This window comes from Aethalodelphis obliquidens, unplaced genomic scaffold, assembly GCF_003676395.1.
Source record: "Aethalodelphis obliquidens isolate GAN/ISIS:26980383/991018 unplaced genomic scaffold, ASM367639v1 scaffold9, whole genome shotgun sequence".
In the NCBI taxonomy this organism is placed as follows: domain Eukaryota; kingdom Metazoa; phylum Chordata; class Mammalia; order Artiodactyla; family Delphinidae; genus Aethalodelphis; species Aethalodelphis obliquidens.
In genome coordinates, this window is record NW_020837953.1 from 7,712,520 (window position 1) to 7,856,559 (window position 144,040).

The following is a 144,040-nucleotide window of genomic DNA, read 5'->3' on the forward strand; positions in this document are numbered from 1 at the left end:
CTTCCTTCCTTCCTTCCTTCCTTCCTTCCTTCCTTCCTTCCTTCCTTTCTTTCTTTCTTTCTTTCTTTCTTTCTTTCTATTTATTTTTGGCTGTGTTGGGTCTTTGTGGCTGCGCACGGGCTTTCTCTAGTTGCAGCGAGCGGGGGCTACTCTTCGTTGCGGTGCGCAGGCTTCTCATTGCAGTGGCTTCTCTTGTTGCAGAGCACGGGCTCTAGACATGCGGGCTTCAGTAGTTGTGGTTCGCAGGCTCTAGAGTGCAGGCTCAGTAGTTGGGGTACATGGGCTTAGTTGCTCTGCAGAACGTGGGGTCTTCTTGGACCAGGGCTCGAACCTGTGTCCCCTGCATTGGCAGGAGGATTCTTAACCACTGTGCCACCAGGGAAGTCCTTCTTCCTCTTTCCTTACCCATGTGCAAGAGGAGTTTGGGGGCCCAGGGATGGTTAAGGAAACGGTAGAGCTGCAGCAAGCTAGTGGCAGCAAAGTGACCTGGGCAGACGCTCCCTCTGTGGGCCTCAGTTATCTCCATCCATAAACCTGGAGGCGAGCTGTCCCTCTGTTAGAGCGACCCCTTTCCCAGAGTGCACTCAGAGAGCCAGGTGCCATGGGGCTCTGCCCCATCTAGCTGGCAAGTCGCTTTCTCTCTGCGGGTCTCAGTAAAATGAAAATATCAGCTGAAGGAGCTGAGAAGTCCCTTTTGCTCTGATGATCTTATTTCTGGTCCTGGGTCCTCTCCCAGCTGTGTGTGATCTTGGACAAGCTCCTTCTCCTTTTGGTGCCTCCAGAGACACCTCCCCGATGGCTGTGGGAGCCCAGGGTCAGACCCTGCACTAGTGCTAGGCCAGGCTCCAGATGTGGCCCAGGCTGCAGGCGGCCTCCCAGCTGGAGGACAGCCTCGGCATCAATCAGGGGTGACACACAGTTCAGCATCACCAAGATCATCGTGGGAGACGGCGGGCCCATAAATCCCCGACTGCCCAGACACCAGAGGCTGATATATGTCTGAGGCATTTCCCGGAGAGGGGTTGAGACTTCCAGGCCTCTGCCTACCAGCTCTTTCCTTTTCCTCCTGCCAGCCACCCAGCTTCCTTCCCCCTACCCTCACAAGCACTGCCTCCGTACACACACGCGTGCACGCACACACAGGCTCGCACGAGCCCAGACACTTAGAGTCACACAGGCCTGGCCGGGAGGGGCTGCAGGGAGCCACCACATAAGGTGGAGAGACCAGGAACTGTGGGATCTTACAGACGCAATGATTAAAATCCTGGCTTAGCCACTGCCGACAATTTCACCTCTCAGAGCTCCGGCTTCCAAAACTTTCAAATGCGTTTAGTCATGTCCACCTCAAGGCGTCATCGTGAGGAGGGACAGCGGGGCTTCCTTCACCACCCTTTTCAAACTGCAGCCACTGCAACCCTTACCCACACACGTTCTGCTCTCCCCGCTCCCCGTCTTTCTCTTTTGCTTGTTTTTCCTTCAGACTACTCTGACGCTTAGGTGTATATTACATATTTACTGCCTCCTCACTCAACTAGAATGTGAGCTCCAAGAGGGTAGGCATTTGTGGCTGGTTTTTCTCTTTTCATTTCTGCATCTGGTGTTTAGAATAGCGCCTGCACATAGTGGGCCATAAATACTTCTTAAATGATTGAATGAATTGCCTGGTATATGGCAAACATGATCAGCCAATAATAGCTTTCATTATGATTAAGAATATTCAGTCAGTCAGTAGTTTATTCAGCATTCACTGCACCTGCCAAGCTCTGTGCTGGGCTCAGAGGGCGCTGAGAAGTAGGCAGGGGGCCTGCCCTGGAACTCATAGTTTGATGGAGTTAAATGGAGTAACGTGTGTGAAACGTCCTCGTAGGACTGCTTAAGAGCCATCCCCTCTCTGGGCCTCGGTTTTCCATCCACCACCCTTTGGATAGGGGCTTGGAGAGGGTGGGGGTCAGACCGCCTGCCCCCATGGCCTCCAGCTCCCCACTCCCGTCCATCCTCAGTGGTCCCCATGAACGTGAGCTGCTCCCGCACGGACTTCCAGATCCTGATCTCCGCGCAGGCAGTGGCCCCGCTAGAACGGACCAAAGTCTACCTGGGCAGCCGGAGCTGCGCTGCTCAGGACGTCGGCAGCAACTTCCGGATCCAGGCCCGCTTTGACACCTGCGGCACTGAGTCTCAGGTAGGGGCTGGGGGAGGAGGGCGGGCACGAGGGAGGGGCTCTGATCCCTGGGGAGAGGCACCTGCCAGGCCTGAGAATTCAGCTTCTCTTCCGGGCTCTGGTCACCCCACAGGCCTGGATGCAGAGCTCAGCCCCTCTTGATTTTACCTAACACGCTTGCTCAGTGTAGACACAGCAAAGAACTCAGGGGAGACAGAGAAGGGGTGTCCTGCTGCACGAGCTGGCGACAACCAAAAGCCCCTACTGGGGGCCCCTCCCTCAAGGTCCTGGGAACTGCCTGTTCCTGGGGGCCTTCCTGCTGCCCCCCTCCCCCCTGGAGCTCCCCAGGGCCACCCGGCCCCCACCCCTCTAATGCACAGAGCTGTTTGAGGGCTGCTGCCTCCTGCCCACCCCCTCCCCAACCTTGCGATCCAAATCCCTTGCTGGGCTCCGCCAAACAAAGGGGCCCTTCGAGAGACAGGATCCGCCTCCCTCCAAAGGCAGCGAGGCGTACAAATGAAGTTCTACTAGCCTTGTATTTTGGAGGCCTAGAACCCAGGCTTGGGGCTCTCAGAGTCACCTGGTAGTGGCCCAGGAACCCTGGATGTTTGGATTCTCAGGGACAGGTTGGGAAGGGGAAAGGCGGAGAAGGCACAGTGGTCTCCATCGGGGACAACACCCCAGCCTTGGTGACGAATCTGGGGATTCGTTAGACTGTCTTGGCAGAAATCACGTGCTTTCCAGCAACCGTATTTCCCCACCACCCAACATTAACCGAATGTATGCCTCTGGCCCCTCCAGTCCACCCTCTGCTTCCCCAGCCTCCTGGCGGCCATCATCCTTTTAACCTGAGCAGAGGAGAAGTGGGAGGCAGTCTTAGCTGCCAGGATAATCTGCCCTCACCTCTACACCATGCCCTAAATCCCCTTGGGGTTTTCTCTGGGGGCCGAACCACGTTCCATAGCGTCATAAAATGATGGAGACAGAGAACCCCAGAAGCAAGGAATCATGAAATCTAGAACAAAGAACTCACAGACACTCAAGGTCTCAAAGTCACAGAACCACCACTAGAACCTGGAGCCACATAATCATAGAATCTTTTTTTTTTTTTTTAACATCTTTATTGGGGTATAATTGCTTTACAATGGTGTGTTAGTTTCTGCTTTATAACAAAGTGAATCAGTCATACATAAACATATGTTCCCATATGTCTTCCCTCTTGCGTCTCCCTCCCTCCCACCCTCCCTATCCCACCCCTCCAGGCTGTCACAAAAATCATAGAATCTTGGCATCAATATCATGGAAACATAAAAACTGAGAGCCTCAGACTCATGGATTCCTAGGGTAACACTTATAAGTCCTAGACCCATGAGGACCAGTCTCTGCATTGAGTTGCTTTCAAAGATGCACAGTTCAAATGGCCAAAAGCCATGACAGCCTATCTGTGCATCTCTTAAAAACCACAGAGACTTGATTTCATGACCGTAACACCACATTCGTGTGGACTTTCTTTCCTCCTCAAGTCTCACTCATCAAAACCCCATGAAACTTCCCCGCACACCTGTTTTGTGTGATTTTTCCCCTCCCTTCTTTATTATGTGGATTCACTTCGGCCCTTTCACTAGGTCCCCTTCCACTCTCAGGTTCTGTCTTTCTTTTTCCGATTCTGTGTCACAAAAGTCCAGGACTGGGCTTCCCTGGTGGCGCAGTGGTTGAGAGTCCACCTGCCGATGCAGGGGACACGGGTTCGCTCCCCGGTTCGGGAAAATCCCACATGCCGCGGAGCTGCTGGGCCCGTGAGCCATGGCCGCTGAGCCTGCGCGTCTGGAGCCTGTGCTCCGCAACGGGAGAGGCCACAACAGTGAGAGGCCCGCATACCGCAAAAAAAAAAAAAAAAGTCCAGGACACCGGTTCTCCTCAGAGGGTGTGGTGGTAGACAGGCTGAGGGCACAATGCAGGAGGCTCCTCTGGGGACGTGGACTCAGAGCTTTTGGGAAGCCCAGAGTTGGGAGAGACCCACAAGGTCATCTGGTCCATGAAATTCCAGATCCGTGATTCCCCTTCACTGCCTTCCCCAAAAGGACCACCCAGCGTCCAACGATGGCAGCTTCCTGCAGGTCACGCCCGTTTGCTCTGTTCTGGGCAGCTTTGGATTTTAGAGAAGCCTCAGCTCAGAAGAGCCATGACTGGACGGGGCAGTTGGGCGGCCTGAGGAGTGTAACGGCTGCTCTAGATTAGGGGTGGGTGGGGAGAGTAGCCCAGCATCACTGCAGCACCCGATCCAGACCACACCAGACTGCCCGTCAAAATGCTGTCCCTCAGTCCCCAGCCCAAACACTCCACTGTGTCAGGGCGTCCTAAGTCCTGCCTCCTTCATCCATGGGGGTGGGGAGGGCAGAAGTGTGACGGGCTCCCCACATCACACTCCTCAATGGCTCTTCCCAACCCCAGGGTGGTGCTACTGGGCTGAACAGCACTCAGCCACAGGGACACATAATTGCTGCAGACATAATTGGGCAAAACGATTCCATAAGGAAAGTCAAGTAACACCAGGGACAGAGCATCTAACTGGGAGGCAGGAGACTCGGCTTCTGGATCTAGCTCTGGGCAAATTATTGCCTTTGCAGTAGCCACATCTGTAAATTGCCAAGGAAGGGAGATTGAACTAGATGTCCTGAAATTCCCCTTTGGTTCTACAGTCTTTGGTTTGAGTGAGGTGTGATGGCTAAGAGCACAGTTAAGAATCAGGCAGATCTGGAAGAGAATACGTTCCCTGTCAACTGTGTGCTGTGTGACCTCAGACAAGGGATTTAACCTCTGGGCCTCATTTTCCTTATCTGGCAAATGGGGATATTAATGGTACAAATAAGAGAAGGTTGTTGTGAGAATTAAATGAGATAATGCCCTTAAAATGCAGAGCCTGGAACATGGTGAATGTCCCTGTTGTTACTGTTACTGTCTTTCATAGACACCACGTCCTTCAAGCCAGAGCAAACACTGACCCATCGAGTATATATTGTCTTTTCAGACACCGTCGTAGTTCCTCTTTTACAGGTGGGGACACAGGCTCTGAGTGGGAAGGGAGTCAGTAGCCAAGCTGGGACTGGAAACCAGGCTCTGGAGTTGTGCCCCCTTGGCACCCAGTGCCTACACATCCAGGGGAACAGGGTCAGCCCTGGCCCCTTCAGGTGTGAGCAAGTGCCCCTTGATCCCCACAGAGAAGAAATAACACTTCAGTGATCGTCAGCGTGCTGTACATCGACTTCTCAGCCGGTGGGCAGGAGGATATCCACGAATACGAGGTCCGCTGTGAGCCGAGGCGAAAGGAGGCCTCTGTCCACCTGCTGTCCGGCTCCCACTGGCTTGGGCCCTATGCTGCCACGGCAGAGCACCTTCAGGAGGCACCACCCAGGGACGAGGCAGAGGCACTGGAGGGCCCCGTGGCCATGGTGGCCCAGGACACCAGTGACATCATCTTCCTGGGCCTTTGCATCCTGGCTGGAGTCCTCATGGTCATTGCCATAGTGGTCCTGATGCTGCTGTAAGCAGGGAGGGTAGGGAAGTGGCATCTGGCATCCCTGGGAGGCAGCTTGGGCACCCCACAACAGGGGCAGGACCAGGCCTTGCTGACTTTATGATGACCATGGGCAAGTCACTATCCCCCTCTGAGCCTCAGTTTCCTGGGGACCTTTACTCTGCCCTGCTTATCTCACAGGGCTGGCGTGAGGCTCAGAGAAGAGGATGGATAAGAGCTGCGTAAACTATAGCATGCCATGCATGTGTGTGCAGTTGTTGTTGTTGTTGTTATTAATTTTGAAGATTTTCTGCTATAGAAAAGAACTCTGCTGTGTGTATTTGTCAGCATAGATAGTTGTGGTCACTGGCGACAGAGTTGATAAAACTGATTTGTTCTATAACTTGTATGACTGCTTCACCAGCTCAGGATACCAATAAGACCCCTCCTAATGTTCTGACTAATTGCTCATCTTAAGCATTCATTAGCAGGAAGTTCGGTATCCATCCAGGGCCCTCCACTCTCCTGAACTGATCCAGGAACCCTGAGGACTTGATCTAAAGCAGATTAGTCCTGCCTCCAAACTCCAGGAACAGAGAGAAAGGAAGCTGAAACCCCACCTAGTGCTGTTGCTTTAGCCCCTGCCACATGGTGGCGCTGTTGAAGACTGGTCTTGGACATCCTGGTGGATGCCTGTCCACCGGATGGACAGACCCCTAGAGTATAAACCACAGGCAGGCCCATACTATGCTCAGTAGTGAGGCTGGAGGCTGAGGACTGGTGTCTCTTTCATGTTGGTATTTTTCCTTAAATAAACCATGATCCTTGACTGAAAAACTGATTGAAGTCCCATGTGTCTCTGTCCTCACCCTGATGTTGAGCTCAGATTACTAGCCCATCCTTCTCCTCCAGCTGAGCTCTCTTTTGAGCCCTCTGGACTTTCTCCTGCCATTGGACTTCACTCAGAGCTACTCCAGTCCACCCACATTTTTCTAAGTTCACACCACAGTGACCAGGGGTTGGATTTCCAATGCTTCCCTGTGAGAAGACCTCTGGCATCCTTATGCGAATTGGTCCAGCACTCCCCAGAGCCCTATATATCAAGAAGTGGAGGGCTTCCCTGGTGGCGCAGTGGTTGAGAGTCTGCCTGGCAACGCAGGGGATGCGGGTTCGTGCCCAGGTCCAGGAAGATCCCACGTGCCGCGGAGCGGCTGGGCCCATGAGCCATGGTCGCTGAGGCTGTGCGTCCGGAGCCTGTGCTCTGCAAGGGGAGAGGCCAAAGAAGTGGAGCAGTCTTGTTAATGAAAAATAAACAAAAAATACATTTATAATACATGAATTTCCCCTGTTCACCTTTATATTTGCATAATGAATCACTTTCATAATAACAAAAATCTCCAAATTGACCGTGCCGACCACTGACATCAATTTAAAAAATTGTAGTCCAATTACAATCCCTTCAACAATCCAACAAACATCCACTGGTTTCTAGCCTTGTGCCTATTGCTGCGACAGGCTCCAGGCATACAGAGGGGAGCAAGTCAAAAGAGATTGCTGACTTCAAGAGGCTTACAGTCAAGTGTAGCCAAATCAGGGACAGGGAGGGCAGAGAAGTTGGTAATTTGCAGAGAAAAGACCTAGAGAGAAAAGAGCTGATATAGCAAGAAATGAATCAAGCAAGGGAAAAAGAGTAGCCTGCACATTGGGAGAACTGGGTTCAAGTCCACACTCTTCTTTTTAATTGAGTGAGCCTGAGCGAGCCACTTTGATGCTATGAGCCTTGATATACCCACCTGCAGAATGGGACCAAAGTTCCAGGTCTGTTGTGAGGGCATAGCAACATGATGAATTAGAGGTCTGTCAGGGTCTTGTGCCAGCAGGAGACTCTGGGGTGTTTGGAACAGAGGCCCCAGCCTCTTCCTCTCCCATCCACTTCTTGCTCTCAGACTCCTCCAGCCGCTGAGCCAGGCTTCCTTCACCAGCCTGAGTTGTGAACACCTCATAAACTTCCCAGGTCTCAATTTCCCTGTCTGGGCAGGACTGGACACACAGCATATACTCTCTGAGGATGACCTTGGATGGGGTTCTGCCTCCCGGGCCCATGAGCTGGGTTTTGGGGTGGCAGCGGGAACTAAGCTTGCCTTGTCCTCATCAGGTCATCAGATGGGGGAGACGATAGGCCAGCCTGTGGCAGGACCAAGGGCGTCTGCGCACAAAGCTGGGAGCCTCGATCTCCACCCTCAGCAGCTGATCTTCAAGGGCCCCAGCACGGAGGCTGGAGCTGTGCCTCTGCGGACAGACCACCCGGGTTGAACTCAGGCTCCGCTACTTGCTAGCTGTATGACCTTGGGCAGGTCACCTCATCTCTCTGAGCTGCAGCCTTCTACCGGCAAAGTAGGAATAATAATAACACTGACTTCATCAGTCCATTGTGGGGATTAAATGAGATAATGCATGACAGTGCCCGCCCATGGAAGGAGTCAACAAAACTCACTTATTACCATTGACCTATGAGTCAATGGTAATGAGCAAAGGCTCTGGCCTCGAAACCCAAGTTCTAGGCCAAGCTTTGCCACTGACTTGCTGTGTGACCTTGGGGGAGCCCATTTCCTTCTCTGGCCTCAGTTTCCCTATTTCCAAAATGTGGCAGGCATCGCTATCACCCCCAGCACCATCACTTCCATAGCTAGTATTCTTAAGCACCCCTACATGGCAAGGGTTTAAGATATATCCTCCCGCTTAAGCCACCTTGTGAGGCAGACATAGTTGCCCCCATTTTACAGATGAGGAAATTGAGGTTTGGGGAGGGAAAGTGCTGTGCCCAAGGTCACATGGCTATGACATGTTGAAACTAGGCTAAGAGGGACAGTTCTTCCCTGTGCTGGGGGGACTATGCAGCGATCTGGGGCCTCTTGGGACCCCAGGCCAATGCTCTGCTTGGGAAAGGACTGGAATGGCAGAGAAAGAGAGGATGGTTTTATCTTCCCAATCGTGCCCAGATACTGCTGTTCCCAGCCCTCCGGGCAGCCAGTGCATTGATCATCTTGCAGGAAATGACAGTCTTTATGACAGCATAGTGTCTCCAGAAACGAAAGGGCTGAACTGATACCCATTAGCCAGTGCGCCCTGGCCCTGGAGGTGTCGGGCACGGGGGGTGGAGGGGGCGGGCATGGCGCCGCTTTCCAGCTCACCTACCATTTCCCCTTTTCAGAGGGTAGGGGGCTGTGGGAAAAGCCAGGCTTAGACCCCAGGGCCCTCCCTATTGGCGTATGGCCTTGGGGTGTGCCTCCCCCCAGCCTGGAGCTTTGGTTTCTCCTGCCAGCCTGTCCCTGTAGGGCCGATATTATTGATGAGGAAGCCCTTGGCAAATGGCTGTGCTGGTCCTGGGAAAACCTCTCCTGGCCTGCAGGTCAGGCAGACCTGGGTTCCTTTCCAGTTCTTTCTCTGACTCTATGTGACCTTGGGCAAGTTGCTTAACCTCTCTGAACCTCAGTTTCTTCATGTGTGGAATGGGGGTAGAAAAACCCTCCTCATGAGGTCATTGTAAGGACTGAGAGAAAAAGAGGGTGTGCCCCACATGGGGCCTCCTCCTGGACCTTTCAGGAAGTGGTTGCTGGCCGGCCCTGGGCTCTTCTCACATCCCAGAGCTGGAAGGGCCTTACAAGAAAGCAAGTTCCCACCGACTCCTAGGAGTCTCCCCTGCACCCAACCTGCCCTGGCCTCCCGGCTTCCCTGCTGTTCATCAATAGACCGAGGTCGTTCCCACCCACGGCCTTGCTCGCTCCTGGTCCCGCTGTGTGGAAAGTCCTTGCACTGAGCGTCCCCTGACCTGGCTCCTGCACATCCTTCTCTGCCCAGTGGGCCCCCAACCACGTATCTAAAACTGCACCTCCACCCCGTCACTTGGTACCCCTTTGCTTTGCTTTGTCTCCTTCACAGAATGAACTGTCACCCGAAATGGTGTGAGGAGTGTGCTTACTTTTGCCTGTTTACGCCCGCTTCCCCTCAGTGCAACGCCAGCTCCGTGAAGTCTGTCTTCATCAGAGCCTGGTACACGTGGCCTTCAGTGAGCTCTTGTGGTTGAATGAGCGAACAAACAAGTGAATGAATGGACGATTTCACACAACTCCCTTCGTTCGACCCCACGTGTGTGGCAGTACTGGTACTTTGGTGCTTTCTGAGTCAAGGACACTTCCCATGTCTTCTGTGTACTGCATCTGGGCACAGAGATGAAGACTGGTTCAGACACGACCCCTCCCTTCAGGAACTCACATCTGGGGGGACGAGCCAGCTGTTAGGCACACAGTGCTCAAAGGGACGGTACCAGCTATGTCAGTCAGGGTTGGCAGGAACCAGCAGATAGCCCACTGAATTCAGGAATCTGAAGCGTGTTTAATAAAGGGGCTGTTTACAGATGTGCGGGCGGGTGCAGAGAAACCACAGGGGAGTGTGCAGAACCTGGGGCTAGGTAACCGTGGGGTCCTTACTGTCCTCTGGCTTGAAAGGTGAGGAGAGGAGACTTGTGCTTGGAGGGACACAGCCAACCAGGGGACCCCTGGCTCCTCCTGCCCTCTAGTCTTCCAGGGGGGTGGGGGGCTCCTCACTGGCTGAACCCAGAGGGATGGGCACAGAGCAGGGTGGAGAAGAGTGACAGTGGATCTGGAGACTAGCACAGAAATAAGCCAAGTACTTTCCTCTCAAAGCCTTTTGGGAACAAGACAGGGTTAAAATTACTGACTCAACTTGTGCTAGAGGAGCCCAGAGAGACTCATGGCGCCAGGAGGCTCAACAGACGGAGGAGGAGGAATGGCATCCAGGCACAGGGAACTGCATGTGCTAACACAGAGGCATGAAGGAGCACATCATGACTGGGAGACAGGAAGGGTGCGGCGGGCAGGGGCTGGGAGGGATGCCGGGGGGCGAAGCTGGAAAGGCAAGCTGGGAAGTTATTATTTAGGGCACCTGTATGACACCAGCTGCTTCTCTCGGAACAATGATGGAAGCAGCCCCTGTGTCCTTGGCTTCAGAATGAAACCCACTGGTTTCATCAATGATGCTCTTAGCTGTCATTGATGTCTTCTGGGACACAGCCCACCACGTAGAAGGGCTCTTAATCTGTTGGCACCACGCAGGTTGTTGGGGGGTAAACCAGCTTAGCACCGTGAGCTGAACCTTAGCTTCATGGCTGTCTCTGCCGCTTCCTGGCCAAGTAACCTTGCTTTGTCCATCCACCAGTTCTCTGGGCCCCCTTCAAGAGGCACTTCCCCAGCACCCACCACAAGCCAGGACCTGGGCCAAGGCTCTGGTGTCCAGAGAGGAATGAGGCACAGGTGGTGTCAGGAGCTGGACTTGGGAGTAGGATTCCCATCTTAGCTCTGCCACTAGCTTCCACAACCTCTCCAAATCCCAATTTCCTCATCTGTGAATTGGGAATCATAGTAGAAGCATTTTTTGGAGTTTACTCTATTCCAGGCATTTTTCTAGATTTTTTTTTTTGCATTTACTTTCTCCTTTAATTCTCTAAACAGTAATTATTATTATTATTTCCTCAAAGAAACAGTGGAGGGAGGATTGAAACCCAGGCACTAGGTCTGTCTGCAGAGCCCAGACCTTACAGTAGAGAAGGTGAGGAGAGTCAATGAGAAAAACAGATAACAACTGGAACTCACGCTTGTAGCTGTAACAAAACACATTTTAGATATTAATACTGAGCGTTTTGTGCCTGGCGTTCTTCTAAGAATCTAAGCACTTTCCATAAATTAGTGCCTTTGATCCTTGTAATAATGCTATGAGGCATGAGTACTGTTATGAGGCCCATTCCCCAGATGAGGAAACTGAGGCACTGAGGAGTTGAGTAACTTGCTTGAGGTCACAGCGTGTAGCTCTCATTAGGTGAAGGCTAATACTGACAGCAGGAATTGTTCTAGACACGTCACATGGATCAACTTGTTTAGGCCTCACAGGAGAGGAGCTTGGACAGAGAGGGTGGGTGTCTTACCCACAGTCGTATCACTAGTTAGTGGTGCTGCCAGGCCTCAGATCAGGAGTTCTGATTTCAGAGTCCAGCAAGACTAACACTATGGGGCACAGTGCCTAGTGCAGAGCACGTACTCGGTAAGTATTGACCAGTCCCAGCCTGAAGCTACAAAACGACTTGGGGCTCCTGAGGTCCCAGAGAGGTCCTGACGAAATGCTGCCCCATCATGGCTGCCTCGTCAAAGGCTGCTCCCGGTGGAGCCTTCCAGGAGCCCTTGGCTACCCTGGCCTGCTGTTCCGTCCCTGCAGGCCCCGGAACACACAGCGCCCGAAGCCAGGCCCAGCTGTCCTGGACACTGAGCCTCAGGGCCTCCCAGGACCACTCTACATTCCCCTCCAAAGTCAACGACGCCCCAGCTGGCCTCCCTCCTGGAAAACCAGTGGGCTCACTGCCCTCTGCTGGCTTCCTCCAGGCCCACCCAGGCTCTGAGAAGGCCGCTCCGGCGATCTCAGCACCCTGGCTCCACCTGGGCCTGGACCCCACGGCTACACTGAACATCCCTGGCTACAGCTCTGGGAGCTGCACTGCAAAGAGCCTGGACGCCATCTCTTTCAGAGTTGCTGCAGAAATGGAGATATAGTAGCAATTGCTCCTGCTTACTGAGCCCCCCAGGGACATGGGTGCTTCAACCACCCTATTCTTCATGACTATCCCACTTTACAGATGAGAAAGCTGAGGCTAGCCAGGCTGAGGAGCTTACCAGAGACCACCTGCCTGGTAAGTGGTGGAGGGGGAACTTGAGCCCAGCTCCTGCTGGGGGATCTTTCCATGAAACCAGACCATATGGATTCTCCCAGATGGTCCTCCTGCTGTTTGTACCGAGCGGACAATTCAGGGGTATTTATTCATGCCTTTGGGTGCCTGGCCCTGAACTTACGGCTGCTGGGGAGACAGGGCGATGTGAGTGGTGTGGGTAACCTGCTCCTAAACCAACAGTGACACAAAGCAGGTGAGCGCTGGGGCCAGAAGAGGAGCCCCAACACTGCCTGGAAGCAGGGAGGGTCCTCTGAAGGCAGTGATGCCTGGGCAGGGTCCTGGGGGATGAGGAGGCGTTAAAACAGCTGAAAGGGGAGAAAGGGCATTTCAGGCAGGCAGGGCACGGCTGTAGATCAGAGATTTGGGAGCCTCGAGGGAACCCCAAGTTCACCAGGTGGGACAGCACAGAGTGGGAGTGGAGAATGGAGGTGACAAGCCCAGAAAGGCAGGTGGGGACAAAGCCTGGCTGTTGAAATTCTTCCCACACAGCGAGGCCAAGGCCTGGGGGATCTTGGGGGGCCACGTCAGCTCTTGGTCCCCATTTGGGGATCCCCAAATCATAAAGCCTGTGCACTGGCTTTATAGTCGAAGCCCAGAGAGAAAGCAATTGGCCTAAGGTTACCCTGAGGAGCCAGAATCACACCCAGGTCGCCTGACTCCAAGGGACACTCTATCCCCGCAGCGCAGTCTCATGGCCCTTCTCCATCCTGGGGGGTGAGTTTCCACCTGATCACCGTGGGGGCGATCAGGGCCCCCAACCCCTGGGATTCCCCTGGCAACTCTGTTGACCAGGCCCCACCCATATCACCTGGGTGAGGGAGTTTCCCTGTCTTTGAAATCAAACACAAACAAACCCCAAACAGAATCTGCCCCACACCTGAGCTGCAGGTAGTCACAGCCCAAGCCTGTGGGGTGTATACACCTTCTGGCTCACACCCAGGAGAGGGAAGGAAGCTGTTTGAATAAAAACTCCCCTGGATGGGTGCCCAGCATTTAACAGTTTGCAAAGTGCTTTCTCCAAATATTCTGTCTTTTTGATCCTCACACCTGTCCTGAGAATGAGGTGTTGCCCATTTTTTAAAAAATTTCATTTATTTATTTATGTATTTATTTTTGGCTGCGTTGGGTCTTCGTTGCTGCGCACGGGCTATCTCTAGTTGCAGCAAGCAGGGGCTACTCTTCGTTGTGGTGCGTGGGCTTCTCATTGCGGTGGCTTCTCTAGTTGCGGAGCACGGGCTCCAGGCGTGCGGGCTTCAGTAGTTGTGGCTCGTGGGCTCTAGAGCGCAGGCTCAGTAGTTGTGGCGCACGGGCTTAGTTGCTCTGCAGCATGTGGGATCTTCCCGGACCAGGGCTCGAACCCGTGTCCCCTGCATTGGCAGGCGGATTCTTAACCTCTGGGCCACCAGGGAAGTCCCAAGGTGTTGCCCATTTTGCAGAGGGGGAACCTGAGGCCTGAGAGGTGAAGTGATGTGCTCAAGGTCACACTGAGAGTTGATGACACATCTAAGGTTAGAAACAAGCAGCCGCAGGAGGCTGCATCTGCTGCCCACACATCGACCAGACGGCTTGTCCCTGATGAGGGTGGTGGGCAAAGCCAGGAGGCATTTGGTCTGAGTGGGACAGAGGAGGTGCCACTGAGGCCGAGTCCTTCAAAGATGCACAGCAGTCAGCAGGCAGAACGGGGGGAAGGGATTTCTGAGCAGAGGGAACAGAGTGAGCAAAGGCCTGGAGGTAGGAAAGCAGGTGGACAGTTCCAGAACAGGGAGTATTCCAAGGGGGCTGGTGCACAGGGGGTGTGGGGATGTGGGAGGTCCTCTCCCTCCATCCCAGGGGCCCCCTTCTCCCTTTGTCTCCAGTTGCCTCCCTCAACATCTGCTTTGCTGTCACTGTCAGTGTTCAGATCTGTCTCCCCCATCATTCTGGAAGGTCCTGAAGGTCAAGGACCCTGTCCAGTTCATCTCTGTGTCCTCAGCCTCCAGCACAGGGCTGGCCTGGCAGAGAGATGGAGTCAGCGAATGAATAAAAATGAATAAATGAATGAGTCCACAGTGCTGGGGCTGCGTATGAAATAGCAGCTAACAGCTTTTTGAACACCAACTGTGTGCCACCAGGTGCTTGGCTAAAAACTGCTTTTTACATGTATCCTCTCTTTAATCCCTTGAGGCCTGTGCCAGCATTTAAATTGTATTATCCTAATAATCTCCATTTTACAAATGAGGAACCAGAGGCACAGAGAGGTGAAGTAACTTGGACAAAGGCACAAAGCCCAGAAGTATCACTGGAATTCAAACCCAAGCCACAGGCTCATCGGAGAAATTTTGCACACGCTCTCAGGCATGTGGAGAGATGTCCTCCTGCACACGTGTGTGCACACACACACACATACACAGATATGGATGCATACAACATGGACGCCCGGGCCACAGCCCCATGCTCAGGTGGGCGCTGAGTCTCTCACCCACTTCTCCTCGGGTTGCAGCTCCCTGTCCTTAGGCAACTCTAGTTCTGTCAGGGTTGTGGAAATGCTCTCTTTACAGTCGTCCCTGTCCTCACAAACCCCAACACAAAATGCTGGTTCCCTATCATGAAGGAAGCAAAGATTTCCCATCTGCCTCTGGCGTGCCAGGCCGTGTGCCAGACTCCTTGCTAACAGTGTCACCCCTGGAGAGCACGCCCAAGGTCGCCCAGAGTCAGAGGTGGAAAGGGAGCTCCGATTTAAGTGGATGGGACCCTCCAGAGCAATGTGTCCCCCACTGCCCAAGTTTCTCACCAGGACCCCCAAGCCCCGTTAAGGTCTGCAGAGGGCAATCCAGTCTCAGGGAACAGAGGAGGGACCAGAGAGGGGAAGGCCTTGCCTGAGGTCACACAGGCAGTGGAGGGAGCTAGAACAAGGGCTGGCGGTGGGGGACAGGTCTCAAGAGCACGTGTCCATGCAGAGCTGAAATTGAGGCTGGCTGGGGGCTTGTCTGGAGGTTTGGGGAAACACTGCCTGGACACTGGCTCTCTTTGCCAACTCAAAGCTGAAAGGGACCCTGGAAGGGAGGGGCCCGCTGGGTGTCGGGTGTCCAGACCAGGCCTGCAGTGCTGAGCAGCAGGCGACTTTGTGTGCCTGAGTCCCTGTGCTGCCCTTCACACGTGCGGCTGGACGGGATTCCCCTCGCGTGTGGCTGGGTCACAGGTGCGAGAGGCTGCATGTTGCTGCGTGTGCAGGTGTGTTTGGAAATATATGTGTGTCTAACATTACCCCCACTGCACTCTCATCTGCTTCGCTCGATGAAACCCCATCTCCTTCAGCGTTTCATTTGATCCCCACCAAAGGGTTGTGAGGGGGTCGTGGAGAAAGGGAGGTTGAGAGGGAAGCGAGGGGAGGGGCACTTGACTGCAGGAGACAGCTACATGTGTTCACGTACAGGGGTGTTCCCGTGTGTGTGTGCGTGCATCACTAGACGGGACCGGAAGTGGTGATCCCTCAGATGCCTCCTGGCTCTGCCGAGCATGTTCCCGCAGGGCTGTCGGGTTTGGGGTATTTGGGGAGCCTGTGTGGGCAGAAGAGTGTGGTGTACATGTCTGGTGAGAGAGAAGAGAGAACCTGCGTGCACTGTGGGTGCATTGGGGTGTCTTCCTCCACCAGACGTTTCCTAAGGGCCCGAGGCCTGGAGAGAATGGGGGAGCCAGTCCAGAGGGTGGGCGGGAGGCCCCTCTGCCCACCCGGCAGAGTCCTGGGCTGGCGTTGGGCACAGCGCCACCTTGTGGAGCCGCAAGGAGGGATCCGTGGCATCACCAGGAAACTGATGGCCTCCCTGGGGAGGACGAATGGTGATGGGGAAGCGTGGCCTGGGGGACCAGGAAGGCCAAACCACCCCTGGAGCCAGACCCAGCCACTACATCCGGGTTGTGCCAGTTTCCCCGCAGGAAAAAGGTTTGAAATGCCTCCTAGAGGGTTTTCTCCAACATCCCAAACACAGCCCTGAATCCTCCTGGCATCCTTCTCCTTTCCCTGACTCTTAAATCCTATTACACTGACCAAATCCTTAAAGCTGGGCTATGTGAAAGCTGACCAATTGTCCTGGCTTGCCTTGGTTTGCCAGGACTGAGGGGCTCCCCAGGATGTGGAACTTTCAGTTCTAGAATGAGGGAAGTCCTGGGCAAACTGGACTTGCTAGTCTCCTAGATGAGTGTGTCAAAGGGGAAACAGCCAGTGTAGTGGAGACAACTTCCCAGGAGCTTATCTAAGTCTGAAGGGTGAGAGGAGGCCTCTGCCCTCACCCAGTGAGGTCTTGGACAATCTTGTTTTTCCTGGGGGTTTTGGTACCATCTTTGTGGTATCTGGTGACTCCCAGCCTGTGTCTCCATCCAGACCTCTCTCCTGGGTTCAGTCCCCTCATGAGCTGCTTTAGATGACAGTTCCAGGCTGCCCCACAGGCAAAGCCACCCCGTAAGCCTCAAATGGAATCATTACGTTCCCCGAGCCTCTTCTTCCTCCTGTGCTCCTATCTCAGTGAGTCACCCGACAGATACCTGGGCTCATCTTTGATCCCTCCCCTTCCCTCACTTCCCACATCCGGCTTGTCAATTCCATGTCCCCATGTCTCCAGTTTGCTCCTGTCTCTCTCATCCCCAATGCCACTACACTGCCATCATTAGCCTCCCCTGCCTCCAGCTATTGCCTGGGGTTCATCTAGACCATGGGCAGCCCATGGAGTCTGGACACAGCATGAGGATGAGTAAAAATGTTAGCTTGGACTTGGTTCCAAGTTCTGGGTCCTGAGAATTCTTGCCATGCCAGCCTGAGGACACTCCTTACCTACCCTGCACTGGAAGGGCTGTGAGGGTCCCATTTCTGTCCTTTAGGGCCTCTGTCTGGGCAGGCTGACCCTGGCTGCAGTCCCCTCTACTCCATCCCCACACTGCAGTGGAGATCTTCCTGCTGAGGCCCCACCATGGCTCCCCACTGTCCTCAGGATGAAGGTGGAGCTCCTCAACCTTGCCCACAAGGCCCTGATGACCAGCTCGCATCACTCTCAGAGTGATGCTTACATCCATTGCTCTACCTGTACCTGCTATGCTGCTGATTTTCTTTTCTTTTTAAAATTTAATTTAATTTATTTTTTTATACAGCAGGTTCTTATTAGTCATCAATTTAATACACATCAGTGTATACATGTAAATCCCAATCGCCCAATTCAGCACACCACCCCCTGCCACTTTCCCCCCTTGGTGTCCGTACATTTGTTCTCTACATCTGTGCTTCAATTTCTGCCCTGCAAACTGGTTCATCTGTACTATTTCTCTAGGTTCTACATACATGCATTAATATACGGTATTTGTTTTTCTCTTTCTGACTTACTTCACTCTGTATGACAGTCTCTAGATCCATCCACGTCTCTACAAATGACCCAATTTCGTTCCTTTTTATGGCTGAGTAATATTCCATTGTATATATATACCACAACTTCTTTATCCATTCATGTGTCGATGGGCATTTAGATAGCTTCCATGTCCTGGCTATTGTAAATAGAGCTGCAATGAACATTGGGGTGCATGTGTCTTTTTGAATTATGGTTTTCTCTGGGTATATGCTCAGTAGTGAGATTGCTGGGTCATATGGTAGTTCTATTTTTAGTTTTTTAAGGAAACTCCATACTGTTCTCCATAGTGGCTGTATCAATTTACATTTCCACCAACAGTGCAAGAGGGTTCCCTTTCCTCCACACCCTCTCCAGCATTTGTTGTTTGTAAATTTTCTGATGATGCCCATTCTAACTGGTGTAAGGTGATACCTCATTGTAGTTTTGATTTGCATTTCTCTAATAATTAGTGATGTTGAGCAGCTTTTCACGTGCCTCTTGGCCATCTGTATGTCTTCTTTGCAGAGATGTCTACTTAGGTCTTCTGCCCATTTTTTGATTGGCTTGTTTGTGTTTTTAATATTGAACTGCATGAGCTGTTTATATATTTTAGAGATTAATCCTTTGTCCTTTGATTCATTTGCAAATATTTTCTCCCATTCTGAGGGTTGTCTTTTCATCTTGTTTGTAGTTTCCTTTGCTGTGCAAAAGCTTTTAAGTTTCATTAGGTCCCATTTGTTTATTTTTGTTTTTATTTCCATTACTCTAGGAGGTGGATCAAAAAAGATCTTGCTGTAATTTATGTCAAAGAGTGTTCTTCCTATGTTTTCCTCTAAGAGTTTTATAGTGTCCGGTCTTACATTTAGGTCTTTAATCCATTTTGAGTTTATTTTTGTGTATGGTGTTAGGGAGTGTTCTAATTTCATTCTTTTACATGTAGCTGTCCAGTTTTCCCAGCACCACTCATTGAAGAGATTGTCTTTTCTCCATTGTATATCCTTGCCTCCTTTGTCACAGATTAGTTGACCATAGGTGTGTGGGTTTGCTGCTGATTTTCTAACTGCGTTCTGTAGAGAAAGAGGATATGTGTGTAATGGTGTGTGTGTGTGTGAGAATGGTGTGTGTGTTGGTGGTATTTATGTATGTGATAGTTGTGATGATGGTGTGGTGGTTGGGACGATGGTGTGTGTAGTGGCTGGGACGATGGTGTGTGTGGTGGGGGTAAAGAATAGGGCTTTCAGACCCCTCAAGTCTACCTCAACCAGAGCAGATCCACTTGCATCTGTTTTAATGTATCGGTTTCTCACATGAGTTCATTTGTAAGGAGACTTTTGCAGCTCTGAAAGCCTTATGAAGAATCGCTGCCCTAAGATGACTTGCTGTTCTCTGCTCCTCCATGCCAAGCGGGTTCCCATCTCTGTGCTTTACCCACGCTCTTTGAAGACCTCCATCTCTGTCTGTAGAAATGCTGCCCTCTCAAACGCCCCTACCTCCAAGAAGCTTTCGGGGCTCAATGGCAGGGCCGGGATTGCTCCCTCCTCTGTACACCCTGCTTGGCTCCACCTCCTGTATTCTTGTCTTACTCACATGCCTAGCCTGAGAGCTTACCGCCTCAGTAATCTCCACGCTAATATTCCTTCTTCTCTGCTGACTCCTGCACAGAGATGAACAAAACTTCATCAGGGTTTTCCTTCAGCACAAAGCCGGGGGGCAGGGGGAGATAGACACATAAATGGATGGTACTGTGACATGAGTATCGTATAATGAAGGGGAGCCCAGAGGCCCTGGACCAGGGACCGGTGGAGCAAAAAAAGTCTTCCTAGAGAAAATAATCCCCAAGCATAATTTAAAGGATGGCATGTGAGCCTGAAGAAATGGGGAAAAGTGTCCCAGGCAGAAGGAATAGCATGTGCAGGGCACCCAGAGCATTAGAGAAAATGGTTGGCTTGTGTGACAAACTATAACTAGAATGTGGACTAAAGAATGTGTGTGGCAAGAAGCAGAACATGAGGCCTGAGAAGTGGGTAGGGAGCCGGGTCATAGAGGGCTTTGGCTGCCAAGCTGTGGAGCTGGAACTTAATCTTCAGAACAAAGGGGCCTTTGCAGGGAACTGAAAAGATACTGACAAGGTCAGATTTACTTAAAGAATTTTTTAAAAAAAGAATTTTTTTATTGTGGTAAAATACATATAACATAAAATTTACCATCTTAGCCTTTTTTTTTTTTTTTTTTTTTTTGCGGTACGCGGGCCTCTCACTGTTGTGGCCTCTCCCGTGACGGAGCACAGGCTCCGGACTCGCAGGCTTAGCGGCCATGGCTCACGGGCCCAGCCGCTCCGCAGCGTGTGGGATCTTCCCGGACTGGGGCACGAACCCGTGTCCCCTGCATCGGCAGGCGGACTCTCAACCACTGTGCCACCAGGGAAGCCCCATCTTAGCCATTTTTAAGTGTGCGGTTCACGGCATGAAATACGTTCACATTGTTGTGCAGCCATCACCACCATCCATCCCCAGAACTCTTTTCATCTTGGAAATCTGAAACTCTGTACCCATTAAACAAGATCTCTCCATTCTCCCCGCCACCCACCCCCCAGCCCCTGGCAACCACCCTTCTGCTTTCTGTCTCTATGGGTTTGACCACTCTAAGCACCTCATACAGGTGGAATCACAGTATTTGTCTTTTTGTGACTGGCTTATTTCGCTTAGTATAATGTCCTCAAGTTTAATCCATGTTGTAGCATATTGCAGAATTTCCTTCTTTTTGTAAGGCTGAATACTGTACGTATGTACCACATGTTGTTTATCTGTTCATCCTTCTATGGACATGTGGGTCGCGTCTACCTTTTGGCTATTGTGAATCATGTTGCTATGAATATGGGTGTACAAATATCTCCTGGAGACCCTGCTTTCAGTCCTTTTGGATATATGCCCAGAAGTAAAATTCCTGGGTCATACGGTAATTCTATTTTTAATTTTTTGAGGAATCACCATATTGTTTTCCACAGCAGCTGTACCGTTTTACATTCCCACCAACAATGCACAATGTTCCAATTTATCTACATCCTTGCCAACACTTGTTATTTTGCTTTTTTGATATTAGCCATCCTAATGTGTGTGAGGAGGTATTTTAAAAAAATAATTTACTGAGGTGAAATTCACATAACATAAAAGTAACCATTTTAAAGTGAACAATTCAGTGACATTTAGTACATTCACACTATTGTGCAACCAACATCCAATTCCAAAACATTTTCATGACTCCAAAGTAAAATCCCTTACGCACTAAGCAGTTTCTTCCCATTCTTCCTCCCCTCAGCCTCTGGCAACAATCAACCTGCACTCTGTCTTTATGGACTCTTATCTATTCTGGACATTTCATTTATAGAACCATACGATATGAAACCTTTTGTGTCTGCTTTTTTTCCCTTTGCTTAATGGTTTCGAGGTCCATCAGTGCTATAGCATCTATCAATACTTCATTCCTTTTTATGGATGAATAAATTCCATTGTAGGTGCAGTCATCCTTTGGTATCTGTGGGGATTGGTTCCAGGACCCCTGTGGATATCAAAATGCACAGACTCTCAAGTTCCTTATATAAAATGGCCTAGTATTTGCATATAAACTAGGCACATCTTCCCGTATACTTTAAATCATTTCTAGGTTACTTATATTATCTAATCCAATGGACTTAGTTGTAAATACAATGTAAGTACTATGTAAATAGTTGCCAGCCCTCAACAAATTCAAGTTTTACTTTTTGGAAACTTCTGGGATTTTTTTTCCGCCAAATATTTTCGATCCACAGGTGGCTGAATTCACAGATGAAGAACATGTGGATACAGAGGGCCAACTGTATAAACCACAGCTGGTTTATCCATTTATCCACTGATGGGCCTCTGGGCTGTCTGGGTTTACTTTTGATCCCTCTAGCTATGTCCATGCAATGGTTTGGAGGGGACAAGACTGGATGAGGAAGATGGGCTGGAGGCTGTGTCTGTGATGCAGACCTAGGTCACTGACTGTGGGAAGACAGAAGGGCTGCATCGGTATAGAGGGAAGATGGTTGTAAGATGCTGGAGGGAGGAGTTCAAAATGACTCCCCAGTTCATTGCTCGTGAGACAAGCTATAGGGGAGGAGAACTTTGAGGAGAAGGTCATGAATTTGGTTTGGACCTTGCAGGTTTGAGTTGCTTATGGACCAGATGGAAATGTCCTCCAAGCAGTGAGAGGTGTGGGCCTGGAGCTCAAGAAGAAGGTCTGGGCAGAAGATTGGAGTCTGACAGTCATCAACCTGTAGCTGAGATTAACAGGAGGGAGTGGGGAGGTAGCAGATGTGGGGAGGCTCAGAACAGGACCCTGAGGGTCCCGTTATACTGTGTGCTCTTGAGGGCAGGTCCTGACCATCTTGCTCACCACTGACTCACCAGGCTGAAGCACAATGACTAACACATAAAAATAACCACATACATCCTAGCTGAATGAATGAAGGAATCCACAGAAGCCCAAGAGACCCAGGAGGAGAAACCAGAAAAATATGATGTTGGAAAAATCGAGAGGAATGTGTTTCAAGGATGAAGTGGTCAGCGGTGCTGATGTTGCAGCCAGCCGTCATTCTGTTAAGATCCAACAGCTTTGACTTATATTTAGGAAGGAGGAGAGCACTGGTGACACAGGCAAGTGACATGGTGAAGGCGAAGGTCAATGCCCAGTGAGCGTGGAGTCAGATTTGCAGTGGTGCAAAGTTGGGGCAATCCCGAGAGCCCTTGCAGGAGAGGTGCTCGGAGTGGAGAGGGTGAGCTGCAAGGTCCCACCTGGTCAGCCTAGGCCCTGGTCAGGAAGCCAGGATCTGACTGAGTGACTTGGCTGAGTCCCCTCCCCTCTCAGGCATTTGAACAGCTGCTCCTGGAGAATCTGCAGTGACTCTACTGCATCCTCACTAGCTGCACATCCCCCACCCCCCGACTCTCCCCAGGACCCCCTTACTTGTGAATGTGACCCAGGCCCCTTGGCTCTGCATAGGGAAGAGCTCCCTACCTCAGGGAACACTGATGGGTCCCCTGTCTTTAAGTGGCCCTGGGAAGCAGGTAAGTGGAGAAGGCAGAACTAGAAGCTTCTGCCTGTTCTGCCAGAGTTTCTAGGGATCCATAATAGTTTTCCTTCTCTTCTCTGAAGCTGAGATCTTTCATGAGCCCCAGGCACATCAGATGGGAAGAGGAAAGGCATCTGGGAGAGGCCGAGAGACCCCAGGAGCACCTAAAGTTAGAGGGAGGGCTGGCCTTAAGTCCAGATGGCTCACAGGACCCCCACTCCCACCTGCTGCTAGCCCAGAGGTGATGTCCACATCGGTGGTAGGAGCTGAGGGAAGAATGTGGACACCGGGGCTCTGGGTCTGGCTTCTCACTTCCTCACTGAGTGGCTGCGGGCTAGGACTCCTCTGTTCCAGAGCTGTTTCTCGTCTCTACCATGGATTCACTTGACTGTCTAATGCCCTGACATTCTAGGGCTTCAAACTGCCATACAGAGACCAACACAGACACAGCACAGCAGATCGCAGCCAATGAGTGGTGGATACACATCCCAGCTCCCTTGCTCCTTGACTGGGACAACATTGAGGCACGTTCTACACTATCATCCAGAATCCCTTGGTGGAATCCTTGGTTATCAGAAACTTATTTGATAACATCCTCCACTTCTTTCCCTTCCTTGTCTCACCTTCCAACATGTCGGCAGGTGCTTCCTCTCGTCTCAAATCCTTGTTTCAGGGACAGTTCCTGGGGAAACCCAGCCTCAGACAGTATAATAATGATAATGGTAACTGCCTTTTATTGAACACCTACTATGTGCCAGGCTTCATGTGATCCTCCTGACAAACCTTCCAGGTGGACATTATCACCTCTATGCCACTGTTGAGATGGCTCAGGTTCAGAGGGGAGGTGGCCTGACCAAGGACTCTTAGCTGGCAAGCTTTCAATCCACAAGGGGGTGGGGGTCCACTCCCTGCACTTGGTAGGACTGGGTGCCAAGGGACCTGACCAAGGGGCCCAGCCCCAATGGTTGGTTGCACCCAGAACAAAGGCAGTGTGGGGCACTTTTAAGGCCTGACACAGTCCTCACGGCAGGCACCATGAAGAGTGGCAGCAGTGGGTTCCTTCCAAGGGTGTCACTAGTTGAGGATATTGATGAAGATGTAGCTCTGCGCTGCAGAGGAAGAACAGGCAAGTATCTTATGATGACTGCCATCAACAGGCTGTCTTTTGGCTACTCTTGGGGATTCCCAGGAATAGCCGGGGACCCTCTGAGAAGGGTGCGTTCCCGCTTATGTAGAAGGAGGCTCAAGACCATTGTCCTTTGGACAAAAATGGGACTCCATTCTGTAATCACGGGTCGGTGAAGCCAGGCAATGTTTAGTTTGTGTCTAATACATTCTTTTTTTTTAAGTTATTTTTATTTATTTTATTCAAACAGAAAGTCACAAAAATTATAGTCATCCTCATCAGTTCACTCAGTCCCGTGTAATTAATTTTTTTTTATCTTGATCTTTTGTTAGCACTTTTATGAATTCATCAGTTTTCCATTAGAGTTCTGAAAATGCTTATTCATTCAGCTCAGCAGTATAGTCAGTTACCAGAAACCTGTACTTGTCAGAGTCTTTTCTGTGAATTCCTTAAAATGAAAACCTTTAATAGGAACATTTTTGCAAAAGCATCAGAGTACACCCAGAACTGTCTATAAATGACAAAAGACTTAAAAATGACCACGGTTAAAGATTTGATGAAAGTTTATAATAATGCAATTGATAAGGAAATTTAGTTTTTTCTGAGATATACATTTTAAAGTAATAACTAAAATTATGACTTATAACATTATACCAGAACATATAAGATTTTTTGAAATTTCATGTAATGTCTGAAACATTTATATTAACATATTCCCATACAAATAACCCAAAGAAAGTTTAGTATTAGTTGTTTTTTGGTTTGTTTTTTTTATACTGCAGGTTCTTATTAGTCATCAATTTTATACACATCAGTGTATACATGTCAATCCCAATTGCCCAATTCAGTGTCTAATACATTCTTAATGTGTTTGTGTGGACAGAATATGGTCTTTGTTTATGGCAGTCAATGTCTTGATTTAGGTTTAAGTTTTAAAGCATGGTTCCATATAAAATATTTTGTTATATAAAAAGAAAGCTATTGAGACTTCCCTGGTAAAGCAGTGGTTAAGAATCCGCCTGCCAATGCAGGGGACACGGGCTCCATCCCTGGTCCGGGAGGATCCCACATGCCGTGGAGCAACTAAGCCCGTGTGCCGCAACTACTGAGCCTGCGCTTTAGAGCCCACGTGCTGCAACTACTGGAGCCCACGTGCCACAGCTTCTGAAGCCCACGTGCCTAGAGCCCATGCTCCGCAACAAGAGAAACCACCGCAATGAGAAGCCCGCACACCACAGCGGAGAGTGGCCCCCACTCACCGCAACTAGCGAAAGCCCATGCGCAGCAGCGAAGACCCAATGCAGCCAAAAATAAATAAATTTTAAAAAAAAGAAAGATATTTGGTTAATAATGAAGTCATACGCTCACATACAGTAAAATAAGCTCCCTTGACAGTACTCAGGGGCCCACATTAGACTTCACACTGGGCCCATTTTCCCAAGAGGAGCTTGGAAGGCTCCCCCCCCCATTTCTGGCCTCAGTTTCCTGATGTGTAACAAGTAAGGCAGCCAAATGAGCCCCAAGTTCTCTGAGGTCCCAGGTTTGATAGGTCCCGTGGCTTTCCCGTGGGGCTGTTTGGCAAATCTAGGCAGGTTCCTGCCCCCCGTCTAGCCTAGAAGCAGATCTGTAATTGAGCCTGCAGGGTCACTGTGACAGGCACAGCCTTCAGATCTCAGCTGGGGAAGCGGCCCAAGGAGATAAATTGTACTGTGGGTGGCTCTTTCCTGGCTCTGGGGGCAGCCTGGCTCTGGGGTTAACACAGAGAGGAGAGCTGACAAAGCCATTCCCCATGGATGAGACACCCAACAGAGTGGGCGGCACGAGGACCCAGGCCACTGCCGGCGGGGAAGGAGTGGTTTCAGAATGCTTTTCTACTCAGAGCCCGTGAACAGGGACACAGGATGGTTTAAGCAAAACAGCGATTTGGTCAGAACGAATGCTTTGTCATGGAGTGTTTCCACGCCTCTTTCCTCCCCTGGGCTCTGAAGCCAGACACGGTGTGTGAGTCAGCTTGTTGTGCTCAGCACAGGGACAGGGAGAGTGTAGGCATAGCTGAATACCAATAATAGACAATAACAATGATAACTAACACTGAGTGTTTATTCTGTGCCAGACCCTGTGCTTATTGTTCTACATATATTATTTACTCCTCACAACAGTGCCAGAGGTTACCCTCATGAGAAGAGTTGAGAACATATAGCACAGAGATGTTAAGTAAATTGCCAGCATCACTTAGCTAGCTGGTGGCTGAGCCAGAATTTAAACCCAGGTAGGTTGGCTCCAAGCCTGGGCGCTGGATCGCTCTGCAAAATGGTCCATCCAGTAGTGATGATAACAACAGTGATAACTTACTGTGTGGGGCACCCATCACAGGGACTACAGGAGGAATTGATGAAGGATGGCCAGAGTCCCCTAGGCAGCCTGGCAGAGGGAACACTGGATGCAACGACAAGGGACTGAGAAAGGTCATTGCATGTTTGAGGAACAATGGTACACTTGGAAGATAACGGGGTGTGCTGAGAGATGCATGTACTGGGGGAGGGCAGGGTCCAGATCCAGATGAGCTTTGGTGCCAGGCTAAGGAGCACAGGCTCTCTCCTGTGGGCAAGGGTGGGGCAGAGACATGGCCGGGTGTGAGGACCTCCTCTCACCAGCTTTGTGACCTCAGGCAAGGCACTACCCTTCTTGGAACCTCGGTTTCCTCATCTGTAAACTGGGGGTTATCATTCCTGTAGCATTCTGCCTCTCGGGGCTTGGGCAAGGACTAATAAGACAATAGACCAAAAGGATTTTATAAGCTGTAGCAGATTTGACAGATGCAGGTTGGTGGGAGGGATGAAAAGAAGTGAACAGACAGCAGTTGTGAAAGTAGCCAGCTGTTTTTATCTAGACTACCAGATTGCCTCCAGCTTTTATTGTTATTAAAAGTAACAGCATTTGCATGAGGCTTTGCTACTTGCCATTCGACCTTTATCACCTCACTTGAGGATCCTCAGACCTTTTAAGTTAGGTGTAATCATTCCCATCTTACAAGTGAAGACACTGAGGCACAGAGAGGTGACGTCACCCGCCCCAGCCAGTGCAGGTCAGGGGCAGAGCTGAGGCACAAGCTGGGGTTGAAGCTGCACAGTTGCGTTTTTCACTGTCTCACGTGGCCTTGCTTATACTGAGCAGCTTGTCAGGGCCGACACTTCCAAAGGGCAAACCAAGGGCCTGAAGGTACAAGGAGGCAGGAAACAGCAACGACTGATGACTAGAGCTATTCAGGGTTGGAATAATAGGTCAGTAACCTCGAAGGTCTGTGACAGGTCATAATTTGTCATTTTACTGAGGCCCAAATTCGAATTCTTTGCTGCAAGACCAGTAAGTGGGGCAAAAGCCTGTCAGTGGGCCCGTCCAGCTGACTGCCCAGTGGACACTTCTCAGCTCAACTTTCCGGTTTTCTCCTTCTTGTGGGAGGCAGGGTGGCCTGGGGTTGAACGCACACAGGGTTAGAGACAGTCCCAGCTCTGCCACTTGAAGCTGTGTGACTTTGAGTAAGTAGCTTCCTGTCTCTGAACTTGTTTCCTGATATGTAATACAAGGATAATAATACCTACCTCCAAGGGCTGTTGAGAGGACTAAATGAGATAGTAGTAATTGACGGGACTCTCAGGATAATCAAGGAACTGGGTGGTGCAGTGTGGCCTCTGGGAGGAGAAGTGGGAGACGGGTGCAGAGGAGGGAGGGAGGCTTTCTTCTCCCCATATACTCTTTTGTAATCTCTTGTTTTGTTTTGTTTTAATCATGTGTAGGGGGTTCCTTTTCAAATAAATTAATAGAATTTCAAAAAGTGAGATAATACATATAAAGTACTTAGCACAGTCTTGACATTTAATACTCCATAAATGTTAGCTTTTATAGTTATTATACATGTTAGTATAAAGCAGTTTTTATGAACTCTGTTTCTTTGTGGAAAATGACTCCCTCCCCACCAAAGGTGAAAACCTTGATGGAGCTGAAGAGGAAGAGGCTAAAACCAGGGATGCTTCTTAGCCAGAAAACAGGAGTTTCACGGGGCAAATGCCTACCTTTGATTGGGCTTCTTGCTGAAGCAGGCGAGGCTGACACCTGGGCACCTGGAGGATCACGGCAGCTTCGCTGGAGGGGGAGGCTGGCCTTGAATGTGTGTCAAGCCATCCGTCCACAGGCCTGGGCTTGGCGCCTGTCTCTGCGGCTGGTGGGCGGAGTGACCTTGGGCAGATCAAGGAACCTCTCTGAGCTATCAGATTTTCATTTGACAAATGAGGGCAATGAGACTGGTCTGCCTTGCAGGGCCATTGGGAGGGTTTTGAGAGAGTTATGTGGTACCTACCATCATCACCTCTTCATCTTTATCATTGTGAGGCATTTGGCCTTCCCCCCGGGCACAGTGGGGGCCAGTAAAAGGCTTTCCCCCTGGTGCGGTAAGGTTGGATTTTAAGCATTCTTAGAGAGGTTGCTCTGGAGGTCAGTGTGGAGAGGGGACTGGAGGGGGAGAGCGAGGAGGGGACTGAAAAGGATTCTGCTTGTGACCCTCACACCCACCCCATTTGACCTCTCTGAGCAGCACCCCCAGCCATGAACTGGACTCGCCCCGCAGAAGGAGAGTTCTGGAGCATAACTAAGAGAGCTTTTCCTTATCCGCTTGCCCGGGACGGTATTTATGCTAATCCTATTCCCAGCAAAAGCATCTCACTAATAAAAGCGGCGCCTTGGCTCTGGGCTCCACTCCATCTGTCAGTCTCGCTCAAGAGGAGCTCTTCCTGGGTAGCAAGGGCCCTACCGCTGGGCTGCGCGAGCCCTCGTGGGCCAGCCTGGAGGTGCCGTTCATTGAGCACATATGTACGGAGCCCTGATGGAGGCCAAGCCCTGGGCCAGGCGCAGGAGACCCGGTGGAGAGAAAACAGACAAGGTCGCTGCTCCCATGAAGCGTGCGCTCTGATGGGAGAGGCGAAAACACAAATGAATAAATAAGTGACTAAGGTAAGTTCAGATGGGGTTAAATCCCATGAAGAAAAAAATGTGTCAGAGAGTGACCTAACAAGAGGGTGGCCAGGGGAGACCTCACTGAGGAGGTGAGTCACCCGGGCCTGTCAGAGTGCGCCAGGCAGAGGGAACAGCGGATGCAAACGCCCCAAGCAAGGGCCACGGTCAGCGAGTTTGAGGGACAGAGACCAGAGCACTGGAGCCAGGGTCGGAGACAAGATGGAGACCCCTGGTGTCACGTGGGACCCTTGTAGGCTGCAGTAGGGACTTTGTGTGACGGGAGCCACTGGAGGGCTTTGAGTGGCATGACCTACAGTTTGTTTTAGACGTTCATGCTGGCTGCTGGGTGGAGAATCCATTACAGGAGGGACAAGAGTGCCCCCAGGAGACCAGGTAAGAGGCTCTGGCACTGGAGATGGGGGAAGAGTAGGATCGGGGTTACCTTTTGGAGGTAACAATGTGAAAAAGATACAGAGTGTGGCGTACATAGCACAGTGTCTAGCATGCAGCAGGAGCTCACTCCATGACGACTGGGGTTTTGATTATTTTGATTTTCCTCTGCCACACAGCCTCTCCAAAATAATACGCTTTAAAAATCCTGATGTTTGATTAGCTCAAGTACTGGCCCCAAGGCCCCCATGACAATGCTCTGGGCATTTTCCCTGGTGGGCTGGTCTCAAATCATGTCCCTGAAAGCCACATGGGCTGCTTTCCTCTGAAGTGAACCTCCCAGGGGCCATACGATCATTTTCTGGCTCTGAAGCAATCCAACCTTTAGTGCTCCCTCAGGGAGACTTGCTTTCTGCATCAGGCAGGAGGGGATGCGACTCTGGAACGTAGAGAGATTTACTGACCCAGCACAAACGTCAGAAGCAAGAGAAATCCACAGCTAAGGGAGGGTTTGGCCCCAGGCCTGCAAGGGGAGATCCCAAGCAGGACCCAGGCCAGGATCTCCCCTGGTCTTCCAATCACACTCATCCAGTGCATGTGGACTGAGTTCCTGCTCTGTAGCAGACTATGCTGAGGGCCCAGAAAGGAACCAGACACAGTCCCTGCCCTGGAGCTCGCATTAAGGTGGAGGGGGAAACAAATAGTGCCTGATGGTGGTCAATATTAGTAGGTGCTCAGTATTTGTTAATTAACAGTTACCCATGCAGTAAGCCCCTGATACTGTACCTATAATTTTTTTAAAATTTTATTTATTTATTTTTGCCTGCGTTGGGTCTTCGTTGCTGTGTGCGGGCTTTCTCTAGTTGCAGCGAGCAGGGGCTACTCTTCATTGAGGTGCATGGGCTTCTCATTGTGGTGGCTTCTCTTGTTGTGGAGCATGGGCTCTAGGCACACGGGCTTCAGTAGTTGCGGCACATGGGCTCAGTAGTTGTGGCTCGCGGGCTCTAGAGCGCAGGCTCAGTAGTTGTGGCACACGGGCTTAGTTGCTCCACGGCATGTGGGATCTTCCCCGATCAGGGCTCAAACCCATGTCCCCTGCATTGGCAGGCGGATTCTTAACCACTGTACCACCAGGGAAGTCCTCTGTACCTATAATTTTACTTCGGTATTTCCTCATCTCAAAATCTTTAAAGTTCTCCAAGTAGAAACTCCCAGCCCAGAATCCAGGCCCTTCATAGATTGGCCCCCACCTCATTCTCCAGTCTCACTCCATGCCATTCTTCCTCTTCATGCACTTTGCCTCCTGCCACACGACACTTATTATTGTTCCCTGTTCTCTGATCTTTCTCTGGCTTAAGCTACCTTTCCTCGTACCTGGAATACCACTTCTCCCATTCACTACCTGGTAAACTCCTATACACCCATCAAAGCCCAGCTCCAAAATTAGCATCTTGGCAAAGCCTTTTTGATTGGCTCCAGACCAGGCCCCTCCACAGGCACAGTTAGCTCCCTCCCCACAATGCTCCCACAGTCCTCCACTCATCGCTCTAGTACATCAGATTGCTACAGGTCAATGACTCAGTCCCCGCATTGGACTGTGAGCTGTGATAAAGAGCCCTTCACCTCTGTGGCCTGGGGCCCATCACAGGGCCTGGCGTAGAGGAGGGAGATAGTCGGTAAGCATTTTTGTTGGGTGATAAGCCCATCAGTGTGGCCATGGTTATAGGTGGATGAGAGGAACAAGCATGAGGCCAAAGAGGCCAGCAGACACCTGCTAGGGCAGGGCCTTGAATGCCAGGCCTTGGGGTGGATTTCAGCCACCGGAGAAAAAGCTGAGGAAAAACAGGAAAACCAAATCCCACTTAGAGAGATGAAAGAGCAAGGAAGGAGAACTACTTGGGATTATGATAGGGGATGTAAATATTAATTATGTTTACACAATGTTGTCAAAGGCTATTAGCTCTGGGTCCATTTTCCAACATAAATAAGAGACGATAACCCTTGCCATTAAGAACTTAAGGTCTATTAATAGACAACAAAACACCTGTACACCTATAAACATAAAAAATCATCCCTTTCTTGGCCTCTGACTCCATCTCATGAAACATTCCCTCTTTCAGAAATCAAGTCATGGAGAGTTGAAATAGCTTTGCCTAAAGTTGTTAGTTGAACAGCAACAAGCCAATGACTATTTTACTCAAAGGCAGTCATGAAGTGCTTTGGAGGAAAAAAGTCTCACCAGTCATAGAATTTATTTTTCACACAGCATCATTGTTTATATGTTTTCTGCATTAAAAAGAAATACAATACAGGAGTTGATATTCACTATGAAAAAAGTCAGATTGGATTACAAGCCAAAGTATAAAGTCCATACTCATATCAAATAAATAATAAATAGGGGAGAATTCCAAATAATATAAGTAGATACTCCACCGTCCCCCAGGAGGTGGAGTTTAATTCCCACCACCTTTGAGTAGAGTCTGGACTCAGTGACTTGCCTCTAAAGAATAGAGTGGAAAGGGAAAAATAGAAAACTTCACAGGGGAGAGACCTGGCAAACTCCACCTCAACCAAGCAGTCAAGGGTAACATCACCAGTGATAAAGTCTGAGGATATCATGTACCCCCGGAAGTGACGTGACGAGAAGGGCACCTCACCTCTGTGGTATTCTTCCCCCAAACGCATAACCCCAGTTTAGTCATGAGGAAATCATCAGACAAAACCAAATTTAGGAACATTCTGCAAAATACCTGGCCGGCCCTGCTCAAAACTGTCAAGGTCATGGGAAACAAGGAGAGACTGAGACACTGTCATGGAGCAGGGGAGACTGGAGCAGCATCATGACTAAACGCAACTCAAGCTTGGACTGACTCCTGGAACAGAGACAGGACATGAGGGGAAAAACTGGCGATATCCGAATGAAGTCTGGAGTTTAGTTAACAGTAATGTATCAATAGTGGATTTTTAATGTTGACAAATGCACTACATTAATGTATGAAGTTAACAATAGGGGAAACTGGGTGAGAGCAGATAGGAACTCCCTGTGCTATCTTTGCAAACTTTTGTAAGTCTAAAATTATCCCCGAATAAAATTTTTTTTAAAAAAATCTGTAAGGAGAGAGCAAGTCCCCCCCGCCCCGCACCCAGACCAGCCCCACTCCATTCAAAGCCTCTCCCTAATTAGGGTATATAGCTGTATACATCTTTTTCTTTTTTCTCTTTTTTTTCAATATATTCCTATAGAAATAGTTTTTTTCCCTTTACATAGACGCATCATACTGTACATATTATTCTATAACTTCCCTTTGGCACGTAACAATATGTCTCAGTGGTGTCTCCATGTCGGTACTTACAGACTTGTGCTGTCATAATACAGTAGCCACTGGCCACAAGTGGATACTGAGTGCTTGAACATGTACAGATCTTCCTTGACTAACAATGGGGTTGCTTCCTGATAAAAATACACCTAACCTACCGAACATCAGAGCTTAGCCTGGCCTACCTTAAACGTGCTTAGAACACTGACATGAGCCTACAGCTGGGCAAAAACACCTCACACAGAGCCTATTTTATAATGAAGTATTGAAGAGCTCATGTAATTTATTGAATACTATACTGAAAGTGAAAAACAGAACGGTTGTCTGGGTACTGAATGATTGTAAGTGTATTGGTTGTTCACCCTCGTGGTCGTGTGGCTCACTGGGAGCTGCGGCTGCCACCCAGCATCGCAAGAGAGGACCCACCGCACATAACCAGCCTGGGAAAAGATCAAAATTCAAGCTTCGGAGTATGTATCACTTTCATACCATCTTAAAGTCGTAAAATCTTAAGTCAGCCAGTTGTAAGTAGGAGACCATCTGCAGGTAGCCCAAACTGAGATGTGCTCTAAGTGTAAAATGCACATCAGATCTCAAAGACTTGGTACCAAAAAAAGAATGTAACCTATCTCATTAATAATTTTTATTTTGATTACATGTTGAAGTGATGATATTTTGGGTGTATAGGGCTCAAAATCTATTATTGACTTCATCTGTTCCTTTTTACATTTTTAAAGTGGCTCCTGGAAAATTTTAAATTACCTATGTGGCTCACATTATATTTCTATTGTACGATGTTGTTACATAGATCTAAACTCATTCTTTTTATGTGCTGTATAGTATTCCAAAATCTGCATGTACCACAATTTATTTAACCATTCTTCTTTTTTTTGTTGAATTTTTGAATTTTATTTTATTTATTTTTTTATACAGCAGGTTCTTATTAGTCACCTATTTTATACACATCAGTGTATACATGTCAATCCCAATCTCCCAGTTCATCACACCACCACCACCACCCCCGCCGCTTTCCCCCCTTGGTGTCCATACATTTTTTCTCTCCTTCTGTGTCTCAATTTCTGCTCTGCAAACCAGTTCATCTGTACCATTTTCTAGGTTCCACATATATGCGTTAATATATGATATTTGTTTTTCTCTTTCTGACTTACTTCACTCTGTATGACAGTCTCTAGATCCATCCACGTCTCTACAAATGACCCAATTTCATTCCTTTTTATGGCTGAGTAATATTCCATTGTATATATGTACCGCATCTTCTTTATCCATTTGTCTGTCGATGGGCATTTAGGTTGCTTCCATGACCTGGCTATTGTAAATAGTGCTGCAATGAACATTGGGGTGCATGTGTCTTTTTGAATTATGGTTTTCTCTGGGTATATGTCCAGTAGTGGGATTGCTGGGTCATTTGGTAATTCTATTTTTAGGTTTTTTTTAAATTTATTTATTTAGTTTTGGCTGTGTTGGGTCTTCGTTTCTGTGCAAGGGCTTTCTCTAGTTGTGGCGAGCGGGGGCCACCCTTCGTCACAGTGGGCAGGCCTCTCACTGTCATGGCCTCTCATTGCAGAGCACAGGCTCCAGACGCGCAGGCTCAGTAGCTATGGCTCACGGGCCTAGTTGCTCCGCGGCATGTGGAATCCTCCCAGACCAGAGCTCGAACCCATGTCCCCTGCATTGGCAGGCAGATTCTCAACCACTGCGCCACCAGGGAAGCCCCTATTTTTAGTTTTTTAAGGAAACTCCATACTGTTCTCCATAGTGGCTGTATCAATTTACATTCCCACCAACAGTGCAAGAGGGTTCCCTTTCCTCCACACCCTCTCCAGCATTTGTTGTTTGTAGATTTTCTGATGATGCCCATTCTAACTGGTGTGAGGTGATACCTCATTGTAGTTTTGATTTGCATTCCTCTAATAATTAGTGGTGTTGAGCAGCTTTTCACGTGCCTCTTAGCCATCTGTATGTCTTCTTTGGAGAAATGTCTATTTAGGTCTTGTGCCCAGTTTTTGATTGGGTTGTTTGTGTTTTTAATATTGAGGTGCATGAGCTGTTTATATATTTTGGAGATTAATCCTTTGTCCTTTGATTCATTTGCAAATATTTTCTCCCATTCTGAGGGTTGTCTTTTTGTCTTGTTCATGGTTTCCTTTGCTGTGCAAAAGCTTTTAAGTTTCATTAGGTCCCATTTGTGTTTTTTTGTTTTTATTTCCATTACTCTAGGAGGTGGATCAAAAAAGATCTTGCTGTGATTTATATCAAAGAGTGTTCCTCCTTAGTTTTCCTTTAAGAGTTTTATAGTGTCTGATCTTACATTTAGGTCTCTAATCCATTTTGAGGTTATTTTTGTGTATGGTGTTAGGGAGTGTTCTAATTTCATTCTTTTACATGTAGCTGTCCAGTTTTCCCAGCACCACTTATTGAAGAGATTGTATTTTCCCCATTGTATATCCTTGCCTCCTTTGTCATAGATTAGTTGACCAAAGGTGTGTAGGTTTATCTCTGGGCTTTCTATCTTGCTCCCTTGATCTATATTTCTGTTTTTGTGCCAGTACCATATTGTCTTGATTACTGTAGCTTTGTAGTATAGTCTGAAGTCAGGGAGTCTGATTCTTCCAGCTCCATTTTTTCCCTCAAGACTGCTTTGGCTACTCGGGGTCTTTTGTGTCTCCACACAAATTTTAAGATTTTTTGTGCTAGTTCTGTAAAACATGCCATTGGTAATTTGATAGGGATTGCATTGAATGTGTAGATTGCTTTGGGTAGTATAGCCATTTTCACAATATTGATTCTTCCAATCCAAGAACATGGTATATCTCTCCATCTGTTGGTATCATCTTTAATTTCTTTAATCAGTTTTCTGCATACAAGTCTTTTGTCTCTCTCGGTAGGTTTATTCCTAGGTATTTTAGTCTTTTTGTTCCAATGGTAAATGGGAGTGTTTCCTTAATTTCGCTTTCAGATTTTTCATCATTAGTATATAAGAATGCAGGAGATTTCTGTGCATTAATTTTGTATCGTGCAACTTTACCAAATTCATTGATTAGCTCTAGTAGTTTTCTGGTGGCATCTTTAGGATTCTCTATGTATAGTATCATGTCATCTGCAAACAGTGACAGTTTTACTTCTTGTTTTCCAGTTTGATTCCTTTTATTTCTTTTTCTTCTCTGATTGCCATGGCTAGGACTTCCAAAACTATGTTGAATAATAGTGGAGAGACTGGACATCCTTGTCTTTTTCCTGATCTTAGAGGAAATGCTTCCAGTTTTTCACCAATGAGAATGATGTTTGCTGTGGGTTTGTCATATATGGCCTTTATTATATTGCGGTAGGTTCCCTCTATGCCTACTTTCTGGAGAGTTTTTATCATAAATGGGTGTTGAATTTTGTCAAAAGTTTTTCTGTATCTATTGAGATGATCATATGGTTTTTATTCTTCAGTTTGTTAATATGGTGTATCACATTGATTGATTTGCATATATTGAAGAATCCTTGCATCCCTGGGATAAATCCCACTTGATCATGGTGTATGATCCTTTTAATGTGTTGTTGGATTCTGTTTGCTAGTATTTTGTTGAGGATTTTTGCATCTATATTCATCAGTGATATTGGTCTGTAATTTTCTTTTTTTGTAGTATCTTTGTCTGGTTTTGGTATCAGGTTGATGGTGCCCTCATAGAATGAGTTTGGGAATGTTCCTTCCTCTGCAATATTTTGGAAGAGTTTGAGAAGGATGGGTGTTAGCTCTTCTCTAAATGTTTGATAGAATTCACCTGTGAAGCCATCTGGTCCTGGACTTTTGTTTGTCGGAAGATTTTTAATCACAGATTCAATTTCAGTGCTTGTGATTGGTCTGTTTATATTTTCTATTTCTTCCTGGTTCAGTCTCAGAAGTTTGTGCATTGCTAAGAATTTGTCCATTTCTTCCAGGTTGTCCATTTTATTGGCATAGAGTCGCTTGTAGTAGTCTCTTAGGATGCTTTGTATTTCTGCGGTGTCCATTGTAACTTCTTTTTCGTTTCTAATTTTATTGATTTGAGTCCTCTCCCTCTTTTTCTTGATGAGTCTGGCTAATGGTTTGTCAATTTTGTTTATCTTCTCAAAGAACCAGCTTTCAGTTTTATTGATCCTTGCTATTGTTTTCTTTGTTTCTATTTCATTTATTTCTGCTCTGATCTTTATGATTTCTTTCCTTCTGCTAACTTTGGGTTTTCTTTGTTCTTCTTTCTCTAGTTCCTTTAGGTGTAAGGTTAGATTGTTTATTTGAGAATTTTCTTGTTTCTTGAGGTAGGCTTGTATAGCTATAAACTTCCCTCTTAGAACTGCTTTTGCCACATCCCATAGGTTTGGATCGCCATGTTTTCATTGTCATTTTTCTCTAGGTATTTTTTGATTTCCTCTTTGATTTCTTCAGTGATCTCTTGGTTATTTAGTAACATGTTGTTTAGCCTCCACGTGTTTGTGTTTTTTAAGTTTTTTTCCCTGTAATTGATTTCTAATCTCATACCATTGTGGTCAGAAATGATGCTTGATATGGTTTCAATTTTCTTAAATTTACCAAGGCTTGATTTGTGACCCAAGATGTGATCTATCCTGGAGAATGTTCTGCGCACACTTGAGAAAAAAGTGTAATCTGCTGTTTTTGGATGGCATGTCCTATAGATATCTATTAAATCTATCTGGTCTATTGTGTCATTTAAAGCTTCTGCTTCCTTATTAATTTTCTGTTTGGATGATCTGTCCATTGGTGTAATTGAGGTGTTAAAGTCCCCCACTATTATTGTGCTGCTGTCGATTTCCTCTTTTAGAGCTGTTAGCAGTTGTCTTATGTATTGAGGTGCTCCTATGTTGGGTGCATATATATTTATAATTGTTATATCTTCTTCTTGGATTGATCCCTTGATCATTATGTAGTGTCCTTCCTTGTCTCTTGTAACATTCTTTATTTTAAAGTCTATTTTGTCTGATATGAGTATTGCTACTCCAGCTTTCTTTTGATTTCCATTTGCATGGAATATCTTTTTCCATCCCCTCACTTTCAATCTGTATGTGTCCTTAGGTCTGAAGTGGGTCTCTTGTGGACAGCATATATATAAGTCTTGTTTTTGTATCCATTCAGCAAGCCTATGTCTTTTGGTTGGAGCATTTAATCCATTCACATTTAAGGTAATTATCGATATGTATGTCCCTATTACCATTTTCTTAATTGTTTTGGGTTTGTTTTTGTAGGACCTTTTCTTGTCTTGTGTTTCCCACTTAGAGAAGTTCCTTTAGCATTTGTTGTAGAGCTGGTTTCGTGGTGCTGGATTCTCTTAGCTTTTGCTTGTCTGTAAAACTTTTGATTTCTCCATCGAATCTGAATGAGATCCTTGCTGGGTAGAGTAATCTTGGTTGTAGGTTCTTCCCTTTCATCACATTAAGTATATCATGACACTCCCTTCTGGCTTGTAGAGTTTCTGCTGAGAAATCAGCTCTTAACCTTATGGGAGTTCCCTTGTATGTTATTTGTCGTTTTTCCCTTGTTGCTTTCAATAATTTTTCTTTGTCTTTAATTTTTGTCAATTTGATTACTATGTGTCTCGGCATGTTTCTCCTTGGGTTTATCCTGTATGGGACTCTCTGAGCTTCCTGGACTTGGGTGGCTATTTCCTTTTCCATGTTAGTGATGTTTTTGACTATAATCTCTTCAAATATTTTCTTGGGTCCTTTCTCTCTCTCTTCTCCTTCTGGGATCCCTATAATGTGAATGTTGTTGCATTTAATGTTGTCCCAGAGGTCTCTTAGGGTGTCTTCATTTCTTTTCATTCTTTTTTCTTCATTCTGTTCTGCAGCAGTGAATTCCACCATTCTGTCTTCCAGGTCACTTATCCATTCTTCTGCCTCAGTTATTCTGTTATTGATTCCTTCTAGTGTGTTTTTCATTTCAGTTATTGTATTGTTCGTCTCTGTTTGTTTGTTCTTTAATTCTTCTAGGCGTTTGTTTTTTAATTCTTCTAGATCTTTGTTAAACATTTTTTGCATCTTCTCGATCTTTGCCTCCATTCTTTTTCCGAGGTCCTGGATCGTCTTCACTAACATTATTCTGAATTCTTTTTCTGGAAGGTTGCCTATCTCCACTTCATTTAGTTGTTTTTCTGGGGTTTTGTCTTGTTCCTTCATCTGGTACATAGCCCTCTGCCTTTTCATCTTGTCTGTCTTTCTGTGAATGTGGTTTTTGTTCCACAGGCTGCAGGATTGTAGTTCTTCTTGCTTCTGCTGTCTGCCCTCTGGTGGATGAGGCGATCTAAGAGGCTTGTGCAAGTTTCCTGATGGGAGGGACTGGTGGTGGGTAGAGCTGGCTGTTGCTCTGGTGGGCAGAGCTCAGTAAAACTTTAATCCGCTTGTCTGCTGATGGGGCGGGCTCGGTCTCCTCCCTGTTTGTTGTTTCGCCTGAGGTGACCCAACACTGGAGCCTACCCAGGCTCTTTGGTGGGGCTAATGACGGACTCTGGGAGGGCTCACGCCAAGAAGTACTTCCCAGAACTTCTGCTGTCAGTGTCCTTGTCGTCACTGTGAGACAGAGCCACCCCCCAACTCTGCAGGAGACCTTCCAACACTAGCAGGTAGGTCTGGTTCAGTCTCTATGGGGTCACTGCTCCTTCCCCTGGGTCCCGATGCACACCTACTTTGTGTGTGCCCTCCAAGAGTGGAATCTCTGTTTCCCCCAGTCCTGTCGAAGTCCTGCAATCAAATCCTGCTAGGCTTCAAAGTCTGATTCTCTCGGAATTCCTCTTCCCGTTGCCGGACCCCCAGGTTGGGAAGCCTGATGTGGGGCTCAGAACATTCACTCCAGTGGGTGGACTTCTGTGGTATCAGTGTTCTCCAGTTTGTGTCACCCACCCAGCAGTTATGGGATTTGATTTTATTGTGATTGCACCCCTCCTACCATCTCATTGTGGCTTCTCCTTTGTCTTTGGATGTCGGGTATCTTTTCTGGTAAGTTCCAGTGTCTTCCTGTTGATGATTGTTCAACAGTTAGTTTTAACCTTTCTTTTTCTAATGTATATTTAGCTTGCTCCAAAAATTTTGTTATCACAAACCATGTTGCAATTAAAATCTTTGTACTTGCCTACTCTGTGCACATGTAAAACTATTTCTCTAGAGCAGGGGCTGGCAAGCTAAGGCCCATGGACCAAATGCAGTCCACTGCCTGCTTTTGCAAATAAAGTTTTATTGGAATACAGCCATTCCCATTCATTTACATACTGTCTATGGCTGCTTTAGCACAACAAGGGCAGAGTTGAGTAGTTGTGACAAGGACCATATGGCCCACAGAGTCTAAAATCTTTATTATCTGTCCTTTTTTAAAAAATTCTGCTGACGCCTGCTCTAAGAGTTGTTACCAACAACTAGAATAGACATGTTGCAGGCCCAGTTCCCTAGGGAGGAGTCTCTGAGATGGAGATTAGCATACAGGGAGTTATTAGGGGCTGCTCTTGGGTGGTGGAAGGGAAAGGAGCAAGATTAGGCAGAGACCAATAGTAAGACCAGTAGTAGTAAGACCTGGTGCAGTAGTTTTGCCACCGCAGTAGTAAGACCTCAGCTGGTGCCACAGAGCTGTGAAGCCCTGGTCCTTCAGAGCTGTGCTGAGTTGGGGCAGCGGAAATAGGCCTTTATAACCCTTAATCAACCTGCCCTGGGGGAGGGGTCTGACCTGGGGTGAGGTAACTCTCTTCAGCTGAGGGAATCCCCCGCTAGCTGCTAGCTGAAGGGGAATGGGTGCATCGGTCATAGGGTTGGGGGTCTGGGCAGCATAGAACAGCATCTTCTAGAGCCCACACCTGTGTATCCAGCCCCACTTCTTCATTTAAGTTCTGGGAGCATCTCTTCCAGGATTCTGGTGGGCCTTTTTTCCTGGGGGAAACTTACAGAGGAAAGTTAGTGGAACAAACTGCAACCCTCACCACTGTGACTGGTCTTGAGACCACAACTGACATCATCTTCCACTTCTGTTATCCATTCTAGATTCCCCTTACCCTTGGTTAGCACCTCTTCTGGTCTCAGTGACCTACATGGTGGCATGATATAGACCCTCCACCCTGAGACGTCTGAGCCTGTGGTCACCTTATCCGTCTCAGGCCATGGACCCTGCACTTGTCTATTTCCTGTAAGTATTGGGCAAGGGAGTACCAAAAAGATTCCAAATGGATCGACTGAGTACCAAAGATATACCTCCCTGCTCTCCAGTGCTTAACAATAGCCTTACCTCCTCTGGATTTTCAGGGTTAATTATGCCTGAAAGAATGGTGACTCTACTTTTTGCCTGCTGGTCCCTTGACACCAGGAGCTCAAAATGCCCAGGTGTCAGACACGGCGAAAAGTTCAAGAGTCATCTTGATGTTTCCCCTGGCTGAAGAGTTGCCTCTTTGGGAACCAGGGCCTCTAAACCTGCAGAACCCAGAGCTGTGGGGACAGGAAGCATAGATGTTTCCTGGGAGTGATGGTAAGCAAGAGACCACTCCTGCTTTCATCCCTTAGTTTCTGGACCCATGTATTCTATAATACCTATTGGAGACAAAGCACTGTGTAATGGTCTTTGATTTAGAATATATGCTGCTTCTAGGAGGACGACATCCTGTCCTCACAGGGTATTGTTTCTGAGCTGGTACCTCAGCTGTGCCTTCTACAGATAGTTCCAAGCTGGCAGCTTAAGGATAGTGCAGAATGTGAAGGGATGAGCTGCCTCCATGGCCGTGTGCCCACTGCTGCAGAGTCATGCGGGATCCTATGCCAGTAGATTAAACACTCTGTAACCCTTGGAGAGTTACACAGGATGAAGCCCTACAAGCAAAGCAATACCGAGGATATATGTCTATTTCAGTGAAGATGAATCACAGCTCTTTCCAGGGTAGAAGGGGTTTAATATAATCAACTTGTCAAGTGGCTTCTTGTTTTCCTCAAGGGAAGGAAACATATCTGAGATTCAGAGTTGGGTTTTGTAACTGGCAGGTTGAACACTTAGCATCGGCAATAGCTACATGAGTCTTGGTGAGAGGGAACCCATGCTAATGGGCCCATACTTGCCCTTTCTCCATGCCATCATGGTTACTCTGTTTATAGGCGCCTCTTTTGCCAGCACTGGGGTGGTCTTAGAGGCTGGCTGATATCGACTGCACATACGTGGTTGTTTAATGCTTCTTCCATGGTGTACACTGTCTGGTGGGTGTTAACATGGAATAGAATGACCTTCACGCTTGGTGCCCGTTTCCATAGGTCCATCCACATGCTCTACCCCAGGTCTCCTTGTCCCCGGTTTTCCAGTCTTATCCTTCCAGATCCCTAACCAAACAGCCAAACCATTCACTGCTGCCCATGAGATCCAGTAATAGTCTAACCTTGGGTCCCTTTTCTTTCTCCAAAAAGTGGACGACTACACGTTCTATTCAAAGCTCTGCCCACTGAAACTATTTTCTCCTCCCCTGTCTTTCAAGGACACCCCTGTGTGGGGCCTGCAGTGCAGCAACGGTCTATTTTTGGCTTGCTCACATGTACTGAGCCGACTCACTCATGAACAAATTTTGGCTTTTTTTCTCCTGCAGCTGGATATAAGGAGCTCCCCAGACAATCACAGGTGAGCTGAGGAAGACACACTGGTGCAAATGTGGTGGGTGACATAGGTGTCTGGGCCACATTTTCATGCAGCTACCTTCTGCCCTGTGGCCCTGCTGTGCCCAATCCCACTTGTGCCAGGTCTATCTCATGACGAATTGCTGCCGGCCTTGTCTGACCTTATGACTTGGTGGATCTGAAGGAATCCAGCTCACGATGAGCAGCTTCGGCTGCGTGGTCAACTTGATGATGCGTGGTCAGACGATCTGTCTCTATCAAAACCCTGCAGCGAACCAGGCCCCGCGGCATGTGGGACCTTAGTTCCCCAACCAGGGATTGAACCTGCGTCCTCTGCATTGGAAGGCGGACTCTTAACCACTGGACCACCAGGGAAGTCCCTGGGAGCTGTGTTTTGAAAAGTGTGTCATTCCTGGCTACAGATGACATGGCCCTGCTCCAGAACCCCAGGGGTCTAGACTGTGACCCTCCTACTAGGCCTTGTCATAAACTCCATAGGCATCTTTTCCCACTACAGATACCTCAGATACCATGGGTTCTGCCAGATCATATGGTCCACACAGCAGGGCTACTTGTCTTATAGCCTAGACCTGCTGCTGAGAGCTTTCCCACTCTGGGTCCCCATCAAAATGGGCAACCTCTGTGTTATCCAGTATATGGGATGAAGCAGTATTCCCAGGTATAGAAGGAATATGCTGCCTCCAAAACCCAAAGAGGCCTACCAGGCATTGTGCTTCCTTCATAATGGGGGAGTAGATGCAATACTGTCTTTTACTTTGGAAGGAATGTGCCTGGCCTATCCCAGATGACAGGTCCCTAAAGATTTCACTGATATGTCAGGCCCCTGAAACTTCATAGGGTTTTTTCCCACTGTCTGAAATGCATGTGTCTCACTAAGGCTTCTGATATACTCGCTGTTTTTTTCTCGTCTGGTCCAATTAGCTGATGTCTTTACACAGTAGACATGTGTGATGTTCTGCAAGATACCTAGGCAGTGCAGGTCTTTCCAGACTAGGTTGTGAGACAGCGGGAGAGTTAACAGTCTTGGAGCAAGACTAAATGTATACTTTTGTCTGTTCCAAGTGAATACGAACTCTGATCTTCCTTTCTGATAGGGAAGGAAAAGAAAAACATTCACTACGTCATTGGCTACATACTATGTACCTGAGAACATGTTAATGTACTCTAGGAAAGATACCACAACCGCAATTAGAACTACCACTTGGTTGATCTTGCTGTGGTCCACTGTTGTCTTTCAGGATCCATCTGATTTTTGTAGGGGCCAGACCAGTGAATTAAATAGAGAGTTAAAGGGAACACTATCCCTGCATCCTTTAGGTCTTTAAAGATGGCATTAATCTTTGCCATTCCTTGATTACCAGTGAGGTTGAGCATCTTCTAATATGTTAATTGGCCTATTTCCACTTTTTGAATTCATAATTCATAATTGTCTGCCTTTTAAAAAATGGTTTATCTGTCTCCTTCACTAGACTGTGAGCTTCCCGGGGCCAGAGACTGTTTTATTTATCCCTTTGACCCTTGGGCTTGGCACATGAGAACTCAGTAAATATGCCCTGAATCCAAGAATTTTTCTTATTTTTTTTTTGGCCATGCTGTGTGGCTTGTGGAATCTTAGTTTCCCGACCAGGGATTGAACCCATGCCCTCGGCAATGAAAGCACCGAGTCCTAACCACTGGACCACCAGGGAATTCCCTAAATCAAAGATTTTAACAAGATGAAAAAGTAGCATTTGATTGGACATCCTGGTCTTCTTGGATCTTGAGACCAACCTCCTTAGCTTATGGGTAAGCCTATTCCTGGCAGCAATTGTATCATTTTGGTTGATTTAAAAGAAAATACAAAGTCATCCAATCAAATCATCTCTCTTCTGAAACCAAGGCAGTGTCACTAAACTAATCGAAGCTCCAAAGTCTTGTTTTCTGGATGGACTCCCTTCGATAGCAATAATGGGCAGTAACAAGCTAAGCCCTTGGCCCATCTGGCTGTGATAAACGCATCCAAAACACATTACAAATCTCAGAGTGAGGCTCTGAGGCCTAAGGCTGTAGCAAAAGAAAACCAAGGTTGACAAGCACAAGTTTAAAAACCTGATATTCTATAAATGAACGAAGGCCAGCTGCCTGTTCCTTCACCACTGAACACAGTAAATGCATTATCTCAGCTTTTTCATTTTTCTGCCATTTTTCAAACTTGGAACTCTCTAATGATATCTGTTTGGTCAACTCTAAACTTCATTTGTCAAAAAAAAAAATCTCTCATTTACTGAATCTCAAGTGTTTCTTTCCTTTGCCTTAAATAGTTGTGTTTTTTTTCATTAAATATTTTCCTTAAATATCTGTTTATACAGGAACATTTTTATCATTTTAAAACACACATCTTATTAGGTCCCTCACCTCCTCAGAAACTTCTCATGGCTTCCCATGATCTGAAGGCCAAAGTCCAAACTCTTTCACAAGCCCTCCAGGCTTTTTTTCATCCCATTTCTCTCCATTCCTAAGACCCTTATGCTTCGACCATCCATTTTATTTGCCTTTACTGAAACAAGCCATGCACTTCACACCTCTGTGCTTTTGCACACATACTGACCCCTGTGCTAAGATCTCATAACTGCCCTTCGAGATGTGGTTCAAACGTTAACTGTGTGAAGACTTTCCTTCCCTTAGAATGGTTATGATGCTTTCTCCACTTCCTCAACATTTTAAATATCTACAGTAAACACTTAATATGCTATACTGTAATTATTTTCCTACCTGTCTGTCTCCCCACCAAACTAAGAGTTCCTGAAGGGTAGAAATTGTATCTCATTTACTGCAGTTTCCCCAGGGCCAGTCTAGTCCCTGGAACACAGGAGCTGGGCAACATTTTTTTGTTGAGTGACTGAAAATAGACAAGCTCCCTACTCCAAAGACCAGGACCTCCAATTTAACAACCACAAGAAAAGGATCAATAAGCTGCTGGAGCAGATTCTAATGGTATTTAGTCTCCCAAATTTCCCCTAGCAACTGAACACATTTAGAAACCGTATTCATGCCTAGGCTTACAGGCAACTCAGAGGTCCCAGGAACTTCTCTCACCTCATTTCACGAGCTGACCCTTTCATTTTTAAGAGGCTGGAACTCAGAGGTGCTTCTTAGTGGGTGGGCAAGCTTGCATGGATGTCTGCAAGCCTCCTTCCCTTCAGCAAGCACTCAGAATAGCTCCATTAGTGTTCATGGAAATTCTGCACATGCATCAAGGAGAAAACAGCCACAAATAACATAGTCTGCTTTCCAAATCTCCAAAGCACATCTCTGTAATTATTGTAGTTTCCAACTATCACCACTGAAGGCTTTCAGCCAGAGAGCAATTTGTCTTCAACTTACTCCGGGTTCCTAAGTTAACAGAATCTTTTGGTTGTTTAAAAATGAAGCTTCCCACTTCCGGTCTCTCTCCCTGCTCCAGCTTCTCTTCTACACAGCCCCTTAACCAGAAAACTAACTGCATAGTTCCTGCATGGAATCAGTCCAAACGCCTTCGCCTAGTGCTCAAAAGGCCCTTCAAATTTGATCCTGGTCATCCAGGGTCTGAAACTTGGGGGACAGGGGTGGGCTGAAGATACAAACTGGAGTTGTCATCAGCATGTAAAAGATGCCTGAAACCATGAGAGTGGATGAAATCAACCTGGGAGGCTATATACAGGCAAATAGACCTGTTTTTTGTTTTTCTAACATCTTTATTGGAGTATAATTGCTTTACAATGTTGTGTTAGTTTCTGCTGTATAACAAATTGTTTGTATAACAAACAATTAATTAATTTTTGGCTGCTATATGTATATGTAAATCCCCATATCCCCTCCCTCTTGCATCTCCCTCCCACCCTCCCTATCCCACCCCTCTAGGTGGTCACAAAGCACTGAGCTGCTCTCCCTGTGCCATGCAGCTGCTTCCCACTAGCTATCTGTTTTACATTTGGTAGTGTATATATGTCCATGCCACTTTCTCACTTCGTCCCAGCTTACTCTTCCCCCTCCCCATGTCCTCTTTATTCCTGTCCTGCCCCTAGGTTCTTCAGAACCTTTTTTTTTTAGATTCCATATATATGTGTTAGCATACGGTATTTGTTTTTCTCTTTCTGACTTACTTCACTCCGTATGACAGACTCTAGGTCCATCCACCTCACTACAAATAACTCAATTTCATTTCTTTTTATGGCTGAGTAATATTCCATTGTATATATGAGCCACATCTTCTTTATCCATTCATCTGTCGATGGACACTTAGGTTGCTTCCATGTCCTGGCTATTGTAAATAGAGCTGCAATGAACATTGTGGTACATGACTCTTTTTGAATTATGGTTTTCTCAGGGTATATGCCCAGTAGTGGGATTGCTGGGTCATATGGTAGTTCTATCTTTAATTTTTTAAGGAACCTCCATACTGTTTTCCACAGTGGTTGTATCAATGTACATTCCCACCAACAGTGTAGGAGGGTTCCCTTTTCACCACACCCTTTCCAGCATTTACTGTTTCTAGCTTTTTTGATAATGGTTATTCTGACTGGCGTGAGGTGATACCTCAATGCAGTTTTTTTTTTTAACATCTTTATTGGAGTATAACTGCTTTACAATGGTGTGTTAGTTTCTGCTTTATAACAAAGTGAATCAGCTATATATATACATATATCTCCATATCTCCTCCCTCTCGCGTCTTCCTCCCTCCCACCCTCCCTATCCCACCCCTCTAGCTGGTCACAAAGCACAGAGCTGATCTCCCTGTGCTATATGGCTGCTTCCCACTAGCTTTTCTATTTTACGTTTGGTAGTGTATATATGTCCATGCCACTCTCACTTTGTCCCAGCTTACCCTTCCCCCTCCCCGTATCCTCAAGTCCATTCTCTAGTAGGTCTGCATCTTTATTCCTGTCTTGCCCCTAGGTTCTTCTGACCATTTTTTTTTTTTTTGGATTCCATATACATGTGTTCGCATACGGTATTTGTTTTTCTCTTTCTGACTTACTTCACTCTGTATGACAGTCTGTAGGTCCATCCACCTCACTACAAAAAGAAATGGATTAAAGACCTAAATGTAAGGCCAGACACCATCAAACTCTTAGAGGAAAACATAGGCAGAACATTCTATGACATAAATCACAGCAAGATCCTTTTTGACCCACCTCCTAGAGAAATGGAAATAAAAACAAAAATAAACAAATGGGACCTAGTGAAACCTCATTGTCGTTTTGATTTGCATTTCTCTAATGATTAGTGACGTTGAGCATAGACCTGGGTTTTGAATCTTAGATCTTCTACTCACTATCCGTGTGACCTTGAGTAAGTTACTAAACCACTGTTGAGCCTCAATTTTCTCACCTTTAATTGGGTATTTTTAAAAATGTCTAGCACAGTGCTGAGCAATCATTATTCCAGCTCCCGTAGTCACTAGCAGTGGGAAACTGAACAAGATACTTCTGCTTGGTGAGCCTCAGGGTCTCATCTGTAGCTCCTGCCAGGTATCCACAAGGCCTCATGGAATGGGTACTCAGCAAATGGTTGCTGAATAAAAGAAGAAATCTAAAAAACTGAAACAATACCTACTAATACAACAAGATGATTCAACAGGATTTTTAAAAAACTATATAAAGATCAATGTAAATGCTAACAAATTATCTTAGAAAAAGTATCTAGCACCTAGAAGGTAGACAATGTTAGTTCCTTTCTTTCTGTCCTTGCTTCTTTTTTTAAATTTCTCTAAAATAAATCTCTGATAAGCTTAGTCCATTAAAAGAACAAAAATATAAACATAAATACACACGAAATCATACAAGTATATTCAACATCATTACATTGGCAGATTTCATCTTGATACACTTTTTTCTTCCCCAACTCCTATCTCCTTTCATGCCATCTTCTGACTCCCCTCTCCTCCCTAAGGCAGCCAATGGAAATGACCTTATATCGTTTCATACATTTCTCTGTGTTTATATAATCCTGTACAAAGACATACATTCATATATAGGATTTTTTTGTTTCCTTTTTATAAAACTGGGTTCTTATTAAAGACATTTCTCTATAAATTTCTTTTTTTTTCACTTAACAATACATCTTGGTCAACCCTTCAGGTCAATGGATACAGCATTCATTCTTTTTTTAAAATTAATTAATTAATTAATTTTTGGCTGCGTTGGGTCTTCGTTGCTGCACGCAGTCTTTCTCTAGTTGTGGCGAGCAGGGGCTACTCTTTGTTGCAGTGTGCGGGCTTATTGCAGTGGCTTCTCTTGTTGCAGAGCATGGCCTCTAGGCGCGTGGGCTTCAGTAGTTGTGGCACGTGGGCCCAGTTGCTCCGCGGCGTGTGGGATTTTCCTCGGACCAGGGATCGAACCTGTGTCCCCTGCATTGGCAGGTGGATTCTTATCCACTGCGCCACCAGGGAAGTCCCATTCTTTTTAATGACTAGTCATTGTCAGTCTTCCCCACACACAAATAATGGTGCACAAAACATCCTTGTATGTATTACTTTAGGAAAACTTTCTGCTGGGTCAATGTACATATATGTTTAAATATTTGTAAATATCGGCAGATTATTTTCCAAGAAGGGTGTGGTAATTCATATTCCCACCATCAGTGTATAAAAGTGACCATTTCCCCACATCTTCACCAGAAGTTGGTATTTTATTTTTTTAACATCTTTATTGGAGTATAATTGCTTTACAATGTTGTGTTAGTTTTTGCTGTATAATAAAGTGAATCAGCTATATGTATACATATATCCCCATATCCCCTCCCTCTTGCATCTCCCTCCCACCCTCCCTATCGTACCCCTCTAGGTGGCCACAAAGCACCGAGCTGATCTCCCTGTGCTATGCAGCTGCTTCCCACTAGCTATCTATTTTACATTTGGTAGTATATATACTATGACATATATACTATGTCAGTGCTACTCTCTCACTTCGTCCCAGCTTACCCCTCCCCCTCCCTGTGTCCTAATTTAAAATGTTTTCTAGTTTTATCGGTGAAAAATGGCATTGTATTATTGCTTTATTTTGCATTTTCTTGAATATTTTTGAGGTTAAGCATCATTTTTTTCTTTTTTTTTAATATTTATTTGGTTGCACCGGGTCTTAGTTGCGGCAGGCAGGCTCCTTAGTTGCAGCTCACTGGCTCCTTAGTTGTGGCATGTGAACTCTTAGTTGCAGCATGCATGTGGGACCTACTTCCCTGAGCAGGGCTTAAACCCAGGCCCCCTGCATTGGGAGAGCGGAATCTTGTCCACTGCGCCACCAGAGAAGTCCCTAAGCATCATTTCTTGTTTATTGGTCATTTGGGGTAAAGATCTGTGATGTATGCAACTTACTGTCAAAAGAGTGTCAGAAAAAAGCTGAGTGTGTGTGTGAGTGTGAGAGAGAGGGTGTCCTTCCTTTTTAATCCATCTCTTCTTTTTCTGGATTTTAAATCTCTCCCCCTTTTTTTTTTTTTTGGCTGCGCTGTGAGGCTTGCAGGATCTTAGTTCCCCGACCAGGGATCGAACCCGGGCCCCCAGCAGTGGAAGCACAGAGTCCTAACCACTGGACTGCCAGGGAATTCCCTAAATCTCTCCCTTTCTACTGGCTCCTTCTTTTCAGATTACAAACATGCTCCAGTCTCCCCTAACCTAAAAAACCTTTGGGTCTTGCTATCTCCCTCAGATTCCTGTCCAATCATTCTTTATTTTCACCAAGTATACTCTTTCTCAACCCAAAACATTTTTCAGTGAACAAGCCATACCTTTGGTTTTAGGGACAAAAAAGCCCCAGTTTATTATTACTTTTTAAAAAAAGCAAATATCACTTACAAAATTGTTCAAGCAAGTCTATATACGGGTATTTCATTTGAAAATACATATGTATATAATTTTTCTCCTACAGTAATTCATTTCAAGAGCAATTTCATTATGTATCTTCTACAGAGCCCTAAACCGGGAGAGCCAACATATTCAAATAAACCCCAAGGTGTGGGGATGCTTCAGGACAGTTCCTCATTAGAAGCCTCAGCATGGGGGCTCTGGAGACCAACGCAGGTCTTCCAGGGAGAGCTGCAACGTTCAGATAAGTGAGTTCTGGAAAGAAGGGGTAGTTGGCGGGCTCCGGCAGGCTCACCCCTGGGGTAGAGCAAAGAGTACAGACAGGGGAGTTCTGAGAGGCACTGGAGCTATCTAAACTCAGGGGGACGGAACTGAGTGAGCAGCTGTGGTAATTGAGTTTCAGTTACCTGCAGGGTGGCAAAATAAAGTAGTAACTTCATCTGCCTGACACGGAGGAAGTTTAGAGGTGTCCCTGGCATATTCACAGTGGAATCTGTCACCCTTTCACTGTGTTGGGTGATGGCAACCGTACTGCGCTTCCTAGCGACAGCAAGCGCGCATCCTGTTAGGCAGCACCGGCGCACTCCAGCTAATGAAGCATTTCCTGCAGGTCTGTCTCCCAGGGCTCTCTGTATCCTCTGTCTGAAGGAATGGCACCATGGGAAAATTCAGCACCGCCAGCATCAGCCATCGCCCAAACTCAAAAGAGTCTTTGAATGGCAGAGAAAGGCCCATTTTCCTTTCTGCCCAGCCCAGGGTTGGAACCATGCTCAGGTCATTTTTTGTGGGTCTGTACAAACGTGCCGACTGGCAGCGTGCCGTTCTTCACCTGAGCCCGGATTTCAGCTCGATGCTTTAATGTGAAGACCAGGGCTCTCACTGTCCGCCGGTATGGCCCATTAATGAGGCGGGAGCAGAGATGAAACGTTTCCCGTTCAATATTTTCAACCAGTAGGTGATCCATCTGAAAAAACAGCAAAATTATCAAATTAGGGCCTTGCATTGCATAAGGATTAAAAGCAAGGGAGGCTGGAGCACTTTGCTCAGAGGCCTCCATTAATCAACTGAAATTCAAAGACATCTACTTCCTGTCACAAAAGAAACAGGAAGAGCAAATTAATTCCACCCTGGCAATTAAGGAACAAGGCCATGTGCTTTGTGACAGGGACCTCATTCACAACCCCTGCCGGGTGGTAATATTTGCCATTATAACAGGAAACTGGCTTGAACCAAGCAATGGGTTCTGGGCCCTGGGCCCTGTACTTTACCAACCAGGAAACGAAGACCGAGGATAATAAATCAGTATAACAGTTTATACTTTTTTGTTTGTTTTTTAAGTGACTTTTAACCCCTTACAGCATTTTAAAAACAATGGGTCTGGATCCTAATATGTGTGTAAAGCAGTTTATAAATCACTTTTCACATTTACTGCTCACAACTCCTACTATCTCATTTTATAGATGAGGAAACAGATTCAAAGGTAAAGGAATGCTCCAGATCTTACAACTATTAAGAGGCAGAGTTGGGACTCTAACTCGGAGCCCCCGACTCCAACACCCATGTTTCTTCCCTTTCACCATACTCACTGCCCCCTTAACCTTCAGAGAGACCAGCTGAGTCTGGAGAGACCTCTGCAGGGTCAGCTAAGCAGAAAGGGGCCTAGAGGATAGGACCTGTGGCAATTCTGGGGTGGTCTGGCTCAGGCCCAAGCCCTCCTGAAGTCACAGGCCTAATGAAAGCAGGACAGGTCTGAGACTTTTGCCCACACGATCTGGATCCAGGCCAGACCGGGTTGCTGGTCAGAGACCCCCTCACTTCGTTCCTTTCCAGGTGCGTCGCTCACTATTCGCCTCCCTGGTCCTGACCCTGGCCCAGCCTGAACAACCTCAGCTGCTTTTACACACCTCTACGCCTCTGCGCAGGTACACGTTTCCTCAGCAAGGTGCAATTTCCCTAGGAAACTCATTCCTATTTGTGTGTCAAAGCTTAGCTAAAAAACAAAAAGCAAAAAAGCAAATCCTAGTTTAAAGGACTGAAAGTTCCCCTTGGGGCTGCCACAGTGTCCCGAGCTTCCCTTAGTCATTTTCATAACACATTATAATGATCTATTTTTTTGAGTTTGTCTTCCCTGAGAGTGAGTTCCTTGAAAACAGGAAACAAATTTCTCTCATTTGCTTTTTTCCCTTCAACTCTTTCCCTCCCCACCCTACCACACATTCAAATACTTACTCAGCACTATGTGCCTGGGCTGAGGAAAGAGCAGTGAACAAGGTCAACACAGCTCTTGACTCCACAGAGAGCACGGGTTGGCTGGAGACAGATAGAAGCAGGGACTGCAAGTGTACCGAGGGCTGGGAAAGAGGATATGAGCGAGTTCTGGGGCACAGAGCTACAGCAAAGGGACCCGACCCTGGAGGGCAGCTCCTGGCCTCAGGAGGGAACGGCATTTGACGTGAGAGCTGGAGAATGAGAAGGATCAGGCCAGGTGAGGTGGGCACTTGCTTGGTGATGAATTCAGTGAGCTGTACATATATCTTTTGTGTGCTTTTCCATATATGTACTATACTTATATTTTATTTTATTATTTTATTATTTTTTTTTTTTTTGCGGTATGCGGGCCTCTCACTGTTGTGGCCTCTCCCGTTGCGGAGCATAGGCTCCGGACGCGCAGGCTCAGCGGCCATGGCTCACGGGCCCAGCCGCTCCGCGACAGGTGGGATCCTCCTGGACCGGGGCACGAACCCGTGTCCCCTGCATCGGCAGGCAGACTCTCAACCACTGCGCCACCAGGGAAGCCCTATACATATATTTTAAAAAGGAAAAGTTTAAGGAAAAAATGCACCAAAATAAAAAAAGGATCACCGGACATTTGATAAGTGTCCTAACGAAAGAGAGAGACCAGCAGACCAAAATGAATATAATAAAGAAACCTGGAAGAAATGAGGACCACGCAGGGAACAGAACAGGACTGAGAGAGAGAGAGAAAGAGAAAGGGAGAGAGAGAATGAATATCCAGGTCCAGACATCTGCCTAGGTGTAACAGACAAAAGGTGTTCAGGGAAGTTTGGGGTCCTGATGACTGACTGATTATCTCCAAGGCTGGTGCTGGAGTGAGTGGACGTGGTGCCATGGCTCTCCAGAACCCAGACTCCTTGAGCTTTTCATGGCCTCCTGGGTGGGCACTGAACTAGCCCCCAGCCTGAGGCAGCCCGGGTACCAGACTACTTTACAAGGCTATAAGGGTGGCTGGCCATCTGCCCAGCATTTGTCCAGCAACATTTGCAAAAGAGGCTCCTCACCCCAATGAGGGTTCCTCGTCCCAGTGTGAGGATGGTTAGTCACTGACTGTTTAGAGATTCACTTAATATGACAGGCAAGAAAAAAGGCTTTTTTAAAAATTTTTTTTCTTTTTTTGAGGGGAGTGGTTGTTAGGGGAAGAAGGGTATGTGTACATTTGCAAAAATAAGTCATGGCCATTCCATCAAACTGTAGTATATATAAAAAAGAACCTTGAGAGTGCCTTGAAATTCACAGAACTGGATACTTATTCATACTTCATTCAGCAAATAGTTATTGAGTCGCTACTCTGAGTATGGTCTGATCTAGGTATTAGAGATACCCAAGCAGAAAACACCTGACCCCCTACCCTCTAAGAAGTCACAGCCTAGAAAGGAGAGGCATGTACACAGAAAACCAAGGGGCAGCAGGATAGGTGCTATACCAGCAATGTGATGGGAATAAGAAGCAAGTAGCTAGCAATTCTCATGCATGCTTCTTGTTAAATGAAGGTCAATCGGAATGAAGAAATGAAGAAAAACATTTGTAATATTAAAATGTAAATCATAAGGGAAAATGATTCATCATGCATCCTTGTGTATAACATGTTCATTGAACAAAGTGAAGAATGCCTACCTTATAACTGCCTTTGGATAATCCAAACCTACCCAGGTTGAGAGTCCTTCCCAATGGATTCTAATCTAGGTAATGGGTAATTTAGGTAAGCCCTTTTGGGTGAAAGGACCAGAGTCTTACTGAGACTTTGAGAAAAAGGGGTTTTACTATGAGATACATGTGTATGAATGGAAACAAGAATGCTGTAAGAAACCTAGGGATTTATTTACGGACCATATCCTTTCTCTGTGTCTCTCATGATTTGCCTGGTCTCTTTTTCAAATGTTTTTCCTCCTCTCCATTTGCCTTACTTATCAATTCTAACTGCCTTATTCTCTCCCCCTATTCTACACATCTCTACCCATAGCTTCTGCTTCCTCATAACTCCTCCAATATCTCTTCTGTTTCAAAACTCCCACTGTTGCTTCTTGGTATTTCCCAGTTCAGTTTCCCAGAGACAGAGAATCTGATTTGCCTTCCTTATCTATTTGTACCTGTGCGTTGAGTATGTGTTATTCAGTTGTCCAATCCTGGACAAACTGGCAATTGCTGGGTGAAGATATAAAACACATCCACCCAGAGCTGTCTTTTGTCAAGGATTCTGGACTCAGAAGAAATGCTGCCATAATCAATTAGTGATGTCTGCCACATCTGTTAAGCTCTTTAAAAACAAGGGAAGAAGCTCTTCTTCATGTGTATACCTTAAGTGCAGAACTTCCCACACTGTATTGTGACTATTCATTTGCCTACTTCCCTCAGAGACTGTGAGCCCCTCCAGGGCTGGTACCATTTTGGATCCACTTCTAAATTCCCCATGCCTAGTAGCATAGGTACTGGCACATATTAAGTGCTCAGTAAATATCTGTGAAATGAATTTCCTCTTTCCCCATGTATACCTCCCTCCTTTTCTGCTCTTTTAGTAACATCCTATACATAGCATATGAAATATGTTTCTATTTTATATGTATTTTCTAGTTAGCAAAATCCAACCACTCTTACAAAGGCTAGTTCAAGTGCTTTTTCATGAAAGCTTCCCAGATTTCCCCATCAGATTTCATTGTTCTGTCCTTTGTGTGTTTATACCACTTGCTAGTAACACTATTTCAGACATATTTCATCCTGCCTCGTATTTAGTCAGTCATTTACAGGCTCTTAGTCAGGAGACAGTAAGCTTTCTTAGGATAAGGACTGCAACTCATTCATGTTTTCATTATCCTCTGGCACTAGTAGTAGTAGAACTAAACATTTGGTGAACTGAATACCCACTAGAAGCAAACTTTGTATGAGTTTTCCAATAGCATGATTGGATTTGTACATATATACCCACACTCCTTTTTGACCACTTGAATACATTTATTAAAGAGCTGGTCAAAGCCAGAGGTACAGTCTGAGGCCATTAAACAAAGAAAAAACTAACAGTCCCATATGGGGATGTACCCCTGACCTGGATCTCATTAGCACCATCTGACAACCAACTGGGCCAACCAGCCAGTGTTTCATAACTCTTAACGATAACAGGCTCACTTTGAGAATCAGATTCATTTTTTTTAAATGACATAATAGGAAAATGATCACAGGCCGTGAGGTAGGAAGGAGAGTGGATAATGAGGAAGGGGAAGTAAGAGAATGACACCACAGGGGACGTTCATATGAGGAAAGATCTAAAAGACAGGGAAGAACAAAGAAGATCTGGAAGGGAGAAAGTAAAGGGGAATGGAGTGTGGGTCTCAACAATGGAGATTTTATTCATCTATTCCTTTATTCCAAGAACAAGGAAACAATCCATGAATCTGGAAAGCAAGATGTGTAGAGTAATAAAGAGATGCACTTTTGGGCTGTGTGTGTATATTCTTTATCTGTGGCTTTCACTACTAAAGGATAAGACCAAACAAATAACATAGAAACATTATTTTCTATAAAAATGTAATGAGTGGATTTGAAAAAACACATGCTAAGATCAAATTGCAAAAGCTTTTTAGTTATTGGGCCAATAACTTATCCAATGGTTTACTACTGCCTGATATAGTACATTTATGGAGATCTGATGTCTGATTTGAATGCACTCAACATTGGTTACTGTCAAAGACCAGATACTGGATTAGATGGTTCACTGATTTGCCCTAATATGAAAATATTTCAGATGATGATGGGTGCTAAGAGTTAACTTTATGTAAAAAGTGTTTGTATTTGTATTTTCTGACATACCAAACTGATAAAAAAATACTATAAAATGTTGTTTATGCAGGGAAAACAGATTGATTTTCTTCGGCCAAGGAAGATGGCTAAGATGCACACTTTTAATTTTTAAAATTTACTCTTTGGGAACAAAACCATTCAACTATGCTTAATCTGATATTTTTTCCAATTACACTGGAAAGCACTAACGAATGTATCACTTTTTAAACTTTGCTTTGTAACACTTGAGTGCTTACCACTTGATGTGCCAGTTAAAGGATAATTAATGGATAAACTAAAAGGATAATTATTATTGAGTTTAATATAGCAGGCAAACTGCTCATTAATCCTTACAAGCATAGCTTCATTATTATCATTTACTTAAAAAGATACCACAGGGAACTGGTATTTACCACCACATTAACTACATATTATATACCCACACTCTATGTTTCTGCAATAATTTTGGTTTATTTTAAAAATAAACTTCTTTTAAAACATCAAATAGCGAGTCTTGTTGGCTAATCGATACTCCAGAAAATTAGACTTACAACCTTCATATTTTTTTTCTCTCTTCCAAGGGCTTAATATTCATATTAATATTTCCTTGGGAAAAGTTAAGCAAACACAGTATATTAATTCACTGAACCATCAAATAGACATTAAAAATTATAAATATAAGAACAGAAATATATAGAAAAGTATATACAAAATGACACTAGCTGATATTGATCAAGATTAAAAATACAACATAAATGTGGATAATTGTCAATTTTCTGCAACGTTATTTAAATAATCAATAAAAATATCTTATGGAACAGTTGGTACATAATTGGCTCTTAATAAGTCTGGGATAATCATAACTTGCCCAGTATTCATTGAAAGAGCTACAGGGACTTCCCTGGTGGCACAGTGGTTAAGAATCCGCCTGCCGAAAATCAAAACTACAAAGAGGTATCATCTCACACCAGTCAGAATGGCCATCATCAAAAAATCTAGAAACAATAAATGCTGGAGAGGGTGTGGAGAAAAGGGAACCCTCTTGCACTGCTGGTGGGAATGTGAATTGGTTCAGCCACTATGGAGAACAGTATGGAGGTTCCTTAAAAAACTACAAATAGAACTACCATATGACCCAGCAATCCCACTACTGGGCATATACCCTGAGAAAACCGAAATTCAAAAAGAGTCATGTACCAAAATGTTCATCGCAGCTCTATTTACAATAGCCCGGAGATGGAAACAACCTAAGTGCCCATCATCGGATGAATGGATAAAGAAGATGTGGCACATATATACAATGGAATATTACTCAGCCATAAAAAGAAATGAAATTGAGCTATTTGTAATGAGGTGGATAGACCTAGAGTCTGTCATACACAGTGAAGTAAGTCAGAAAGAAAAAGACAAATACAGTATGCTAACACATATATATGGAATTTAAGGAAAAAAAATGTCATGAAGAACCTAGGGGTAAGGCAGGAATAAAGACGCAGACCTCCTAGAGAACGGACTTGAGGTTATGGGGAGGGGGAAGGGTGAGCTGTGACGGAGCGAGAGAGAGTCATGGACATATACACACTAACAAACGTAGTAAGGTAGATAGCTAGTGGGAAGCAGCCGCATGGCACAGGGATATTGGCTCGGTGCTTTGTGACAGCCTGGAGGGGTGGGATAGGGAGGGTGGGAGGGAGGGAGACGCAAGAGGGAAGAGATATGGGAACATATGTATATGTATAACTGATTCACTTTGTTATAAAGCAGAAACTAACACACCATTGTAAAGTAATTATACCCCAATAAAGATGTTAAAAAAAAAAAAAAAAAAGAATCCGCCTGCCGATGCAGGGGACACGGGTTCGAGCCCTGGTCCGGGAAGATCCCACATGCCACGGAGCAACTAAGCCCGTGTGCCACAACTACTGAGCCGGCGCTCTAAAGCCTGCGAGCCACAACTACTGAGCCCACGTGCCACAACTACTGAAGCCTGCGTGCCTAGAGCCCATGCTCCGCAACAAGAGAAGCCACCACAATGAGAAGCCCACGCACCGAAACGAAGAGTAGCTCCTGCTCACTGCAACTAGAGAAAGCCCGTGCACAGCCAAAAATATAAATAAATAAATAAATTTATTTAAAAAAAAAAAACAAAGAGCTACAATAATTTACCAAACAAGAAATGCACCAAAATTAACAAGTTAACAAGACTATGTCTGGATGGTAGGTTCAATGGTGATCTTATTTTTCCTTTCCATATTTTTTCATTTTCTATCATAAGTTTGTATTTAAAAACCCCAAACTTTATTTTTTAAAAGTAAATAATATACCACAAGCCGATTTGCCTTTCTTTTGTGGATACATAACAGATAGAAAGGTTAAAATATTTTTTCAGAGAATGCAGTGACAGATCAGGTATTTAAATCAGACTTCTGAATTGCTTCTTTTGTTAATAATATTAAGTTATTCTTTAAGGATACATTATTAGGGATACCCTGAGAGGAAAAAATATGGATGTTATATGTCTGATTTTTACAGAATATTAATTGACCTATAAGATTTATTTGATGATGATTAATACTATTGCTAATGAGCAAAAATTCTTCCAGCATGTGTACCTCAAACCACTAACACCATTCTAACTGTTGGTCATGAAGATGATAGGGATTGTGCAATTGACTATATACATTAGAACTAACGGTATGAGTGCTGACCGAAAATGGAGTACAGTCTTTTCAAAAGACAGCTATGTATTTTGCCATTGATATTCCGTAACAGAGTCCATCTCAGAATTTTTGCTTCAGTGGAAAGGGAAAGAATTTTATTTATTTATTTTTATTGAAGTAGAGTTGATTTACAATGCTGTGTTAGCTTCTGGTGTACAGAAAACGGATTCAATTTTATATATTCTTTTTCATATTCTTTTCCATTATGGTTTATTACGGGATATTGAATATAGTTCCCTGTGCTATATGGTAGGACCTTGTTGTTTATTTATTTTGTATATAGTAGTTTTTATCTGCTAATCCCAAACTTCTAATTATCCCTCCCCTAACCCCTTTCCCCTTTGGTAACCATAAGTTTGTTTTCTGTGTCTGTGGGTCTGTTTCTGTTTTGTAAATAAGTTCATTTGTGTCATATTTTGATTCCATATATAAGTGATATCATATGGTATTTGTTAGGGTAAGAATTTTATATGGGAAGGAACCAACATTCATTAAGTGACTTCTAACCACCAGGCACTGTCCTATTCTTTTGTATATATGGTTCATTTAATCTTTCCAATAATCTTAGGTAGTAGGAATTATAATCTTCATTTCACAGATAAAAAATCAAGTCTCTGAAATGTTAAGAGATTTGCCTAAGGTGTCACAACCAGCACATACTAGAGCCAGGGTTTTAATTCATGTCTTGCTAATTCCAAAGCCTGTACTCTTTATACAATACTGTCCCCCAGAACGTTTACAAATCCAGAATCTTTAAAAAAAAAAAAAGTTAGAATAAAGCCATAGCACTTAAGACTATGAAAGTTCATTATGAAAATATGAAGGTCATTTAACCCAGAGTACCTAGTCATCACATTCCAACCAGGACATTACCTCCAATTCCAAGGCTTCTGAGAGTAATTTCTGGGCATTTTTCCTAAATGTCTCGGTTTTGGAATCACTTCGGACTTCTATAGAAGGTCTATCCTTGTGTTTTTCAATGAAAGTTCTCCATTCAGTGTAAACTTCTCTGGCAAGACAAGCCACTTCTGAATCTGAGTGTTGACGCATCTTGTTCACAGTGTGACCTGGAACAAGAGAACAGAAACCAAAGAAAAGGTTGTTCTTTATTCTTCTGAAAGGTACAGAACTGGAAGGACTAATGTGTGACACTTAGCAAGTCATTCACACACCTAAGGATGTAAAGGCTCTTGTGCAAATGAAGACCTGTTTCTAAAGGCTGAGATAACAAGATAATCACTGGGGGAGAATCACTGGGCTAGCCAATGAAATAAGTCATAAAACAGAAGCACGATCAATAGATACTTAAAATGGAACACCTAAGGTACCAACTCCTTAATCCAAAAATTGCAATAAAAGAAAACGAATTAAGCATTTATCTTGTCTTTTCAGTACATATTATATTTCAGGACAACCAAACAGTCCTAAGTTATTGACAGAATATTCTTTATTCAGCTAATAAATGTGATAAAATTGACAGAATTTAAAAAAATTTTGTGGCCCATGATGAAATAATTCATTCAGGTGACAATCAACAGTGGATGAAATCAGTCAATGAAAAGTTGATGGGGAAATGTACAATGGAAAGATGAGGTGTCATCATCTCCACTGATCAATCTTAGCATCCCTAAGAGTGGCACTATCAGATAGAGGTAGCACTTCACAGCCCTACCTATGAAGTAGTCTTACACCCTCCTCCCAAGGAAAAGATGAACCATAACCCTAGTAACTAGTCATTCAAAGCTAACCTCCAGTTTATAGAAAATATGAGAGACAGAGGAATAAGTTAAATTACAGCATAAGAAACAAATCCAGAATGTGGGACATTCTACAGGACAACATTCAATCATCAATGGCACTTTTAAAAAAAGGGAGTAAGGTTATGGATTGCTAAAGATTAAAAGAGTCTTTTGAGTCCAAACTATCAAATGTGATGTGTGATCCAAATCCTGACTGGAATAAACCAATTAAAATATATTTTGATATAAACAAGAAATACAAATATACACTGGTTATTCAATTATATCAAAGAATTATTGTTGATTTTGTTGAGCACGATGATGGCATTGTAGCCATGTAAGAAAAGATCCATATGTTTTAGAGATGCATACTGAAGTATGTAGAGCTGAAATGACAAAAGGTCTGAGATTCTGCTTTAAAATACTTCAGTAACAGCACAAAAACACAAAAAAGGGAAAGATAAAGTGAATGCGACCAAACCTTAATAGTTACTGAATGTAGGTGAAAGGCCTATGGGGGTTTGTACTATTCTCTTTATTTTTGTGAATGTTTGAGATTTTCATAATAAAAATGGAAAAAGAGGAAAGGGTCAAAAAATATCATATGCAAAAGTACTTAGATAAAAATAAACACATAGAAAAGCCAAAGAAATCAAGTAAATATTTAGAATTAAAGTTCAAAAAGTATTAGAATATAAGGTAGGTATACTTTTAAAAACAATCGATAGCTTTTTTATGTCAGCAATAAACAGTCAGTATAATAGGGGGAAAATCATGCTTAAACTAGTAAAAACCATAAACCACTTAGCAACTCATTAACAAGAGGGGGTTGCATGCCCATGTGCTGTTTGTGTATGTGCCTATCTCCTTAATAGCTCTGGAACCACTCTTAAACTCCATCCCGTCACCACTGACCTTGCCTTAGGGCATGTCGCCTCCAGATGACTCCAGCAGCCTGACTGGCCTCTTAATGCCACCTTCCACACTGCAGCCAGAGTGGTCTTTATTTAACTTTATTCGTTTCTCTTTCAGGGATATTTTTTAAAACATTAATCTGACCATTACACTCCACCACTTAAACCTTTCAATCCTATATCCAAATTCTTATCTAGTCACACAAGTACCTTCACTATCTGCCACCTTCCCATCTACCTTCTAGCTTCATTTCCAGCTATTACCCCACTGTCATCGATACTCTAGCTACTTGCAGCTCCTAAGACACTTCAATATTTTTCTCACCTCTTTACTTTTGAACATATACTCCAATGAGCATTTTGTCTGCCTGGAATATTCCTTCTTCTCTCTTCATCTGGTTAACTTACATTCTGCCTTTAAGACTCAGTTCAGGAGTCCCCTTCTCCAGGAAGTCTTCCTTAAAATAATAACCCCCAGTCTTGGCTGGTACCTCTCCTCTGTGCTTCCTTAGCACCTCATGCTCCTGTTCATCACAATAACTATTATAATTAGTTGTAATTATCTGATCAGTTATCTCTCTTGCCCACCAAAGAGAGCTCCTTGAGGGCAAGAGCTGTGACACGTTTATCTTTGGATCTCCAGCAGAAAACAGGGGCAGGAGAGGGGGTCGGGAGAGTGGGTGTTTGGTAAATGTTGGGGAATGAGAAACCCAGATGAGGAAATACATATGTTTTTACTAAAATATATAACAGAAAATTTGAATGAAAGGGGAAAATATACCATATTATATGATGGAAAGACCAGTACAGAGATGTCAATATAGAAATTAATTTGTAGATTTAATGTAATTACAATAAAAAAATCTTAGTAGGCTGCTTTTATTAGAATACATCCAAATAGCTTTACACTTATTTTAGAAAAACAAATGGGTAATAGCATAAAATACTCTTATGTATTATGAGGTATAACTAGCCTTATATGCTATTGGAACATATTATAAAGCAACTAAAATTATATGGACTGGCACCAAAACAACAGATGGATAGATCTGTGGAATAAAAAGTGAAGCTCAGGGGACTTCCCTGGTGGTGCAGTGATTAAGAATCCACCTGCCAATGCAGGGGACACGGGTTCAAGCCCTGGTCCAGGAAGATCCCACATGCTGCGGAGCAACCAAGCCCGTGCACCACAACTACTGAGCCGATGTGCCACAACTACTGAAGCCTGCACGCCTAGAGCCCGTGCTCTACCAACAAGAGAAGCCACCGCAATGAGAAGCCTGCGCACTGCAACAAAGAGCAGTCCCTGATTGCCACAACTAGAGAAAGCCCGTGCGCAGCAACGAAGACCCAACGCGGCCATAATTAATTAATTAAGCTCAGGAACAAACCCTACTGTATATAAAAATTAATATATAATAAAAGAGGCATCAATGAACAAAAGGAAATGGAAAAGAATTCAATCTGGGAAAATGGTCAAAACATTTAGAAAATTTCTCAGATCACACCAACTGCATAGCTCAACACTTGGTTGCTTTATTTACTCCTCACATGGCGACTGAAGGCCTCCTCTTTGTACTAGGTACGCTAGGTACTAGTCATGCAGGGCTGAACAGGAAACTCTCCCTGCTTTAAAGGTTCTGTGAAGAGCACCCTGGAAGTAACTTTGAAGGGAAGACAAGATTCTTTAACTTCTCTCTCTATCCCATTATCTCCCAGGAATTTTTATCTAGTCTTTCTACTGACCAGGGAAAGAAGTACATCAATACTCATCACAAGGAAGAAGGTGAAGGGGAGGAATGCAGAGCCCTCATTAGAAATATCTCAAGGTGCTTCCTAGTTAGCGATGCTTAGTGAGGTGCTTATGAAACACATGCCACTTAAAGCTGAAGTCACTACTCAACACTTTCCTTTTCTGGCTGGAGTTCTCCATATCCTTGAGATTATTCACTCAGAAAACAATATTTTGTGCTGTTGGTCACTGTTGTGGATGGTAAAAACACAAAGGTAAATGAGACACTGCAGGACCTCAAAGACCTCAATTCAGGGCATTTTAATACTTTTACAGAGCACCTACTTAATGCCTGGTGCTGAGGATACAGACATGAATGAGACACAGTCCCTGGAATTTAACCTACACTCACCCTGCCACAGTGTGCAAAGAAGATTTATGTATAAAAATATTCATTACAGTACTGTGTACAGCAGCAAAAAGTTAAAAACAACCTACAAGCTCACCATTAAGGGTCCAATCTGTTAAATGAATTATAGTCCATTCAAACAATGAATACTTGGCAGCCATTAAAGACTGCAATAGCGGGCTTCCCTGGTGGCGCAGTGGTTGAGAGTCCGCCTGCTGCTGCAGGGTACACGGGTTTGTGCCCTGGTCCGGGAAGATCCCACATGCCACAGAGCGGCTGGGCCCGTGAGCCTCTGCTCCGCAACGGGAGAGGCCACAGCGGTGAGAGGCCCGCATACCGCAAAAAAAAAAAAAAAAAATACAGGAAGAAAAGACTGCAATAGCTCTATGTGTAGTAACATGGAAAGATGATTACTTTACTCAGATTCTCAGAAGAGCATGCACAGTATAAGCCAATATTTATTTTTAAAATTACATTTGTGTGTGTATATATATATATAAACAAACACATATATTTGTTTATACACAGAGAAAAAGAGTCTAAAAGAATTTATAATGAAATTATTAACAAGGGTCTCCTCTGAGCAGTGGGACTGTATGTATCTATGCAGTTCAGCTCACAATCTCATGGGCTGGCTCAACCTGTAAGCAATCCTAACAGCACGGGATATGCTACACTAGAAGTGCATTCAGGTTTCTTTGGAATAGAGATCCTTCCCTTCATGTGTTCCCCACCTTATCCTTTTCTCTCCCCAAGACAGGCACCGTTGATCCACCTTTATATACAAGAAATGAAGATGCACAAGTCCCACAGAGAGTCCTTCTTCTTGTCAAATCCAATGGACCTTTTCCATCGTGACATTACTTGATACCTCTGTGGCATCTGTCACTGCTGCCTTTTTCCTTCTGAAATATTCTCTTCCATTGCTTTTTGAGATATCATCTGTTACTGATTCTCCTCTTCCTTCTCCATCTCTTCTGCTGGCTGTACATGCCTTGCCCAACCTTTAATTACCTGTGAACCCCAGCTGGGACATTGTCCTTGGCCTCGCCTCTTCTTTCTTCACCTGTTTTCCCTGAGTAATCTTACCCACTCCTGTGGTCCAACTACCATCTGCAAGCAGATGACTCCCAAATACATATCTCTAGCCTAAAGGCTCTCACTGAGCACAATACCCAAATATCCAGTCCCCTACTGGACATCTCTACCTGCTTATTTTGCAAGCACCTCTAGCTCAACATTTCTAAAATGGAAAATGGAACTCATTATTATCCCCCTCAGTCCCTCCTCCTGTATTTCTTGTCACACATGGCACTAGCATTCACCCATTACTTTAGGCTCCTTAACATTTGTTTTTTAAGATTTTTTTTTTGATGTGGACCATTTTTAAAGTCTTTATTGACTTTGTTACAATATTGCTTCTGTTTCATGTTTTGGTTTTTTGGCCCCAAGTCATGTGGGATCTTAGCTCCCCCACCAGGGATCAAAGAGGTGGGGGAGCTAATGCACCCCCTGCATTGGAAGACGAAGCCTTAACCACTGGACCACCAGGGAAGTCCCTAGGCTCCTTAACATTTCTTGCATCTTTTCCTTTTCCTCACGTCCCTCTTTATTCTCCCTGCTGCCCTGATTCAGGTCCTCATCACCTCTCCACAGGTCTACTGCAATGACTTACTAATCAATCTTTGTCCCCAGAGTGGCCTTCTCCAATTCATCCTCTATATTAAAGTCAAATTAACCTTTTAAAAACACAATTTAATCACATCATTCCCTTACCAGAAGCCCTTCAATGGTTCTCTCCTCTGTCCTCAAGTTAATTTCTAAGTATAGATTCAAGCCCTCAATGACCTGGAACCTCTTTGGCCATACCTCTCACCATATCTCTCTCTTTCCTTCCTCTCCTCAGTCCCAGCCCTCCTACCCCTTTGGCCTCCAGGTGCTAAGTTCTAGCCATAGCAAGCAGTTTGCGTGTCCTTGATAGGGTCAGGCTGTCTGGCCTTCTTACATTTCTGTACTTAGCTCACACTGCTCCCCCTGCCTAGAAGGTTTAAATGCCCACTTTTCCCTCTAAACTTGATGTAAACATCTTGGGTGCAGAGCCCCATACCTTACTCCTTACTCCAAGATAGATTCCCAGCTCCCAGCATAGTGCCTTACCACAAAACAATCAAGAAATGTTTGCGGAACTGAATCAAACAGTTATATTACAAAGAAAAAAAAGTTTACATTTGGCTTTCAAATTGGCTTTGTACTAACATTTCAATATGGATGCAGTGGATTGGGAAAATCACACAATTGCAAACGAAATAATGGAACTATACTGTAAAGAACTGAATGAAAAGTTTCTAATTCTTACCCATTGCTAAGAACCCTTCCTGCTTACTACTTGCCCAGGGCTTCAGGGCTAGTAAGCATGGAAGCCAGGATCTGAGCACAGCAGCCTGACCCCAGAGCCTGCATACTTAATGCCCCAACACCCCGTCCTTCTCTGTTATTAGCGACTGGCACACAGAGAGTGTCCAATAAAGTTCTGTTAAGATAATGTTGTTCACCTTCTTGATATTCCTAAATCAGAAGAGCCAAAGGGCAGAAGTCTTCGACTCTCAGGCCAGGGCAAAGGAATCACTGCTCTTGGCCTGCAGGGGGCAGTACACCTCACAGATACTCCCACAGGAGCCCCACCTGGACTGGTCAGGAGGCTCTCCCAGCACCAGGGAAACCACCCCAAGAAGGGCAGGGGCTATGAGGAGACCTGGGGGATGCAAGCTTTGCAAGCAAGAGGGTGACAGAAGGAAGAGTAACAGCAGGGAAGGCACTGAGTCTGGGGCAGGAAAAGAGGAGAGAGGAGGCCTAGGGAACCCTCTTCTATAAAAAACAAGACAGAATGACAAACTTTAAATGAAAAAGGGAATTTCATGATAACAATAATGACAGTTAGCCACTGCACTGAATGCTTTACATTTAAGTCAATGAATTCTCAGAACAACCCTATGAGGTGCTATAATGATTCCCCGTTTAACAGGTAAAGAACTAAGGAACTAAGAGGTTAAGAAACTTGTGCAGGACATGGCAAGTAAGAAGCAGGGACAAGTTTCAAATGCAGGCAGTTTGGCTGCAGAGCTCAAGTATTAACCCTATACTGTTGCCTCCAGTGATCATACAGTCCTACCTCTTCCTGATCCAGATGGAAAAAATGAGGCTCCATGATCTTTCCCCAAGGTCACAAGTTGGTCAGTAGCTACATCGAGGAAGTTAATGATCTGCAAAAAGTCATTATTTGCTCCATGAAGTTTATGGTAAAGCAAGCAGTGCCACTGGCTGGTCTTATGATCTAGGTCAAGTCCCTTGGGTTTAAGAGTTCGGGGCTTCTGCATCCCAGCACATTAAGACAAATTCCCTGCAGGAAGCGGTCTTTTGCTCATTTAACAAACATTATCAAATACTTAGTAAGTACCAGGCCCTGTGCTACACTTTGGGATAGAATGTTGAACAAGACACAGCCCTTTACTCAAGGAGCTCCAGGTAGGTCTAAGCACAGGAGAAGACACCTAAACAAAAACAGTGCACTCCTAAGATAGTATTGAAGGGGGAAACCAAGGGCCAAAAGGACAGAGGAGTCAATTTGGCTGGCAAACGGGCCAGGGAATATCATGAAAGAGGCAATTCTCGTCCAGAGTCTTGACAAGCAGTAGAGTGAATAAGAGCATAGAACCTGAAAGAGCACAGAGTAGTTGGAGGGCTGTGGTAGGCAAAATAATAGTCCCCAAAGACATCCATGCCCTAATCCTCAGAACCTCTGAATATGTTACCTTACATGGAAAAAGGGACTTTGCAGATGTGATTCAGGTTAAGAACACCGAGATGGAGAGATGAGCCTGGATTACCTAGGAGAGCCCAATCTAATCACATGAGTCCTTAAAGGCAGAAGAGACAGAAGAGTGGGTCAGAGAGATGAGGTGTGAAAAGAATTCGACCCACCATTGCCAGCTCTGGAGATGGAGGAAGAGAATCACAAGCCACAGAATGCAGGTGGCTTCTAGAAACTGGAAAAGGCAAGGAAACAGATTCTCCCCTAGAGTCTCCAGAAAGGACTGTAGCCCTGCCAACACCTTGATTTTGGCTCACTGAGACCTGTACTGAACTTCTAACCTATAGAAATGTAAGATAATAAATCTGTGCCTTTTAAACCACTAATTTTCTGGCGATTTGTTACGGCACTATTCATAGATAATGAACACAGGAGCTTATCAGCGTTCAGGATTGCTGAATCTATGGGACAACTTAAGAACAGAAGGCCATTTGAAAGTTCCTTGCCACTAACTTATCCCATGAACTTGGGCAAGTCAAATCACATACGCATTCTTTCACTCACTCACTAACTCATTTATTCATTCAACATTTTTTGCTTCACCAAGACGATTATGTTTCATCTGGGTCTTAAAGGACAAGTAAGAGCTTGCCGTGGACAAAGGTGCATCTTTGGGTTTCAGGAGGTGGCATGACATGGCATAAGTCCACCTTAGCTTTGTCGCTTATTATTTGGTTTCCCGACCTGGGGCAAGTTACTTTAAACTCTCTAAGCCTCAGTGTTCTCATTTGTAAAATGAGGAAATCAGTGTTCTCATTTGTAAAATGAAGAAATAATAATATTTACCTTATAGAATTGTTATATGGATCAAATGAAGTCGTAGATGTGAAAGCACTTTGTAAGTACAAGGTTTTTTGTTGTTAATCAATTATAAATGAAAATCAGATCAATATGATGGACTTAAAACTTCTCCCAGAATATTTATACCTACAGTATTGCAGAAGTGGGGCATGCCGGCCTACCAGGTTGAGTGCAAGGTCTCACTCCACTGCCTCATCAGCCATTTACTTAATATCCCCGCCCACTGGTTTCCTTTATAATAAAGGTATTCAGACACAGAGGCCCCATTAGGTGCTAGATCCAAAGGCTTTTGCCCAGCTGGCCCTCAACTTCCCAGACCACTTGAGAACAGTGAGGTTCCTCACTTCCCCTGCCTCTCAAAACACTCTCCTTGGGCTTCCCTGGTGGTGCAGTGATTGAGAGCCAGCCTGCCGATGCAGGGGACACGGGTTCGTGCCCCGGTCCGGGAAGATTCCACATGCCACGGAGCGGCTGGGCCCGTGAGCCATGGCCGCTGAGCTTGCCCGTCCAGAGCCTGTGCTCCGCAACGGGAGAGGCCACGGCAGTGAGAGGCCCACGTACCACAAAAAAAAAAAAAAACAAACAAACCACTCTCCTCCTTAGCCCGCGTGTCACTGCACAGCCCTGGTTCTCTTCCTCTCTCTAATTACACTCTTGCCTCTTCACCGGCTCCTCTTCCTTTTCCCATTTCCCTGCCACGGATATTCTCCCCAGCTCAATCCTTCAGCCCTTTAATCTTTTCTTTTACTCAGAGAATTCATCCACTTAAGTGATTTTTAAGCAAATGCTTCCAGGCGAATGTCTTCCAAATACATATTTTTAGTCTAGTCTCTCATCTGAGCTTCAGTCCTACATCTCCAACTGCCTGCTGGACATTTGCACCTAAAGAGTTTATGTCAGAGCAAACACTGACTAAAATGAAAATACTAGGAGAAAACTCCCATTTGAAGTACACAAGAAAAGGCACTAAATTCTGATTTAAAAGAGGTGAGCTTGAGCAGATGGCAGAACCCATAGAGATGGTCCAGTAAAATTAAGGCACATATGGCTGGGATTCAGGGCACAATGGCAGTCTGCAAACCAAGAAAGAACACTGCCCCAAGAGACCTGGATTCTCATTACATCTCTGGTGCTAACTCACTATATGGCCCTGGATAAGTCACTTCATCTCTCTGAGTCTGAATTTCCTTGTTTATAAACTGAGGTAGCTAAATGGATTTAAACATTTATGACATTGACATGTATAAAGTTCAGAAACAGAAAACAAAAACTATAAGATCTCAACAGTAAATGGACAAAGAACACAAACAATTCACAAAAAAAGGACAAAGTGCCAATAAACAAACAGAAAACAATCCATTCTATACAGCAAATGAAAACAAGATGCTATTTTTACCCAGTAAGTTAGTAAGATTTTAAGAAAACTGTAGCAATGTAAATTGGAACAGTATTTCTAAAAATCTAAGATTCAGAAATGGATCAGGACAGGAGATGCATACACAGGAGTTTTCTGAATTAAGGCCTCAGTTAAGCTGGAGAAGTGGACGGCTTCTGGCTAAGTGCTCTAAAGCAGCAGCCAAAGACTGAGGTCTGAGCTTTCTGGAAAAGTACCTCCTGTGAGAGGATGGGGGACAAAGACGGAAGAAACAGAGAAAGGCGAGAAACAGGAATAAAGAAAGCTAGAAAGCGCCATGGAGAAAATCTTGTTTGACCCTGTCATTTTCAATTTGATGAACATATCCTGAGCATCTGTTATATGCCACACTAATGCTTGAAATGCATTGGTGAATAAAATATATTGCATGGTCTTGCTGGCATAGAGTTACTGTACAGTAAACAAAAAATAACTCAGTAAATAATTAAATAAGTAATTACAAACTCAGATAAGGGCTTGAAGGAACTAAACATTTAAAAAATAGATAAAGAACTGGCAACAAGTTCAGTATCATTCATATTGACAGAAAAGAGAGTAATCAATGGTCTCAAGTTCACGGTTCTGGGAACATGAGAACTGAGATAAGACTACTGGATTTGGATAGAATGAAATCTCTTGTGTCCTTAGAGAGAAGAATAGTGTTTGTGGGAGAAGCCAGCATGGAAATAATTTAATGAAGGAGGGGAAGGGGCAGAAATGGGAGTTGTGATTATTAATCATATTTAAAGGAATTTGGCTATAAAAGGAAGAAGTGAAACGAGGTATCTGGAAAAGATGGCAGACAATTAAACGAGAAGATTTAAGTGTATCCGAAGGTAGAAAGAGAGAGCCAGTAAAGGGGGTATGGGTGACAACAAAATGAGAGGCATCATGGCATCCTCATCTCCACAGTCAATCCTTACCAAGTCTGGTCCATTCTCCCTGATAAGGTCTCCCTACGAACCTGTCACTCAACAGGTTAGGTTCTTTCCTATTTTAAAAATTAGAACTTTCTTCAATTCCACATTCCTTTCTGATATTGCCACCTCTCTCTTTCCTTTCAATACCAAACTTCTTGAAAGAGTTGTCTGTTTTCACAGTTCATTTCCTTACCTCCTTCTCACTCCTCAAGCTTCTGCCCTTAACCTTGCTTTTGAAACTGTCCTTACCAAAATCATTAATGACCTTACTTTGTAAAATCCAACGTGCAATTTTTAGAATTCGCTTCTTTGGCCCTTTGACAACGATGGACACTGCTGACGAATCTCCTCTCAGAAGCCCTCCTTCCCATTCCATGACAGCGTTCTCTCCCATTTCCCTGCTCACACCTTCTCCATTTCCTGTGAGCCTCATATATTGACATGCTTCAGGATTTGGGACTTGGCTCTTTTCTTTTCCAAAATACTCTCCCCAGGCAACTGCCTCAGTTTCTAACTATATGCTGATGATGACTCTCAAGTATATATTTACTGTCCCTCCTTAGCTTTAGCCTTGTACATCCAACATTCTGTTGGACATTTCCTCTTGGATGTCCCACAATAGTGGGACACTAAAGAAACTGCCCAGAATTTTTTGAGAGACAAGGAGACATATGAGCTAAGGGGCATGGAAAATAAAAGATCTAACAAATTTCTAATTGTAGAATGCCAGAACAAATAAATAGAGAGAATAAAGGAGACGTGCTTTTGAAGAGATAATGGTTGTAAAACTTCTACAAATGAACATAAATCTGCAGGTCCAGGAAGTAGAATATATCTAGGTTAAATTAAAAGAAATACATGCTGTGATAGCCTGTCTACAAGATAGCCCCCAATGATCCTCACCTCTTTGTATTCATAACCCCTGTGTAGTTGTCTCCCAACTGTACCCAGGCTGGTCTGTGTGATCAACAGAATATAATAGAAGTGATGGTATGTTACTTCTAAGATTAGATGATAAAAGACACTATGGTTTCCATCTTGGTTATTCTCTCTCGGATCACTTATTCTGGGGAAAGTCAGCCACCATGTCATGAGCAGCCCTATGGGGAGACCCAGGTGATGAGAAACCGAGGCCTCCTACCAGCAAACCCATAAGTGAGGAGTTAGGAGCAGATCTTTAAGCCCTGGTCAAGCTTTCAGATGACTACAGTCCCAGCCAACAGTTTGACTATAACCTCTTAAGAGACCATGAGCCAGAAGCACCCAGATAAGCAGCTCCTTGATTCCTGACCCTCAGAAAACCTGTGTGAGATAACAGACACTTAAGCTGCTAAATTTGGGCATAATTTTTACACAGGGACAGGTAACTAATACGCATGCTAAGACCAAACAGTTTTGAATGGCTTACAAAGAGTCTTCTCCATCTGGTCCAGACTCTGTCTCCAGCTTATTACATTTCAAGTACACAAAACTTCTTTTAGTTTTTGCAGTGTACCGTGTTCTCTCCCACCTCCAGCCCTCTGTACAGCTCACGTGATATACCCAGGCCTGACACATTCTTTAACATCTTTTCTACTCCCAACACATATACTCCTTGGGCTAACTTCTCCTCATCATCAGAGCACTCATTGCATTGTATGATAAAGTCTTGTTAAATTGCCTGTCCTTCCATTAGACTGCAGGCTCCAAAAAGGTGGGACAGTATCTGTCTCCTTCATCATTATGTCAGCATAGTTCCTAGCACAAAGAAGGTACTCAGTAAATATTTGTCCCTTACAGCCCACAGGATAGGGACAGGCAGGAGGCTAAAGGTGGAAGAATGTAAACATTCTCAGGCAATGATCCAAATGAATCTTCAGGCTAGCAACTGACCAAGGAACCCGTATATTCCATACAACCTCAGGTTATGGAAAGGCCTGGGATAGGGTCAAGACTCAAAAGTTGGATGGTTTCCAGCTCCTCTTAAGTTATACCCCCTTGTTGTGGTTTCATTATGATTCTTGAATTGGAATCTCTGAACATCAGACACACCCTTTCTTGAAAGCATATTCACAATGGTACTCAAAGGACAAATAGAAATGATTTTTTAAAAATTGTCATCTGTTCTGTATTTGTAGGACAATTCCAGACTATTATGTTGATATTTAAGATCTGATTGTAAGTGGTATTTGTGGTGTGCCTAAATATGAACATATACATACACATATGTACACGTATACATGTCATAAAATATTAACCACTAGTACCCTCTACTGGTGGAAATACCTTATCTGCTCATATGAATGGTCTTATTGCCCTCTAGTGACCACAACCTATAAAGAGAAAATCTAGCAGCAGATGGGAGACTCTCCTTGGCTATAATGATAGGGTTTTATGTTCTTTAAGCATCTAATTTTCTCAGATTCTGGTTTATATTACAGGGGTGCAACTCTCAAGACTCTTGGGGGAACCTCTGGGGAATTTCACACAGCTCTTGCCAGCTGTTAGCGCCAGTCTGAAGCTGCTTTCTCTCCTGCTTCTCATGAACAAGAGGTCAAGGGGAGGCAGAGAAGGCAATGGCTGCACTGGTGAGGGCAAGAACAGCAGCTGTGAACGACTACCCTGGACTCCCTGGGGACTTGGGAGCAGCTTGAGGAACACATGTTGGCCCTCCCTCGCATATTATTCACAGTTGTGTACTGTACTAAAATGGTAATTCAACGTAGTTCCTGACTTACCTCTTAAAATATCTCCAATGCTGTAATAAATGATGTAGCAGCAAATGTTGCTATTATTTTGTTTTTACAAACCATGCTTTGGAAGTTATTTCTACTCAAGACGGAAAAGCCAAGATTTAAGTGAAATGTCGCCTCTTCTATGGAGCCTTTTCTGAATTCCCCAGATGTAAGACTACTCTGTGGTCTGTGCCAGCATATACCTTGTACAGATCAGAATGGTACCATGGACAGTATTTATATGCTTTTATTTTTAACCTATATTATTTTACTACTCCCATTTGTCAACCTGCTTGTTTCTCCACCAAACCCTAAGTTCCTTGAGGTCACAAATCATGTCTTCTTCATTTTTGCACACCCAAGCATCAAGCACACTCAAAACGTTATCCACAGATCACGCTAGTTACAAGTTCATGCAGTAAGTACAGAAACTGAAGCAAGCATTTAAAACTTTGACAAAGTACTTCTACTTTCTTCTACAAAGTACTTCTACTTCTACTTCTATAAAAATTGTTATAATTTTTTTAAAAAGTAGGGCTTACATTTTGTATATTTTAATTTCATTTTTCTGGTAATTTTTATTATATTTTAAAAGTATTAGTCTGTAACCAATGGAGAATTTTTTAAACAATGATCTCTTACCACAGATAGTTTGAGAAGCACTGATATGATAGATAATGTCTGAGGGAGGGAGGAAAGGAGAAAGGAGGAGATAAAATATAAGCACTTATAAAATTCGGAAGGAACATACCTATCCTTGTTGATTTTAACACTTCCTTGGAGGGTATTTTCTTCTTTAATTCTCGTAAGGCTTCAACTAGATTCTCTTTGGTTTGATCAGGAAGCTCCAACATAGTTTTCCATCTTTTTATGTCTTCTATAACCACAACTCTCTGAGAAAAAGAAAAGTCATTTGGAAAATGGAACATTTTCATTAGAAAGACATCTGCCTTCACCTGAGTTAATGGGGCTCCTATTGACATATGAATTATTGATTATGACCTGAACCAAAGCACAATATATGTGATGGCCCCAAATGATGGGTAATTGCTTAAAAGCAGCTCCTGCTTACTGCAAATCAGGAAGAGGGTTACATCTATTAGGAAAAGTGCAAGTTTTAATCTTACCATGTCAGACACCACTGGGCACTTAGCACTGAGAGGCAGTAAGGAGGGGAAGAAAAGAAAAACGATGCTGAGGTGAATCAACCTTATAGCTCACTTAAGTATCTTAATTCATAGGCAAGGACAGAGAGCAGAGAAGTCATAAAGACATATTTATTTCAACAATAAAAAGCACACTTCAACAGCTCCCTACCTCCTAGATGGTAAAACTCAAACCCTCTCATTTGAAGAATTTTTTAAAACTTTAAACACATAAAAAGGTAGAGAATAACTCACTATTTATAATGAAAAAAGGTTAACATTTTGTCATTACACATAAAATAATAAAACACTGTAAAGTTCAAGTCTCCTTACACCCTTCGCCCTTCATTCCCTTCCTTCCGTTTCTAGAAGAAACCACTATCTTAAAGTTGACACGAATCTTACCATTAAGTGTACAATATTAACAATTAAGGAATCTGGGTGAAAGGGATGAGGAAGGTCTTTGTACTGTGTTGCAACTTTTCTGTAGTTTTGAAATTATTTCAACTAAGAATTTTTTTTTAAGTAAACAGGGAGACAAAAAAATAAAGTCGCTTTTATAATTGCACACAAAAAAATTTTTTCTTGCTTTTATCAATATTACCCTGGGGAGGTGGGCCCGGGTAGGGACTGGGAAGGGGCACAGGGGCCTCTGATAAATGTCCTGTTTCTCGATCTGGATACTGGTGACACAGGTGTGTTCTCTCTGTGAAAATCTGTTAAGACGTACATATTTGTCTACTTTTCTACATGCATGTGATATTTCAATAAAAAGCAACCCAAAAAGTCTCAACTCCCTCCCTGGCTGGGGTCTAGCCTAGCTGCCCGTGGTGGGAGAAGGGGATGTCTGGGGACTTCTCTATTTCCCCACCTCTGCTTCTCCTCCTCCCCCATCTGCTTGTTTGCTGTGGTCTTTGGCCCTTCCAGGTTCGAAACTGGGAAAAAAAGCAGTAGTAAGGGAAAGCAGAAGCCTTATTTTTGGTTGTGATGCTACGCTCATCAGGTTTCAGTGCTCTCTAGACTTGGCAGATATTCAGGAGATGTTTTTGTGGTTCCGTGGAGAGCTCCCATGGTTGAGATCTCACCTGCAGTTCCCACAACACTAGCAAGGCCTCTTCCAGCCAGCGGCTTACAGGTCCACCCTAAGTCTCCAGTTTCTGGCAACTGCTTCACCCACTCTCTGTAGGGGTCCCACTGCCCTTCCAAGGATCCTTGTGAACTGTGCTCCTTTAATTCAACTCCAGGCCAGTTAGCATTTTCTCCACTATGCCCACATCTTTGCCCTGAAAAACTCTGTGCATAACAGCTTTCCCACAGCAACCACTTCTCCTTCTTGTGGCATCAGTTGCCACCCTGTTTTTAGACTTTCCCAGGCACAGGTCTGGTCTCTGTGTCCACCAACTCCAGGAACTGAGGTCACGTTCTCCAAGTGAAAATACCATAGCCCTCCCACTTTATCCAAAGGAATTCTATCTCCTCTCTTTCTTTACCTTCAACCTTCTTTTTTTTTTACCTTCAACTTTCTTTATTGCCTACGGTAGGTGATAGGTTCAGGATTCCAAAACTGGTCTTCATTATCTGCCTTCACAAGTTCTGTATAGATGGTCTAGAATAACATTTGGGAACACCATTTTATAGCTATTCCTTTGTTCTCAGCCTTTAGGAGCCCTAGCCAAAATTGAGACAGAGCCCTTTTTTATGATCTGTTACAATATAAAATAGTATTAGTGTTAAATGGTATGACAAATAAATCGATGAAGCCAGGTAAGGGATATTTTCAGTAGGAAGAAGGTGTAAATATAATATTCTGCAGCTTGCTTTTTTCACTCAGTATAATTTCTTGATTTATCCATACTGATACGTATAAACCCAGTTGATCTATTTTAATAGTATTGACTATTATTCCATTATTTTTATATACAATGTCTTAGAATTTTAAAATCTAGTCCCTTAATGGATATTTAGGGACTTTTTCCCCCCTCACATTTTCCCTATTATAAACATTGCTTCAATGAACTCCTGCCTATTATACACTCATATGTCTTCCATCCTTTACTTTCAACTTTTTTCTGGGTCATTATGCTTTAATAGCCTATGGCTGCTTTACTTTGCTCCTCCTCCCCTATCCAATCTGAGAGTTTCTTTTAATAGGCATGTTTAATCCATTTGCATTTATTATGATTACTGATACACTGGACATACTTTCTCTTTGCTTTTTTCTTCTTTTCTTATCTTTTATTTAACAGCCTGAGTTTTCTTTAATCTTGTTTTTTCTTTTATGGCTTGGAAGTTATACATTCTATTTCTATCATTTTAGTGTTTGCCCTTACAAGTTTTAAGATACTCAATGAAATCTATACCAGTATCCTCCTCACAAGTCTCTACCTTCTGAAACGCTTATTAGAAATATACATGGTCTCTGCCTGTCCTTCAAGTCTCTTAACTTGTCATATTTCTATTTCTGTGGGATGCATTCTAAGTGATTTACTCAGATCTAGCTTTCAATTCAGCATTTCTCTCCACAGCTATGACTTACCTACTTTTAACCTGTTCAATGTGTTTCTTTGTCAACAAATATGCTTTTTCATTGGACAAATTGTTTTTTTCTCTAAATCTGCCTGTTTTCTTTTCATACTATCCTATTCTTATCATTTCTATTACTTTCATTATCCTGTGAACATTTTAAACATATTTAAGGTCTCTTTCAGACTGTTATCTCCGCTTCTTGGAGTAGAAATTCTATTATTTACATCTGCCTGCTCATCCTCCCTCCTGGTAATTTATTTTATTGTAGAGTTTTGTAATTTTTGACCATGAATTCACCTTTAATGGAGACTGTTTTCCACAGGAGACCTGTGTACTCTAGGTTGTGAAGTGTCTTAACAGGGAAATCTCACCTTTGCCTTTGCCAAGGCCTTTGGATTTCCCTGGTTCTGGGCCAGTTTTCATGTTAATTTTTCAGCTTTGCAGATAGCACGAAGTTAAAAATATATATACACACATAGTAATAAGTGTGAGGTTCTAATTTATTATGGTCAACTCTTCTTGAACTCAAACCCTGAGATGATACAATCTTCATGCTGATTCCTTGGACTGGTGGATGGAATTTTTCTAGTTCATTTTTCAAAAGCATAGTAGCCCTGTGTTGACTCCCAGCTTCATGTGGCCTGAAGCCTTATCTGCTGTCCCCATACTGGCCCTAAAACCCCAGCCCCTAAACTCTGTACCTGGTTTGCATGGAACTATATACAAGCATACCCTGTTTTATTGCACTTCACTTTATTGTACTTTGCAGATACTGCATTTTTTTTTTTTTAACAAATTGAAGGTTTGTGGCAACCCTGCAATGAGCAAGTCTACAGATGCTGTTTTTCCAACAGCATTTGCTCACTTTGTGTCTCTGTGTCACATTTTGGTAATTCCTGCAACATTTCAAACTTTTTCCATTATTATTATATTTGTTATGATCTGTGATCAGTGACCTTTGATGTTACTATTGTAATTGTTTTGGGGTGCCACAAACCATGCCCATACAAGACAGCAAACTTAACTGATAAATATTCTGACTGTTACACCAACCAGCCATTTCCCCATCTCTCTCCCTCTCCTTGGGCTTCCTTGTTCCCTGAGACACAACAATATTGAAATTAAGTCAATTAATAGCCCTACAATGGCCTCTAAATGTTTAAGTGAAAGGAAGAGAAACATGTCTCTCACTTTAAATCAAAAGCTAGAAATGATTAAGCTTAGTGAGGAAGGCATGTTGAAAGCCGAGACAGGCCAAAAGCTAGGCATCTTGCATCAAATAGTTAGCCAAGTCATAAATACAAAGGAAAAGTTCCTGAAGGAAATTAAAAGTGCTACTCCAGTGAACACACAAATGATAAGAAAGTAAAACAGCCTTATTGCTTACATGAGAATGTTTTAGTGGTCTGCACAGATCAAACTAACTACATTCCCGGGGAGGGGGGGTGATGGTGTGATGAATTGGGAGATTGGGATTGACATATATACACTAATATGTATAAAATGGATAACTAATAAGAACCTGCTGTATAAAAGATAAATAAAATAAAATTCAAAAAAATAAAGAAGTATAATTGATAAGTTAAGAAAGGAGAGAAATCAGAATCATAAAAAAACAAAAAAACTAACTACAACATTCCCTTAAGCCAAAGCCTAATCTAGAGCAAGGCCCTAACTCTCTTCAATTCTATGAAGGCTGAGAGAGGTGAGGAAACTGCAGAAGAAAAGTTTAAAGCTAGCAGAGGTTGGTTCATAAGGTTTAGGGGAAGAAGCCGTCTCTATAACATACAAGTACAAGGAAGCAGCAAGTGCCTAAGTAAAAGCTGTAGCAAGTAATCCAGAAGATCCATCTAAGATAATCAATGAAGGTGGCTACACTAAACAACAGATCTTCAATGTAGACAAAACAGCCTCATATTGGAAGAAGATGACATCTCGGACTTGCATAGCTAGAGAGAAATCAATGCCTGGCTTCAAAGCTTCAAAGGACTGGCTGACGATCTTGTTAGGAGCTAATGCAGCTGGTGACTTGAAGTACAAGCCAATGCTCATTTGCCATTTTGAAAATCCTAGGGCCCTTAATAATTATGTGAAATCTACTCTGCCTGGGCTCTATAAATGTAACAACAAAGCCTAGATGACAGCAAATTTGTTTACAACATGATTTACTGAATATTTTAAGCCCCCTGTCGAGACCTATTACTTCGAAAAAAGATTCCTTTCGAAATATCACTGCTCATTGACAATACACCTGGTCACTCAAGAGCTCTGATGGAGATGTACAACGAGATTAATGTTGTTTTCATGCCTGTTAACACAACATCCATTCTGCTGCAAGGAGTAATTTTGACTCTCAAGTCCTAGAAACACATTTCTAGGATACACGTATCTAGAAATAGATTAGAAATACATTTCGTAAGGCTATAGCTGCCATAGATAGTTGAGTCCTCTGATGGAAAAGTAAATTGAAAATCTTCTGGAAAGAATTCACCGTTCTAGATGCAATTAAGAACATTCATGATTCACTAGAAGTCAAAATATCAACATTAACTGAAGTTTGTAAGAAGCTAATTCCAAACCTCATGGATGACTTTGAGGGGTTCTAGACTTCAGTGGAGGAATTAACAGTAGATGTGGTGGAACGTGCAAGAGAACTAGAATTAGCAGTGGAGCCTAAGGATATGACTGAATTGCTGCAATCTCATGATTAAACTTTAATAGATAACGAGTTACTTCTTATGGATGAGCAGAGAAAAGAGGTTTCTTGAGATGGAATCTACTGCTGGTGAAGATGCTGTGAAGATTGTTGAAATGACAATGAAGGATTACATAAACTTAGTTGATAAAGCAGCAGCAGGGTTTGGTAGGATTGACTTCAATTTTGAAAGAAGTTCTACTGTGAGTAAAATGCTATCAAACAGCACTGCATGCTACAGAGAAATCATTCATGAAAGGAGGGTCAATTGATGGCAAACTTCATTGTCGTATTTTAAGAAAATGTCACAGCCACCCCTACCTTCAGCAACCACCACCCTCATCAGTCAGCAGCCATCAACATCGAGGCAAGGCCTCCACCAGCAAAAAGATTCCAACTCGCTGAAGGCTCAGATGATAGTTAGCATTACTTAGCAATAATTATTTAGCAATTTTTAAATTAAGGTATGTACATTTTTTTAGACATAATGCTATTGTACACTTAACAGATTACAGTATAGCAGAAACGTAGCTTTTATATACATTGGGAACCAAAAAAAAATCGCATAATTGCAGTGGTCTAGAACGGAACCCACAATATCTCCAAGGTATGCCTGTTATCTCCAGCTCTGGGTTTGGATTTCCTCTTTCTTCCTGGCACCTGAGTGTTTCTCTTTCTTCTTTTCAAGCTCAGTTCTGTATTGGAGACTTTTTTTTTCGTTTTTGGCTGCACCATGCGGCATGCAGGATCTTAGTTCCCCGACCAAGGATGGAACCCACGCCCTCTGTAGTGGAAGAGCAGACTCTTAACTGCTGGACTGCCAGGGAAGTCCCTGTACAGGAGACTTTTTATTGAGCATTTCTACATGGCTGGAATGAGGTTGGGGTTTTCATATCCGATCATTCCAGCATATGGAACTACAGAAGCCTAAGCTCTTTAGTATGGCATAAAAGGTCTTAACAAACATGACTTGGCTCCTGAAATCCTTTTCAGCCTCACTGTTGGCTCAACATACATCAAATTATTTGAAGCTGCCTAAACAACCACAGTATTTCACATCCTCTGCCTGGGATGCTCTTTCTCTGCCTGAACCACATGATAACACCTACTTATTTTGAAAGACTCTTCAAGAATCACCTCCTGTATGAAGCCTTGCTTGCCTCTCTCCAACCGCATCTGACCAAACTCCCTTTTGAGTTTGTAATCTGCACAGGCTTCAATTGCCCCATCTGTACTTTCTGCAAATAGTTATCTACAAGGCTGTCTTCTCCATTAGACTATGAACAACTTGAGGGCCAGAACAATTTCTTACTTGTCTCTCTATCCCCAGTGTGCAGTAGATGTAATTGAACAAAGTTATATCTACCCTCAAGGACTAAGTACAGTACAGTCTTCAGATCTGAAATATTAGGGCAAAAATAGAAAAATATAGCAGCCCGTTCCAGAGAATTCCATATACATACAAAGAATGTTTCCCTATTTTTGTCCACATATGGGCCCCAAAATGGATACTGCAAGTTCTTATCTGAATTATTTAGAGGAAAAAGGGAAGTGGAAATAAAATATGAATGGGGAAGCTATAATGAGTAGTGGAATGGTTACTGCCAGAAAGAAAAGGTGCTCTCCAAAATACCATCTGGTCTTAACAGTTGTGGATAGCTGGAATATCAGGTTTGGTAAAACCAATTAAGGAAGATGCTTCGCTCATAAGCAATAAAATGGGCACCATTCCACTGGTGGGGGCAGGGGACAACATATTGGCTAGTCAATCCTACAAAGGGAGTATAAAGATTTATAAAGCATTCTTAAGTGCAGAACCTAAAATAATTAGCATCTTTTCAGAATCTTTGCATTTAAAAAAATCTCCTAGTGCAACCAACAGAAGAAATCACTTTCCCTTAGGAAGAAAGAAGAGATTAACCAAATTAACCTTTACTATTCAAATGTACACCACATGAGCTTATTGAGTGTCACTTTTATTGAATGTGATAAGGCTATGGCAAAATTACTTGTAATATGCTGATAACAGAAGTACAATGGTCCTAATATTCCAAGATTTTTATACCTCCTCTGCTGGCATTCAGAAACCTCCACTTTTCTTTAGTTCACAGACTGTGGAACCAGATTTTCTAGTTCAAATCCCAGTTCTGCCACTGAAAGCTTCATAACTTTGGACAAGCTACTTAATCTCTCTGTGCCTTAGATTCTTCCTCTGTAAAATATAAATGATAAAACCATCCATTTCACAGAGCTATTATTAGAAGTTAAAGAGTTAATATATGTAAAGCACTTAGCACAATGCCTGGCCCACAGAAATGGGCTCAATAAATGTAAGCAGGAATCATTAGTACTATCATCATCATCATCATTCTCAGCTCTAGTTTTACTACACAGCCTCTTTTTTTCCATACAAGAAAAGAGGGAACTATTTATTAGCTTTTATTGTGTGCCAGGCACAATGCTTAGCCCTTTCAATATGCATTTATTTATTTAGCCCTCATAACAACCCTGCAGGTTAAATATTATTTCTGATGTTACTGATGAGGAAATTGAGGCTTGAATATTCAGCAGATTCTTGTCATTAAAACATGATAGTGGTGTGTGAGAATAGTCACTTGGCAGAACGTGGACCTAGTTAACTCTCTAGAATTCATATTTAACTCAACTTGTTTTTAATTTGCCATTGTATACACAGGAAAGTAAGCATGTGTGCATGCATAAACGAAAGAGAACAGCAAGTACCACTTACTGAATGGTTATATGTCGCTACTTCCCTCTACCTAGCCAAATCTTTCCATCTCTTTAAGGTGCTCTGACCACTAAAACAGATGCTGAGCTCTTTCCTCTCTTAACTCTTTTTTTGGTCTGCGTTGGGTGTTTGTTGCTGCATGTGGGCTTTCTCTAGTTGCAGCAAGTGGGGGCTACTCTTTATCGCGGTACGCAGGCTTCTCATTGCAGTGGCTTCTCTTGTTGCGGAGCACTGGCTCTAGGCACGCAGGCTTCAGCAGTTGCAGCACACAGGCTCGGGAGTTGTGGCTCGCGGGCCCTAGAGCGTGCAGGCTTCAGTAGTTGTGGTGCACGGGCTTAGTTGCTCCGCGGCATGTGGGATCTTCCCGGACCAGGGCTCGAACCCATGTCCCCTGTATTGGCAGGTGGGTTCTTTTTATTTTAAGGCTCATACTTTTATCTTAAATTTTTCTTATGTTCCCTAAAGTACCTAGCACAGTACTGAGCATAAAGTTGTTTCACAGTAACATTGGTGGAGTAGCTTACTATCCAGACCCAGCAAGGGCATCCCCAAATAATGATTATTGTTTATTCAAAAAATTTTTACATACAATGTAGCAGGCACTGTGTTAGGTCTTCAAGCAGAATCAGAACATAAGAGACTGCAGTCCCAGTCCTAACAGTTCATAATAGATTGGGGAAACTACAGGTAATCAGATAATTACAATACAGTAAGGTAAGTGCTACAACAGATATTTGAACCAAGTGCCAAGAGAGTATCGAAGAGGGAAAGATTAATTCCCCACAAAGGACCCAGGAAGCATTTCATCATTCACTTATTTAACAAATATTTATTGACCACTTAGTATGTGCCAAGCACTGTGACAGGTCCAAGGATGGAGAGGTAAATGAAATGCCCAAGGTCCCTGTACTCATGAAACAATCTAAGATTCACTTGAGCGGGATGACAAATGGGTAGGAATTCACTCTGTAAAAGATGCAGGAAAGGGGACCAACATCAAGTCAAAGCCCTGGAGACATGAAAGAGAATAGCTTAGATAGAGAAGAGCAGGAAATGGGGTGTGGCTGGAATGCATTCCCGTGAACGGGGAGCTATAAGAGATGAGGTGAGATGGCACCTCAGACAGAACAATAGAAAGGGTCTCACATGCCATGCCAAGGCTTTTAGAGTTTAATTCATTTGGTCATTCAGCATGCCGCAGGGTGCAGCCAAAAACCAAAAACCAAAAACTAACCATTTCGTCATTCAGAAAAATGCACCATGGTCTTCTATATGCCAAGCCCCATGTCAGCTACTGGGGCCACAAAACCAATAAGACATAGTCTTTCAAGAAGCTGAGAGTGTAGCGGGACACAGGCATGTAAAGAAACACTTATTATATAGCACAAGTAAGTGCGATGGTAGAGGCATGTTAAGATATAGGGATGGCTTAGAGAAGGGAGAGATTAGATTGGCTCTGTATCTGGGGGACAGAGGGTGGTTAGGAAAGACCTTATAGCAGAGGAAACTCTTGACTAGGTCATGCGAACAAAGGATTTCATAAAGTAGCTGATAACAGCAAACACTTACATAGTATTTAGTATGTGCCAGGCTCTGTTCCAAGCACTTTACATACATCGACTCACTCGAACTTCATAACTACCTTATAAAATAGATATTATTATTAATCCCATTTTATAGATGAGGAAAGACACAGAGAGGTTAACTTGTCCAAGGTCACACAGGTAGTTTAAGTGGCAGAGCCAGGATTTTAACACAGGTAGTTTGGCTCGAGTCTGTGTTCTTAATTACTATACTATATTGCCTCCAAGACAAGAGAAAAAAGCCGTTCAAGGCAGACAGGACAGCATAAGCAAAGGTACAGAGGTATGACAGAACACAACATCTTTGGGAAATTGTGAGTGGTTGACACTGCATGGAATGTAAATAAGAAGAGCAGCAGGGCAAGCAGGTACCAGGTCACAAGAGGGCCTTGGGTACCGTAAAGAAATGTCTTTATCAAAAGGTAATTTGAAACCACTAAGGGAAGTGGTTTCCTCAGGCAGGGAGGTGACCTGAGTAGATTTTCTTTTTTTTTTTAAAGAGTTATTTCTCTGGCGTAAGTGTGGAGGCTGGAATGACAGGGGATGCCAAGGGCACAGAGACAAGTTAACAGACCATGGCACTGGTCTAAATTCAACAAGATTTTTTTTTAAAATAAATTTACTTATTTATTTATTTTTGGCTGAGTTGGGTCTTTGTTGCTGCACAAGGGCTTCCTCTAGTTGGGGCAAGCGGGGGCTACTCTTGATTGCGGTGCGTGGGCTGCTCATTGCTGTGGCTTCTCTTGTTGCAGAGCACAGGCTCTAAGTGTGCGGGCTTCAGTAGTTGTGGCCCGCAGGCTCTAGAGCGCAGGCTCAGTAGTTGTGGCGCACAGGCTTAGTTGCTCCGCGACATGCAGGACCTTCCCGGACCAGGGCTCAGACCCATGTCCCCTGCATTGGCAGGCGCATTCTTAACCACTGCGCCACCAGGGAAGCCCTCAACAAGATTTTGAATTTAAAGTGGGAGATGTTAAGGGCAAAAAGGATTTTTAGGAGACAGAATTGAAAACTAGATATAAGAGAGAAGAATTAAGGATCGTTTCTAAGTTTCTAGTTCCAGTTTCTTGGTATATGGATATAAAATAAATACAGGAGAATAAAAAACAGGTTTGGAAGAAAAACTATTGCATTTAAAGAGAATGTTATTCCATATGCCTATTGTTTATTCTAATTCCATAATATTCACTTGGCTCATTCTCATCATCACACACAGTGATTCTCAACTGGGGCCCACGTGGGGACACAAAGGGCAGAAGGGTCAGGTGAAGGTATATTAGAATCTGGGTATTTGTATGTGAGTGTACATGTAGTTCAATTACTACAATCCTCTTTTTCTTCCAGACAGTCTGATATCACAATCCTGCCCACCACCATCCCTCACTGAGAATCACTACTGTGTACAGTTATCCATGGATACCCTGACAAACAGTTGAAAACCTTGAATGTGTTCCAGGAAGTCACAAAACTGCAAAACTAGGAGAGATTTTAAAGACCATCTAGAGCTCAGTAGGTCTCAACCAAGGGGTACTTGTAAATATGTAGGGCATTTTTGGTCATCACAATGGGACATTGCTACTGACATTTACTGTCTGAGTGCCAGGGATGTTAAATTTTGTGCAACTCACAGGACAGTTCCAAATGATGAACAATTATCTTGCCTCAAAGGACAACAGTGTTCCTTTGAAGAAACACTGCTATAGGTCAAACACTACATTTTCTAGATGAGGACAAAGTGAGATCCCAGAGAAGGAAATGACTTACTAAAGATCACACAGCTGCACAGTAGGGCCTAGAACCCAGGGCTTTTGTTTATACTCCCCTTTACTGCTTTCTAATCTGGGTCTGGTAAGCCTGTGGCACATCTAGAAGAGAAATCCAACTGAGTATATCAGTCAAGTACTCAGGAGGCCACCTTGTTATCACAGTCCTTTGTACATTTTCTCTAGCCCCAGATCTCACTCTCACCTTCAGAGATATAGTCTAGAGGTGCAAGTTTGGCAGTCAGCAGCATGGGAAGCCTTAAGATCAATAAGATCACCCTGGCCAAACACATAAAATGTGACAAAGCTCTGGGGAGCACAAACATTAGTAGTCTAGTTGAGAAAATAGGAAGCAATAAAGGGAACCGAAAAGAAAAAGTCAGTAATGTAGGAGGGGAGGTTCAAGAAGACAAAGGGAACTAATTACAAACGGTTTTTTGTTTGTTTTTAGTGAAGTAATAATTACCACTAATTGGGTATTTATATCCATTGATTCAGTGTTGGTTGTCTATCCTGTATCTATTCCTTGCTTCTTCCTTGCTAACAGAAATCAGACAGTTTGAGGTTGCAAAGAGTCTATTTTAACAGTCTCTCTTCCAATCTCAGCTGTCGCTGTAAAGGCCACGTGATACGGTTCTGGTCAATAGGATATGAGGGTATGGTATCATCACCCAATCTTACTGAGTTTGTACAGGGAACACAAAATCATATTTGGTACTTTAACATTCCATTTAATAGACAAGAAAATTTTGCAAAAGAATAACTTAGGGGGCTTATCCTACCAGCTAGCAAAACATACCACAAAGCCAAAGTAATTAGAAGAGTGTAACATAGAGCAGGAATTGATAAACAGGGTATGACGGAAACAAACCTGGAGTGGTCAGGAACACTCTGGGGAGGACGCACAGAAATAGGTAATTCATAGGTCTTCCATAGTAGAATTCCTCCAGACCTCCTGCTATCACAGTCCTTTGCACATTTTCTCCACTCCCAGATCCCCTCTCACCTTCAGAGATTCAATCGTGGCCTGCTTGTAAATCTTTCCTCCAGGAGCTTTCTTCTGAGGACTATTCTGGATTCTGGGTGTTCGAAGGACGAATTTATCCATTGCTAGGGGACTCCAACTACCTTCACGTGTTTGCACCGTGTTCTGCTCAAGAAAGAGGGCAGGTTCTAAAACGTCATCAAAGCTTCTGTGATGTGTGTTCCCTAAAGTCACACAATTGGGTTCTACACACTCTGGAAGCATTCCTGAATTATTAGGACTCTTGGGTGAAATTCACAGGAAGATTTCCTCCTGAGAAAGAAACATCTTCCTAAAAACTGAAAACTGTATACAATGATGGGTCTACTTCCTGAATTAGGAGGTGTCTAGCTTTCAGAAGTGCACACTGTAGAGGGGCTTCCAATACTGGGCCAGGCGTTGAACCTGGTGACTTCTAAAGCCTCTTCCAACTTAGGTTGGGTTGTGGCAGGGTTAGAGTTCCCCCGGGTTCAATGAAGCTGTCTTAATTACCGCACCATAGCCACAACCCCAAGGGTTCCCCTAGTAACCAATAACCAACAACCTCCTCCAGATCTCAGCATGGTCCTCTCAGCAACCAGTCATCTCCAGGAACTACTCCGTGGTCAAAGGACCCTAACCACGACTGTCCTGCTCTGATCCCAGAGCAAAGGGAACCACCACCTTCCTCTGCCCTCAGCACTCAGGAGCCCAGGAAGGGGAATCCTAACGATGTCATGTGAGATGAGACCCACCAGGAAAAGCAGCCCTGTCAGCAGCTGGGCCTCTCCAGAACGCACCCTCTGAGGGCCCAAGCCTAGACCTCGGGGGTCAGAACTAAACGACGCTTCCTTCCACTGCTGCAGTTTCTCGCTAGAGGCTCAGCCAGCCGGAAGAACACCGACGCCAGTCAGGAGGGTGGAGGAGGTGGGTGTGAACCAAACCACATTCCCCAGAATACACCGCGAAGGGGCGGGCTCGGGCGCACCTAGGGCGGCTGTAGTTCTCCGAGACCCACTTTCCCAACCCACCGTGCGCCTCCCGCCTATGGAGAACCACATGCCCCAGCGTGCCTCGCGAAGCTAAGGAGTCGCTTCGCTCTAGTACTCGCGATGTTTGGACCCACTTCCTCTCGCCAATCTAGAAGTTCGTAGACCTAGAGGTGGGGCGAGAGGCGGCAGTTTCGGGCGGGTCAGGGCGGAGCTGAGAGGACGGCAAAGGCGGAAGCAGCGGCCAGCGGGACTGGGAAGGGGCTGGTCCCGGAAGGAGGAGGAAACCTGAAAAGAAAACAGCAACAAGCTGAGGTGCTGTGACAGAGGCAAACAAGATGGCGGCGGCGAAGGGGAGCCTCTGGGTCAGGGCCCAACTGGGGCTCTCGCCGCTGCTGCTGCTGCTGACTATGGCCCTGACCGGAGGCTCGGGGACCGCTTCGGCTGAAGCTTTTGACTCGGTCTTGGGTGATACGGCGTCTTGTCACCGGGCCTGTCAGTTGACCTACCCCTTGCACACCTACCCCAAGGTAGGGCCCGTCCAAACCGGGCTACAACCCTTCCGTGGCCTCCCATCTCTCCGCTCTCCCGTACCTCTGTCGGCACTGGAAGCCTGACTGTTGAATCCACCCTTCAACCGCTGTCTCCCATCTGTGTAACTCCTGTTTTCTTCCCCTAATCTTACCCGCACCGCGCTTCTGCTGTAATTACCGGAAGTTTGTGCCGCACCTACCCTGTAATAGGCTGGGGACACAAAAATAAGCAAGACACGACCCCTTTCCTCTGGGGCCTTGCGGGGCAGCAGGGGAGACGAACACTCGGAGGGGGAGGAGTATCCAGATGATTAATGCGGGGTCCTCACCTTCCAGGGACGGCGGGGGGAGGGGGGGCAGTTGCAGATACGCCAGCCCACAAAATGTTAACTCTTAACCCCTGTTGCCTGAGCGCCTCTCTGGGCTGGGACCCTGCAGTCTGTTCCTGGAGTCAAACAAGTAGACAATTCCACCGTAGTATGAAATACATCAAGGAGTTGGGAGACGCTTAGGGAGGGCTTTCCGCCTGTGTTGAGTAACTGTACAAGGCGCTCACACTGGGACTGGAATGGCTTAGAGAAAAAGCAGTTAGGTTGCTGCATTCAGAGAACTTACCATTCAGTGCAGCAGAAGACAGAGGGAATAAGTGGAGTGGGAAAGAAATGAGACTGCCCTTAGTAGGGGGATCACAACTTATGGACAGAGTGACCCTTCCTCCCCTCCTTGTCCACCCTCAAGTGCTGCCTTTCCTTTAATTCCATTCCACTAATCGAGTTGTTTTGCAGCTTCTAAAGAACTGTTGACTCAACATCCTAAATTGCGTGGTGACTCCCCCACCCTTCCAAATATATAATTTGGGTATATCATCCTCCCTCCCCCGCCTTTCTTTATGAGAGCTTTTGCTAGTCTTTTTGCCCTTGCTTTTCCTTCATCTTCCCTATGCTGTATGCTTAACTGTGTGGCTAGCCCTCTTTGCTCTCTCAAACTACAAAGTGACAGGTTTAGGATGTTCCTTATTGGCAAGTGCTTTCAGGCTTTTGAAATTCTGAAGTTCTAAATGCTGTCACTGCCTGTATGTTTGTTTACTGCTGGATTTTACATTGCTTGAGAATTATCAGTTTTCAAGAAAAAGTGTGGGAGAGGGGATTATCAAATTTTCAGTCAGAGACAAATATAGCAGTCAAGAGAGAGAAATGAGGAATTCTGACTTCCAGACTTTCAAATCCATGTGTACTGCTCCTGGATACATTATTTTTTTCTCTTCTTATAAACCTCTCATAAGTAAGAGGATTGTATGAGGAAACTAATATTGATTTGTCCTGGAATTGGGCAGAGACTTATTTTGTATCTTTCTAGTGTTCGGATGTGTTGGTTGTTTTGTTTTTTCTGAGATTTTCCTAGCAAATTTGTAGTTATTTGAATACATATGCTGCGAGAATAAACAATTCAAAAGGATAAACGTTTCTGGAACCTCTAGGTATTTTTATAATATCCACTACTTTCTAACAATTGATGTGATATCTAAGTGTTTTTTATTTATTCAGTAAAGCTCTTCTCCCCAGGAACTCTAAATCATCTGGCTCCCTGTGTGTCCTGGCCTTAAAATTGATTAACTGTCTACTCTCTGTTAGCCAGTGTGATGGGAGATTTACCTCCATTATCTCCAATTCTCACCCTGCAAAGTTGGGTTTTACAATTGAGGGAATCGAGACTCTGAAAGGTTCAGTGACTTGCCCAAGGTCACATAGCCAGGAAGTAGTGGAGTAATAGGAATTCAGTCCTAAAACTGGCTGTATTATGCTGCCTTCTATTAATGAAGTTATATTATTACAAATATTTAATTTACTTATTTCACTGATGTCTGTCAGTCCTCCTTCAAATTATTGTGCTTTACAGTTCAGGAAAAAGCAGTGTGTGTTATAAGAAATTAGATGAATTTACAAGGTCCTGTAGCCTCTCTTGGTCTGGTATTTGTGACTGGCAGATAGAACTCTCATTTTAATGACTCTTTTTCAGAATTAATTATTTGTTGCAAGAAAGGATACAAAAAAAAAAAAAGAAAGTAGGATACTTTACTTGTTTGTAAGTAGATACTTAAAATTATTATATTTTACCCTTTAACTTTCTTCAAAAGTATAATTGCTTAACTTGTCTGGGTCCAAATGCAGGAGACATAAGTCATGTTAATAACAAAGATAATTATAGAGCTAGCCTGGTCATTTTTTAACAGTGTGTGGGCTCTGGAACCATACAAACCTGGGTTCCATTCCCAGCTTCACTTTTTTAAAAATAAATTGATTGATTGATTTTTGACTGAGTTGGGTCTTTGTTGCTGCACGTGGGCCTTCTCCAGTTGCGGCTAGCAGGGGCCACACTTCCCTGTGGTGCGTGGGCTTCTCATTGCGGTGGCTTCTCTTGTTGCGGAGCACGGGGTCTAGGCGTGCAGGCTTCCGTAGTTGTGGCACATGGGCTTAGTTGCTCCGTGGCATGTGGGATCTTCCCGGACCAGGGCTCGAACCCGTGTCCCCTGCATTAGCAGGTGGACTCCCAACCACTGCACCACTAGGGAAGACCCCCAGCTTCACTTTTACTATCTGTGTGTCCTTGCTGATTACTTAACTTACCATGACTTCATTTTGTCAACTATAAAAAAAAAACAAACAAAAAAAACACCTCACACCTTGCAGAGCAAGTGTGAGGATTAAAGATAGTATACATGGCACTCTTAGCACAGTGCCTAACACATGGCAATAGATAGTTATTTCCTTTGCCCAATGTCATAAAACCAATTTGGTACATACAGTATATTAGTAATGCTGAATAAGAGGGAGAATAGTTAGCCTGACTTAGCTCAGGATAAGAACATGCATGTAAAATCTATAGATAGTAGGGTTCCTTCTTTAAGGAGGATTCATTAAGTTTCCTTCTAATTATTTAGCTGGTATTCAGTTTGGTGGGGAGCACCATTTCCTTGTGCTCTAAATTAGGGAAGGTCTATTTTATATAAGCTTGCCAGTCACTTTGGATACATAGGGCATGAAATATTATCTAGAACATGAAACACTTACTTGGAATAAGGTTATGATTTTTAATAGCTACCAATTGAGTGCCTGCTCTGTGCCAGGTATCCTATGATACATTAAGTGTTAGCACCATGCCTGGCACATTATGGGTGCTCATGAAATATATTATTAATGTTATGTCTACTTATTAGTTAGTATAGCATAATATTAATGATGTTGTAGATATAAGATATATAAATAAAATAGTAAAGTATAAAATAAAATCCTCATCATGTTTCAAGATTGGCATATGAGTATTGGTCACTGTTTTACAACTAACGAGTTGAGGCTGAGAGAGATTAAGTCCCTTGCCCAAGGTTGTACAGAATAAGTGGTGAGGCTGAGCTTCTAACCAGGCCTAATTCCTGAACCCAGGCTCTTTCACCATGCTACAGTCTCTTCTGAAAATGGTACTGGAGGGCTTATTGGATTGGTTTAACACATGAAAACATATCTGAAAATGAAATGGTATGCAGTATAGCTCATACTAATGAGCTCATGCTTCCCCTATGCAATATAAGGAAATATGTGGTGCTCCAAAGACGTAAGAGAATTCTTCCACTGTTTTACAAAGCCTGCAAAAGCTACTCAGGTATGAAGTTTATTTTAATTGCTAACTCTTTCAATTTCACTGTAACAATAAATGCAGCTAGAACTGAAGTCCAAAAATGCACTACCTTCAAAGTTGTGTAATAAAACTTGTTTAATATTAGACTGCAGCCATCTCCTCTTAATGGATTGTTGCTGCTACATAAATTTTACTAATCCTGCTGGAAAGAAATGCATACCTTTGTATTCCGTTGGTTGCTAACTGGTATATGCACATGCTGTTTCCTTCCTTATTAGGTGCCTGCCAGTTTGTACACAGTGAACTACACAGTAAGTTGAGGGGGCTCCCCCACATGTACTGGTTTGTTTCAAATAGTATACATTTAACCAAAGAAAAGCCTGTTGAAGACGTTGTCATTAGTCTTATTAAGCAGTTCACATTTTCCAGCGACGAGTCTTTCCTATCTTGAGCTCTCACACATATACAATGATGCTTATAACTGTTGTTTTCTATTTTTAAAACCAGTTATTATGATTGACACTACTACCATTTATTGAGCACCTTCAATGTCCCAGGCACTGCACTAGGAATAGCTGTCTTCTGGCATTATTGAGGGGTTTGGAGATAATTTATAGTTTTTATTTCCTTTTTGAGATTTAGATAGGTAAAATAACTTGTACACACTGACCTAAAAGGTTTTATTCCAAGTCTGGCTGATTCCAGTGGCCTTTCCCATATGTCACACGTTGGCCTTGTTTGTGTTCTCAGTTCAGGTAAACCAAGTTTAAAAAAATCCTTTCACTTAAGCATTTTTTTAGATGTATACCTCACTTTATGGGGGCCTTTATGGCACTATTTGCCATGTGAAGCTAGTCGTGATACTTTTCCTGATAAGCCTGATGATTCGTATAAATATTTATGTGGCAGAAGTACACCATTGGTCCCTAAAGTACTTGTTTACTCATTTATACCTCTATTATAGTGCTGATTATGTCACTGTTATTTTCAACTTTTCCCCCCAAAATATGACTATGGAATATGGGAAAAGGGTGATGTTTTTAACCCACTAGGTTTGTTTCTTGGATATCACTTTTATTATTTATTTGTTAGTTTATTTATTTATTTTGGATGTCACTGTTAAAATAAGGAACTAAGGGCTTCCCTGGGGGTTCAGTGGTTGAGAGTCTGCCTGCCGGTGCAGGGGACGCGGGTTCGTGCCCTGGTCCAGGAAGATCCCACATGCCGCAGAGCAGCTGGGCCTGTGAGCCATGGACGCTGAGCCTGTGCATCCGGAGCCTGTGCTCTGCAACGGGAGAGGCCACAACAGTGAGAGGCCTGCGTACCGCAAAAAATAAAAAAATAAAAAAAATAAGGAACTAAAACTTCTTTGTATGACAAAGGTCTTGGTATTACCTGGCTCCTATCATTTTTCTTTCAGTCATAAATCTTTTGTTGAACAATTATAATAAACCCTATTAACTTTGCTTTCTTTTTGACCTATTTTCCCCCCGAAGGAAAAATGCTAGTTTTTGGTAATCCTCCCTGTTCTTGAACTCCCTAGGAAGAGGAGTTGTACGCATGTCAGAGAGGTTGCAGGCTGTTTTCAATTTGTCAATTTGTGGATGATGGAATTGATTTAAATCGGACCAAATTGGAATGTGAATCTGGTAAGATGCTATGCTAATGACATCAGCAGTATATAACATTGGTGTTTTCTTTGAGTTGTGTTGTGCTTTTTATGTGTTTTCCTCAGAAAATGACAGGCATACTGTTTATTCATCCAGCATACTTTAATTATTATGAAGTTAAACTTCTAGTAGATACTGCTAGAAATTTCATGGGCTTTAAATTTCATCTGTTTATTGAGACAATGTTTATTTTATTCTGTGGATAGGACACCTTTGTTTAAGTAAGCATTTGGTTTAGACAATTGCAATAGTAATTACCCTTCTTATAATTCATCACTACCTTTTCAATGGATGGTATAATTTTCCTAAGCCTTTCATTCATAGGCTAGCTGACTTAGCTCCAAGTTTTTTACTGAATCAGGCCTTTGACTCAGTATTTAATAGTGTATTCTTTGTGGGTCATGCCAATAAAAGAAGTAACCAGAGTTTTGTCGTCTCTTAAACCACTATTCTTACCTTTTGCCAAAAGTGATGTGTTTAATAAAATAAACCTGTAATCAGGACAAAAATGACATTTAGCTTTTTAAAGAACTGTAGTGGAATTTTCTCCATTCATTACCTTACACTGTTTATTCAGTGTAGCAGGAGGTACCTTTCTCCCTATCGCTATGCCAGTACTCACATTTAGCCTCTGTGATATCATAAACTTTTTTTATGGCGCAGTCTCCTAAATGGCCATCTTTATATGTGCATAATGCGGTTCAGTTTATTATCTAGCACCTTTGGGAAGTATATTACAAATGCATGACTGGGTGGAAAGAAAAATAAAATTGTTATAGTGGTAAAGTGTTATATCACAAGAAAGAAATGGCTCTAGTGAACTAAATGAAGAGTATATATGGTACAGACTCATTCCAACTTTAGAATCCTGCTGTAGAACATTTTCTAAGTTCAGTTTTCTCAGAATTTAGGATGTTAGACTGATTGCTTTGTTTTATTTTTCCTTGCCATGTGAATACCCTTGCTTCTCAACTAAGTGATTCAGTTCCTAACAGTAATATCATATATTTGTGTAAATTACTAAAGTATGTTATTTTGTTCAACCCCATGAAATAGGTGGTGGTAGTTCAGTTTTAGACCTATAGAAATCAATAGAGAGGTTAAATAGCTCCACCTAAGTCACATACACTGCCAACAAGTGGTGAAGCCAGAATTTCAGGATGCCAGTTCAGTGTTTTTTCCACTGTGCAAACCTTAGCTGTGAGGATCACCTCATATGAATGTCATCATGTAGCCAGAGCCTGAGTATGTAATTAATAGATTTATACCTGGAAGATCTGACTTGTGGGAGGCAGAAGATACGGGGTTTTATTAAAAGAATACATTTGCTACCGTTACCAAATGTGGAAATTCATATTGATGAAATACTTTTTAAGTATAATAAATTTCTTTATAAAATTTCTTTATAAGATGCCAATGTTCTCTCCCTTTTTTTCTCTCCTTCTCTTTTTTTTCTTGTAATTTGACTGTTTTTCTCTTCCAGCATGTACAGAAGCATATTCCCAATCTGATGAGCAATATGCTTGTCACCTTGGTTGCCAGAATCAGCTGCCATTTGCTGAATTGAGACAAGAACAAGTACGAAACAATTCTGCCTTTCAGAAATGCCTGCTTAGATCGCACTTTGTATTGAAATGTATATTGCCCACATGATCCTATTTTAGTGTTATATTTTATAATTAGTCTTCAGCAAACAAATTATATGTTTGCAAATAGAAAAGTCAATTGATTAATTACTTTTGTATAATGCTTTACTGTTAAGATGTATGTTCACACCTATAATCTCATTTTGGTTTTTTTCTAGGTCCAGTGACGGTATTATCCCCATTTTGCATATGAAAAAACTGAGGCTCAGAAAAATTGAGAGTTCCTTTTTTTCATCCCATCTGCTATTGCCTTAACTCAAATCATCATTATTTCTCATCTGTATTACTAAATTAACTTCTGACCTATTTTCCCACTTCAGCCCCCTCTAGTCCATCCTTTAGTCTGTGTCCAGATATTTATTTTCTGTGTCCAGATATTTATTTTCTAAATAGGAATCTCATCATGTCATTCTCCTATCTTATATACTTCAGTAGCTCCCCGTGACATACAGGTTTAAGTCCAAACCACTTATCACAGCCTGGCTCCTGATTACCTCTTCTATATCATCTCTTATAATTCCCCACCCCTCATACTCTATCCAAACATACTGGGAAAAGTTTTTTAATTTTATTAACTCTGGCATAAGAAGTACAGCCACATGGCACAAAACTCAAAAGGTTAAAAAAAAAAAGTTGACCCATATTACTACTGCACTACATGATCTGCAGTTGGTTGAATTCTCAGATGCAGAATCGCGGATATGGGGAGCCAACAATAATTTGTGTGTATACACAGATTTCGGCACCCCAACCCCTGCATTGTTCCAGGATCAGCTGTATAGTGAAAAGTCTCCTACTCCTGTATCTCTTAGCCACTCCATTTTGCTCCATTAATGTAGCCAGGGTTACCAATGCAGAGGTAATTTATATATATACAAGAATACATGTATTCTTTCTTTTCTAAAATATAAATAATAAAGAATGTCTACTCACTTTTTTCACTGCATACATGTTTCATTGTATGGATGTATCATTTAAGCAGTCCCTTATTTGTGGACATGTAGGTTGTTTCTAATTTTTTAAATTTATAAATGATGTTGCATATTTTTCACATTTATATCTATAATAAAATCACAGGAGTAGAATTGCTGAGTTAAGAGGTATATGCATTTTTAATTTTGAGAAATAGAGCAAAATTGCCCTCCATGGAATTTGTATCAGATTTTAAAATTGACATATAATTCATTCTATAAAATTCACCCTTCTAAAGTATTCGGTGCAGTAGTTTTTAGTATATTCACAAACTGTGCAACCATCATTACTACCTAATTCCAGAACATTTTCATCATCAAAAAAAGAAATCTCATACCCATTAGCAGTCACTCTCCTTTCCTCCTCCTCCCAGTCCTTGGCAATGTACAAATTTTATTACAGTTTTAATTTGTGTTTTTCTTATGAGTAACTTTAAAAATAATTTCTAATTTTTAAGACCCATATTTATTTCCTTTTCTCTTAATTATGTACATACTGAACAGTCCTTAATGTTTGTAATATGACATTATTTTCTTGCCTCTGTCCCTTCTACTCCCCATCTGCTCAGTGAATCCTCTTGATTCAGGGCAGGTGTCATGTCCTTTTCGAAGCCTTCTTAACCACCTCTGACCCCAGTTTGGGTTATGTGCCTTTCCCCATACACATGTTTCACCCTGTGTTTCACCTCTGTCCTATACAGATTAAACACAGATATACAGTGATAAATAAACACACATGGTTTAAACATCTTAAAATTTATAATCTTAACGAATGCTTGTTTAGTGAACTAATCAATGAATGATTTCACAGCTATTAAGTGGGAAAATTGGATCATGAATACAGATCTTCTGATTCTAAAAACTCTTCTCTCTTAATACCCCATACTGCCTCTCTTTTGGAATATAGCAGAACCAAAGCTATCCCTAGAGTTCAGCAAGTTGTATCCCACACTTGTGCTCTAGAGGGGCCCACTGCTGCTAAATAAGTCAAGAAGTCAGAATTGGAGGGGAGGTGATACCAATTAATGTAAAAATCTCATCAGTAGCTTACTGTATATAGTCAGCCCATAAATACTTCCCTCACTCTGCCCTGTTTTATGCATATATTCTTTTTTTTTCCACTGGTGTTCATTATAGCATGGATTATTTTACATGAAAGCATTAAAGATGAGAATAGTATGATTTGTCCCTTCCCCTTCTACCTCTTGAGGACTTGCTAATCCTTATTTAATCAAATCTTAAGATTCTCCACATTTTTGGACCTAATTCAAAAGCCTGTTATTTTGATAGAGGTGACAGGTAGCTTAAAGTGTGTTTGGTCGCAAATTAAAAGATCCTGTGATTTTAAGCTTCTCATAGTTAATTTGCATAGGTAATGAAAAGTTTACTCTAATGTTGATGACTGTGGTAGAATCCTTAATGGTTTATATTCTGTCCCAATAAGGATTTGATTATGTTGCTCTCTTGAATATACACATATAAAAAAATAATATATTTCTCATGGTTTAATTTTTTTTTTAAGCTCATGTCCCTGATGCCAAAAATGCATCTACTCTTCCCTCTAACTCTGGTAAGGTCATTCTGGAGTGATATGATGGACTCTGCACAGAGCTTCATAACATCTTCGTGGACTTTTTATCTTCAAGCTGATGATGGAAAAATAGTTATATTCCAGGTGATGACTGTGCTTCATAGATTCATTTAAATACCAACAGTAGTAATGTATATGTCTTAAATGAATGTCTTAGTATAGGGCCATGTACTTAGTCCCTTACAAATATTTATCGTCAAATAATAATTACTAACCTACATTAAAACATTGGGCATCAGGACCCAATTTGACTTACCCCTCCCTCTGCCCATTGGAAACCTATTTAAAGCCTGTTGTTCCTTATCTTATAAGAACTCTGAATCTGCTAAATTTTAGAGTGGTTAAATTGATAAAAATGAAACCTCTAGATATGAAACATAAGAAAAATTAATGTAGTTTGAATATAAATAATGGTGTGTGTTTATATCATATATGGATATTAGGGAAAAGCAATAGAACATAATTTTTAGTTGTTAATAGTGCTTTTTCTCATAACTCTTATAAGAGAGCTTGTTGAAGAAGCGTATTGCCTTCTAGAGAGGTAACTTTTCTCCTACCTCATTATTTACCATGTGATATGATAATAATAGCTGCTGTCTTTGAAGGTTCATGTGTACTAGGCATTTACATATATTATCTCAAATCTTCAAACAACTTCATGAGGTTGTATTATCACTATTTTATTGATGAAGAAACTGTGAGTCTAACTTATTTAAGGTCACGCTGCCAGTATAACAGAATTAGGCTTCAAACCTGGGTTACTTGAGCTCCAAGGCTCATATACCACCATACCATGCTGTCTTCCTTTTAATTTGGTTGTTAAATTCCTCAAACTTACCAGCCAACAAATTATGTTGTGATGCTTTCTCTCAGGTAATAATTAAAGTAAACCCTTTAATTATTATTGCCAATTGAGTGGCTTATTATAAGGCTAGTCTGTGATTTTTAGCATTGTCCTGAGTCTTGGGTACCCTGTACTTAATTTGGTAATATGTAAAACACAGAAGGAGTTTTCTCTCTTTAAGTTCATGAAGAAGTTCTGTGTCTGAAAGCTACTTAAGTTAAAGCTTAAGTTGACTCTCAGAGTGGAGTCCTCCTTCATTCCTGACTAGATGTGAGATTAGCTCTGTTCCTCTCTTTATGTCAACTTAAGCGTGACTATGATGGAGAAAACACCACTCCAGAGAATCAGTGCTACGTAGGAGATGTAAAGTATGGAGCACTGAGCTATAATTTATGAATTACTCATACTTAGGGAAGAATGGAATGTTTCAGATGAGAAAGAATAGAGATAATATGTGTTTAACCAGAAATTTTGGCAGTCTGCTAAATTATTCCTGATCAACCAGAATTAGAACTCAGTTTTCCATGGTATGATACTTAATGTACTATGTTGTAATTTGTCCCTCTTTATTTATTTATTTATTTATTTTATGTTGTCAGGCAATTAAACTGACTAAATTCTTGATGATGTTATAAGTCTGCTTCTTTGCAAGGCACTGGATCTAATGTTTAGCAAGTGCAATTAAAATATATTGTGGTTAACATGTTTTATTTTTTATACCATACTTCTGTTACTTTTTCTCAATTTGAATCTTTGTAGAGATGATATGTTATCGAACTTCCTACTGAGAAAAGCTTAAGAAGAAGTACAAATGACTTAATTGCTTTCACTATCATTTTAGTCTAAGCCAGAGATCCAGTATGCACCACAGTTGGAGCAGGAACCTACAAATTTGAAAGAACCGTCACTAAGCAAAATGTCCTGTAAGTTTTATTTTAAGTAGCTTGGGATTAAAAACATTAACAGTCAAATCTGGTGGTGTTAGAATTGGTTGTATGATTGTTTTTACACTAATGGAAGGTGAATAAATAATTTTTAAAACTGTGGTTCTCAAACTTTAATATGCATTAAGATCTGTAGAGTTTGTTAAAGCAATTTCTGAGCCCCACCTCCAAAGTTTCCAATTTACTAAATCTGGGATAGGACATGAGAATTTGTGTTTCTCACAAATTCCTGGATTCTGTTGCAGCTGGTCTGGGGACCACACTTTAGAATCACTATTCTAAAAACATTTAGTTTGCTTTGAAGGATGTTTTGAGTATGAACTAATGAGAGATTCTGGTATCTCCCAACAAACTAACCAAATAGTGAAACTACCTTGAAAATATGTTTTTATTCTATTTTTATTTCTATGCTAGAAGTGAATTTAAACTTATAGGAATAGAAAACATCAGGCTAAAACTGCTTACCTTTTAAAATGTGCTAGCTCATACCTTATTTTAGATACTGATTTTATTAACTTTTTAATTATTTTGGTGGGTGGATAATAACAGAACATAACACAAGGCCATCTTTAGATTTGAACAAACCAAATTCTATTATTACATTCAGAAATGTAATTAAACAGAAAGCATCAATGTCAATAAAAATTTGAAAGTAAAATAGGAAATTCATAATGTTGTATAATATCCAGTTGATTTTTAATGTGCCAGAGGAACTTGCATTCATTATAAAATATGTCAGATTACATTTACAAAAGCAGCTGGATATCTGTACAGTGTATATATCTAGAAGCAGTCATTTGAGACTAGCTTTTGGAATATAGGATATCATAAACTTGTACCTTATTATTTCAGCAGATCTTCATATGAGAAGTTCACATGTACATAGGAACTATCTTGAAGATGGAGAACGCGATGGTTTTTTAAGATGTCTCTCTCTGTATGTATTCATCTTCACTTATGCATATAGGAGATAAAATCTGGCTTGTATCAGAGAGATGCAGTCCTTTTTATTATTTTAAAGTTATATTAGCTGCTCAAGAGTAGAAAACTTTTTTTTACCTTTTACCTTTTCCCTACCAAATCCAAAGTTGTACTTTTGGATATTTTATTAGTTTGTTTAAAAGGTAATTCTCATACTACTTTAATCAAACCCAAGCGGGTAGTTTTTTTCACAGCACAAAAGCATCCTTGTTCTTATTGGGAGTCTTTGATTTATGTTACGATATGTGCTTCTTCAGGCATCTCAGTTAAGCTTTAATTTAATATTTATTGAAAAAAATTCACATATGAGTAGACCCACAGAGTTCAAATCCATGTTGTTCAAGGGTCAACGGTATTTACATAGCATTTACATTTTATTAGATATTATAAGCAATCTAGAGATGATTTAAAGTATACAGGAAGATATGCATAGGTTATACGCAAGTACTACACCACTTTATATAAGGGAATTGAGCACCCTCAGATTTTGGTATGGGAGGGGGCAGCAGTCCTGGGACCAGTGCCCTGGGGATACCAAGGGATGACTGTGTGTCTAAATGGTTTGGGGGTTGGATTTTTGTTTTATCTATATGGCCACACAGGAGGCTAGGGGAGGTAGATAAGGGCTACAGATAAAGGAGGGCTTTGTGTTCTATACTGAGTGTCATCTCCATGCCAAGGATTCTTTTTTTTTTTTTAATTTAATTATTTATTTGACTGTGTCGGGTCTTAGTTGCGGCGTGGGCTTCTCTCTAGTTGTGGCGCACGGGCTCTAGAGCACGCAGGCGTAGTTGCCCCTCAGCATGTGGGATCTTAGTTCCCTGAGCAGGGATTGACCCCGCGTCCCCTGCATTGGAACGTGGATTCTTAACCACTTGACCACCAGGAAAGTACCCATGCCAAAGATTCTTAAGGGTGGCAAGGGAAAGTGGGCAGGCGAGGGTAATTGTTACCTTGTGCCCTCCTGGGAAGGAATATCAGGCCTTCTGAGGATGAGGAGGGTTTTATCAAAGTATGCATGCTTCTACTCCTCCAAGGAGTTGTGATAAGAGCCTTCTCCCTGCAACCACCCCCCACCCCTAGCCAAAAAAAAAAAGAGAGAGAGAAAGAGACGGTAGGCCATAGCACTTGGTGATAATTATCTACTCTGTGTCAGATACCAGACCAAGCACTTGAGTAGAGAGGTGAACAAGTGTGTATATACTCTAGTGGACTATTCTGTCTCAAGTGTAACACTTCAGTAGCCCACGCTACATGCTTCCTGTAATTTCTTAGAGTAGAAATAGTTTCTTGAGAGGTTTTATCAGATATCAGTAGGGTTCTATTAGAACCTAAAAATTAATACTTTTTACTGAATAAACTCTTTAAAGACTGGGTAAGAAAATGAGAATTAAAATTTTCCCTTCCTTTCATTGCTAAACTTGCTTTTGACGTTGTACAGAAAAAAAGGCAATTTTTCTCTCTCTCAGTATTTTGGATTTTTGTTGCAGTTTGATAAGTTTTATGGAACCTAAATAATTATCTAATCTTAAGTTACAGTTTATTCTTTTTTTTTTTGGCCATGACACGCGGCTTGCCAGATCTTAGTTCCCCAACCAGGGATTGAACCTGGGGACCCGGCAGTGAGAGCACTGGGTCCTAAACACTGGACTGCCAGGGAATTCCCTACAGTTTATCCTTAATACTGCATTACCTGGCATCTTATTGATGCCTTATTGCCTTTTAACATTTTGTCATGTTTTATGTTATTCTTTTAAATCTAACATTTTAAAAATAGCTTCACTTGTTCTTTAAATCTTAATCTATAGTTTAGTAAACAATAGGGCACTTATGGAAAAAACTCCAGTTGCTGATTCTTGTAACCGGCCTTCTACCCTAAAATATTTTAATCATAAGAAAAATATAACTATCTCTTTTTAAGATATGTGCTAATGGATACAGAATGCTTCATAATAGATATGCTCTTGTAAGTTGAAATTCTAGTAAATTGTGCTAAGTTAAATATTTGAAATGTAGTAGAGAAGCTAACTTCTGGAAGCCTGTTGTGAATCCATTTGTAAAACAAATGATCATTTCATAATTTACCTATTCTGTACCTTAATTCTTTGGAATATTGGGTTTTCTTAAAGCAAGTATTATCTTAATACCTTGCAAAATAATATATGACATTTGTGTAGCACTGTACAGTTTATAGGACACTTTGATTTGCCTTATCTCATTTAGTAATTTAAAAATACCCTTAACAGTAATTTGCTTTAATTTCATATATTTAGCAGAAAGCCAGTATGTCTGATTTTTTAATTTATAAAAGTAACATACCCATGTTATAGAAACTTGAGTAATGGAGGAAAGGACATCATATCACCCTAATACAATAGCTATTATAATATTTTCTTCTCTAAGTATGTTTTTTAAAATAGTTTTAAAGGTAGTACATATAAAGTTTTAATTATATTATTAAATAAGTACAAAAGATTGATTGCCTGTAATTGTTAAGAGCCTCCTATTTTTTATATTATGCAATTTTAACATAACTAATTGTTGATTTTTTTTCCCGCCCAGTAACTCCGGGTGGATTTTAACCATGACTCTTGTCCTCTCCGTGATGGTATTGCTCTGGATTTGTTGTGCAACCGTTGCTACAGCTGTGGAGCAGTATGTTCCCTCTGAGGTAAATTTAATTCTAACTCTTAGGCCTTTTGAAGACTGAGCCATATGATTTACTTTTTTTAATGCCTTATTGGTTTAGCTAGAAACGCAAAGCCTTTCTATTAATAGAATGAGAGAAGATTTGGTGGTTTTAATCACACACCGAGATTGGCACACATGAGAATTACAGGTTCTCAGCACAAGAATCACTTTCCAATTTTCTGTGGTGCTAACTACCATAATGACCAGTGTATGCCGCCTGGTTTGAGTACAGTGTCTCTCTTCTCCCTAGACCTTTGAGACTGAAAAAAACCCAGTGACATCAGTTTCTAAGGTGATATATAAGAAAGAAAACTTGTAGAACTACTTAAAGTTTTAAATTTAACATTGCCACAAATGTTAAGGAATAATTGCTGCTTTAGAAGCAGCAAGGCTAGAGCTTTTGATTTTGAGTAATGTGTTCTGGTATACCCTGAGAGAGATGGAAAACTGTCTTGACTTTCTTGGTAATTAAAATTTAACTGGCTCAAGAAACATACTGTTAAGGTAAAGGATTTTTGTTTCAGAAAAAAGGTCTAATTTCAGTATGGTACTGGCACAAAAACAGAAATATAGATCAGTGGAACAGGATAGAAAGCCCAGAGATAAACCCACGCACATATGATCACCTTATTTTTGATAAAGGAGGCAAGAATATACAATGGAGAAAAGACAGCCTCTTCAATAAGTGGTACTGGGAAAACTGGATAGCTACATGTAAAAGAATGAAATTAGAACACTCCCTAACACATACACAAAAATAAATTCAAAATGGATTAAAGAAAATGGATTAGAGGAAAACATAGAACACTCTGTGACATAAATCACAGCAAGATCCTTTTTGACCCACCTCCTAGAGAAATGGAAATAAAAACAAAAATAAACAAATGGAACTTAATGAAACTTAAAAGCTTTTGCACAGCAAAGGAAACCATAAACAAGACGAAAAGACAACCCTCAGAATGGGAGAAAATATTCGCAAATGAAGCGACTGACAAAGGATTAATCTCCAAAATTTACAAGCAGCTCATGCAGCTCAATATCAAAACAACAAACAACCCAATCCAAAAATGGGCAGAAGACCTAAATAGACATTTCTCCAAAGAAGATATCCAGATTGCCAACAAACACATGAAAGCATGCTCAACATCACTAATCATTAGAGAAATGCAGATCAAAACTACAATGAGGTCACCTCACACCAGTCAGAATGGCCAGCATCAAAAAATCTACAAACAATAAGTTCTGGAGAGGGTGTGGAGAAAAGGGAACCCTCTTGCACTGTTGGTGGGAATGTAAATTGATACAGCCACTATGGAGAACAGTATGGAGGTTCCTTAAAAAACTAAAAATAGAACTACCATATGACCCAGCAATCCCACTACTGAGAAAACCATAATTCAAAAAGAGTCATGTACCACAATGTTCATTGCAGCTCTATTTACTATAGCCAGGAAATGGAAGCAACCTAAGTGTCCACTGACAGATGAATGGATAAAGAAGATGTGGCACATATATACAATGGAATATTACTCAGCCATAAAAAGAAACGAAATTGAGTTATTTGTAGTGAGGTGGACGTACCTAGAGTCTGTCATACAGAGTGAAGTAAGTCAGAAAGAGAAAAACAAATACCGTATGTTAACACATGTATGTGGAATCTAAAAAAAAAAAATGGTTATGAAGAACCTGGGGACAGGACAGGAATAAAGACGCAGATGTAGAGAATGGACTTGAGGACGCGGGCAGGGGGAAGGGTAAGCTGGGACAAAGTGAGAGAGTGGCATGGACATATATAAACTACCAAATGTAAAACAGATAGCTAGTGGGAAGCAGCTGCATGGCACAGGGGAGATCAGCTCAGTGGTTTGTGACCACCTAGAGAGGTGGGATAGGGAGGGTGGGAGGGAGACACAAGAGGGAGGCGTTATGGGGATATATGTATGTGTATAGCTGATTCACTTTGTTATAAAGCAGAAACTAACAGACCATTGTAAAGCAGTTATACTCCAATAAAGATGTTTAAATAAATAAATAGAAATAAATAAAAACAATGACTTTTGAGCTCTTAAAAAAAAAAAAGTCTAATTTGATGATTCAACTTAGCTTTCAAGGAAGGAAAATTAATTATATAACTAAACATAAGATAATAAATTCTATTGACATCAGATCCAACTGAAATAAACTTTAGTTCTCATATGCCTCCAGAATGCAATAGAAAAAGAGAGAAAAGAAGAAAGGAGGGAAATTTGAAGAATGGTATGGATTGGCAGAGACAGGAGGGTGGACAATATTCCCAGGTACAGACAAGAATAAGCTACTATCAGGGAAGGACTGTAAGCAGCTGACTTGATTAAAAGAACTTAAATTAGGAAATTAAACCAAATGAATAAAGTTAGACAGGATTGGGAAGAACGTTGAATTGTGGAAGTGTTAGACAATGGGTAAATTTCTGTAGAACTCATCTGTTTATTATATGATCTGAACATCCTTTTGCTAATTACCTATTTGTGTTCTTGTTTAGTTCTGATATCCATATTTTAATCATTTTATTGTTCCTGATAAAGTTGAAATTACACATCTTACATAGGATTGCCTTTGCCTATTACTTGCTTTTGAACTGCCCCATGCACTCTAAATCCTCATGACAACAAAGCTACAAACGCAGAGTAGTAAATCTTTATTGACACTGTGGTACTTTATTCCTTCCATTAGCACAATTCCTTCTCTTTACTTCTAGGATGCCCCTTGTAAAAGAAAGATACGCGTAGAGATTGGTGTGGTTATTTCCTGGAAAGATTGAATTACTGGCCTCAGGTGGAATTTACCTTGATAAAATCACCACTACCTGGCTTCTGGTTCCCAGGACTACTGACTAATGTTGAGCATTTTCTGCTGGACACCATTCTAAGCATTTTATATGAATTAGCTCATTTAGTCCTTTCAGTAACTCTGTGAGATGGCTACTATTATTATCCTCTTTTCCAGATATGAAAACTGAAAGAGAGAATGTATTATTGCCCCAGTGTCACATAACTAGTAAGTGGTAGAACCAGAATTTAAACCCAGGTCATCTGACTCCAAAGCCAGTACCCTTAAGTTTTTTAGTTAACCTGGAGTCATCACTAGGGAAGTTGATTATGTTACTTATATCAGGAGCTCATCTTCTGTGTAACCTCTTTTGACACTAGAAAGTTGAACACCACTGGGACCACATGTTTCATGTTTTTGAGTCAGGATGCTCACACTCTCTTACTGAAACAGTTCTTAGATGGACATTTCATGGTTTTTCCTCTCTTATCTCCTTACTTGACTTATGGAATTGATCTCCTCTTCTGGTGTTGTTTAGACATAACAGTGCTTCACATTGTGGTTTTGGTTACATCTTACAGACCTGGGGACCTGTCCCTCCCTTTCAGAATACTCTTGGTCTTTTTCTTCCTTTTAGATGTTGTCTCTGCTGTGATAAATTTTGTCTTGATTGTATAGCTTTAATTCTGTGAGAAGTTCTTTCCCCTTATTTCCAAGTTGTTTGTAGAACACCTCGTTGTTCCCACATATGCCCAGGCCCCTGGATCATAAAGCCTAAAGCATCAGAACCACACGTGGAGTCCTGTTGGCAGCTATTACATTCCCACCTGATGTCTGCATATGGGTGTCACTTTCTTTCCCCTCTCTAGAACTCTTCTTCCTGTCCTTAACAATCAAAAGTATGGTGACACCCTCAAAGAGCCTATGCTTTCCTAAGATACATCTTCTAGAAAAATATATCGAAAACACTTATTTGAATTCACTGCTTTTAGGCTTTACTTTGTATCTGAAACCACACTTTAGCTAAGTAATAATGTTTTTTCAACTGTATTTTTTTTTTTTTTTTTTTTTTTTTGCCGTATGTGGGCCTCTCACTGTTACGGCCTCTCCCGCTGTGGAGCACAGGCTCCGGACACGCAGGCTCAGCGGCCATGGCTCACGGGCCCAGCCGCTCCGCGGCATGTGGGATCTTCCCGGACCGGGACACGAACCAGTGTTCCCTTCATCGGCAGGCAGACTCTCAACCACTGCACCACCAGGGAAGCACTCAACTGTATTTTTAATTATAAAAATTCTACATACTTGGTATAGAATTTATAAAGTTATATATAAAGAAGCAGGAAAAAAATCACTCATCCAGAACTATTTCATATTGCCATTTTAGTGGATTTCTTTTCACAATTGAAAACTGTATAGGACTTGCCTGGCGGCGCAGTGGTTAAGAATCCGCCTGCCAATGCGGGGAACATGGGTTCAAGCCCTGGTCCGGGAAGATCCCACAGGCTGTGGATCAACTAAGCCCATGTGCCACAACTGCTGAGTCTGCGCTCTAGAGCCCGCGAGCCACAACTGCTGAGCCCATGAGCCACAACTACTGAGCCTGCGTGCCTAGAGCCCACGCTCCGCAACAAGAGAAGCCACCACAGTGAGAAGCCCGTGCACCACAATGAAGAGTAGCCCCCGCTCGCCGCAACCAGAGAAAGCCTGTGCACAGCAAGAAAGACCCAACACAGCCAAAAATAAATTAATTAATTAATTAAATATATTTTTTAAAAAAAAGTTGTATTAACTGGGACTTCCCTGGCCATCCAGTGGTTAAGAGTCCATGCTTCCATTGCAGGGGTGTGGGGTCAGTCCCTCGTAGAGGAACTAAGATCCTGCATGCCTCACAGCGCAGCCAAAACAAAAAGGAGAAAAAACAAGCTGTATAAACTATTTCAGTATTTAATGTTTTGTTTCTTATTGTAAAATATAGCAGTGTAAATACTCCTTCCCTGGTATTTTCTCCTTTATTTATTGTAAAAGTAGCTGAGAATTTAGCATTAGGAAATTATTCAGATTTTCTTAATCAAAAGCCACCTATTTTAAACTTTACTTTCATAAAACCTCTTCATTGATTTTATTATTGGAACATAAGTTACTTCTGACCCCTCTCCATAGTAACATGAGACTCCATGTTAAGTAATACAAGCAATGAGCAATGTTATTTATATTTTGTTATATTATTTATATATATAATCCTATGTGTTTATAGGAAATCATAGACCTGCTGAGAGAATGTTTCTCTTCAGTATGGACCTGGTATCTTGAGCTCAAACATGAAATATAAAAAGCTTCCTTTTCATTCACTACAAATAAAGCTTAAAATGGTGCTAATAAGGGCCAGGAATGTGGTCTTGGAAACTTATGAGCAGCTTTATTTTTTTTATTTAGGAAAGTTCTGAAATAATTTATCCTTAGCCTGTTTTGTATATAGTAGGTACTCATCATATACCATTTGATAGTAATGCCAGAAAGAGTTGGCATTTGTTGATCTTAAAGCAGTATCATTTTGAGTGACTTACAAAGATTTTGATCCTTTTTTCTCCACTGTTTTTCCCTGTTCTTTCACATTTATGATGTTTTTTTGAAACTTCATGAAATAATGCTTTTCTCTTGTTGAGCTGTCTACTTAAGATAATAAAGAGTTGTCATTCATAGTGGTCCTTGTCAGGCAGGTCAAACCTGACTTATAAAAACAGGGTTCAGCAATATTGGATATTCCTTTCTAGAGACCAGGCAGCCTCAGAAAATTGCCAAAGCCACAAATAATAATACAAATGCTGCCTCAGTGTTATCTCATTATCTGTTTGCATCCTTTTTTCTTATTTGTCAAGACCATGATCATCTGATTTCAAATGGTTAGTTAAGAAAGGTTTTAGAAGACTTCAAATAACATTCATGTTAGTAAATCACAGACACTTATGGATAATATATGATGTGCTAGGCCCTGTTCAAGAGATTAGAGGTACAATGAAGAATAACATGAAGGTGGAACAAAGTTGAATGTTAAAGGCTGCAATGACTCAAGAAGTAGGGTGGGGGCTTCCCTCATGGCGCAGCAGTTAGAATCTGCCTGCCAATGCAGGGGACACAGGTTCGATCCCTGGTCAGGGAAGATCCCACATGCTGTGGAGCAGCTAAGCCCAAGCGCCACAACTACTGAGCCTGCGCTCTAAAGCCCATGAGCCACAGCTACTGAAGCCCACGTGCCTAGAGTCTGTGCTGCACAAGAGAAGCCATGACAATGAGAAGCCTGTGCACTGAAACGAAGAGTAGCCCCCGCTCACCGCAGCTAGTTAAAGTCCACGTGCAGCAACGAAGACCCAATGCAGCCAAAAATAAATTAGGTTAATTTTTTTAAATAGTAGGTGAAACATGTCTTAAACTATAATAAACATTATTTGTCTAAAAAAAAAAAGACCAAGAATCTTGTTGTTTAGAAGCTTTAAGTCTCAAGAGAGACAATCAGAAAACGATGTAAATGCCATAGCTTTTTAATCTAAATTCTGTTAAGAAAATGAGTTTTAGAAAAGATTTATGTACATCTAAGATTGCATAACTGGTTAGTGGCAAAGGCAGGCCTAAAGCCCAAATACATACTAATTGAGTTTATTTTTAACTTTTAGAAGTAATACGTGTGACATAAAATTGACTTCCTCTTCCTCACTTCTCAGATAAACCAGTCAATAGTTCTTAAAAATTTTTCCAAGCAGTTGCCATTTAAAAATTTTATCTTTTATTTCTTGTTTTATCAATTTTAGACATTATCTGATGTCCTCCTACTAAAGGATGAGTTTAGTTCCCTTATACTGTCTCACTTCCATCTCTTCAGTTGCTGGGTTTTGGGTTTTTTTTTTATGTATATATATAAATTTATTTCTTTTATTTATTTATTTTTTGGCTGCGTTGGGTCTTCATTGCTATGCGCGGACTTTCTCTCATTGAGGTGAGCAGGGGCTACTCTTCGTTGCGGTGCGCGGGCTTCTCATTGGGGTGGCTTCTCGTTGCAGAGCACAGGCTCTAGGCGCACGGGCTTCAGTAGTTGTGGCACATGGGCTCAGTAGTTGTGGCTCACGGGCTCTAGAGCACAGGCTCAGTAGTTGTGGCGCATGGGCTTAGTTGCTCTGCAGCATGTGGGATCTTCCTGGACCAGGGCTTGAACCTGTGTCCTCTGCATTGGCAGGCAGATTCTTAACCACTGAGCCACGAGGGAAGCCCCCAGTTGCTGGTTTTTATAATGTATATTATTATTTTGTATACATTTAGTGAGTGCTTTACAAATTTCTGTTGATTCCTCATTACTGCCTTTCCTTCTCCCTTTTTATACTGTCTCAATTTTCATTAATTATTATGATTGTTGACAATAAAATATACTCATTCTTCTGTATATATACTTTAATAGGTTGATCTGAAAAATTAAAATCCACTAGGCAGCATTTACAATATTATGATTATATAAATATTCAAAGTAGAACACTGGTTCTATTAAAACACTGGCAAATATAAACCTGAATTACTTAAAAGTGTTCCCAGGAGGATCTTCCATATATCTCTGCTTAATGGAACCCATTTTTGTTTTGTTCTGGCTTTCTTCCCATTTTCTAAGTCATCTCAGTTGCTACTGTTTCTTGTATGTTATTTTCTTTCTTGATTTCCTCTTTACTTTTGCTGGACCTCATTAAGTAATTTTTTTCATAAAGGATACTTGAGCAATAAACTTCCCAAGGTAACACTTTTGAAAATACCTCTGTTGTACCCTCTGTATTTGGTTAGTAATTTGAGAATACAGAGTAGCCACAGAATCACTAAACATACTGGTTAGAGGTTATCCATGTGCTCCCATCCATTTCCCTGCACGAATTTTGCTCTTTCTCCCTGATCTTCTAGATAGCTTCTTCCATATAGATGTTTGAAATAATTTAAACAGTTCCTGGTCACTGTTTCAAGGTTTTTAAATGTTAAACAGAGTTGTGAAAGTTTTTCTTTCATTGTGCCCCAGAGCAAATTATCACATGTTAATTTGGGTTTTAAGGAGGCCTTAGTGTATCAGATCCATGTCCAATCCATCAACCACTGAATTTGTCTTGAAAATATTCTCTTACTGGGAAAGTGTCAGGTACTGGGCCACCTCCTTGGTGCAGGATAGTTACTGCCTTGAAACAGTAGACAGCAGACCACATCTGAAATGTGTTCAAGTAAGCAGCCATCATGACAGTCACTTTTAGAACTTTTTTATCACCCCAAAAAGGAAACTCATACTAGTAGTTACTCCCCATTTCCTCCCAAGCATCTTCACCAGCCATAGACGACCAATATGTTTGGTCTCTTGTGACTGGCCTCTTTCACTTAGCATAATGTTTTCAAGGTTCATCCATGTTGTAGCATGTATTGGTATTGTAGATACTTAAACTTTTGAAGGTGCTCTTTATTCAGCATCTTCTAAAAGCACCTTTCCAACATCAGGTACTTCTGTGTCGGTCTGTCTTTTTAATATAGTCAGTTGCCCTGTCAATAATGTCAGCACTTCACAGAATCAGAGATTGATTGCCATATGCATTAACAACAAAATCTATCCCATTTGTTAGTAAAAACTTTTCCTTTTCTATTTTTTCCTTTAGGAGATAGGCCTATATCTAAATAGACCTACTCTCAAAAGATACTAGACATTTCCATTATACTTCAGTGAATTTTATGACATTTGCACTGATTCTGTGTTGTGCTTTCATTCTTTCGTTTTAGTATCTATCTTCTTGGATATGTTAGTAATAATTTGAGCTTTTATATGTTTATGAAGACCTTTCTATCAGTGTTAAAGTATTTCATGTACATTCTTTGTTCTACTCACAGCCTTTTAAAATAGTACATACCATTTTCCATATATGTTAATTTAGAACATTTAGTAGCAGAGAAACTTAACCCCAAATCATTTGACCACTTGGTTGGAGAGCTAAGATCTTAAAGGAATTGATCACTTAAGGCATCAAACATCCATAATCCATGCTCTTGTATGACCACACTTACTCCATTTAAACCTGAGCAATTTTTCTTGATGCTCAATTGTTAACTTCTAAGTATTTTAAGTCAGTACATGTGGAAAAGTTTTCTTTGGCCATCCACTGGGAACTGAATCACATATCTGTAACACTTTGAGTAAAAGCATTCTTGAGGACGTTTATAGAAATTTTTTTTTTACCAGATACCCACAGATTAAATTGCTATTTTTGAAGACTTACTTGGAGAGGTTCCTAATTATCCAAATTGCTAATGTTCATTGATTGTTTTTTGCAGAAGCTGAGTATCTATGGTGACTTGGAATTCGTGAATGAACAAAAGCTAAACAGATATCCAGCTTCTTCTCTTGTGGTTGTTAGATCTAAAGGTGAAGATCATGAAGAAGCAGGGCCTCTACCTGCAAAAGTGAATCTTGCTCATTCAGAAATATAAGCTTTTTTTTTTTAAGAAAAGTGTATAGACATCTAAATTTCCATTCCTCATAGTGCTTTTTAAAATGGTTTCATTGGCTATAGGACTTAAAAATCACTATTAAATGCAAATAAAGTTACCGAGATCTGTGACGACTGTATTTGCTGTAATATTACCTGTAATTTTTTTCTAGTAATTTAAGAGATGGATATTTGGGGTTGTATTTTTATTTTACTAACATCTGTGCTGTTTTAATTATTATTTGCATTGTTTTTGTTTGTTTCCTTTCTTAGCCAAATTCTGTGAGCTGATCATTGTTTTTCCCCACCTCCTACCATGTCAGTCACCTTAGTTAATAAGTTGAATACTCAGTAGGATATGACACTCCTGCTCAGCAATGGCCCACAATCTGTAATTTGAAATTTAGTAGAAAATGCCCTTTAATACACTACATTTTCAGTTGTATTGAACTGAAATCATTAAAATTTTATTTGAATAATTATGTGCTGAAATTTGAGTTAATATACTAATTTTCCAGATCTTCCCTTTCACCCCCACCCAACCCAGAAAATAATGAGGAAATGTTCTATGTCTGTTTATTGCTATATGATGATCAGGGAGCAAATTAAAGCAAAAATGATTCACAAATGCATTTTATGTTATTTTGCACAGGCTATAGATTTTTTTGTTGGATGGATCTTTCCAAAGAACTATTTTTCTCTGTTAGAAAGCATATCAAGTATAAGTTAAAGATATTATCAGAGAAAGCTTTTCATTTTTTTTTTTTTTTTTTTTTTTTGCGGTACACGGGCCTCTCACTGTTGTGGCCTCTCCTGCTGCGGAGCACAGGCTCCAGACGCGCAGGCTCAGCGGCCATGGCTCATGGGCCCAGCCGCTCCGCGGCATGTGGGATCTTCCCGGACCGGGGCACAAACCCGTGTTCCCTGCATCGGCAGGCGGACTCTCAACCACTGCGCCACCAGGGAAGCCCCAAGCTTTTCATTTTGATAGTAAGAATTAGACTCTCATGTTGCACAATTAAGTATAGAATTCACTTTGCAAAAACTGTTATTATCATTCCTTTATTATTATTGTCAATAATACAGATACAAAAATAAGAGTGACATCAAGTAACATAGTACACCACAGTCTTAATGTGATTCAGTGTCATTAGACGTGAAATGTTAAATGACTTTGCTAACCAATACTTTCCTCACATGGGCATTACTGGCAACTGCAGTAGTGCTGTTTGAATAAAGAGTGAGTCACACACTTGCCTTCAGCCTAGTCATTAGCTTTCTCTGAGTCAAAAGAAAATACAATTAACTAATCAAGTAAGGCTTTGGTCACAAAATATAGGTTTTGCTTTTTTAAATAGTAGGTTGTCTAGGTTTGGAAGATAGAGGGTTAGAAAGTATGTCAGGCAGTCTCTTTCTGATTTTTTGTGAGAAAACAGTTATAAAACATGAGAAATGGATTGGATTTACCTTAAAAAAAATAAGCCCAGTTGTCTTATTTACCACCCATGGCATACACTTACGTTCATTAATCAGACACACATTTAATTGCAATGCACCCAGTGAGGCCAACTGAGGGGAATATATTCAAAATGCTGCAGATTTATAGGAGTCAGAGAGCCCACTATTAGGAAAGCCTCCCTTATAAAAACAAAACAATACGAAAGAATATCTCGATAAGAAAGAGCAACTGTATAATTGTCCTATGCTTTTCCACCTTCCCTTGGTTTTGTTTCTCTTTGCTTCCCGAATGAGATACCCCTGAGATACCCTCAATCCTCTTGAAAGCATTGATCCAGGTTTAGACAAACTTTCCCCTCTTGTTTGTAAGAGACAATTCCTTGTGTGAGGAAATACCCAATCTTTCCTGTTATTTATCAGGCACTCAAATATTTGTGTCCTGCCTTTTTATTTTCACATGATTAAACCAGACTGACGTTTTACTTTTATTTTTATTTATTTATTTATTTATTTTTTGCATTACGCGGGCCTCTCACTGTTGTGGCCTCTCCCACTGCAGAGCACAGGCTCCGAACACGCAGGCTCAGCGGCCTTGGCTCACGGGCCCAGCCGCTCTGCGGCATGTGGGATCTTCCCGGACCGGGGCACGAACCCATGCCCCCTGCATTGGCAGGCGGACTCTCAACCACTGTGCCACCAGGGAAGCCCCAGTTTTACTTTTAAAAAAAAGAAAAGAAAAATGACCACCACCACCCCCCCCAAAGGTATACAGCATAAAAATATGTGACTTGAAAATTGCAACAAAAGCAAAGAAACTGGCCCCTTCTAAAGTAACAGTTTAGCCCTTTGGGTGGACCCAACTTTACTTGTTTCCATTAGACAGGTATCACCTTCTTTCCTACCACACAGCAACTTCTTGGGAAGCTTGCCTTGGTTCTAGGCAAATTATCAAGACCCTTGAGTCTCTGGTTCAAACCTCCCAGACTCCTAAGGTCCTTCTTGCTTGGTTCAGGTCCCTGGTGTAAGAGATACACTGATTCAGGCAATTACAAACACAGTAGAAATCACCATAATGAGTGATTTAGGCCCAAGATTCCCAATCTTTTCACAAAACTTCATGAATACCTTTTACATATGATATATTTTTTGTAAGTCAGAAATTACCAGATTATCTGGTCTCAATCTTATCTCAGAAATTCATATGATGTATTATCAGCGAATTTGAGCTGCTCATTAGCGTGTGAAACCTGGTACTTTCACTCTGAGCCAAAAGCAAAAACTTTATCCCTTATTATTAGTCTGTGTGGCTTTATCTTAGGTAAATGTGCCATTTCCATTATGATTTTTTAAATATATTAAATATATTTAAATATATTTATATATTTAAATATATTTAAATATAATTTTTGTGGGCTCTTAAGTATCTTAGGACTACATGTGGAGAATCAGAGGGTTCTAGACCTTTTTCGATAAAGCTAAATCAGGCCCCCCAACCTTTGGTGCAGTCTATATAACATTCTCAGCTGAGTCCCCACACCACGGTAGTGATTTTTGCCGAGATACCATATTAGAGATCCACAGTTTAACCATTCAACAACCACTTGAGAGCCTGAGTGCCAAGCCCCATGCTGGGAGATGGGACTGCAACAACAAACAAGACCCAGTGCCCAACTCTGGTCGCTCAGATTTTAAAGAGGGAGACAGACTATTATTAATGTGGTAAGTGCTGTGACCAGATAAGCATGGAATACTGTGAGGGGACCCCTAACTTCTGGGAGGAAGTGATAATCAAGCTTAAACCTAGAGGGAAAAGGGAAGCCAAGCAAAATATAAGGAGCAGTGTTCCAGGCAGTGGGGACAGTATGCTCAAAGACCTAGAGGCAAGAGGGTGGGGAACAGTAATTGTTTAGCAGGCAAACACAGAGCATACAAAAGTATAGCTATAGATAGGGCTTGGCGGATCACATAATAAAGGACCTCATTAAACCTGGACTTGGTCCTGAGCAAGGTGGAAAGCATAGAAAGGTTTTAAGCAAGAGCTGCAGTGCTTTAGAACGATGCATGTGGCAACAGCACGATAGACCAGAGGGGCAAGTCCAGAGGCCAGCAATGTCTTAGCTCTACGGTAACCACCAGGGTCTATTAAATTTTGTGTTTATCCAGCCACAGAGAAATGGGAAATTCCATTCCCTTCCCAGGGTTTTGTTTTTGTTTTTGAATGCCCAGTAATCCTATTGCATTGTGTTTCACGTATATTTTTGAGCTTTTATGTATAAGGCTGTCTGTTCCTCCACCTTATTGTTTGGATGGTAAGCCTAGTCTTTGGGTCACAGTCACAATCTGAGTATTGCCAAGCAAACTGGGAAGACTGTCCCATGCATTCCTAAGCTTCTTACCAGATTTCACATTGGGCTAAATTTTTAAACCACAATACTTGGTCAACTTATCACCGTCCTCAAATTCTAGGTTTGCCGGCCCAGCCTCAACTAACCCAGGTGCTCCTGAACCCCTCCCACCACATTTCCAGTTGCTGAGCAGGTTATGTTTGCATATGAGTATCATCAGTATGAGCTACCTTTTTTATCTTTCTTGCTTTGACTACTTGTTCTAGACTAGAGTCTGGGGGTGGAGGTATGTACAGTGACAGAGATAAAAGATTGAGATAGTGGGAAATGCAGCCTTCTGTGGAAAGCTAGATTGTACAATTAGTGTGGATTTTCTGACTCCTTGCAATACTGTAAGTTCTGAAGTACAGTTTATATACCTTTTCTGAAATGTGTAATTGTTGAAGCCAGCTTTACGTATTTCACTATTAAGTATTCTCTTCCTGTGATGTTAATGACTTATCTGTTTAGAGCAGGTGTTCTTAACCCTTTTTCATGCCATGAACCCGTTTGATAATCTGGTGAAGCCTATGGACTGTTCCTCAGAATAATGTTTTCACATGCATAAAACTAAGTATGCAGGATTGCAAAGTAAACTATATTAAAATACAGTTACTAAGGTATTTTCAAAATTTTGCAATTATGTATATATGTACTTCTTTATTAGCACATAAAATAAGGCCTACTGGTGGTTCTAAATCTATTGGAATTTCAAAGTAATTTCAAACTACTGTTTTGAAATCTCTGCAACATCTGTGATATCTAAATCTGATTTCTATTAATGGTAAAGTCACAGTACTGCCAACAGTCCTGTCATTTATTGTCTGTGTTCATAATTGAAGGAAATGCTATATTTCAGTTAGACATTAGTGAAAATATTTAATTTTTTTCTCATCCAAGCTCACTGAACCCCTGGTTTAGAGGTTGTCTAATTTTACTTCGTCGTTTTAAGAGTAAAATATTTTTGTTTGCCTCTTCAATTCTAAATTATTTGGGTTCATTTTACTGTTTCTTGTATGTTTTTCATACCTGAATTATTTTTGCAACATTGCAGCAATAATTGAAGGCTTGGATGGAAAGAAATCAACAACTGATTAGAAATGAGAGGTTTCAACCAAAGCTCTTGATAATGTTACCTCAGGATATACCATCATGCAGTCATTATTGGAGCCCCACATCTGATTATTTCATAACACTTAAGTCTGTAAGCATCAATAAAATTTGAATCATCTGCACTAAGCAATATTATAAGCTGTCTTGTAAAAGTGTCTACTTAGATATTTCATGATGAAGTTTATCTATTGATTCCCCATAACTTTTGCAAAGCCCTTTATAGCACTTTATCATTTTAAATGGGTCCTTACAGCATCCCTCTAGGAAAGCAGGATGGGGTTTAACATCTCCATTTTAGAATTGAGGAAACAGTCCCAGAGAGGAGAGGTGGCCAGCCAGGGCTCTCAGAGTTATGGAAGGCACAGGGGAGGAGTGGTAAATATTGAGGCAGGGACTTGGCCTCACCTCTAGGCAGTTATGGAAGTTGATCTCTCAGGTCCCTGGCTCAATCTAGTTGTGGTGCCCACTTAGCATTGTCCAACCCAGAGCCGGGCACTGGACTATGAAGCAGTCCCAGCCCCCAAGCAGATCTCTTTGTAATTATAAACAAACCAAGTCATCCAGAAACAATAGTGCACCCTCCCAGGGTGCAGAACCCTTTCACATATGTGCACTTGCTTCGTTCTAACCACAACTCTTTGAGGTAGGTATTCTTATCCCCATTCTTCAGATGAGGAAACAGAGAGGCTGTGACTTGCCATCTTAGGTATTAATTTGGCAGAATCGGGATAAAAACTCAGGTTTGCCTGACTCAAGGTGAGGTTTACTGATCTCATGTGCAGAGGGTCTCCGCTAGCCACAGCCAGGGTAAGATGGGGCCCTTGACCATAAGGAATATAGGGAAAGGTAAATCCAGGGTAAGGGGGAGAGTCGAAGAAGGCTTCATGAAGTGAGATTATTGCCTGGTTCTGGGCAAGAAAGATGGATTTAGAAAGGTGGAGGGAGCCAGCAAAAATCACTCTAAGCAAGTGACAAGCTGCAGACTGGGAGAGAGGTGTATGATCCATGCAACAAATGATTCAAATCCAACATAAAGAAATCCATAAATCAATAAGAAAAAGATAAACCACCCATGGAAAAATGGGCAACAGATAGGAAAAAGCCATTCACCAGGGAAGAAATCCATATGACCAATATACTGGGTTGGCCAAAAAGTTCGTTTGGCTTTTTCCATAACATGGAAAAACATTGTTAAAATGCAGGTTCTGGCTTGGTAGTTCTGGGGTGAGACCCCATCTCTCACAGATGATGAGGATGCTGCTGGTCCGAAGACCACACTTTTGAGAAGTGAGGGGATAGGTAGGAGTAGAGTGTGAACTTTTCAGCCACCCAAGTCTGCATCCCAGCTATGCTTCCTTTCAACTGTGAACCTTGGGCGAGTAACTTATTGTTTCTGTGCCTCAATTTCCTCATCTGTAAAATGGATATAATAATAGTTTCCATCATCTGTGGTTGGGAGGACTGAATGAGTTAATATATGTAACACATGTAGTACAGCATGTGGCAAAATAGGTGTTCAATAAATGTTAGCAATTGGTGGTGGCCATAGGAATTACTAGAGAAATGCAAATTAAACCACACCGAGGGCTTCCCTGGTGGCAGAGTGGTTGGGAGTCTGCCTGCCAATGCAGGGGACATGGGTTCAAGCCCTGGCCCAGGAGGATCTCACATGCCACGGAGCATCTAAGCCCGTGCGCCACAACTACTAAGCCTAAGCTCTAGAGCCCACAAATCACAACTACTGAGCCCACATGCCACAACTACTGAAGCCTGCGCGTCTAGAGCCTGTGCTCCGCAACAAGAGAAGCCATGATGATGAGAAGCCCGCGCACTGCAGTGAAGAGTAGCCCCCGGTAGCTGCAACTAGAGAAAGCCCGCACACAGCAACGAAGACCCAACACAGCCAAAAAAAAAAAAAAACACACCGAGATGGATGTTGGAAAGTCTGACACTTTCAAGACTGGGGAGACAGAAACTCTCACATGCTGCTAATGGGAGCGCAAACTGGTACAGCCACCTGGAAGAGCAGTTTGGCCATATCTGGTAAAGTTGAGGGGCCCCTGCACTGTGATTCTAGATGTATGTGTATGTGTGTGTCTAGAGAGTGTGTAAAAACCAGCCATTGGAACCATGCAAGGCATATTCAGGAAACTGGTTGACTCTGGGGAGGGAGGGAAGGAATAATACAACTGGGGAAATAAGAGACCTTCAATTTTTGCTATACTTGATGGAAGTCTGAAGCAAAAATGACAAAAATTTTAACGTTTTTTATCTCTGGATGGTGGATATATTATTCTTCCAAGTTTTCTGTATTAAGTTTTTGAAACTTTTTTCCCAGGGAAAGGGAGGAGGGAAGAAGGGAGAGTTTGGAGCAGGTGGGCCAAGGGGGCCTGGTGCAGTGTTGGGTATTGAGTGGGGAGGACGAAGAGGTCCATCTACTGGGGCACCACCTTTCTTCAGGAATGAGTGGAAAAGAAGTTTAGAGAGGTAGATGGGAGAGCTGAAGCTCAGAGAGGTTAAGTGACGTATCAGAGATCACACAGCTAGTGGTGGGACCATTTGGACCATCAGCTCCAAAGTTCCCACTCTTGCTAGAAGTTTACCCAGGTGTGCCATGGCCCAAGCTGGGAAGGGAGCCCAGCAGGGTGGAGGTGGAGGTTGTACAATGCAGCCCAAGTCCTTTTTCTCCTCAATATAACCTGGCTGTGACACCAGGAAGTTCAGGGATTGAGGCACCAGGGCCTCTCCTCCATCTTTCCAGGACCCCCTGTTGCCCTTCACTCAAGGGTTCTTGGTGACAGCCTGAGCCCTGGAGAGATACAATGCTGCCAGCACAGCCAGGTGTGGCTGTACCTGTACTGGAGCAGGAGTCCAGAGGAAGGGAAATTTCATATCCCTGAAGAGTCTTTTCGTAAAAGAACACTAAAGAATCACAGTCAAAAAAGGCCAGGGCTTCCCTGGTGGCGCAATAGTTAAGAATCTGCCTGCCAATGCAGGGGACATGGGTTCAAGACTTGGTCCGGGAAGATCCCACGTGCTGAGGAGCAGCTAAGCCCGTGTGCCGCAACTACTGAGCCTGCGCTGTATATCCTGCAAGCCACAACTACTGAGCCCATGTGCCACAACTACTGAAGCCCGCGTGCCCTAGAGCCCGTGCTCCACTACAAGAGAAGCCACTGCAATAAGAAGCCTGTGCACCGCAACGAAGGGTAGCCCCCGCTCGTTACAACTAGAGAAAGCCCGCAAGCAGCAAAAAAGACCCAATGCAGCCAGAAATAAATAAAAATAAAATAAATTTATCAAAAAAAAAAAAAAAAAGGAAAGCCAGAGTTGAAGGACATGTGTTGGTCCCAGAATGGCAAAATGGTTATCATGCATGATACCACTCTCCATTCTTATACCCATGGCAGACATCACCATTCAATCACAAAATCCTGAGTCCTGACCTCATAATCCTTCTGAACCTCATGTTCCAGACGCTCTCAACAATCAGTTGGAGTTGGCAGGCAAGGTGAAATGTCGATGCATCTTCAGCACATGCCATGAGGGTCCTGCCCGTACCCCTCAGCCCTTTCCATTTCAGGGCACATCAGCCTAGCTTGCAGCTGCCAACACTGGCATCTCTTTGCCTAAGGCGGGCCAAGGGGTGCCAGGAATAAATACCTTCCAGCAGTTCTCAGCCAGTGACTGGCAAGAACTGGCAAATGCATACCTCAGTTCCCTTACCCTCGGGTGGGGTGACTCTGATGTGCATCTTCTCCCGAAATCCTTAGCAAGAGAAAGTTCCTCTTGCCCACAGTGGGATGAGTGTGATAACACTCCTGTTACTGGAGCCTCACTTCCCTCACTCCCCCGGTGTTTCCTGGGATTGCTCCCTCTTAAATCTGCTTGCCTTCAAAACTGGTCTTAGGTCTGATTATGGGGATCCCCAAACTAAGACATCCTCTTCATCCAGTTCAATTCCTTCTTTTTCTGGACAAGGGAACTGAGACTCAGAGAAAGGAAATGACTTGCCCACGGCAGAGCCAGTGGCAGGGCCCGCGTGAGAATCGTGTTCCCCTGACCTATAGCTTAGCCCTTCCCAGCGCTGCCGCCTTCTGAGGGTTGCCGCTGAGTCTGTCCATTCCACCCCCATCCCCTTGGACTTGGTAGTTTATATCCCAACAAAAAAGAAAAGGCTGGTTACAGGTTAGGCAACCCATGGGCATCAGAGGCAGCCTACGTACAGAGGGACCCTCCCTGGAGCCCCCAAGCTCACTTCTGGAGGTGGACACCACTCCTCCCTTGGTCCAGGGCTTCCAACCAGACCCTTAAGCTCCCAGGTTGTTGGTCTCCTCAGCAGAGGGATGAGCTGAATTGGTAGAAGGCATTATTCAGGGAAGCAACCTGCCCCCACCCCTCCCCCATCACAGGCATCCTCTCCGGAAAAATTTAAAGTACATGGCCACTTTTTTAAAGAAAATAATTTAAAATTATATTTGCTTTATAATTTTAGTGGGAAATGCATATTCTTTCCACCTAGGTTACATATTTAATTGAACAAACATCAATGAAAAAAGATGACCCCTGCTTTTTAGCCACTGGAACGTTAATCCTGCGTATTTCTGCCTGGATCTTCATGCAGTTGCGGGGCCTGACATCCTCCAGTCTCATAATTGATGTGGAGGAAAAATCACACCCTGAAAAATTCCTGGGTTAATGCCCCCACCAAACCCACACTGTGTAACTTGAGGGCAGTTTCTCCCTCTATGAACCTCAGACTCTCCGCCTGTAACATGGGGATGAGAACTCCAACCTTGGAGTGTCGCTGTCAGACTGTGGAGTGGGGAAGGGCCAGGCAGGAGCAGGGCCCTGCTGCCCTTTCCGCAGCCTGGGAGGCAGCCTGGGAGGGGCCTGCCCACAGGGAGGGTGCGGCCAAGCGAGGCCTGCTGTCATCCCTCCTCCAGGCTGCCCCTGGTGACAGGCAGGGAACCTGCGCTGAGTTCTCTGCACCCACCCAGGGCCCGGAGACCAGAGCCGGGAGCCGGAGACATGAACAAGATCTTCCCCCAGGTAAGAGCTGCCCTGAGACAGCTCCTGACCAGGGGGAGCCAACCTCAGGCTAAGGGTGGGCAGTAAAGAGGGGAGACGCTGAGGTGACTCCGGTCCTCCACCACCCTGGAGGCTCTCTACGGGGACCCAACAGGTGAACCAGGTACACGGTTCAGGTGATAAGTGCTGGGAGGGGAGAAGAGGCCAAGGGAGAGAACGATCGACATTATGGGAGAGGACATCAGGGGGATCCTCTCCAAGGGGAGCCGCCTGAGCTGGTTTGAAGGATGAATGTTTACCAAGTGGACAGTGGAGGAAAAGGCATTCCAGGGCACAGTACAGGCATGGGTGTGGGAACGTGAAGTGGACGTGATGAGTTTGGGGCATTCAGCATGCTGGAGTGGGAGGGCCCGTGGTTTCCCCTGAGGCTCTTGGTGACACTTCTGAAAGACTTTTCAGTCTGGCTCCCTGAGGCTGGACCTCGCCTCACCTCAGCCCACCCCTCACTCTGTTCTCTTGGGCAGGGGGATGGCAATGTTGCTGCCGCTGGAAGCAAAGCCCTCCCCAGAAGGCAAGGTAAAGGACGGAAGGCCTGGGGCCAGTCCCTCCCCAACGTGGGGCTCCCTTGAAGCTGGACCGTTGCTACAGAGACACAAAGGGGGTTCCCTAAGGCTCCCGCTCTCTCAGACCTCTGTCCCCTTGCTCCCAGCATCTTGGCCAGCCATGATGACAGCCATTTGTTTAACAAGGCGGTTCATTCTCTCCATGCACAAGCATGTGTGGAGCATCTACTGTGTGCTGCCCACCTCACAGGCACAGAGCCACATATAGCGCCCCCGGTAACCTATAGAGGAAAGAGCTCTGGAGTCGAGTCCCTGGCTCAGAGGGTGACCTGGTGATTCTCTTTACCTCTGAGGGATAAAGTAGGCAGGATTACGCACTTACTTAGCACCTGCTCTTGGCCACTGGCTCACCTTGTGACCAGGACAGTTTGCTTTACCTCTGTGCAATAAAGGAAGGAAAGAACACATTTATTAAGAACTGCTATGTGTTTCCAATCTTGGCCTTCATTTGATCGTTTAAGGGAACAGCCCCAGAGAGGTAGCTACTACTAATAACTATCAGGATCAAGGATCAAGGCCCTGTTATGTGTCCGGCATCGCAGGGCCTGTTTCAACCCTCAGGACAGCTCTGAGAGGGGCTCCTATTAGGGGGCAATAACAGATGAGGCAGCTGAGATGAAGGGAGGTGAAGGTAGCTCAGCCAAGCTGGGGTCCCACACGGATGGGAGGAGGGAGGCAGGGTTCAAATTCGAATCAGGGACCCTCTGGTTGCAGAGCCCCGGTGCCTTCGCTGCTCCACACTGGCGCTTGTTTATTTCAAGCCTGGCTCACAGTGGGCATGTTGTGGGAAAATGGCCTCCTTTCCCCATCTGTCCCCTGGGGCATCGGCACCTAAGGGCTTTCAGGCTTTGAAGTGCAGCCTTCATCTGGCCGTGGGCCCCGAGGCTCTCCCGTGACCCCACCCACCCGTCCTGTGCTGCACAAATGTTTGAAGAGTGGCTGCTTGGCCAACCAGGATGCTGCTTCTTGCCAGCCTTCCCGCTGTCTCCCTGGTTACCTGAGTTTACAAGGGAGCCGTGGACTAAGGCTGCAGGGAATATGGGTTTTAGATTTATGCTGCATCTCCTACAGCATAGATCGGCTATCGTCTCCCTTCCCAATGCATGCCCACTCCAGGCTCCGGACACACAGGGCCACTTGCTGTCCCCCATATGCCATCCAGGCGCTCTCTGCCTGGAGTGCTCTCTCCTTGCACCTTCCCCTCGCCTGCCTGTGGAAATCCCACCCTCCTTCAAGCACCATGACACCTTGTTCACACTTTCTTAACCACACTTGCCACATGGCTCTGTGAGCAGCTGGTGTACAGGTATAGTCTGAGTACAGAGTAGGCAGCTCTGGAAATGTGAATGGATTATATGGAAATGACCTGAACTGACCTGAATTGGGCCCTTCCCTTGTTTCCTGGATCTCTAGATCAGAGTATTCAGAAAGCACCTACTGTGTGCCTGCCTACTATGTCCCCAGGCTGGATCCTGGGGACGTAGATGCATCAGACCCGTTCCTGCCCCCTCTCTGAGATAATTGTGCCCCAGAGGACAGCAGGAGTGCCCACACTCTTCTTTTTACCTGTCTACGTCTTGTCTTTTAAGTGCAACTACAAGCTTTTGGAGGGCAAGAGGATCAGAGCTGTGACTGCTTTTGTGTCCTCTACAGAGCAGGGCATCTAGTAGGATCCCAAGAAGACTTTGTTTCATTATTTCACAAGCAAGCAAATATTAAAGGATCGAAATCAGTTAAAGCAGGAGGACATCACCTAGTTCCACAGTACTTCAGATACAGAATGGCACATAGTAGATGCTCAATAAATATGAATAGTAGCTAAAACCTTTACAGCACTTACTATGTCCCAAGCACTGTTCTGATACAATACCTAGCTTAATCCACTCAACAACTCTAAGGTAGGCATTATGACCCCCATTTTCCACTTGAGGAAACAGACACAGAGAAGTAAAGTGGCTTTTCAGTGTGGCCCAACTGGAAAGTGGTGCAGCTGGGATTCCAGTCAGCATCCTGACGGATTGCTCCAGAATGAGCAATCAGTTGGCATGTGGAAAGGGCACCCGTTTGGGCAGCAAATAAGTGTGGATTCACATCCCAGCTCCACACAAGGTGACCTGAACCTTTTCTTCTCTGAGCCTCAGTCTCCTCATTTATAAAATAAATGTTGTCTTGAAAACTACAAATAATGGCTATGAAGGGCCTGCTTTGGTCTCTGCCCCATGGTAGGGGCTTGATACGCAGGTGTACATCTCTCTCTTCCTCCTGAGGAGACAGCCTCATGGAAGGACAGGAGGGTGAGGGGGGTGGAGCAGAGACCTGGGACCCTCATCCTGACTGCCACTCACCAGCAACTGGAGCTGGGCCAGAGACAGGTGTTTGGTGGGGGTGGCCCACAAGCAGAGCCGAGAACATAATGGTGGACTTGGGAGCCCTCTCCTCCAGGGAAGCCTGTCCTGCCTCCAGGACCCCAGTGGGTAGGGACCACTAGTAGCAGTCAGGGCAGGGAATCTCTGGGCCCCAGCACTGGCTGCTCCATCACTGGTTTCCCATCCCACACAGCAGACCGGAGCCCTTTCTGCTGCTCGTGCCGAGGGGCCTGCCTCTCAGCCTTCCTGATGCTCCTGCTGGCAACTCTTGCAGCCCTGATTGCCCTGGTCACCATCCTTGGACCCCCACCTCGCACGCCAGGTCAGGGTGGGCAAGAGAGGGTGGGACAGACTTGTTGGGAGGGGAGGGAGACACAGAGAGATGGGGGAAAACTGACCCTGCCTGGCTTCTCCATGAAATGACTTTTGGACAGTTCCTTAGGGTGCATGTGCAGACACACACAGACACTGACATATACACATCTCTGAGCTTCCATTTGCACATCTATAAGCATGAGCTATTGAGAGGACCCAGCTCTGATGCCACCTCCTCCAGGAAGACCTCCCTGCCTGCCTGGTTTAGGAACCTTGTCTCAGCTCCCATAACTCTCACACTTCCTCTTCCCCGAGTCTGCTCACCCTGGGTGGTGTCATCCATCTGCCTGTCTGCCTTCGCCACAGAGGACAGGGGCCTGTCCAACATATCCCTGAGGCCCGACTTCAGTGGTGAGCCCCAACACCGACCCTGCCATCATGCAGCTAACAGTTTGGAGAGTGAGGCGGATATTAATCCAATAAGTACAGTAAGGCAGGGTTAGTGGGGGCTCTGAGAGTCTGGAGCAGGCCTCTGACCCAGTCCAGGAGTCAGGAAGGGCTCCTTGAGCAGTGAAAGGGGGCTGAGGCATGAAGGGAAAGTGGGATTGGTTAGTGGAAGGGGTGGCAGGAAAACCACAGGGAACACCCTGTGCAGAGTCCCTGGGATGGGAGGAAATGTGAGGAGAAGGTCAGTGGACACGAAGGACAGAGCAGTGGGTGGGGCCGAGGTCCAGGGCCTCAAAGGCTGCACTGGGGAGCGAGGTCACCATCCAGAGAGCCATGGGCGGGGATTAAGCTGGGGGCAGGGTGTCAGCAGGCCTACCTTTCTGAGAGATGGCTCTGTCACCTAGCAGGAGGTGCTAAGGGGACAGGTGGAGTAGGGGGTAAAATCCACAGTACCCTACATGCCTGAGCATGGGCGCTGGGGATAGATATGAGCACGCAAGGAGCTGCCTGCATGTATGTACCTGTGCGTCTGTGTGTTTATGTGTGCGTGTACGTGTGTGTGCAGGTATCTACGCACACGTCTGTGTATGCAGGTACATATCTGTGTGTGTGTGCCCGTGTGTGTACATGTCTGTATATGTGCGAGTGTACTGATGTATGTCTGTGTGAGCAGCTGTGTGTGTGTGACAATGTAACTGTCTCTGAGGGTCGGCCTCCTCACACTAGCTGAGGCAGTTCCAGGAGATGAGCCGTGGTTCACATGTGCACAAACACACAGGCACAAACCCGCTCCCACGTCCAACCTGCACTCATGCGTGTACACATGCACAGCCTGCGGAGCCGGACCTCCCAGTCCGTCTGTCGGTTTCTCTCCCCTAATTCTTTGGGGGAGGCCCCAGGGTTGGGTGTTCCCCGCAGTGGGATGGAAGGGCAGACTCTCAGAAGGATGGACACTCAGATGGTCCCCACCATTCCTGGACGCTGGGGAGGCGACCCGGCCTCAGGAAAGAGCAGAGGCAGCAGCCTGGGTTATTAGCCGTGTGGCCAGGCATGTCACACCTCTCTGAGTCTTACTTTCCTCATCTAGGAAATGGGGCTAATGATGACACCTCACAGAAGTTTTTGGGGAAACAATAGAATAAAAATGTGAAGGCGCTTTGCAGCCCGTAAAGTTGTCCCAGATGTAAGGGATTGTGGCATAACGGTCCCCAGCCAGCCCCAGGACGTTGCCTCTGACACCTTCACCTGCACCAGGAGCCCCACTGTGAAAGCCACTTCACTGACTTGAGCACTGTCCTCAGGAACTCCCCGTGAGACAGTCATTCAATAAACCATGACTTTCTCTGCATTCTCTCTAGGGTTATTCAAACAGAGAGGCTTTTTTTTTTTTTTTTCCGGAAAACGGGCCTCTCACTGTTGTGAACTCTCCCATTGCGGAGCAACAGGCTCCGGACACGCAGCCTCAGCGGCCATGGCTCACGGGCCCAGCCGTTCCGCGGCATGTGGGATCCTCCCAGACTGGGGCACGAACCCGTGTCCCCTGCATCGGCAGGCGGACTCTCAACCACAGTGCCACCAGGGAAGCCCACACACAGAGGCTTTTATGTAATCTCCCCAACTGTCCTGTGGGGTGTGTGCTATGATCCCTATCTTGCAGAAAGGAACCTGAGGCACAGAGAGGTTGGGTCATTTGCCCATGGTCACACAGCTGGCAAGTGGTTGAGCTGGGCCTTGGACCCCATCTCTGACGCTGAGCCCAGTGTCCTCCCCACTGCCCCAGCCTCTCACCCCAGCTCAGGTGGGGCTCAGTGGGGAGAACTTGGTGATGCCCTTGTAAACACCACCCTTGACCCTTCCGGGGCTCGCCCTGCCCACTCAGGGGCCCAGCCCTGTGTGACACAGATGAACAGGACGGGCTTCCTATGCCACGACCGGAGGAGCTGCATCCCAGCCAGCAGGGTCTGTGATGGCGTCCACACCTGTGCCCACGGCGAGGACGAGGAGGAGGCCTTGTGCCGTGAGTAGTTACTCCAGGGCCCCTTGGGAGTTGCCTCCCCCAACTCCAGCTCTCCCTGCAGTCATACTGAAGCTTGACCACCCCTGAACATACCAGGTACCCTGATGTCCTCAGGCCTTTGCTTATATGCTGCCCTCAGCCAGGAACATCTTCCCCCGCCCTGTCCCACTCACACGCACACACATGTACCCACACTAGGAGATGCCTCCACTCTGTGCATCTCCGTGTCCAGAGAACCTGTGTACAACCCTCAAGGCAGATTTCAAGTGCTACCTCCTCCAGGAAGCCTTCCCTGACACCCAAACTAAATTACGTTCCCTCGTTTGGGCTCTCACAACTCCTGTGCTTCCCTGCACCCCAGCCCTAGTCACACTGGTTGTCACTCTCAATTGGCATGTTTGCCACCCCCATCAGACTGTGAACTCCTATGGGGCAAACCTAATCTGCTTGATATTGGGGCCCAGTGCCTGGTGCAGGGCACTGCACAGAGAGGTATCAAGAATGATTTGCTGAATAAATGATGAAATGAGTGAATGAATGGGAAGGTCTAGTCCCAGACCTTAGAGACCTGACAGTTCTCAAGAGAGAGGAGTGTGGCACTTGCCACAGAGGAGGGAGAGAGCCTGGTGAGTCGGAGTGGTGGGATGGGGTAGCTTACGGGGGAAGGGTCATTGCATCATGGACCCTCAAGACCAGAAGAGATCTTAAAGGTCATCTAGTCCATGTCCCAGCTCATGCCCAAATCCCCTCTGCCTCTGCTTACACTCCCAGGATGGTAAGCTCACTACAGTTTGAAGCAGCTGCTCCCGTCATTGCCTGGTTTTTCCATGGGAACGTCTCCCTTGTACTGAGTTTAGGGCTGCCTCCCAGTAGCATCCTTGGTTGGTTCCAACTCTGCCCTCTCGTTAACCCCTGCCCCCCAAGAACCACATTTCAATCTGTCTCCCATGATGATGCCACTGCATGGATTTGGAGATTGTTTTCTTGTCCCCCATGAGTGTCCTCTTACCCGGGCCACCCTCTGAACTCCCAGTCACCCCCTTATGATTGGTCTTCCCCACTCCACCAGCACTCTACAGAACACATACCAAATGCCCATGTCCCTCTCCCTGGACTGGCCCCAGAAGCATCCATGACACTCCTGGCTGGCTCTGGTGAGTCCAAGGAACAAAGGATTTTCCCCGCCCAAGTCTGGGTTATATCTCTAATGATGTGGCCTGAGTTTGTGTTAATTTTTGGTATACCTGTCACACTGCTGTCTAACACAGAACCCACTTTCAAGAAAGATACTCTGACTCTCTTTCACAAAGCATGTGATCCCACATTCCCTGAGTTCTGGGACCCAAGTGCAAGGCTTCATATTTATTCTTGTTATGTTCCAGTCGGAGGAGGCTTCCTGGAGGTGAAGGAACTTGAACCTGGACTTGCAGGTGGAATGGTTTTGGACAAGTGTCAAGGAGGACTTTTCTGGAGGGAGGAATAAAGCAAGCAATGGTGTGGAGTGGGAAGGCGCAAGAGCTGAGAAGGGAGAAGTGGCTCTGGGCATTCTATTGGGCGAACAGGGAAAGAACCCTCCTCTCTCCTTGACGACCTCCTCCCCAAGAAACCTCCTTTTGCCCTTCCTGGATAGATGGCAGTGACCCCAAGTTTGACAGCTGCCAGCGTGGCCAGGACAATCCACCTCCAGATAGTCCTGAGGCAGCTGCAGCCAGATGTGGACTTCCTCCTGCCTCATCTCTCCCTCTGTAGGAGACACGCCCCAGAGCTTCCCGGGCTTCCTCGTGGCTCACTGCGGAGACCCCGCTTCCTGGATCTACTCAGACCAAAAGTGTGATGGGATCAACAACTGTGGGGACTGCTCAGATGAACTGAGCCCAGGTAGGGGTCTGGGCACAAGCTTGGCTGGGGCAGGTGGCCAGGCAGTGGCCAGAGGGCAGAAGTTAAACAGAGAGAATCTCCAAAGTTCCCCCTGCATCCCCTTCTTGCATCCTAGGAAGAAGTTTTCCACTCCTCCTTGAATGCCTCAAGTGGTAGGGTGCTCACTACCACTCCAAGGGGCTCCTTCTGGAGAGTTATTCTTCTGTGGTGGGAAACTTGCTTTCAGGGTCGCAGATGAGGAAACTGGGACCCAGAGGGCAGTCATGTAAGGAGTATGTACATGGCCCAGCCAGGATTTGAACCTGGGCTTCCTTCATCTTCTCTGCACCACCCAACAACCCTGTGAGGAAAGGAAGGCAGGAATCGCTGGCCCCAGTTTATATGTAGGTAAACTGAGACCAGAGAGGAGAAGTGACTTAATATGATGAGTGATAGGAAGGGGGCTTGGGTGTAAACCCAGGTTTCCTGACTCTAAGACGAGTTCTTTCACTGCTCCAGAGTTTCCTTTCAATTTCTTCCCCAGTGTTCAACCCAGAGCTAGAGAGTGCCCTGGTGCATGGGGCATTCCAGGACAGAGCAGCTGCTCTTCTGTCTTCCCAGTGACTGTGTGCCCGCCCTGCGGCCCTGGCTGGTGGCGCTGTCCCTCGACCGTCTTCAAATATTGCAGCTGTATCCCCAGGAGCCTCTGCCGTGATCACGTGCAGCACTGCTCTGACTGGTCTGATGAGTACTCCTGTCCTGGACCCTGAATGGGTCACCCAGGCCAGAGTGGGAGGCTGGTTTGGAATGGCACTGATAACCTGTCACATGTGCTATGAATCCAAGTACACAAGGGCAGGAAGGAGCCTTCGAGATCATGTAGTGGGATCTACACACAGTTGTCTCTGAATAGGAATTGCCTCTCCTGCTTTCAAGTTTTTCAGCCTCTGCTTGAATTCTTCCAGTGACGGGGAGCTCACTACCATGTTAGGCAACTCCTAACAAAGACGAAGGGAATACGCTTCCATGATCGGAGGCCTGCCTCTGGTGCCACACAGAGGAAATCTGCTCCTCCACTCCAAGACAGGCTTGCAGATACTGACCTTGTCACCCCTTGGAGAAAAGATAAGTCTTGGCCTTAAACACCAAGCTGAGAATTTAGCCCTTATGGATGGCACATATATGAAGTATATGCCACTTCCTGCCCTTTTGATACCTAAGGCAGATATTCCTGGGCTTGGATGCAGCCTCAGTGTTTTCTCAGCTCAGTAATCCTAGCAGGTCCCACTGATGGATCACATGAGATGCACATGAGACGGGGTACTTGTCATCCTGCCCCTAGGAAGCCACCCTAGGAAGCTCTGAGCTGTAGGAAGAACAGCTTGAGGAGCGCCCCCCCGCTCCGTCCATCCCTTCTCTTCCCAACCACTCCCACCCTCACCCCGTGACCAGCTGCCCAACAAAACAGCCCAGGTTCCTTCAAGTAGGGATTGTATTTTGGTTTTGGAGCCTGAGTGAAGGAGTTGTTTCTCGGCATACATTTCCAGCTTCACAGCACCCAGGCAGGCAAGGATGGATATCCCCATTAAACAGATGAGGAAACTGTGGCCCAGAGGGAGAAATAACCAGGATCATACAGCAGAGTAAGGGCTGGAACTGGGACTCAAATACCATCCATGGTGTCCCAACCCCAAAGTCTTTCCATCTACCAGTGTGACTCTATCTTGGCCAGGGTGGAGGCAGAGTCTCTGTCGTGTATTTAAAAAGGTAGCTTGGGGCTTCCCTGGTGGCGCAGTAGTAGAGAGTCCGCCTGCCGATGCAGGGGACATGGGTTCGTGCCCCGGTCCGGGAAGATCCCACATGCCGCGGAGCGGCTGAGCCCATGAGCCATGGCCGCTGAGCCTGTGCGTCCGGAGCCTGTGCTCTGCAACGGGAGAGGCCACAACAGTGAGAGGCCCGCGTACCGCAAAATAAAACAAAAAACAAATAAAAAGGTAGCTTGAGGGTCAGAAAGCGTCCCACCCTTATTCTGAAAGATGGACTTGGAATCTGGCCAGTAAGGGACTCCTGTTGAGGGAGACGGACATATCCCCACTGGAAATTAATAAAATCAGCTCTGTGTATCAGTCTCACGTGAGTTTTGAAATAAATACGGGCACCAAGAGAGACGGGTGAGCTCTAGTTCATTCACTGCCACGTTAATTCATTCACTCACACACTAAACAGTCTCTGTACGCCTGCTCTGTGCCAAGCCGGGCGCCAGGCACCCAGGAGTGAGCAGGCCTGGGTCCAACACTGGAGGAGCACAGGGTCCCACGGAGGAGGCACCTCACACTGGGAGGCGGGGTGGGACAGCAGAAAAGGCTGGGCTGAAGGTGCCAAGGAGGGGCCTTCGGGAGCCAGGACACAATCGTGTTTGGGGCTCTGATGAGCTGAAGATCAGTTCCCGGAACGGGATGCCTCAGTGATCCTGCCTGGGGGAGGCTCAGCAATGGGCTCTGGCATCTTCGGCTGAGTTTCTCTCCAAGTGCAGCACAAGTGAGGTACTACGGGCACACTCAGGCCATCCTTGGTTCTGAAGACTGATCCAGAGCAGCCGCTCCTTCCCCGAGGAGGGCAGGAGAATTTCCAGTGGTACAGGTGGAGGAGAAGGCATTTCCGGCTGAGGGGCCTCAGGAAGAAAGGCGTGGGAATGCCCAGCAGGCCACATGGCCAAAGCAATAGAACAGGAGGAGGTGAGGAGGTGGGCAAGGACATGGTCCTGGAGGGCATAGTGCGTCACACTTCATCCTAAGGGCAGTGGGTGTCATCTGGAAGTCACCTGGAGCTAGTGACCTTTAATTACAAAAGTCCAAGAAGAACATGCCAGGGCATGACCAAGTGGGCAGAGAAGAGAGGATGATCAAGGGCTATTTACTGGTGGAACATGTGTGTGTGTGGCGGGGAGGGAAGTAGGGAGAATGAGGACAGCAGGGGCCCCGAAGCCTGAGAGAGGACAAGAGAGTTGAGCTGACTGACCCCTGAGGAACAAGAAAAGTTTCAGAAACTCATTCCAGCATTCAAATACCAACATGTTCCTGACACCCTGAGCATCCGTTGTTGAAAACAAGGTCACTGGGGAGAGGCCAAGGAAGAGGGAGCCTATGTTTGCTCATGCTGAAACTGCACAACTCTCATGGGGATTTGAATCCGTTGTCTTTTCATTGGGATCGCATACCTGGTCTCAGGACTTAACGAAACTCAGGTTCTTTATGTCTCTTGGCAGAAAGAATTCAGTGAGAGACAAAGTGATAGGTAACAAGTGGATTTATTTAGAGAGATACATATTCCATAGACAGAATGTGGTCCATCTCAAAAGTTGAGAATGGCCCTGGGAAAAGCACACTCCACAGACGAGTGTGGGCCATCTCAGAAGGCGAGAGGCCCCGAAATATGGAGTGGTTAGTTTTTATGGGCTGGGTAAATTCATAGGCTAACGAATGAGAGGATTGTTCCAACTATTTTGGGAAACGGGCAGAGATTGGTATTGGGCCACCGCCCACTTTTTGACATTTTATGGTTAGCCTTGGAACTGTCATGGCGCCTGTGGGTGTGTCATTTAGCATTTGCTAATATATTACAATGAGTGTATAATGAGGCTTAAGGTCCACTGGAAATTGAATCTTCCACCATCTTGGACCTAACGGTTCTAACCAGTGTTTGTTGTATCCTCAAGGGCTATGTCATTCTATTATAGGTTGTGCCCTGCCCACTTCCCTGCTGTTTCAAGATCAGTCAGCCTCGGTGGTTCAGGTGTAGGAGAGGCCCAGTTCCTGCCAGGGGCTGGTGGTGCTGCAGTTGGTCCCCGCGAGAGAGACAGGGAGACCTCAGTGGTCATCCATTCCTGGGCTTCTTCACTGGGCTGTGGCTTTCTCAGAAAAATGCCCAGAGGCACTGGCACCACGGGTTGCACATAATTCTGCCCTCCCCTCCCTACCAAGCCCATCTGTGGGCCTGTTGCAGGAAGGGGACCCCTTCCAGGGCCGGAGAGTGGGCCTCTTGTCTAACACTTGGAAATGAATTATCTGAGGAGACATGTGTACTTGAAATAGGAGGGAAGGGGTTAGGGCACAACCTTTCAAAGAACGACATAGCCCAAGGACATGACGTAAACTGATTAGAACCAAATGGGTCCAAGATGGAGGACCAGTCAACTTCCACTAGACCTTGAGCCTCAGTATACGCTCACATCAGAAAGCTAAATGACACACCCACAGGCACCATGACAGTTCCAAGGCCGACCATAAGGATCAAAAAGTGGGCGGTGGCCCAATTCCTGGAAATCCCCGCCCCTTCCCAAAATAGCTGGAATACTCTTCCCACTCATTGGCCTATGAAATTGCCCAGCCCTATAAAAGCTGACAACCCCATACCCTGGTGCCTTTCTCACCTTCTGAGATGGCCCACACTCTGTCTGTGGAGTGTGCTTCTCTCCAAATAAATCCACTTCTTACCTATTACTTTGTCTCTCACTGAATTCTTTCTGCGATGAGACATCAAGAAGCTGAGCTTCATTAAGTCCTGAAACCAGGTGTGTGATCTCAGTTGGAATACTATGGGTTTTGGCTGGGTTTGAGTCCCGGCAGTGTGGGTTCAAGTCCCAATCTGGGTTTTGGCAGGGTCCGAGTCCCGGCACATGGGTTCACGTCCCAGTCTGAGGTGCACGGTTTCATACTGACAAAGCAAAACACTTTATTGGGAAGGGGCGCCTGGGCGGAGAGCAGGAAAGTAAGGGAACCCAGGAGAACAGCTCTGCCACGTGGCTCACAGTCTCAGGTTTTATGGTAATAGGGTTAATTTCAGGGTTGTCTCTGGCCAGTCATCTTGCTTGGCCCATATTTGGTCTGACTCAGGGTCCTTCCTGGTGGGACCTCTTGTTGTGAGACAACCCATGAGTAGTTATCACCGTGTCTGGCCAAGGCAGGCGGTTTCAGTCCACGGTTCCCTAACAGGCCCATGGGGTTAAGATTCTTCGTTTTACAGGATGGAGAAACCAAAGCTGAGACCAACTTTCCCCGAGTCCATTCAGCGTGTCAATAGCAGGGGGAAGACCAGAAGCCAGCTTTCTAGGTACACACAGTTGGCACTTGCTGAGCTCTTACTGTGAGCCGGGCACTATGCTACGTAGGAGTTTTACCTCTCATCCTCCAACAAGGCTCTGAGGGTGGTACTGTGCTTCTATGAGGCTTAGAGAGTCCAGGCAGCTTGTGGAAGTGTGTATGGCTGGTAAGGGGAGAGCCAGGGAAACTGAGAAGAACCCTGCAGGGCCTCCCAGGAAGGGGAGGGGGGACCCTTTCCATGCCCCACCCCCTCATTTCTTGCTTAGTCTCCTAGGCCTTCCCTGAGTTCCAAAGAGCAGACTCCAGCAGTTACTAACTAGGGATGTGTGGGAATATAGAAACAAAGGAAAAGCAGTTAAACAAGAAAAGTAATGATAATAGTTTAGTGAAAACAGAGTCCTAGTTCCTCCTCAAGGAATATACGGAACAATCTGCTGCATACCTTTAAGTTGTTCTACAGGAACTGAGAGCCCCGGAGCACTCAGGTGGAGGATGGCGACTACCTGCTGAGCACAAGCACTAGACCCCAGACTGTTCGGAACCAGAAAGTTGATGATTAGGATTCCTAAAACACCACACTGCTACTTCACAACATATCAATGAGAAGAAAGTCATGAATCCTGCAGCCTTCACCCCCAAATGTTGCCTTTAAAAATGCTCCCCTGGGGCTTCCCTGGTGGCGCAGTGGTTGGGAGTCCGCCTGCCGATGCAGGGGACACGGGTTCATGCCCCGGTCCGGGAAGATCCCACATGCCACGGAGCGGCTGGGCCCGTGAGCCATGGCCGCCGAGCCTGCGCGTCCGGAGCCTGTGCTCCGCAACAGGAGAGGCCACAACAGTGAGAGGCCCACATACCGCAAAAAAAAATGCTCCCCTGAAAGCCACTGGGGAGTTTGGGTCTGGAGCATGAGCTGCCTGTTCTCCTTGCTTGGCCCTGAAATAAACCTTTCTCTGCTCCAAACTCTGTTTCTGTTTGTCTGGCCTCACTGTGCCTCAGGCACATGGACTTGGGTTTGACAACACCAGGAGTCTGGGCACTTAGCCATGGCAGTTGGCTATTTCATGCTATGTCTCAGGAGGTCTGGGAAGCTTCCAGTGGCAGTGATGTCTGAGCAGGGTGATGAAGGAGCCAGGGACAGGGCAGACCAGACTGAAGAGCCACAGGGGCCAGTGGGAGAGGGGCACCTAAGGGCACGTGAAGTTGTCCCCCATGGCTGGAGTATGAGGAAGAGTCTTGGATTCCGGGTTCTGGCCGAGGTATTCAGCAGGAGAAACACATATGATTCCTCCGTCTGAGGAGAGGCTGCAAAGAAGGCTCTCCTCTGTACAGCAGGAATAAGGATGTCATGATCAAACTACTTTGCAGGCATTAGGGGGAAAAGTGATGTCCAAAAGGTGCATGCCGCTGGAAAACAGTAAAGCTTCAAGCAGAAGAAAGGAGAGGGCCTTTAATGAATATGGCAACAGAAGAAAAATGCACAACTAAAAGTTGCAATTTAAGTTTTATCCAGGGACCTACTGAGGACTATAGCCCAGGAGACAGCCTCTCAGACAGCTCTAGGAACTGCTCTGAAGAGGGAAGGGAGGAACCAGGATATATAGGAGGTTTTTGCTGAAAAAACAACAACATGTAGTCTAACACCAAAAGATTACTGCTAATCACAAAGAGCAGACATCAAAAATGAAAGATTTTGGCACTTTTCTATTTATGGAAAAATGAAAGGATCTGCGTTCATTGAAATTATTCTTTACATATGTATCTTAATTCAAAGCACAGAATGCTTCCTGGTTTTCTCCATCCTGAATTCCCCTCAGGGTACACCATTGGTGGGAGGTTACCGTACCTAATGGCTTGATCTTTATAGGATTGGGATGGTGGGCAACATTCTTTTTTTACTGCACTGGCAGGCAACAGTCCCTGTTCACAAATATTATCAGGCAATATTTAGTGAGCATTTGGTACATGTCTTAGCTCTTGTATCCCATTTTCACTGATCCTCACAACCATTCCAGGAACCTGGTTTGGTTATTTGTACCTCACAGGGGCTAAGAGAGATGAAGTTGCTTGGCGAAGATCACACAGTTTTTAAAGGGTGGAGTCAGGATCAAAGCTTGATAGGCTCAAACCCAGAGCCCACCATCCCCGCTCCTTGATGGCTCACTCTTTCTTAGCCAGGACTCCCTAGAAGAGGAAGCTGGAGTCCAGGCCAGGGGGAGGCAGCCTGCAAACAGGAGGTGGCTGGTGCTGGCAGAAGAACGGTGTTTGTTCTTTTCTGCTTTATTGGTTCTTCCTTTCGCAAAGAAGCAGGTGCCGTAGCAACCTCCCAAACAGCATTCCATAAGCTAGGTCCAGGAAGACACAGAGCCCAGGGCAGCCAGCCAGGCCCCTCCCTTGGTTCACATCAGCAGAGCAGGGGATTTAATGCCACAGCCTGCAGACAGAACTTAGGTATAGAGCGTCAATATTTGCCATCTCCCAGCCTCCCTGGTCTTTGCTCCAAGATCAGTACCTTAAGTACAACAGGTTCTTTGCTGTGCAAACATGCAGGTACAGATGAATGGAATTTAAAGTGACTCAGGCTTCACTGCAGGGTTTGGACTGGAAATCTGGTCTGGTTTAACCTTCTGCCATCACCGTTTCCCGGGACTCTCCATTCATCCTTAGACTAACGAAACCACAGACATCAGAGAACTGGCGAGGAGCTCAGAGCCCAGCCAGACTTTTGATAGGAGGACATTGCTTCTCAGAGAGGCAGAGAGGGAAGGGACCAGCCCAAACTGGCACTGCCTGGTAGCTGTCACTGGGATTCTGAGGGTCACCCAGCAACTCCAGGTCAGGTAGAAGCGATTTCTTTGATTCCATTTTTTTAAAAAAACATTTATTGAGTTGTAATTTACATGAGTGAAATACACAGATCTTAAGTGTATATAGTTCAGTGAGTTTTTTTAAAACAGCTTCATTGAAGTATAATTGACAAACAATAAGCTACACATATTTAAAATGTACACTTTCATAAGTTTTGACACATGTATTGATAAATACCCATGAAACTATCACATAGTTTCATGTCCATAGTGAACATGTGCATCACCCTCAAGAGTCCTTGTGTCCCTTGGTAATCCTTCACTCTCACCCCGCCCCGATCCTCACTCCCATACTTAGACAACCACTGATTTTCTGTCAGTATACATTAGTTTTCACTTTTCTAGAATGTTATATAAGTGAAATCATAAAGCATATACTCTTATTTTTTGGCCTCTCTGACTTCTTTCATTCAGAATAACTATTATGAGATTTATCCAAGGACTTCCCTGGCAGTCCAGTGGTTAGGACTCTGAGCTTCCACTGCAGGGGGCATGGGTTCGATCCCTGGTTGGGGAACTAAGATCCCACATGTTGAGAGGTGCAGCCAAAAAAAAAAACATATAAAGATTTATCCATGTCGTAGCATGCCCATATTCATTCCTTTTCATCGTTGAGTAGTATTCCATCGTGTGCATGTACCATGATTTTTGAATTCCAGGCTGAAGAAATGCATTCTTCACTTATCCATTCATTTGTTAATAGATTTTAGGTTATTCCAAGTTTGGGTTATTACAAGTGAAGCTTCTCTGAACATTTATACACAAGTCTTTACATGGTCATGTTAGGGGAACCACTGACTGAATTTGCCCACCCTGGCCAGGCACCACAGCAACCGTTTGAGTTATCTTGCGACAGGAGGTCCTGGTAAGGAATGCGGAACTAACAAGCCACCACCAATCGGAAGAATCTGGAAAAGGTCAAAAGGAGAAAGGAGAAGCCAGTCCATACGTCCTACCAACCTCTCAGATCCTCCTCACTGGAATCCATCTTGGCTGAGCAATGCGTGTGCCACCAGGAAGGTCCCTGAGTCAGAAAGATTGGCCAGAGGCAACCCGGAAACTAATCCCATCACTATAAAACCCGAGACTGTGAGCCACGTGGCAAAGCAGTCCTCCTGGGTTCCCTTACCCTGCTGCTTTCCACCTGGGTGCCCCTTCCCAATAAAGTTTCTTTGTCAGCATGTGTGTCTCCTTGGACAATTCATTTCTGAGTATTCGAGCCCACTCTCGGGCCCTGAAAGGGGTCTCCCTTCCTGCAACAGACGTATGCTTTCATTTATCTTGGAAAGTAAATGGCTGGATGTGGTAGGTGTATGTTTAACTTTTTATGAAACGACTTGTTTTCTAACGTGGTTGTATCACTTTACATTCCCATCATTGGAGTAGGAGAGTTGAGTTGCCCTATATCCTTGTCAACACTTGGTATAATCAGTATTTTTAATTTTAGCTATTCTAATAGGTGTGTAGTAGCATCTCATTGTGATTTTACTTTGCATTTCCCCAATGACTAATGATGTTGGGCATCTTTTCATGTGCTTATCTTCCTTGGTGAAAGGTTTATGTAAATATTTTAAAATTTTATTAGATTGCTTGTTTTTTGATTGTTGGGTTTTGAGAGCTCTTTATATACTCTGAATACACACACCCTTTATCATATAATGATTTGCAAATACTTCTTCCAGTCTATGGCTTGTCTTTTCATTCTTTTGACAGTGTCTTTCAAAAAGGAAAAGTTTTTTATTTTGACGAAGTCCCATTTATCAAATTTTTTCTTTTATGGATCATGCTTTTGGTGTTGTATTTAAGAAATAATTGCCTAACCCAAGGTCACAAAGATTTTATTTTATATGTTCGTCTAGAAGGTTTATAGTTTTAGGGTTTTTTTTTTTTCCCTTTCCAATAAAAATTCCATTTTATCATGGAATGTTAACAATGCTCCATTCTTTTGTTTAGATAAATTCCAATAGTGTTTATGCTGATTTCTCCACAGGGAGAAAAAAGAGACCATTTATCTGAAAAGCAACTGGCAAAAAAATATTCAAGTTCAATTTGGTTTCATCCTGAAGGTTTGAAGTCAAACAATTCTTTGTAAGGATTTATAAATAAGACATTCATTAATTAAACTTCAAAATATTACTTTGAAGTGAATGCTACTGAATTCATTTAACCAGTGGTGAAATTCTGGCAAAGAAATAGAGTAATTAGACTTGTTCAGTAAAGCATTTTTAAAACCTAGAAAAAGAATCCAGAAGTTTCCAATGCCTCATCCTCCATGTTGAATTACTCTGTTTTGGAATCAGATACTCGGTGTGTAGCTGCAGTAAGGGTATTCTGCTGTGACCTAGATAGAACTGTAAGTATAGCCTAAACAAACTGCTTAAAGTATCAGTATTTCCTATTTGGAATGGCTATCCAATACATATCACATCTGGAAGAAGAGGCTTCTGGGAAGTCCATGAGTGCTTTCAGAGTCTTTTCACAGAGCTGAACATCTGTCCTGACCTCTCTGCAGTTATGAGACAACCTTGGTGTTTTAGGTTTTTAAATTAGGTCTGTGATCAACTTTGAGTTCATTTTTTATATGGTGCAAGTAATGAATCAAAATTCTTTTTGTTTTTCTTTTCACACATGGAATCCAATTGTTCCAGCACTATTTGTTGAAAAGACGATCCTTTTTTCTTTTGTGGTACGCGGACCTCTCACTGTTGTGGCCTCTCCCCTTGCGGAGCACAGGCTCCGGACGCACAGGCTCAGCGACCATGGCTCACGGGCCCAGCCGCTCCACGGCATGTGGGATCTTCCCGGACCGGGGCACGAACCTGTGTCCCCTGCATCGGCAGGCGGACTCTCAACCACTGTGCCACTAGGGAAGCCCAGACGATCCTTTATTGAATTTTTCTTGCATCTACGTTAAGAAAAAAACGGTAATTCATATATTTGTGGTCTATTTGTCCCATTGACTTATTTGTCAGTCTTGTTGCCGATATCACATTGTCATGATTCCCGTTGCTTTACAATAAGCCTTGAAATCAGGTAGTGTTAGTCCTCCTACCATTTCCCTACCCCCACAAAGCTGTTTTGGCTATTCTAGCTCCTTTGCATTTCCATATGAATTTTAGAATCAGTTTGCCAATTCCTATAGAAAAGTTCTGCTCGAATGTTGATTGAGATTGCATTGAAATTACAGATCAAGTTTGGGGAGAACTGACATCTTAACATTGTTGAGTCTTCTCACCTGTGATTACATATCTCCCTTTATTAGTTCGCCTTTAATTTTTCTCATAAGTTTTCTCAAAACTATAATGTTTATAGTTTTATAGTGTACAGTTTTGTATGTCCTTTGTCTGATTTATTCCTATTTCATATTTTTTGACAGCAAGTCATATTTTTAAATTTTAACTTCCCATATTTCATTGCTAGTATATAAAAATACAGCTAAATTTTGTACCTTCTAGTAGATTTACACTCTAGTAGATTTTCTTTTTTGTAGATTTCATCAGATTTTCTATATATATAATCATATCATCTATAAGTGAAGACGGTTTTCTTTCTTCTTTCCAATCTGGATGACTTGCATTCAGTCTTTCACCATTAAGGATAAGTTAGCTGTAGGTTTTCATAAATGACCTTTATCAAGGTAAGAAATTTTCCTTCTTTGCTGAAAGTTTCTACCAGGATTGATGTCATATTTTGTCAAATGCTCTTTCTGTGTCAGTTGAGATGACCTATGTTTTATTTGTTTGTTAATGTGGTGAATTACATAAATTGATTTTTAAATGTTAAATTAATCCTGCTTTTGTGGGATAAACCCCACTTGGTTGCAATGTATTAAGCTTTTTATATATATTGTTGGATTCAATTTGCTAAAATTTTATTAAGAATTTTTGCAGGGTGGGAAGGGATAAATTAGAAGTTTGAAATTAACATATACATATTACTTATACATAAAGTAGATAATCAACAAGGATCTACTGTATAGCAGAGGGAACTATACTCAATATTTCATAATAACCTCTAAGGGAAAAGAATCTGAAAAAGATTCAGTTATATACATATATAACTATATATATATATATACATATATATATATATATAACTGAATCATTGTGCTATATACCTGAAACTAACACAACATTGTAAATCAACTATACTTCAATAAAAAATAAATAAAATTTTTTTAAAAAAGAATTTTTGCATCTGTGTTCATGAGGGATATTGGCCTGCATTTTTCTTTTTTTGTAATGTCTTTGTCAGAGTAACACTAGCCTCATAGAATAGGTAGGGAGCGTTCCCTCCTCTCCAGTGTTCTGGAATAGTTTGTGTAGCATTGGTATTATTTCTTTCTTAAATGTTTGGTAAAATCCATTAGTGGAGCCATATGGGCTTGGAATTGGGGAGGTTTTGAACTACAAATTCAACTTCTTTAATAGATACAGGAATATTCAGATTAGCTATTTCTTTTTGAGTGAACTTTGGTAATGTCTTTCAGGCAATTTATCTATTTCTTCAAAGTTGTTGAATTTATTGGCATAAAGTTGGTTGTAATACTCCCTTATTATCCTTTTAATAGCTGTACAATCTGTAGTAATACTGCCTCTCTCATTCTTGATATTGTAATTTGTGTCTCCACTCTTTTTTTCCTGATCGGTTTGGCTAGAGGCTTATCACTTTTACTGATGTCTTCTCTCTCTCTTTTTTTGTTGATCTTGGTAGAAATATACCATTCTGTGTGCACTTGAATAGAATGTGTATTCTGCTACTGTGGGATTCTGTAAATCAGGTTGGTGGTGTTACTTACAAATTGGCACTTGCCATCTACCTCTACAAGGATCAAGTTATGAGCCGCTGAAGCTGCTGACCTTCAACACCCCCTGAAAGGAGCTTAGGGTGGAGATCAGGAATGAGGCACTCTGCTCTGGGAAAAACTGGCAGAACAGGTCTTCAGATAGTTATTTTTAGGAGAGTATTTTATAAGCCCGATTCTTGCATCTCCTCATATCTAGAAAAGCACTAAAATCCTTCATGGTGACGTCTGCTCCTTGTGACTAGCAGTAACCTGTACGAGACTGGCAGAAACCTTCTGCAAAAAAATATGTGCTTGATTGCATCCCCTTCTCCAAAATCACATATACTGACTTTCCCCCCCACCTCTTTGGAGCAGTTTCTCAGAGCTATCAGTAACGCTGTCTCCTAGGCTGCCGTCCTTATTTTGCCCCAAATGTCAATAAAACTTAACTCACAGCTCTCAAGTTCTGCTTCTTTTTTTCAGTCGACAGTGGATAGCGTTGTTCAAGTCTACTATAAACTTGCTGATTTTCTGTCTACTTGTTCTATCATTTATTGAGAGAGGGGTAATGAAATAGCCAACCAGAATTGTGGGTTTGTCTATTTTCCTTGCAGGTTTATTAGCTTTTGCCTCATGCATGTCGAAGTTCTGTTATTAGGTGCATAAACATTTAGGATTGTTATATCCTCTTGATGAACTGACCTATTTATCACTATGAACTGATCTTCTTTATCTCTGGTATATTCTTTGCTCTGAAATCTATTTGTCTAATATTAATTTAGCCATACCAGTTTTGTTTTGTTTTGGTTTTTTTTTCTTTTTTTTTTTTTTACATCTTTATTGGGGTATAATTTCTTTACAACGGTGTGTTAGTTTCTGTTTTATAACAAAGTGAATCAGTTATACATACACATATGTTCCCATATCTCTTCCCTCTTG

General features: G+C 43.8%; 4 protein-coding genes across 8 annotated transcripts in view; 3 read left to right on the plus strand and 1 right to left on the minus strand.

The window, feature by feature from the left end:
* Positions 1-6,343, plus strand: part of CDCP2 (CUB domain containing protein 2) — a 20,687-nt gene extending 14,344 nt beyond the window's left edge. The window contains exons 6-7 of the mRNA XM_027110678.1: positions 2,001-2,179; positions 5,377-6,343. Coding sequence (XP_026966479.1) covers positions 2,001-2,179; positions 5,377-5,703 — 506 coding nt within the window. The 3' untranslated portion in view covers positions 5,704-6,343. The remainder of the gene's footprint in view (positions 1-2,000; positions 2,180-5,376) is intronic.
* Positions 6,344-50,125: 43,782 nt separating this feature from the next.
* On the minus strand, positions 50,126-88,188 carry TCEANC2 (transcription elongation factor A N-terminal and central domain containing 2). Of its 4 annotated transcripts, none has more exons than XM_027108455.1 (5): positions 88,085-88,188; positions 86,962-87,105; positions 74,249-74,390; positions 59,860-60,053; positions 50,126-51,164 (listed from the first exon to the last, which is right to left on the minus strand). In XM_027108455.1, the coding sequence occupies exons 2-5, from the start codon at positions 87,061-87,063 to the stop codon at positions 50,976-50,978; spliced, it is 627 nt and encodes a 208-aa protein (XP_026964256.1). In that variant the 5' UTR covers positions 87,064-87,105; positions 88,085-88,188; the 3' UTR covers positions 50,126-50,975. The 4 variants fall into 4 exon arrangements, with proteins under 4 accessions (XP_026964256.1, XP_026964255.1, XP_026964257.1 ...); XM_027108454.1 differs by lacking the exon at positions 88,085-88,188 and adding an exon at positions 87,714-87,907; XM_027108456.1 differs by lacking the exon at positions 88,085-88,188 and adding an exon at positions 81,929-82,075 and having other exon boundaries at positions 86,962-87,072.
* Positions 88,055-113,220, plus strand: TMEM59 (transmembrane protein 59). Of its 2 annotated transcripts, none has more exons than XM_027108453.1 (8): positions 88,055-88,477; positions 93,654-93,759; positions 95,264-95,358; positions 97,920-98,072; positions 99,674-99,755; positions 100,632-100,713; positions 103,320-103,428; positions 112,587-113,220. In XM_027108453.1, the coding sequence occupies exons 1-8, from the start codon at positions 88,286-88,288 to the stop codon at positions 112,740-112,742; spliced, it is 975 nt and encodes a 324-aa protein (XP_026964254.1). In that variant the 5' UTR covers positions 88,055-88,285; the 3' UTR covers positions 112,743-113,220. The 2 variants fall into 2 exon arrangements, with proteins under 2 accessions (XP_026964254.1, XP_026964252.1); XM_027108451.1 differs by having other exon boundaries at positions 88,225-88,477; positions 100,629-100,713.
* Positions 113,221-122,727: 9,507 nt separating this feature from the next.
* Positions 122,728-131,122, plus strand: LDLRAD1 (low density lipoprotein receptor class A domain containing 1). Its single transcript, XM_027110679.1, has 6 exons — positions 122,728-122,748; positions 123,252-123,303; positions 125,910-126,038; positions 128,358-128,495; positions 130,245-130,373; positions 130,974-131,122. The coding sequence occupies exons 1-6, from the start codon at positions 122,728-122,730 to the stop codon at positions 131,120-131,122; spliced, it is 618 nt and encodes a 205-aa protein (XP_026966480.1).
* The last annotated feature ends 12,918 nt before the right edge of the window (positions 131,123-144,040 follow it).

Bases quoted from the DNA above. Each gene is read 5' to 3' on its own strand.
- TMEM59 (XM_027108451.1), top strand. From the start codon at position 88,286: ATGGCGGCGGCGAAGGGGAGCCTCTGGGTCAGGGCCCAACTGGGGCTC. The intron at 95,359-97,919 runs GTACGAAACAAT...TTTTTTTTTAAG, and splicing joins CTGAATTGAGACAAGAACAA to CTCATGTCCCTGATGCCAAA. The intron at 99,756-100,628 runs GTAAGTTTTATT...TTATTATTTCAG, and splicing joins GTCACTAAGCAAAATGTCCT to CAGATCTTCATATGAGAAGT.
- TCEANC2 (XM_027108455.1), bottom strand. From the start codon at position 87,063: ATGGATAAATTCGTCCTTCGAACACCCAGAATCCAGAATAGTCCTCAG. The intron at 74,391-86,961 runs GTGAGAGGGGAT...TCTTTTTCTCAG, and splicing joins CCACGATTGAATCTCTGAAG to AGAGTTGTGGTTATAGAAGA. The intron at 60,054-74,248 runs GTATGTTCCTTC...CTCTTGTTCCAG, and splicing joins GTTAAAATCAACAAGGATAG to GTCACACTGTGAACAAGATG.
- LDLRAD1 (XM_027110679.1), top strand. From the start codon at position 122,728: ATGAACAAGATCTTCCCCCAG. The intron at 123,304-125,909 runs GTAAAGGACGGA...CATCCCACACAG, and splicing joins AGCCCTCCCCAGAAGGCAAG to CAGACCGGAGCCCTTTCTGC. The intron at 130,374-130,973 runs GTAGGGGTCTGG...CTGTCTTCCCAG, and splicing joins CTCAGATGAACTGAGCCCAG to TGACTGTGTGCCCGCCCTGC.